Source organism: Macaca nemestrina, chromosome 2 (genome assembly GCF_043159975.1).
Source record: "Macaca nemestrina isolate mMacNem1 chromosome 2, mMacNem.hap1, whole genome shotgun sequence".
NCBI lineage: Eukaryota > Metazoa > Chordata > Mammalia > Primates > Cercopithecidae > Macaca > Macaca nemestrina.
Genome location: NC_092126.1, coordinates 108293880 through 108436640, shown reverse-complemented (window position 1 = coordinate 108436640; position 142761 = coordinate 108293880). Strand labels below are relative to the sequence as shown.

Below are 142761 nucleotides of genomic sequence, written 5' to 3'. Positions count from 1 at the left end.
ATGGCACTAGTGGGAACATAGCAGTGAGGATGACCAGAGGTCCCCCTCATCACCATGTTGGTTTTGGTGGGTTTTAGCTGGCTCCTTTATTGCAACCAGTTTTGTCAGCAGGGTCTTTATGACCTGTATCATGTGCCAACCTCTTATGTCATTCTGTGACTTAGAATGCCTTAGCCATCTGGAAATGTAGCCCAGTAGGTCTCAGCCTCATTTTACCCAGCCCCTATTCAAGCTGGAGTTGCTCTGGTTCAAATGCCTCTGATATAGTGAATTGGGGTACCAAGTTTTTATTTTCCTTTCACAAAATACTGCAAGCTCTGCTGGAAGCCTCTTCCACACCACCACCAGGTGATTCTGGAGCTCCCACCCTCTACCCAACACTCAGAACTTGGTACCCCCAGGCCTTGATAACCCCATCCTCAGGGGCTAACAACCAGCCCTGGGAGAAGAGGTGCTGGGCTCCCACTGTCTGGAAAGAGGAGTCCTGGCACCAGCTGGTGAAATGATTTCAGGCCCTTTCCCAGCCTCTTCACATTGCCCAGGACTTTCCTATCTGAGCCCTCCAGGATCCAGGCTGGAGATGCAAGAAACTACTCTGACTAGGGACTGGGGTCTAGGGCCTGGGGTTGTGAGGGATCCAGCTGCTCCTTGGAGTTCAGGGAAAGAAGCCCAGCATGTGAGAGGGACTACTCAGAAAATTCTTTTGTGGTTGCTATGTAATTTGAGGGGAAAAAATATTTTTAGCCAAAATCCACATCCGTGGCTCTGCAGGAGAAAGCAAAGAAGCACTCTGCCACAGACGAGGATTCAGTCTGCACTGTGGACCCCGGGCTGGCTCACTGGCTCTCAGAATACCAGCAGGGGCCAATTTGATTCTTGATTCCTTTCTTTTCACAAAACACTAATTAGTTGGCTGCCTGCCACCCACAGGGTTGCCTGAGCTTGTTTGCAGTCCTAGCAGTGGCAAGATTATTTTATATTCCTGGGTTAAGTCTTCTCCCCCACCTTCCACCTGAGGGACTGTCCCCCTACCCCTCTATTAAGACTTCCACCCCCCACCCCACCCCATGCCCACCCCTGGTCACTGCAGCCACCATGAGGCCAGCCTGCAGGCTTAGTTTCATGGGTCTTTGATCTCAGTGGTATCAATAATGTGATCGATTATACCTTCTCTTTTGATTCGCAAAGCACTTTCACAAGCACTCTTTCACCCTCCTCGTCACTGTGCTGGGCACACAACTCAATAAATTCTAAATTGAATCGGTCCTTATTTATTGAGTGAGGCAAGTGCAGTAGAACTAATTATCTTCTTCCTCCTCTCTCTCTCTCTCTCTCTCACTTCCTCTCTCTCTCTCTTTCTCTCTTTTTCTTTCTTTCTTTCTTTTTTGATCCATTATAAGGAAATCCAAAGAATGTGTGATTCTGACACTAAGGCCACACAGCAAGAAAATGGCAAACTGATGGGAGAAGTCCAGCTTCCTGCTGCCTGGTGTGAGGGAAGGGGGCCCTTCCGCTACACCCATGTGACTCCAAGGTGTATTCATGAAAGTTTTGTGGCTGCTGATCTGTGTGTGTGTGTGTGTGTGTGTGTGTGTGTGTGTGTGTGTGTGTGGGTGTGGGTGTGTGTGTGTGTGACGGAGTCTCTCTCTGTCACTCAGGCTGGAGTGCAGTGGTGCGATCTCGGCTCACTGCAACCTTCACCTCCTGGGTTCAAGTGATTCTCCTACCTCAGCCTCCCAAGTAGCTGGGGTTACAGGCACCCACTGCCACGCCTGGCTAATTTTTGTATTTTTAATAGAGACAGAAGGTTTCGCCATGTTGGCCAGGCTGGTCTCGAGCTCCTGACCTCAAGGGATCCACCCACCTTGGCCTCCCAAAGTGCTGGGATTACAGGTGTGAGCCACCACACCCAGCCTGATCTCTTGATCAGTATTTCAGTGCTCCTGGTGGCATAGGCCCTTCAGAGCTAGCACAGGTGCTCTCCCAGGCCTTTGGTGTAGCGATTGATGTGATCTACAACCCCGTCTGTTTCCTTTCTTTTGCTCAGATGTCTTTCTGTAAGTAAAGTCGCTCATGGGTCAAAAAGCACAAATTAAAATTGCCAGAAGAAAACAAATCAGTCTTTTCACTCTGAGATCACCTCTGGGAAAGCCAAGCGTTCCTAATAAATGATTATTTCTATCCCAGAAAGACACCAAAAAGGGAACTGCAAAAACAACTCATTCATCAAAATATCAGTTTGGCAGATAGTTCTGCGATATCACCAACACTCCCTCTCCAGGTTACTGTGAAATCTGGGGACAAAGAGAACTTACATAGTAGTGGTGCCATCAGCGGCAACAGTTCAACTAGCCATGAAGGAGCCACTTGTCCCTTTGGTCTAAGCAGGTTTGCCTATTATTTTGCAGGAGTATGGTTAATCATATTAAGAAAAATTATCCAGAACTTCAAAGTTAGACAAAATGATGACTAAAAGTTCTCTCTGAGTCTCCTTGAGCACTGTCCTAACAATCATCTGAGGGCCAGTTAATGACCTGGGGAAATGAAACTTTTGGTTGACTTATAATTGATTGGGACTTAGACTCTAAGAGCATAGGTTCATTTGTAGACAATTTGATAAGTTGCTGTGATGATTAATTTTATGTGTTAACCTGACTAAGCCATAGGGTGCTCAGATATTTGACCAGACATTATTTCTGGCTGGGAGGGTGTTTCTGGGAGATTAATATTTGAATCCATAGACTGAGTAAAGCAGATGGCCCTCCCAGTGTGGGTGGGCCTCATCCAATCCATTAAATGTCTGAGTAGAATAAAAGGCTAAGTAAGAAAGAATTCTGTCTTTCTCTGCCTGTCTTTGAGCTGGAACATTGGTGTTCTGCCTTCAGACTCAGATTCAGACTGGAAGTTATGCCATCAGCTCTTCTGGGCCTGGACTTCTCAGCCTTCATAATCATGGGAGTCAATCTCTCTCTTTTTTTTTTTTTGTTTTGAAACAGAGTCTCGCTCTGTTACCCAGGCTGGAGTGCAGTGGCATGATATCGGCTCACTGCAACCTCTGCCTCCCGGGTTCAAGCAATTCTCCTGCCTCAGCCTCCCAAGTAGCTGGGACTACAGGCATGTGCCACCACGCCCAGCTAATCTTTGTATTTTTAGTAGAGATGGGGTTTTACCATGTTGGTCAGATGGTCTTAAACTCCTGACCTCGTGATCCACCTGCCTTGGCCTCCCAAAGTGCTGGGATTACAGTCAGCAGTCAATCTCTTTTAATCAATCTCTTTTAATCAATCAATCTCTCTCTCTCTCTGTCTCTGTGTGTGTGTGTGTGTGTGTGTGTACACACATCCCATTGCTCTGTTTCTCTGTTGAACCCTAATACAATTGCAAATAAATTTTGTCAGAGATGCCCATGACATCTGTCCAATAGAAGAAATTATGGTTTTATTGTCCTCTAGGACATGTGAAAAGAAAATGTCTTGGGCCACTTCAAGCTGAGAACTGCTCAGGGCAAACCTGTCTCCCATTCTATTCAAAGTCATCCCTCTGATCTCTGAGATAGATGCATATTCTGATTGCCTCCTTTGGACAGGCTTATCAGAAACTCAAAAAAATGCGACCATTTGTCTCTCACTTACCTGTGACCTGGAAACCCCCTTCCTGCTTCCAGTTGTCCCCGCCTTTCTGGACAGAACCAATGTACTTCCTACATATATTGATTGATGACTCATGTCTCCCTAAAATGTATAAAACCAAGCTGTGTCCCGACCACCTTGGGCACATGTCATCAGGACTTCCTGAGGCTGTGTCATAGGTACGCATCATTGACTTTGGCAAATAAACTTCCTAAAATGATTGAGACTTGGCTCATCATTTTTCTCAATTGACAAACATCAATCAGTTTTGCATCTAATTTTGCCATCTTATTCTACCATTATTTTTCCCACTAAGTAAACATTTATTATGGCTCTTCAGAAAAATAAGTAAATAATTCTCTTTGATTTTGTTGTTGTTGTTGTTGTTGTTGTTGTTGTTGTTGTTTTGAGACAGGGTCTCTCTCTGTCATTCAGGCCAGAGTGCAGTGGTGGATCTCAGCTCACTGCAGCCTCAACCTCCCAAGTTCAAACAATCCTCCCACCTCAGCCTCCCAAGTAGCTGGGACCACAAGTGCATGCCATCATGCTGGGCTAATTTTTGTATTTTTAGTAGAGACAGTTTCGCCATGTTGCTCAGGCTGGTCTCGAACTCCCGAGCTCAAACAATCCGCCTGTCTTGGCCTCCCAAAGTGCTGGGAATACAGACATGAGCCACTGTGCCAGGACATAAATAATTCTTGTGCACTGGATGTTCTTTCTAAAACAAACTACTGCTGTCTAGAGAAGGAGAACAAAGGAATCCGAAGCACTCAGCAACTCTATTCCTCACTGTCACTCACTTGGAACTCCAGGGCTGGCACCCCACGCTGTAGCAGAAAAAAAACTGGAACAGAGGAGGACTCCCTTAACGCTGAACTGCAGCCAGGCACAGCAGGAACTTCCTCACTGGCGGGAGAGTGATCTATTCTAAGGGAAGGATTAGAGACACAGGCTGTGGAGGCCTTAAAAAGACCCACGGGAAGGCATAAGGAGTTTGAGGGAAGTAGGAAGTCCCCATGTGGGATATCCTCTAAAGGTCCAAACAGAGTCTCGTTATCCAGTAGCAGAGATGAGTTAGCTAAAGTGGAGCTTGAAGGAGCTAAAGGATTGCTTACACCCCCAGCACTAGCATGGAAGCCCATGACCACAGGGACCCCTGGTCACCTCTGTATCTTTAGGAGAGGCAGCAAATGAGCGGCTAAAGGAAGGTGAATCTATACTGTAGAGCCAACCTGATGAGGATGAACTACAGAAGGACATGAGGGAACTTTCTGGGTTGATAGAAATGCTCTGTACCTTGATGATGGCTCTGGGGTGATGGAAATGTTCTGTATCTTGATGAAGGTAAACGTTTGTCAAAACTCATCAACTGGGTCACGCGCAGTGGCTCATGCCTGTAATCTCAGCACTTTGGGAAGCCAAGGCAGACAGATTGCTTGAGCCCAGGAGCTCCAGGCCAGCCTGGGCAATATGGTGAAACCCCATCTCTACAAAAAAAATACAGAAGTGGCACATGCCTCTGGTCCCAGCTGCTCTGGAGGTTGAGACAGGAGGATCACCTGAGCCCAGGAAGGTTGAGGCTGCAGAGAGCTGAGTTCATGCCACTGCACTCCAGCCTGGGCAACAGAGTGAGACCCTGTCTCAAAACAACAACAACAAAAATCTGATCAGCTGTATACTTAAAATGGATACATTTTATTGTATGAAAATTATAATTCAATAAAATTGATTTAAGAAGAAAAAACTATTTGATAAATTAGTTCCTAATTTCCTACATTTTTAAGATGGTTTGTGACTCATTCTGAGCAATTCCTGGCTTATAGAGGCCTGACTTCACTCTCTTACCACATTCAGAGGTAACATTTTCATTTCAAATGCAGAAGCTGACATAAGTGCAAATACTTTGGGAGACCCAGTGGAGGCAGAGTCTTTCCTTATGTGGGAGACCAGAATTTGTCACCCCAAAATATGCCTCTTTGGCATAAGGATTGTTGAGCTGAAGATAAGACGAAGCAGATGCAGGAAAGCTCTTTGCCCTTCCTCTATTTGCCTAAAAGCTACACAAATTTACAAAGACAAATGGGATCCCACCCCCACCCCCTTCTCCCAGGGAGCACAAAGGTCTCCCACTGACGACAACGTTAGACCCTCAGTGACCTGAAGATGGCACCAGAGGAATCTACATGAACAAACTTTACTCACCAGCCTTCATCTCACTTGCCTTTCCACAAGTTGCTGCCCTTAGAGATTCAAAATCCTCTTCCTGTGTCTTGTCACGTCTGTAAAAATCTACTGTTCTTTGTTGAAGATGCTATATAAGCTGGAATTCAAAGCCACCACTCTGAGAATTACTCATTCCCTGGGTACCGCCCGTGTATATATGAAAGGCACATGTCAATAAACTTTGGTTTTTCTCGTTAATCTGACTTTTGTTACAAGGGTCTGTTCCAGCTAAGAATTCATGAGGATTGAGGGAAAAGTTATGTTTCCTCTTCAACATTTATATAAAATCACCTTCAAAATTAAATAAAACTGAGATAAATGTACAATTTGACATTAGCTGACCAAGTGCTCCTCACTTCAGCTGGCAAAAAACAAAGAACTGTGAAAAATTATAATTAGAGGGAACATTAGAGATCATCTAGCAGCCAACTCACTCACTGATGACTCATACAGGTGAGGTCACTGAGGCCCGGTTGAAGAAAGAATAGTTGGGAAATACCTTCCTTTTCCTTCAGAATCACGTCTCTTAGAAATCTCCCTCACTTCCTCTTAAAAAGCAACACAGTGACATTTCTGCAGATGAGAGTCAGAAACACCTGCAGCACAGGTCCGTCTGATAATGAAGATTAAAATGCCTTATACTTAAAAAAAAAGTCTAGTGTCAAATCACTCCAATATATCCAGTATGAAGTTGTATTTTTAACTATGTTTTCCTCAAGTAACATGGATAATAAGTCCTTTTGAGATAATAAAGCCTTTGTCTTCGGTGTTAAAAAAAAAAATCTAATTTATTTTCTCCAAGTCGGGGACATTGATTTTTAAGATAAAAATCTGAAGTTTTGCTACAGCTGCTGCCGGCATAGCCTTCTTGCACGAATACATCAAGATGTTTCTATTTGTCTTCAGATCCTTGCCAAGAGTTGAGCAATGGCTGAACACGGCATCACATCTGCTTTGGCCTGCGTGAAGAATTTTAGTGTTGGTAGCAGTAACATGTGTGGTATTTACTTCACTGGACATCCATTTCAATTCACTCTGATTGAATACCTGCTATGTGCAAGACACTGTGCTATGTGCCGATGGAGAAGTTACCATGTAAAGTGCTAGGAGGGAGAGTTAGACACATAGTGAGAGGAGATAGAAACCTCAGGTAGTACCATTCACTCATTCATTCAATGAACACGGCACCAAGCCAGGGCCTGATGTCTCCATTCCAATAGTTGCTTTCTTGAGCTATTAAGACACCTCTAAACTGAAACTGCCTTTGCAAAATTATGACTGAGACAGTGAAAGAGATCTAATCTAACTGATTCCATCTTGCTTCTAGACTCCAAGCTGTCCTTCTTCATTCCTGGGCGTAAGCTGAACTAACTTTGGGAGAAACTTATAGTTTATAGTTTAAATAAAGACAGTAACAGATCTTTCCCAAAGCAGACCTCCTTCTTGCCTGGGGACTAGATTGCCTTTGCGGGACTAACATTAGCCACAAGATTAGAAATTACGGTTTAGGAGTCATGCAGCTGGAGGTTACAAGATTCTGACCCTCCCTAAACTTCTCCTAAGATCAGTGCTTGAGCTATTTTGCAGACCCTGCACTTGATGGATTAGCTGGCACAACCCAGATCAATAAACTGGCTCCTCCGATCTTGTGGCCCCCACCCAGAAACTGACTCAGCACAAGAAGACAGCTCTGACTCTCTATGATTTCATCTCTGACCAATCAGCACTCCTGGCTCACTGGCTTCCCCCAACCCACCAAGTTATCCTTAAAAACTTTGCTCTGCAAATGCTGGGAGAGACTTCTTTGAGTAATAATAAAACTCCTGTCTCCCACACAGCCGGCTCTGCGTGAATTACTCTTTCTCTATTGCAATTCCCCTGTCCTGATGAATCAGCTCTGTCTAGGCAATGGGCAAGCTGAACCCCTTGGACAGTTACAAAACTAGAAGAGAAATGAATGTGGGGCTGTGGCTATCAGGGCAGTAATAAAAATGTGATGCGAGTCCTTTGCCAATCTTTATTCAGTTTACCTAACTGTGAGCTTTCGTTTCTGGCTCTGCTCCCAAGGCAACAGACCATATTACAAGTTACTTACGTTAGCAAACAAACTACATTAATCTATAAACTAATTAAAATATACTATAATGATTTCCCAGTGATATTTTTTAATAACGTTCATTTTGGATACTGAAAATGAAAATCATGCACTCCACTCAGCCCTTCAGGAACGCTGAAGGCCAGAGCAGCTCACAGGTTATAGATTTTGCATCTGTAAGAGACAGGCACACCTCAACATTCATCTTCAGCCCAAACCTCTGCATAGAGAACTAGCAGACCTTTAGCAACAGCAACCTAATATATTCTCACCTGAAAGAGAGAGAAAACCCATATTCAGGGCATCGGAGAATAAAGAGAACCAAACGGGTTCCGCTGGGGATGGTGGCACTTTGGGGCTTTGTTGATCCATCTCATCATAGCCATGGTTTAGGATGGAGAGGAACAGGCTGGTATGTGCTGTTTTAGTCCCACTTTAAGTATCCAAAGTGACATTTTCCAGGTCTTCCCTCCCAAGTTCTTTGAGGACCCCAAGAGTCAAGAGGAGGGTTTTGAAGATAACAGTTGTGCTAGGGATGGGCTTCTGCACAACAAACGCTGTCTACTGTGCTTGAACCCCTCTGGACAGCCACTCTGAGTTGGTAAGGATGTGATGAGGCAAGGAAGCGGGAGAGGAGGCAATGAGCAAGGGTTTGAGTTGGTCAAATCCTTCCAGCAAGTTCCCATGCAAGGGTTCTTGCCACAGAGGCCCGTTACGGGCCTGCTGGTGCTCAGAGGACATTGCCTCCCAGACATCTCCAAGGGATACCCCAAAAACCCCTAGCCAAAGATCCTGGCTCACCTCAGCCCCCAGTCTCTCCCAGATCTGGTTGCTAGTTTATAAGGTAAGGCTCTCATCCTGGGCTGTCAGGTAGGGCCCCCAAGAGAAGACTCACCTGGGCCCTTCCCTCCTGCTCATTTCCCAGGGAAGGATGGGGTATGGGGTATGGGGTATGTCTTGAAGCATATTTTGCTTTTGTTTCTGTTTTTTTGTTTCTGTTTTTGTTTTTTTGTTTGTGTTTTTTTTTTTTTTTTGAGATGTCGACTCACTCTGTCGCCAGGCTCGAGTGCAGTGTTGCAATCTCGGTTCACTGCAATCTCTGCCTCCTTGGTTCAAACGATTCCCCTGACTCAGCCTCCCAAGTAGCTGGGACTACAGGAGTGCACCACCACACCGGGCTAATTTTTTGTATTTTTAGTAGAGACAGGGTTTCACCATGTTGGCCGGGATGGTCTCGATCTCCTGACGTCGTAATCCGCCCACCTCTGCCTCCCAAAGTGCTGTGATTACAAGCGCGAGTCACCATGCCCAGCCTGAGGCATATTTTTTAATCAACTGTCACCTCTCTTCATCCTGCCTTCCACTTCCAAGCCATGATTTTAAACTATAGACAACCAGGGGAAAAGATACCTAGGCCAGAGTGGGTACAAAATCCTCCAACAGTGAGTGACAAAGACCCTTCAGAAAGAAGAGCCTGGAGAAGCAGGAGGCCGCAGAGGGTGATGCCTGGGATAGGGGTGAGGAAGAGAAGGGAGGGGAAGGGGAGAAGGGATGGGACGGAGTCCCCAGGGACCAGGTGCAGTCATTGGACAGTGGGGATGGGGGTCCCGAGGCATGGTTGGGTCCATGGTTAGTCTCAGGATGGCAGTTCAAGCTCAGCCCTGCAGGCACCAGCCCAGCCCCACACACAGCCCAAGGGTGGGGCAGCCGGGCTATAGGAGGCTGTGAGCTGAGGCCTTGCCTCCTCCCCCGGGGCCTTCTGCAGAGTCCTGGGGAGAGGCGAGGCACTCATCAGTGGGGAAACTGTGATTCTAATTAGGGCTCAGAAACCCCTTATTACCAGGTTCAAGACCATCAGCCTGTGAGTGAGGAAGGGGCTAGGACCCCAACTGAGGACAAAGGGGAGTGGCAAATGAGCCCCGTTTACCCATGAGACTGTACTAAGGGCTTTGCCAAGTGAGTTGCTAAGTGAGACATTTTCACCAACGAGAGCAAAAATAGTTTGTGCCGTCAGACACCCCTACATCCTAGTTTTGACCAGCTTTTTCTTTCGCAGCATACATGTCCCCACCTGGGACCCGACAGTCCTCCCACAGGTAAAGTACACAGCTAAAAATGTGAGCAGTGTGACGGGGTAGCGTGGCTTAAAGGCCTAGAGCTAGGCCCATTCTTCACTAAGTTGGCCCAGAGGTACCAAAAACCTTCCAAGCACCTTTCTGTTTTCTCCTCTTTGAGTTCACAGTTCCATTAGGTCTAGTCTCTCCTGGAAGCATTGGTTTTCCTAACTGGTACTCTTTATTTCCGCCTGTTAGTTAGAAGTGGAGATGTTGACTTTGGTCTCCTGCATTTCTGGAAGGTGACCCTAGGGATTGTTCTACTCTCCTGAAAGACCTGTGTGTTTCTGACTTTGTGACTGTTCAGGAGACCCAAGGTTGAGTCTTGGGAAGAGCATCATGAAGGCCACTGGGAGGCTGGGACCTGGCCCCTGCTGTGGAGTCCTTACCTGATTCGCTTCCTTCTAATGCACAAAGGAAGGTAAGGGGAGCACTGTTCAGCTGTGGCTCCCTCTGAGCCCACTCTCCAGGCTTGTGGACTTGTGGACCTCATTCCCAGGGATAGATGTCCCTCTCCTGTCTTTCTTGGCCTCTCTCTCAACACTCATCTGTCCAATGTTGCTCCTTATCCGCTACCACTATTTCTCTGCTGCAGTTCCCAGTGGCTCCCCAGATCTCTTTTCCCCTAGCAAGACGGTCGTAAGCTGAGGTACCCTTCAAGGGCAAGGAATTCCCAGTTGGGATAAAGCTGGTCACCACTTTCCTCTGTCTCTGTGTTAGTCCATTTGCAGTGCTATAAAGGAACACCTGAGGCTGGGTAGTTTGTAAAGAAAAGAGGTTTATTTGGCTCATGGTTCTGCAAGCTGTACACAAAGCATGGTGCCAGCATCTGCATCTGGTGAGGGCATCAGGAAGCTTCCTGTCATGGCAGAAGGTGAAGGGGAGGCAGCGTGCCACATGGCGAGAGAGGGAGCAAGAGAGAGCAGGAGGTGCCAGGCTCCTTTTAAACAACAAGTTCTTGGGTGAATTCATAAAGTGAGAACTCACTCATCACCAAGAGAATTAGGTGACAGCGCTAAACCATTCATGAGGGGACCACTCCCCATGATCCAACCACCTCCCACCAGGCCCCACCCCCAACACTGGAGATCACATTTCAACGTGAGATTTGGAGGGAACGACCAAAACCATATCAGTGTCCGAAATTCCTATTTCCAGCTTTGTTTCCCCTTGATGTTCTTAGCTCTTCTCTCTTCCAAAATGACCAGATTTTCACTCTCTCTCCGTTCATCTCCTCCTTAGTTCTCAGGACCATCGGTCTTCTCCTCAGCTCACCAGTGTCTCCCACCTGTGCAGCATGGGTTTTCTGTAGGCTGGCCGCTGTACACGGCTTGGTGTTGGTCTTGGCTGGTTTGGAGCTTATTTTACAGCCCTGTGAAGGTTAAGTGTATTGCCACTTTACCAATGAGAAAGAATTGGTGTGAATTGTTCAAGGTCGCAGGGCAACTAAAGTTGGAGTGAGAACTCTGGTCAGAAGATTCATACCCACTTGAGCTGTCTGTCCTGAAATCCTTTTCCTCTGCATTGTCTTGTACTCTTTAATTTCTTATCCTTTTCTTTCATACGCAGAATCTAGCACCTTGGGAGCCGGAGTCATAGAACCGGCCAGGACCTAACCAACTACTGCCTGTGCCCTGTAGCCAGAGCTCCCCAGGAACAAAATTGACTTTTTTTAATTTGTTGGAATGAGGGAGTCTGTGATGAGGAACCATGGGGTGTCTCGATCAGATGGTGTTAGAAGGGACTTCTAATATATATGGGCTCGTGTTAAGTGATTTGAGAGACGTCTTAAGGAAGCAGGGATTCGCTCTGGATTGAATGCTATCAGGAGCAATACTAGGAGAGGGCATCTTAATTTTTATGTTGAAGGTGGAATGCGTGCAGCAGGGCTAAAGCTATGATTGGTTAAAAAAACAGCAAGCAGTCAGTTGTATTAACTGGAGTGGGAGGTGTTTGGTGATTCTTGTGATTCACACAGTGACCTTGTTTTTGTCTCTACTCAGACATGATTACAGAATGGTCTTGTTCTTGCCAGCCCCTGTCTGACTCTGGCAATCTGTGAGATAGGCTGTGGTTCAGCAGGAAAACATTACAGCCCAGCCGTGAGCACCTGGCCTGTAAGGGTCAGCTGTCAGGGACTACTTTTCTCTCTCTGGCTACAAAGGCAAAGCCTCAGTCCTCAAGTTTCAGCCTGCTCTATATCCCAGACTCATATCTTCATGTTGGATAATGATCATCACATGTGAAGAGGAAGAGGCGGAGGGATGGACAAGAACAAGGAAGCAGGTTTGTTTGGGGGTGAGGGTGAAATGACATCTTAGCTTAGAGGATTCGTGTCTCTGTGAACTGAATGGATCCAGGGTTCCATTCCTCTATCTGGGTAGAAGGGAATCCAAAGCCATGTCAGGAAAAAAGGATTACGATACCATTGGTGTGCAGGTGTCTTCTATATTATTAGAGAAAGTTCCAGGTGGAGGGGTGGGGAAGGCAATTTTGGAGTGGCTGTTCCTTAGCACAGATAATTCTCTTAGGAATGCAATCCTTTCCTAAGAGAACACGTCTAAGGGAAGCAAAGCTAAGGTAATTGTACATGCCGATTTTCTGGTACATCTCTGATTTTAATAGTATAATTATTCCATTACCTTGTTATCGCTTGTATAATTTTATTATACATATTATATTTTGCATAATTTTGTTTTAGTGAAGGGAATTCATTACTTGTCTGTCCTCTGAGAAGCAGACAGGATAGAAGTAGAAGAGATGTTTTGGGGGCAACACCTGTGAAGGATCCAGGGTTCAAGGGAGCAGGAGTAGGCAGGGAGAGCCCTCCACAACACAGTTCCCACACCTGTGTAAAAGAGAGAGCAGGAAAGGCTGGGTAGGAAGAACCTCAGACTGCAGTACAGTTATGAGAACATCTTGGCCAGATTGCTGGGGAGTTCCCAAGCTAAAATCCTCCATGAGAGGAGTCACCCTCGTTGGGCGGGAATGGATCAGCACAAACACTCCTATGTATTCAGTCACTGCCCAGAGGCAGCCAGGGTAAGTCTAATCTAGTGTCCTTAGGGGTGGCAGCCAAGGCTGTCAGTCAACTCTGCTCTTTGCAGCAGGTTCTATTAAAGCGATCTGAGTGGTGCCCTCCACACCCATATTGGCTTCAGCTGCCACTACCACTTGTTTTGAGTCTTTGAATCCATTTAAGTTCTCCTAGAAGCAGAGGCCAAGAAGGAAGTAAACATACAAGAGATTGATTAAGGGAAATACCTGTGAAGGATAAAGGGGGAAGAGAGCAGAAAAAAAATCCCTATACAAATGTGACTTAAATTGTATAGTGGTGGTGAGTAAATACATTCGTACAAGAGTTTTTGTTTTGGTTTTTTTAAAAAAGCTTTTGTTGTGCATTCTGAATTTTGCTTTGGGAAATATGGTTTCCTTATGTGATGTTAAGTAACAGAATTGCAATTAGAAGCATCAAAAAAAAAATAAATTCTACTTCAACTACTACATTTTGCATGGCATCTTTCTGTGAGGAACTTTGCAGCTACCGTCTACCTCAGTGGTTCTCAGCTTCTCAAATGGGGGTAATTTTGCCCCCCAGGGGACATTTGCACTTGTCTGCGGACATTTTTGGTTATCACAGCTGAAGCAGGGTATTGCTGGCGTCTAGCAGGCAGGGGCCAGGGATGCTGGAAAACATCCTACAATGCACAGGACAGCCCCCACAACAAAGAATTATCCAGCCCCAAATGCCAGTAGTGGCAAGGTTTTGAAACACTGCGCGGCTGATCCTCTTAGTCCTCTTGCAAGGAAACCAGCAGCACAGGTGACTTAAGTGGGCACTGAGGGGCATTCTAGATAGGCTTAGTGGGGAGACTTCTGAGCCTGGGAGCTCCCATATGGAAAGGATTATCCCTGAACCAGCCCCAGAGCAACATGGCAACATACAGCCATCTCCTAATGGTAGACCATTCATGGAAATCAAGTGTTCTGCAGAATAGCACCCTCTTTCCGATTTAAATGATAAACTCTGGCTTAATGAGTGCCCCAAATCCCCAATAGATTTCCAAATATGTAACTAAAACACACACACACACACACACACACAAATCCCTTATATAAGTTACAGAAACTATCATGTCAGAAAGTAAAATACCATAAACCTCAATTCCAAGCACTACACTTCCTATACAGCAACATTTGAGAGAGGTGCACCCACACCTGCCCTGTCATTCTAACCATTGTCTTTAGGATGTAATCTGAACTTTTCCCAGCCTATCTTGATTAAAATCTACTGAGTTTTGTGGACTGTCAATAGAAATTTTTCTTAAAACACTGGATGAAAACACTGAGAGATACATTTTGTGGGGCTTGAGTATTAAAACTCCAGAAGCAACACAGCTTGCCAGGAATAAAAGAAAACAAATCCAGAGTTATATTTGACATGGAAAATGTTCATTGGAAACATTTGAAGCATATGCTTGTATTTTAGAGCCCCAAAACACTTCTGGGGGGCCAGGAAGAAAGATTTTGTTGACTTTTTTCTCTCCCCATTCACCTCTAACTCTGTGTGTTGTCCTAGTCAAGCTGACAAGCAGCTCCAAGGGGATGCTGGAGCACCGGGGATGTTAGGAGCCCCACACTGAGAGCATGGAAACCTGGATTCCACCTCTGCTTACTTTGTCTTTATCAGTGGTACTCAGAGATGCAGATGGCTTTGTCCTCAACTGCAGGACATGGACATAAACATGAAGGTACGGCCAGGCGCGGTGGCTCACCCCTGTAATCCCAGCCCTTTGGGAGGCAGGCGGATCACCTGAGGTCAGCAGTTCAAAACCAGCCTGGACAACATGGTGAAATGCTATCTCTACTAAAACTACAAAAATTAGCCAGGTGTGGTGGCCCATGCCTGTAATCTCAGCTACTTGGGAGGCTGAGGCAGAAGAATTGCTTGAACCCGGGAGGTGGAGGTTGCAGTGAGCCAAGATTGCACCATTGCACTCCAGCCTGGGTGACAGAGTAAGACTGTCTAAAAAAAAGTACAATGTTAAGTGTATGTAAGCCCGCAACTGGGCTCCATCCATCTCCACTCAGCTCTGTGCCCTAGGAGTCTGACCAGACTGCATTGCCAGGACCCACGGCTACCTGGCTTCGAGCTGGGTTCCCCCAGTGGAAAGCACCTACAAAAGTTAAGAGGTTGTACAAAGGCAGGTGCTGGACTGTTTCCTCCCAGTCTCCTCTGGGGGCTTTGCTGCATTTTCTGTCTATGGCTCTGTCCTCCACTGAGAGATCTCTTATTGTGTGGACCGGCTATGGCTCCAGCAGCATTATTTGCTCCTGTGGCCTTCTGCCTGACAGTGTACTTCCCGCTGTTGCTAGCTTCTGAATGCCTCAATATCGCTTGTCGTTCCACTGAATAGTACCCAGAGCTGTGTAAGTCTGGGAAACCCTCACTTTGCACAGTGGTGTGGGACTGTAAAATGGCCATGCAAGCTGAAACCGTGCAAAACAATCTTAATAATCAATGGGGAAGATGACGATTGTCCTCTGACCTTTCAAAAATATTTGCCAAAACATTAAACTTTCTTACTGTCAGTAGGAGAAAAAGTCGCAAAAATTGACATTAAATACACTAATTGAAAACATGAGAACCATTGGAAATTAAAGTGTTTTCTTTGTAAAAATCTTACCGAGAACAGTTTGGACAGTGCTTGCCACTTCCTTCCCATCATATATAGATTTTGGTTCAGTGAGTATCTTTTCTGTTCCCGGAAAATGGTCATCGTCCTTTCTCAAGCTTGGATTAGTTCTTACATTTTATCTTTTTTGCTTTCAATTCACAAAATATCTCAAAGAATTCCTTTACATGGTTTTTTGTTGACATCATTTCCTCCAGGACATCTTCATCCTTTTTACCACAGGCATTTTTCTCGTTTACGTAGATAAGCTCACAGTCACTACATTCCTCTGGTTGCATATCCAGAACTTCAAACAGCAGCAGCATCCACCTTCCCACAGTCAGCTTTTTCTTTTCTAACTCCGTTTATATTCTACACAAACCTCACTTCCATCATTCTCATTTTGCATTTCTTTGCTGCATTTTTATATTTATTAGTCAGTTCCCTCTTTCAATTATCCATTTTTGTAAACTGTCACATGAATTTCTCACCAGAAGACAAAGTGCAACACAAGTACACACTTTGCTGTCAGTGGATGAACTGAATAACAGGTACATGGTGCCCAGTCACCAATACACTTTGAAAGAAGTGATGTGGTGGGTCACTGATCATGCAGCACATCTGTTAGTGATGTGTGGCCTGAAGAGTTAGCAGTGAAATTATACTTTAGCCAGGAGCCAGGTGCAGTGGCTCACACCTGTAATCCCAGCACTTTGGGAGGCCAAGGGGGGTAAATTACTTCAGGTTAGTAGTTCGAGACCAGCCTGGCCAACATGGTGAAACCCCATCTCTACTAAAAATACAAAAATTAGCCAGGTGTGGTGGCATGTGCCTGTAGTCCCAGCTATTCAGGAGGCTGGGGCTGGAGAATCAATTGAACCCAGGAGGCAGAGTTTGCAGTGAGCCAAGATCATGCCACTGCACTCCAGCCTGGGTGACACAGCAAGACTCCATCTCAATAAAAAAATAAAATAAAATAAAATAAAATTATACTTTACCAGTATAACAATGTAGCTGAAATTTGAACTATCTGGTTGGGACTTTGTTAAACTGTGATCGTTGACATTTAAGCATATCAGAACTGTATAAATTGAGGACTGCCTATAATACCTTCAGTCTTTTTTTTTTTTTTTTTTTTTGAGACAGAGTCACACTCTGTCACCCACGCTGGAGTGCAGTGGTGTGATCTCGGCTCACTGCAACCTCTGTCTCCTGAGTCCAAGTGATTCTCCTGCCTCAGCCTCCCAAGTAGCTGGGATTACAGATACGTGCCACCATGCCCAGCTAATTTTTGTATTTTTAGTAAAGACGGGGTTTCAGCATGTTGGCCAGGCTTGTCTCGAACTCCTGACCTCAGGTGATCTGCCCACCTCTGCCTCCCAAAGTGCTGGGATTACAGGCTTGAGCCACGCGCCCGGCCTCATTACAGTCTTATGAACTGAGTTGGATTCTGTCTCCTACTGGGACATGACTGGTAAAGGGTGCAACTAGCTCTCTAAGGGAGTGGGAGAATCAAAAGGCTGTGCAAAGTTTAGTCAAGCTCTGCCACAGAGTCACAGAGCCAGCCATCAATGATCCTACCATGCAGGAATAGGCAGGTAGGAAGGTACCTGGGGGCATAGCACTCTCCTAGGTTCATGCTCTTCAAGAATAGGCCTCTTGAGAGGGCTGATTCCAAAGCAAAGGCTGAGACAGCCATGCTTAGGAACCAGGAATTTGTTGAAAAGGAACTAGGATTTAACCCAGCCGCACAATTGAAAACATTCTTCCTCTACTGAAAGACTCATAGGAGCAAGCTTTTGGGAACCAGATGGATGAGTCATCATTTAGTCTTTAAGATCTTTTAATTCTCCTGCCCCCTGGTTTCCAGTTCCCTCCAACATTCAGGCTTTGGGTCTGCAATGGCTCCATGACACAAACTTCTAGTTGCTTCCCATTTGCCCTTTCCTTAAAGAGTTTAATTTAATTTGGGTGTCAAGGTAACTACCTAAAAGATTGCACTTCTCAGACTTCTCAGCCTTTCTTACAGCTACACACTGGAAAAAGTTCTGGCCTATGAGATAAATATAAGGAAAAGAGAAGGCTCCTTAAAGGAAGCTGACTGGAGGCCATGCACGGTGGCTCACGCCTGTAACCCCAGCACTTTGGGAGGCCGAACCAGGCAGATCACCTGAGGTTGGGGGTTCGAGACTAGCCTGACCAACATGGAGAAACCTCATCTCTACTAAAAATACAAAATTAGCTGGGTATGGTGGCGCATGCCTGTAATCCCAGCTCCTCAGGAGGCTGAGGCAGGAGAATCTCTTGAACCTGGGCGGCAGAGGTTGTGGTGAGCTGAGATCACGCCATTGCACTCCAGCCTGGGCAACAAGAATGAAACTCCGTCTCAAGAAAAAAAAAAAAAAAAGGAAGCTGACTAGACCTTTCTTATCCACTCTTCCTTTCTGAAGTGGGGATAATAATGGCTGGAGCTCCAGCAGCCATCATGGACCTTGAGGTGACCTCAAAGATGGAAGCTCCGTGCTAGGATGGTAGAGTGGAAAAATAGAAGGAACTTTGATCTCCAATGACCACGAAGAGGCCAGATCAGCGCTGGACTACCTGGCTCAAGTTTTCTATCTTATTTAAGTCTCTGTTTTTATTTTTTTTAATATATTTTATTTTATTATTATTCTTTTTAAAGATGAGGGTCTTGCTATATTGCTTAGGCTGATCTCAAACTGCTGGGCTCAAGCAATCATCCTGCTTTAGCCGCCTGAGTAGCTGGGATTACAGGAGAGGGCCATCATACCTGGCTAAGTCCCTGTTATTCTGGATTTTCAACCAAATCTAATCCTAGCTGATAAGCATGCCTACTTCCTACTGAAATTAACTGATTACACTAAGTTCTTCAACTGCAACCTCTGCTTCTTGTTAAAATCAATTTAAAACAACCAATCTGATTGTCACCAAACCTGGTTAGTGTGCATAGTACCATTGCTCAATAGCTAGAGTGGTAGGAATTTCTTGAGGAAGACCATGGGAAGAGATATTCTAGGGCTGATGAGTTCTTTCCAAAAGCCTAAACTAGGAGGCAGCTGGCTTCACGTAAGTCAGTGGTTCCCAACCACTACATCTTGGAATCACCTGGGGAGCTTTAAACACTACCAGTGTCTGATTCTGCTCCCCAGAGATTCTGATTTAACCAGTCTAGAGTGCAGCCAGGGTATTTGGTTTTCTAGAAACTACTTCAGGTGATTTTACTGTCTGGCATGGCCTGAGAACCACTGACCTAACTTTCAATTTGGCCAGATCCTTATTAGTTCAGAGCTAACTGCATTGCCAGACTATTTTCCCTAGAGAATTGTCTTTCTTGTATAATAAGGAACTAGGACACAGCTGAGCTCACTGTGGTTTTTTTCCTACCCAGGTAAAGGTCATGCTTTTTGTTATCTCTTATGTAGGGGAGTTTCATTTCTAAAGCTTTTCGTCGGTACTATTGTTCCACGATCGTCATAATTGTGTGCCAAGCAGCAGGGCAGAGCCTTCACACAGGTGTAGTCCACAACAGCAGTGTGAGGGAGGGAACAAGCCCACTTGCCAGATGGGAAAAACCGCCTCAGAGAGAGTGATCCTAAGCCTGGGTCACTGTGCTTCCCAGTGGATGATCTGTTCTTCACCTCCCCGTGCACATCTCTCATCACAAAAAGCTGGCCTGGCTTGTGGAAGCAGGGTATGTGGCAGCTCAGCAGATGTGGATTCCAGGCGCTTCTTTGCTGCCTTCGCCAATGACCTTGGAGAGAATCATTCATAGGTGATATGAAGTGATACAGTAACCACAGACAAACCAGCCATGACTGACTTGAGAGGCTAAGAAACTGGTCTTCAGCTTTCGTGTCTGTGAACTTGGCTCTGCTGCTCTTCCCATTTCAAATCATGCAGATGAAGAAACCACAGTTCAAACAGTGTGACTTCTCCAAGGCCACAAGACTAGAAGGTGGCAGAGCTGGAATCTAAATCTAGAGTTTCTTTCTGACCTAGTGTCACTGCCACTGACAACCTGGTTTAAGAAAACCCTAGAGTTTAGAGAAAGCCCTAGTTTCCTAACTTGCCTTTGGCCCAGCTGTTTGGCTTGCCTGTCCTCATCCAAAAAACATTTTCCTATCATGTCGTCCAGTTTTCTCAACAGTGCAAACCAGGAGAGCTACTCTCAAAAGCAGCTCCATCCATTTGTCTTCGAGCTCTTTAAAATGCTGAGTGTCCTGTCAGGTGGTAAACAACAATTCAAGAGCAGGCTCCAGGCAGAGTGCTTGCTGCATAGTAGGCACTCAATACTTACCAGGTGTTGATTTGGAGAAATGTTTTGCAAAAAGCCACTTAATGCTAAAAAAGTGAGACTCCTGGGCTCATTCTCTAGCAAGGCACGTGACCATAGCTGGTCATTTAGCCTCCCTGTGCCTCAGTTTCTTCTTCTAAAGATTGCATTGGGCCAGACACGGTGGTTCATGCCTGTAATGTCAGCACTTTAGGAGGCCAAGGTGGGCGGATCACCTAAGGTCAGGAGTTCAAGACCAGCCTGCTCAACATGGTGAACCCCTGTCTCTACTAAAAATACAAAAATTAGCCAGGCATGGTAGAGCACACCTGTAATCCTTGCTACTAGGAAGGCTGAGGCAGGAGAATCCCTTGAAGCCAGGAGGCGGAGGTTGCAGTGAGCAGTGAGCTGAAATCGCATCACTGCACTCCAGCCTGGGCGACAGAGTGAGACTCCATCTCAAAAAAAAAATAAAAATAAAAATAAAAAAATAAAGATTGCATTGATGTTTCTCCTCTGGCTGTGTTCTCACATTGCATGAAACAACAGTGCCTCCTAGTGGACAAAAAGGTTAGTTGTTTTGTGGGTTGTGCCATGATTTTCAGCCTGAAAGAAAGATTCATAAACCATGCTCACAAATGAGTCACCCATGAAACAGGTGAGGTAGAGCCTACCATTAGGCCTCAGAATAACCCTAGAAAATCTGAGTGGAAAATGTGTTTTTACAGGATGCTGTACCACCAATCGCAAATACACATCAATATACACCACTATCAACTCTCCTTTACAAATCTTTCACAATCGCATCAAGAAAATCTGAAAACTTTCTTCAAGATCCAGGAAGGACTTGATTTATATAGCAGATGGCATGTGGGCTTTGGAACGCAACAGACCTGTGCTGAAATTCCAGGCCCGTCACTAAATGTTCTCACAAAAGTTATCTTTATACTTCATTTTCCTCAATTATGAAATAAGTTTAGTAATACCTCCCTCCTAGGTTTATGAATATTAAATATTGCCCAGCTCATGGCGAGGGGCTTTGGGGTCAGTGCAAACGTTGTTAGCTTTGTTATTATTAATGTCTCCTTTTTATCTGTGCAAAGCCAAAATCAAAGGAAAAAGTGTCACCTGGGGGTCTAAGGCATTAGGGCCACACCAGCAGAGCAGTGTTTTCAGATGAGGCAAAGAAGTGCATGTTTGTGCATGGAAGAGAAGATCGTTTTCCATGGGCCAGCTCTAACCAAGGCCTGAACCAGCCTTTCTCTCCCATACAACTAGTGGTTATGCAGCAAAGGTCATGGGTGGGAGAGACATAGGGGACTTAAACAGTAAGTTTAAGTAAGAATGTTATTTGCAATGGTTCAAACAGGAGACTTGAGCCCCACAGCAATGGAATTGGAGGAGCGTGAACAGATCAGAGAGTTCCTTGGGAAGCAAAAATCATAGAGTCCTGATAATTACTTGGATCTCAAGTGTCTTAAGACAGACAATGAGTCACCTACGATGCCCCACAGGTTTGGGGCTTGCGTAACTGAGTAGGTGAGGATCTTCACAGAGATGGTAAACTAAGGAATAGGAGCAGACTTGAGTGGAAGGACACTGAGTTCCCTTTTGGACATGTTGACATAGGTGCCTAAGGGCTTCTAGGTGGTGATGTCTACCAGGCATCTGAATGTGTACACATTTGGGATTCAAGAGATAGCAATGGCCAATAGTCACTGCAGACAATGAGATGGCCAGTGCAGGGGACGAGGCTTGCATGGGCAGAGGAAACAGCCACCATTTCCGTTCTACAAAATAGCTTTCTTATCTGAAAAGGATTCTACAAAACATTCCTGAGAACAGAGCATACAATCTTGAACTCAGGGGTCTTAGAGATTATCTAATCCAAACCTCATTTTGTGGATGAAGAAACTGGGGGCCAAGATGTCCCACAGGCCTTCTCCAGGGTCCCACAGCCAGTACTGCCAGGACCAGCCCCAGGTCACCCATGCACCCCTTTCTCCACACGGAGGGTATCCATCTGTACTTCCTCCTTTCAGCTCTCCCTCCCCTTGGCTGGGATGGGCTAGGGTGAGGAAGGGTGAAGGAATGACCAGAAGGGAAAGGAGGAACAGGAACAGGCACGGCAGAGGTGGTGGGGCGAGGAGAAGAGAGTAAAACAGCCAGGTCTGTGCACATGGCTCCCACGCACTAGTGAAGACCAAGAGCTCACAGAAGGATCCTTCCCAGAAACCACCTCCTGCTTGGCTGTCTTCACAGATGCCGAGGGCAGCACTGTTCTCCAAGAAAGGGCTTAGGCCAGTGCCCCTCCCACTTAGTTTTCTAGCATTCCCCTAACACAATTACCGTTAGCACAATTGATCAAAGTATCACAGGTCTAGGACATATTTTTATAAACATAATTAAACAATACTCTTAATCAGATGAATAGAGTTCTTAAAAATTGGATCACATATCCAGCAGAATACAGCAGGATTCAGCATCAATAAGGTTCCTATTTTTCACTTTTAGAGTTGTTAATGTTGAGAAACTTTGTTCAAATAAGTAAGTTGGTAAGACTGAAAGGAATTTTGTTATAGCAGTGTCACTTAGTACTTGAGCTTCCAAGGTAAAAGTCAAAAGTGTTCTGTAGGGAGGGAGAGCATTAGGCCAAATACCTAATGCATGTGGGGCTTAAAACCTAGATGACGGGTTGATAGGTGCAGCAAACCACCGTGGCACATGTATACCTATGTAACAAACCTGCACGTTCTGCACATGTAACCCAGAACTTAAAGTAAAATAAAATAAATTGTTAAAAAGAAAAAAGTGTTCTGTCATTGGAAATTACTTTATATGGTCTATCAGCTGAGAACTTGATTAAGCTCATCTCAGAGGTTAAAGGCAAAGGATTGGAAACCACTAAGTTTGTAAAAGGATTTTTCACACGGCCTTTTACTTAACACCTAAACCAATATTTCAAGTTGTCTTTTGCTTGGCATCCCCAAGATTTTTTACACACCAGGGCACACCCCATGGTAAGAGCAGGAAGGGTGAAGAGCCAGCCTTTCTTTTGCAAAAGGGAAAAGGGCAATTGCAAAAAAGGAGGTGGGAAAGAAAGCCTGCTCCCTAGGCCTGCGCCAAGGTAGCTCAATTCTAGTAAGGAGTAATTGAAAGGAAAAGAATAATAGAAACTGAGTCACGTACAACGATCATTTTTTTGTATAACCCCTGGGAAATGCCCCAAACTGTGTACCTCTGAGGCAGGGCAGGGACTAGTGAGATGAGTGAGGCATTCACCTGGGGCACAAAATTTAGGGGGATACCAACACTCAGTAAGCAAGAGAAATAATATTTGAATGCAAGTTTTTTTTTAATCAAAATTAATATCCAAAAATGGTGAACAACACATCAAGTTTTTAAATGAAGACAAGATTGGAGGACAGGTATACTCGATTTGAAGTACACAGGTCTCAGCAGCCCAGATGTAAACACATGGGAGGGAGATGAAAGATGGGTGATGATACTCTTGCCCATACTGCCACCTGCTGCTGGAAGTGGAAAATGCCCACTGTCCTCCCAAAGAGCATCACAGCAGTCCGCCAGGTTCCACACTCACATGCAGAGGCATGGGTGCCCTCTTGTGGGCAGCCATCCAGTTCTGGAACTTTAAAAAACCCCTATTCAGCCGTGCCCGGTGGTGGTTCACGCCTGTAATCCCAGCACTTTGGGAGGCTGAGGCGGGCAGATCACAAGGTCAGGAGATCGAGACCATCCTGGATAACACGATGAAACCCCGTCTCTACTAAAAATACAAAAAATTAGCTGGGTGTGGTGGTGGGCACCTGTAGTCCCAGCTGCTTGGCAGGCTGAGCCAGGAGAATGGCATGAACCCAGGAGGCGGAGCTTGCAGTGAGCCGAGATCGCGCCACTGCACTCCAGTCTGGGCAAGAGAGGGAGACTCCGTCTCAAAAAACAAAAAAACGAAAAAGAACAACAACGACAAAAACCCTGTTCACCTATATCCCACTAGAAAGCTGAGTGGGGGATGAAAAGAATCTGAGACTCAGAGTTACAAGATGTAGATTTCAGTCTAAGCGTGGCCTCTCACTTGCTGAGGGGTCTGGAGCATATACCACACCACTCTTCTGAATCAGTTTCTGGACTTATGCCAATGGATCTCATCACCTCCTCCAACAACTGTTGAATTTCAAGAGGTGCTTTCTGTGACAATGAGGAAGAGGCTGCCTGGCATGAAGTATGTACATAGTTCTCTGTAAGCTGCCTCCCCCAACCACCCCATCCCAATCGATGAAATCAAACTATCATCCACTTATTATTATTGAAGGCAAGTCACACTAGAAGACAACCAGAGAGAAAAAGGTACTGCAGAAGCCCAGACAGTGGAGCACTGGCCATGCTGAAGGCTAAGGAAGACTCCCCCAGGAGGGGTCACTAGAGCTGGGCCCACGATGGGTGGGTGGGCTAGGTCAGGCCAAGAGCTGGCCAACAGCCTCTGAGGACCACTGGGCCACTTCTCTGATGTTTTATTTCAGGGATGTTCTGGCCACATGAAGCATGCATTGCAGGGGTGGTGGGAAGGCCAAGGTCTGGAAACAGCCCTGGGTTAAATCCTGGCCCTGCTACTTACTAGCTTCAGGACCAGTGAAAGTCACCAAACCTCCCCGACGACTCACTTTGCTTATTTTAAATGGTGATAACAACACAGCTTGTCCTGGGTGGATCAGGTGAAATAAAACAACGTATTTAAAGTGCTTGCACCTGGACCCCTAAGCAGCTTTCCGTGAAGGTTGGGAAGGAAAAAGTCGCATGGGTGGGACAATGCTGGCCGTGGTATTTGGCTCCCGGGATGTGCTGAGGAAGAAAGGGAACGCCCATCTCCCCCTGTGGGCAGGCCCTGCTCCCCACTCCCGGCCGACCCCATAGCAAGACTCAGCATGTCAGTGCCTCCCAGAAATAGATCTACAGCAGGAGGGGTCAGCGGTGGGGGCATCCCCCTAGAAATGGGGCAGGGGGTGGGGGCGATGCTGGATTCCAGCAAATGGAAATGATTCTACAAAAAGAAGCCTGCAGCTTTGAATAGGGCCGTAACGTAAATAAAATATCGTGTCAGTGTTCGTTTCCTGGCTTTGGTAACCGTGTTGTGCTTAGCAGCAGACCCGGGCGTTTTCATCTCCCTATTCTTTCCCGCTTTCCTCTCCTCAGTCCTCCGCTCTTTCCCACCCTCCTGTGGCATGAAGTGCGTGTGGCTCCGCTCGCCCTCCTTCACCGCCTCCGTTCTCGCCTCCTTCACCACGGAGGGAATTTTCAGGCCGGCTCCTGGGGCCTCCTCCCCGCCCCACGGACCCAGCACAGACTGCAGCGCCTCTTCTCTCCGCGAAGCTGCACCAACTTTATTTGCAAAAAGAGGCTCCAAGCGAACGGAGGGGATGGGGGCTGCAAGGTCTCCACCCTCCTCCCGGCCTCCCGCGGCCCCCGCCCTCCTCCAGGCCCCCCAAGGCCCCCGCCCCGCCGGTTACACGATCCCGAACTGGCAAATGTAGGGCAGCGGATCGCGGCAGCGCTTGTCGAACCACTTGCCGTTGGCCGCGCCTGACAGGACCGCGCAGTTCTCCGTCTTGCCGCCGTCAGGCTGCGCGGTGATCTCGGTCTCCCAGTTCTTGTAGGCGATGCGGGCGCCGGTCATGTCCACCCAGATGCCCTCGGTCGCCATGTCGTTGAGGCCCAGCCAGATCTCGGCCTCGTTGCCCACGCTCTGGCGCAGGTACTCGTACAGGGCGTCATTCTCCGAGCCAGTCTGCGGAGTGCCCAAGGTGCCCCCGCGCGAGATGCAGTCCTCGCTGGCCTCGTGGAAGGTCTTCGCCTGGGTGAAGGCCAGAAAGCATTTCATGTGCACCTTGGTCCCCTTCAGGCAGACTGGGAGGGGGGAGAAATGGCTGTCACCAAAGGTCCCCCTGTTCCCCAGGCAAAGAGCCAACCGCCCAGACCAGGCCCACTATCCTCCATCCCATCCCGTTTATCCCATCAGTCCTGACAGCCCCTAGGCCCAGGCAAAAGGGGTCCTGATGGTGCCTGCACTTTGAGGACCTGGCTGTGGTGGTCACTGCGGTACAGATCCAGATCCCTACTCAGGAGGTCTTGGTGCTCCCCTGGCGGCTGGGAGCAAAGGCAGCCCTTGTGCTACAGAAACACCCAGCCCCAGCTCACACCCCTTCCCAGGCCTCCACCCCAGTCATCTCTGGCCTTTACCCACCCCATCTCCTGGGGTCACAGAGGCTGGCCTTGTGCCTGCACTGCAGATCAGCTCTCCCTCTGCCCACTTCCTCTTCCCCCCACCCCCCACATGTGTGGCTCCCAGGGCTTGCCCTAACAAATTCACTCTGTCTCAAAGTCAGCTTCCCAGGGAGCCCAGCCACAGCCACCTGCTCTGGTTCTCCTTCCTCCATGCCCCTCCCTAAGATCAAGCAGCATGCAGGGCCAGGGCACCTGCCCACCTATAGCCTAGACCACACTTCAGGTACCCAGGGCCCCAAATCCCTATCCAAACAGCCCAAGCAAGCTTCCAGGGCCTGCCAAGTGCCTTTTGCAGAGTCGGTTCTCCTGAGGGCTGGTAGGGTGGGGCTGGGAGGATAGAGCTGAGACTGCTAGAGACAAGAGAGGAAGGGCTGGGCACAGGCTGTGGTCAGGGGCCAGCAATCAGGCAAGGAACTCTGAGGTGTCCACAAATTCTCAGTTTGAGCCTGGCCCCAAAGGTTGTGAGGAAGGCACCTATTTGGTCAAGTTAGGAGGATAGAATCTGTTTTTGTTTTGCAGTTTGCATTGTCAGCTTGATTTCTAGCTGAAATATCTAGACATACTCTGATTTCTCTTGAGGTTGCATAAATCGTCCATCTTTTACTAAAGATTTCTGTGGAGAGGAATACCTTGACAGACAAGTGTATGTCTGCATTTGTCCTCTTCCTGGTGACCCCACCACTTTTGGGGAGATCTGCACTCGCCTCTACCCATTCCCATTCACTCAGTTACTTCCATTTCACTCAACAGATATCGATAGAACAGCATCCCAGTGTCCCCATGGGCATCTGACACCACACCTGACTTTAAACATGGCGCCTGAATCATTACAGACGTGTCTACCCACAGACTCTGCCCCAAGTCAGCTGCCCTACCTCGTGCTGTCCTGCAGCTTAGTCAAGTGGCCTTCATTGCCTTTCCTTCCTGCTGGGGACACTGATACGCTACCTAGACCTTTGTTGGGGATGAAGGACTCACTGCTCTGGCTGCCGGGAGTGCTGCAGGAAGACAGTCCTCAGCTCTCAGCCTCCTCCAGGGACTGCCTCAGCAGAAGACAGCCACCTCTTCCAAAGCCGTGCCCCTCCCTAGAGCAGCCTACACCCAAGACTGACCCATAAGCCCCCTTGCCCCAACTCAGGACAGTGCTAAAGGGTCATCTTGTCATCAGGGCTCCCTGTAGTCAGCTGGGGCTTTCATGGCACCACAGTGCAGCTTGACTTCTCCCTCTGCCCACTCCTGCTTCCTTCCATCCCTTCCCTAGCAGGGACTGATCCTGAGGGTGTCCCCTGATAAGCCTCCTGTGGGTTAAACTCCATCTCAGAGTTGCTTCCCAGGACCCTCACCTGAACCTCCCTCCAACACATAGGTAGTCCTCAGTCAATGCTGCTTCTCTTGATATTATCATTGCTGCTAACATTTTGTTGTTCTGGTTTGGCTATTCATGATCCTGTCGATTTATGCTAGTCCTCCACGCCTCTGCTCCTGCCCTGCCGTCTGCTTGGAATCAACCCTCTTTATCTTCTCTGATTTCTACACATCTTTCAACGGCTCAAGTGATTCCATGAATATATTGAGGTTCCCAGGGAGCAGGGCCCTGGCTGGTTCACCTCTGCCTCCTTGTGCCTGGCAGAGATGTTCCTGGTGGGAACCTCCCATGTGTGTGCTGGTTGGAGGAGGGAAAGTTTGCCCCCTGATTCCTTCAACTCTTTGGTTAGGTCAACAGAGCTCTGGAATGCTTTGGGTGGGTTTATTGACAAGGTGATCTTTGGGTTGTGAGGACAATGAACAGGAGAAGGTCCCAAGGAGGCCAGGAGCTTCCTAGAAATCAGCAGACATGGGGGAGGTGCTTTGGGCCTCCATATGTCATGAACTTTTTGCAGGGAGGTCCCCACCTCATCACCTCACCCCAGGTGGCAATTGATGCCTGAGTTACATTGACTTTGCACAGCACAGAGCTTAGACATGAGAGAGACCTTAGAGTTTACCCTGCCTACCTTACAGATGAGGAGATTGAGGCTCAGAGTGGCACTGGGCTCATTCTAAACATTCTCTCTATGCCAGGCACTGTTGCCTCCAAATCCCTTCTCTCTTGTCCACCTCCACTATAGAGACTGGAAAAGGCTACATTCTCACATTCTCGGATGCTCTTAAAGCTGCAGGTGGCCATATGATAGAGTTCTGGTCAATGAGATGGAAGTGGAAGACTTCTACTTTCCCGATAAATGAGACAGATGTGGTTGGGCTACTTTTCCTCCTTCTTGCCTTGAATGCACTCATGATGCCTGGAGTTGGGACAGCCATCTTGAGACCATGAGGTGAAACTTCTGAACAAAAACTTGTAACTACCTACTTGAAAACTTACTTTTTATTTAAGCCACTGATAGGTTTTGTATTAAATGAAATCAAAAACATCTCTGGAGATGCTCCCTTTCTCAAGCACTCTCCTCCTACCTGCCATGCCAAGCAAGCTGTCCAAAGTCACGTGTTTGTCCTTCCTTCAACAGAGATTGACTGGGTGTTTCTATGTGGCAGGCACTATGCTGGGCAGGGTAGTGGGAGAGACAAGGGCAATGAAAAGCAAACATGGCCCCTGTGTTCTCAGGGCTTAACATAGTCTAGTGGAAGCAGCAGACACAAATCAGCAAATGAGTATATCATTACAGACTGCAGTCAATGTGTTAAAAGAAAGGACACTGTTCTGGGAGAGCTTATAACTGAGGAGCCTGACTGAGATGAGGGCTTAGTGACTCCTGAGAAGGTAATGTTGGAGGCATTTATTAGGTGGATCTTGGGGGAGCAATTCAGGTTGCCCAAACAGCATGTGCAAAGGCCCTCTGGTGGGAGTGCAGAAGGATGGCAGTGTGAATGCTGAAGGAAAGCGTGTGAGTGGGAGGGAGTGTGTAAAACTGCCCAGTGAGAAGGCTTTTGGGAGCTTCTGAGGAGGCAGGAGGGGAAGGGAGGGCCTTGCAGATGTATGGGCCTTGGTCACAAAAGCAACAGGTGAGAGTGGCTGTGGACACACGGTGGTTTATAGATTTGCTGAGGAGTCAAGGTGATTCCCAACTGATAACTTGAGGGGCAGCGTAGCAGAACTAAGTGAGGCTCTGCTCCTTTCACCTGTCACAAGGTCCTCACTTCTTGGTGGAAAATGAGGGTGAGGAGGTAGTAACAGGAACACTGCATGGGTTTGCTGTGAATGAGTTAACGTGCATCAAGTACTCAAACAGTGCCAGAATGTAGTGGGCTCACATGTACATAGTCATCAGTATTGTGAGTCTGTGTTCTCCATGGAATGGAAGGTGAGGTCACATAAAGGTAGGTAAATCTGAGGTATATGGAAAATGCAGACGATATGATAGGAACATGGGGAGTGAGAAACAATAGGCTGCCAGGTAGGCTGGCCAGAGGGCATGACCTTACTATGCACCTGGGCCGTGTTCTTGGTGATTCTGTGCATCCTCCCTCAGCTGGCTAGTGCAGAGCCAGGAACACCAAGGCCCAGCTTGGCACTGGGCAGGCTGCCAACACTCAACTCTTGCTCTGCCACAAGTCAACTAACCAGCCAGGTGAGTATGAGCCGGGTTCAGGACCTGTCTATGCCTCAGTTGCTCCACCTTTAAAATGGAGCTGACAAATCCCACCTCAGCGTAGTTAGGATTAAGACAGATGGTGTTAGCAAAGCTGCTGACACACAGGAGCGTGGCACTCCCTGGGGCTGCAGAGGCCAGCTGAGTGAGGGGCTCCTGGGAGCTTTGTTAGGGTGGGCCACTACCTCTGCCCCATCGAGCACTCCGGGGTCACTTCTGGTGGGCAGTAGTGGGTTCTTGTTGGAGAACTTTTTGTCCTCTTGGGACATCCCCACTTCCACACCACCCAGCTGTGGCCAGAGATTTGGCCATGCACATCTGGGTGGGTTTTGCAGACACGTGTCAGGGGATCTCCCCGAGAGAAAGAGGTGGGGCTCCCTGAACCTGGTGCCCTCACCCACAGGCCTGGACTAATGGAGCCAGGACCCTGATCCTGACCAGAGGTGAGAAGCGCATTGCTGGCTGTTGGCCTGAGCCCTTCTCTCAGGCACTCCTGCCCAGAGAGGCCACTGCCTGCACTCACCCGTCTGCAAGGCCTGCTGCTCCTTCAGCAGAGCCACCTCCTGGGCCAGGGTGTCCAGACGGCTCTTGAGCTCCTCAAACATCTTTGTGCTCACAACATCTAGGATGAAGCAGGAGGAAATATGTGAGGGTGGGGCAGGGACTGAGCGGGAAGGATCCTACCTTAGCTGCAGAGGGATGAGAGGAAAATACTCCCCTCAACCTTGATATCTTGGGACACTTTCTTTCTCTCTGTATCTCCACTGGTGGTAGTCTAATTAACCACTCGTGACTTCTGCCGGGGGGCCCATCCTTCACTTGCTCCTGTGCTGCATTTGCTTGGGATTGTTGCTGGGGATCAGATGGGACTGGGGTTAGCAGAGGCTGGGGTGAGGGTGTAGGCACAGGCTTCAGCGATCCCCCAGCACCCGGCTATCTTCTCAGCTCCAGGGAAGAACACAGCACAGGAAGCAGAGCAGGAGCCCTCGAGAGGTCCCCAGGTTCATTTCCCCAGGCTGGAGGAATGCCACACAGACCAGCAGGCAGGCACTCCAGCCCGGGGCACGCATGTGCAGGGCTTGGAGGCCCCACAGACACGCGTGGCCTGGGCAAGCTGCTCTCTGGATTTGGTTTCCTCATGTGCGAAGTGGATGATGATAGCCCCACCTCCTAGGACTCTGGAGAAGACCAAGAGAAATGAGGTGCAGAGCTGCCCACCTCAGTGCTTGGCTGAGTATGTGCCCACCACAGCTACTAATAAGGTGAGGACAGAAGGAACCCAGGTTTTCCACTCTTACAGAGGCCAGGTTCCAGGCTAAGCTGTTCTACACATCACCCCAGTGATGCTCACAATCAACCCTATGACACAGGTAACACGTCATTCTATACCACCACCATTTCACCACAAGGAAACCCAGGCCGCCCTGAACCAACTGGCCAAGGATGGCAGATCCAACAGCTGGCAGGGTGGCCTGGAACCCAGGTGCACATGGCTCTGAAGCCATGCTCTTCCCCACCTTCCCCATGGCACACAAACGGATTCCTAACAGGAGCTGTCCTGCTGGCAGCCAGTCATGTAAGAGTCAGCAGGGGCAGGCGGGGAAGCATATTTCTATGTGTGTGTAAGTTGAGGGTGCGGGGAAGCATATTTCTACGTGTGTGTAAGTTTAGAGCTCCTGGGGCGGACCCTGGTCTTTCTGAAACACCAGGGCTTCAGGACAGGCTGCACTCAGCTTGGGGAAGTGGGTGGGGAAACACTTTAATGGTCCATTTGGCTGTGTCTGCATACATTCCACACTCATGAAGACTGAGATCGGAGCCTTCGTCCACCCGTAAGATGCCTTTGCAGAAGAATCACAGGCAAGACACATACTTGTGTATACAGAAATTAGTGATGTAACTTGCCGAACAGGAGGAAAAACGCCCTGATGAGCAAGGCAGAAAAGGCAGAGTTTGGGGCTGGCCAACTAGCCTGAGGTCATGTGTGCCTCACACAGGGACTGCCTCAGCCAGTGACAGCAGCACTGTACCCCGTCACGTGATACACCAGCACAGGGTGCCATGTGAGGCTGTGCAAGTGGGCACTGAGGAAGGGCATTCCACTGAGGGACACATGAAGGCCCATTTGTCTCCTAAGCCTTGCCCTGGTTAGACCGGGTCAGACCAGAAAAAGGGATGCCTTTCTATAATTTGTCAGTTTAGAGGAGGTACCTTTTGTAATTTGCACCAAGGTACCCATATGTGCAAAGTTTCCTCCAGGGACTGTCCAAGGAACAGGAAGCTACTCTCATTAGGCTCCACCTGAGGAAGCTGTGGGAGTAGGTGTCTCTACAGCCCCGGGCAGAGTTAGGAGGCCTTTGTACTGGCCCACTCAGGTTCCCTCTGTGTGGTGTTGGAATGGATGCCCTCCAGGTTCCCCCATTCCCTGTTCTAAAGGCCTGTGACTCTTATGAGGCCATCCTTCCCTCCGGAGCTTCCCTGTCAGGTGTGACCATGTGGCCCCGCGAACAGATGAGCTCCCAGAAGTACTCTAGGCTCCCCCCTTCTCACCCACCCTGAGGGCCAGGACAAGGACTTAGTATATGCTGGAATTCCCTTCCTTTGCCAGTCCTGCCACTTGCTCTCTCCCTCTTGGTCCTGGCACCAACTGGTCTCCTCTGGCATGACTGTCCCTTCTGTGGACTTTCTCCCCTACTTTTGGGCACCAGCGCTGCAACTAGATTGCTCCTGGGATTCTCATTCCTGGCTGCTCCTAGGAATCCCTGAAGACCTGTGGAAAAGGCAGATGCTAAATTCACCAAGACCCCTAAACCAGCATTTCCAGGGGTGGGGCCCAAGCACCTGAATTCTTAATTTTTATTTTATTTATTGATTTATTTTTGAGACGGAGTCTTACTTACTCTGTCACCCAGGCTGGAGTGCAGTGGTGCAACCTCGGCCCATTGCAACCTCGGCTTCCCAGGTTCAAGCAATTCTCCTGCCTCAGCCTCCCAAGTAGCTGGGACTACACGTGCGCACTACCGCACTCAGCTAATTTTTGTATTTTTAGTAGAGACAGGGTTTCGCCATATTGGCCAGACTCGTCTTGAACTCCTGGCCTCAAGTGATCCTCCTGCCTTGGCCTCCTAAAGTGCTGGGATAACAGGCTTAAGCCACCGCGCCTAGCCAAGGCACCTGGATTCTAATGTATCTCCCAGATGATGTTGATGCCTGAGTGAGAACCACCATGGTTCATGTCTTAAGAGAAGGGACCATGTTTCTCTGCTGTGTGCCCAGCATATAGACTGGTCCCTACGTGGAGAAAGAGTTCCATAAGTGCCTGCCATGTAGGTGGGTGGGAGACGGCCATGGGTTTCAGCGAGAGGTAGGGCCTGGGTGGCCTGGGTTCTGTTGGCCTATAGCCTGGGTGGCCTGGGTTCTGTTGGCCTATAGCCTGGAACTCCAGGGGCCCCTTCTATGGAGACTACATAGGGTCAGGGTTCAAGTGTGACAGCTGGAGAGAACCAAGGCATCACGTGCTCTGACCCTCTTTTTCTTTTTTTTAAAACATGAGTGAATACAAGATTTATATAATTATATTAATACTGAATCTTTAGTAAACTTGAGAAGGGGGCAGTGGTTTTCCACATTCAAAAATTCTATGAGTTGCCTTTGGAGTTGCTTCTTTTACAAAGGCTGTCCCTTCATGGCGATTTTGGCTGATGCTCATAGATATAACCATGCACGGTATTGTCTTCTCTTTTTAAATGAACATTTTATGGAAGGTAATACACACACATAATTTTTTAAAACCCAAACAGTTCAAAAAGCTGGTTTCTCTCCCAATTGAGACTGCCCCCAGCCCCTGGTTTTTCTTCCCAGAGGTAATGACTGTTACTCACTCTTGTGGATCCTTCCAGAAAGAACTTATGCATATACAAGTAAAAATTCTCATATAAATCCCTTTTTCAAAGTAAATGTCAGCATCACATCCATTCTCTTTTGAACGTTTCTTTGTTCACTTTGTAAACTGAATCTCAAAGATGATTTTTTATCAGCAGCCAGATTTGCCCCATTCTTTGTCACAGTGTTGTGGGGCCCCATGGCCCCGATGTCCCTTTATGCACTGCATTAGTTCCTGGCCAGTAGGCAACTGTCCATTTATGAAGAGCCCCAGGAGGGCCCGAGAGAGGCTCCCATAGCCCCTTCTTTCCTTTTCTGTGCCCTTGGTCCTAACTGCTTGTTTCTCTGCCTCAGTCCCCACCCTCATCCCCTTGGACTCTCTTCTAGCCTCTGCTCCCCGTGGGGGTGACAGCCCGGTCCATTGCCATGGCATTCCGCCGATGTTGTCTCAACACAGCCTGGGGTGACCTCATTGCAGGCGGGGCTGCAAGGGCAGGTCTTGCTGTAGCCAAAGCAACGGAGGGACACCCCAATCCCCAGAGGCTACAGAGGAGAGCAAAGCTGCTTCTGGTGGAGTAGTCTGAGTTACATTTTTATTTCCTGAAGGCTGTGATACGCTACAAAAATGATCATTCATTTCTTCCTTTTCTTTTCCCTGTGCATCAAGCAACAAGTGAGGTGCCTTTATATATTTTGTATCATCAAACCTTCATGAGAAGTCTTTGAACAAATACCACTGTCCCCATTTTACAGTTGAGAAAACAGTTTGGAAGACTCCATAGCCCAGCCTGTGCAGCTCTCCCTGGTAAGGGCTGAGCACCTCCAGACTCCCAGGCCAAAGGTTTGGCTTCTTTAAAATATTGGGGATGAGGGGAGAAGAGCAGAGCAAAGATCAGTTTGGATGATCTGGAAGGTTCTTCCCAACTCTAAGGGTCAGGGATTCTTATGATTCTGACAACCAACTCTGTTATGAGAGAACTCCCCCAAGCCCCAAAACCTACTTTACTCAAGTTCCCTAGATGACTCACAAAGGAGGAAAATGAAGGAAAGGAGCAGAGGACACACTAAGGAGAGGGGGGCCTGTTCCCTGGAAGATGGCATAGGGCCCTGTCCCCCTCCTTACCTTTCTTGGCATTTACAACCTTCTTGGGCTTCTGGGTTGGTGGCTCGGTGGTGACCTGGGTCAGGAGGGAGAAGAGGCAGAGGAGGAGGTAGGCCCCCCAGAGCTCCATGCTGCTGTGCCGGCGGGGGCTGCTGCTGCCTGCAGTGGGTCTGGGTCCGAACGCAGTGACAGCCACGGCCCAGGCTGCACGTCTTAAGGCAGCAGCCAAAGGACCTCTGTCCAGGAAACCCTCCCCAACTTGGCTGCAGGCGTGCCAAAAAAATAAAACAAACACAAAAGCCTGCAGAAGGACGAAGGCCTGAGAGCCACAGAGCCTCACTGCCCAGGGAACACCCACGCAGCATCCTGGCCCTGCCTTCTAGAAAGGGGCCCTTATTTCCTAGGATTCTGAGAAACGCACGGTGGTTGTCATCACATCTGTGGAGCAGCTCCCTTGGGTAGGGGCTGAGGCTGGCTGTTCACTGACATTAACTCACAGAGGCTTCACACCCAAACCATAAGGGAAGCACTGTCCTTTCCCCATTTTACCATTGAGGAAATTGAGGCTCGGTGATGTTAGGGAATTTGCCCAGGCTACCCAGCTCTCAAGGGGCAGCAATGCCCGCTTATGGAGCGATCAGGTGCTGGCTGTCTGATTGGTTTAGAATATTTGTTATGATTATTTTGTGGCTCTGTCTCCACGTACTTGATGCATTTTTTGGTTAAAAAATCCAAGGGATTCCTTCCCTTCTTGTCTTCCCTTTCTCCTGAGTCCTGTCCTAAAGCCACAAAGTGGGGCATAGCAAAGGTGGGGGGAGGAGAAGCCATGGTGCCCCAGAGGTACCAGAGAGGATGTGGGCGGAATGTGCCCTCAAGGGGTGAACTGGTGTGGGCTGTGGGAGCCCAGCAGGGTGGGGGGAGCATCCTGGGGAAAGCAAAGGCCCTGCCGGAGTCCAAGTGAGGCAAGGAGGGGATCCATGTGGAAGAGAGACTGGTGGCAGAGACGGGAGATTGGTTACACACAGGGATACTGATCAGAGAAATCTACTGAAGACAGCGGGACTTAGGTTTCCTATTGTCAGAGAAGGGAGTCATGTATATGGAGAGAAAACTAGAATGAATCCTGTGGTGTAGGATTAAAATCGGAATGATCAGTGTACCCTTGTGGCCTTGAATACAGAAAGATAAATCAATAAATATAAATGGAAATGTGTGTGTGTCTAGTCCCCACGGTCATTAGGGGGCCTGGAGCACTCCTAGCACCTGAATGCTGGCTTCTGAATACGACTTTCCACTAAAGGAACCAGAGCACCTTGGAGAAACGGTTGATTCTAGCACTGGGAAGTAGGAGTAGGGTGCAGAAAATGAGCCCGGAACTTGTTGTTTTGCCAGAAAACAAAGAAGTGCTTAATGAATAATGGTAACACATCATTAGGACACAGAGCCAGCTTGAAGGAGGCTTCAGTGGTCAGAATCAGGGACAATTTGAGCACCAACATAGTGACAGCAACAGATGGGAAACCACCAGTGCACACAGACATAAGTAAGTAAGAGAATGCATTGAAAGTCTGATGTTCTTCAATGGGATGTTTACATAGTCTCAAAGTATCTGCCCACAAAATACTTATTCATTCCAGAGAGAAAAAGAACAACTTCATGGTGGAGAAGGCTGGCAGACATCACCTCATCTGCGACCAAAGTAAACATCAACAACGGGGCCAATAAAAAGTTTGCAGCACCTGAGGGGCTGCAGTGAGCATGTGGCATCACTCCATAGGACTCCGGTCAGAGAGACATCAGACAACCCCAAACAGAGGCGCGTTCTGCAAAATGACTGCCAGTAATTTCCAAAGCTCCTGGCTGAGGAAGTGTTTCAGGTTGAAGGAGACTGAAGGTACAGAACAACTAAATGCAATATATGTGATTCTGGACTGGACCCTCCATTCTCAAGGATGCAACTGGGACAACAAGAGAAACCTGATGGCATCTGAGGAGCACACGGCAGTGATGTGTTGTCACATGCTGCATCATGACAGTTCAGTCAACAACAGGCCACATATACGATATGGTTCCATAAGATTATAATGGGGCAGAAAAATTCCTAACACCTAGTAATGTCGTAAGGGATTGTAAAGTCCTAGTGCAACTCATTACTCCCAAGTTTGTGGCGATGCTGGCATAAACAAACTTACTGCGCTGCCAGTCATACCAAAGTAGAGCATATACGCAGTCAAACAATATCATTCTGCCTCACATGATTGTGCTTTGAAATGTGAGGACATGAGATTTGGGAGGGGCCAGGGGCGGAATGATATGGCTTGACTGTGTCCCCACCCAAAATCTCACCTTGAATTGTAATCCTCATAATCCCTATGTGTCAAGGGAGAGACCAGGTGGAGGTCATTGAACCATGGGGACAAGTTTCCCCCATCCTGTTCTCATGATAGTGAGTCTCATGAGATCTGATGGTTTTATAAGCATCCGGCGTTTCCCCTGCTCGTACTCACTCTGTCCTGCTGCCACGTGAAGAAGGTGTCTGCTTCTCCTTTGCCTTCCACCATGATTTTAAGTTTCCTGAGGCCTTCCCAGCCATGCAGAACTGTGAGTCAATTAAACCTCTTTCCTTTCTAAATTACCCCTTCTTGGGCAGTTCTTTATAGCAGTGTGAGAACAAACTAATACAGTGATAATAAATCACCATGTCACTGGTTTATGTATTTATTGTGTTATACTTTTAATCATTATTTTAGAGTGTACTCCTTCTACTTATTAAAAAAACAAAAAAGTTAACTGGGAAACAGCCTCAGGTGGGTCCCTCAGGAGGTTTTCCAGAAGAAGGCACTGTTATCATAAGATATGATAGCTCCATGTTTGTGACTGCCCCTGAAGACCTCCCACTGAGACAAGAGGTGGAGGTGGAAGACAGTGACACTGATAATCCTGACCCTGTGTAGGCATGGACTAATGTGCGTTCGTGTCTTAGTTTTTAACAAAAAGTTTAAAAAGTAAAAAAAATAATAATAATAACTAGAAAAAGCCTATAGAATAAGGATATAGAGAAAATATTTTTGTACAACTGTACAATGTATTTGTGTTTTAAGCTAAATGTTATAAAAGTCAAAAAGTTAAGTGAGTTCAAAAGTTTACAAAGTAAAAAAAGTTATGATAAGCTCAAGTTAATTTATTATTAAAAAAGAAAACCATTTTTTAAAAAAATGCAGCTTATGTGTACAGTGTTTTATAGAGTCTAGAGCAGTGTACAGTAATGTCCACGTTCACTCTCCACTCACTCACTCACTCAGAGCAACTTCCAGTCCCGCAAGCTCCATTCATGGTAAGTGCCCTATACCAGTGTACCCTTTTTTTAATCTTTTTTTTTTTTTTTTTTTTTGAGGCGGAGTCTCGCTCTGTCGCCCAGGCTGGAGTGCAGTGGCCGGATCTCAGCTCACTGCAAGCTCCGCCTCCCGGGTTCACGCCATTCTCCTGCCTCAGCCTCCCGAGTAGCTGGGACTACAGGCGCCCGCCACCTCGCCCGGCTAGATTTTTGTATTTTTTAGTAGAGACGGGGTTTCACCGTGTTAGCCAGGATGGTCTCGATCTCCTGACCTCGTGATCCACCCGTCTCGGCCTCCCAAAGTGCTGGGATTACAGGCTTGAGCCACCGCGCCCGGCCTTTTTAATCTTTTATACTAGGGATCCCCAGCCTCCAGGCTATGGACTAGTACTGGTCCGCAGTACTGGTCCATGGCCTGTTAGCAAATAGGCCCATCAGCAGGAGGTGAGTGGCAGGTGGGTGAACATTACCACCTGAGCTCCGTCTCCTGTCAGGTCAGCAGCAGCATTACATTCTCATGGGAGCATAAGCCCTGTTGTGAACTGAGCATGAGAAGGTCTAGGTTGCACACTCCTTATGAGAATCTAATGCCCAATGATCTGAGGTGGAACAGTTTCATCATGAAACCATCACCCCAGCCGTGCATCCGTTGGAAAATTGTCTTCCATGAAACCAGTCCCTGGTGCCAAAAAGGTTGGGGACTGCTATTTTATACCATATTTTTACTCCACTTTTTCTATGTTGAGATATACAAATACTTACCATTATGTTACAACGGCCTACAGTATTCAGTGCAGTCACATGCTGTACAGGTTTGTAGCCTCGGAGCAGCACGCCAACCCTAATGCCATCTAGGTTTGTGTAAGTACACTCTGTCATGGTAGCACAATGATGAAGTCGCCTGACGATGCATTTCTCAGAAGGTATTCTCATTGTTAAGCAACGCATGACAGTATCCCTGTTACGGTCCCTACTTGATGGTGTGCTGTGATTACATAGGGGAGTGTCCTTGTCTGTAGGAAACACACATACTGAAGTATTAGCGATATGGTACTGTGTTGACAACTTACATAGTTCAGGGGGAGAATGTTCTTTGTAGTGTCGTTGCAAATTTTCTGTGAGTTTGAGATTCTTCCAAAAGAAAATACAATACTATGTACTTTAGGCTTTTCCCTGCCTTCCAGGGACCCCACCTTCCCCTATCTGACTTAGGGAGGGATCTGTTATGTATGCCAGGGAAGCAGGAGGCGAGCTGGGCTGGCCCAGTGCACAGTGGTCCTGCCAAGGGTGGGGGCCCTGGGCAGGGAGCAGAGCATTTGCAGGGCCCTCAATGACACTGGGCTCCACCTCTCACATTCTCAGAATGGGAAGAGTTTTATATTCACAGCTGGGCCCTCGGGAGACAATTTGGAGCCTGATGATTACATAACCTAAAAGGGGCCCTGTTCCAGGAACTCTGGGTGGGTAGCAGATGGTAAAGGAAAATTAATATTTTTGTTAACTGCTTTGCTTTCTTGGTTTTCTCACCCTGGCCCAACTCTATCTTGGCCCTTCTGTGGTAGGAAAATGAACGAAGTATGCTTTCTAAACATGAGGCAACCAGAGGCCCCATGTTTTCCAGGGCGGGTTGATGGTTGAAGACATGGGGACTGTGGTGGTGTCTCACAGGGCACCGAATGCAGGCAGGGCAGGGAAGGAAGGTGGCCCCCAGGCTGAGGAAGGGACACAGAGGGTGTGGCCAGGTGAGGGGAGGAACGAATGGGCACAGGGCTCCAGGTGGAAAATGCGTGAGCAGAGTCTTGGAGCCAAGCAAAAGTACCTTGCGTTCTAGATCTCGAGCCAATGAGGACAGGGTGGGGAAGACATAAAGCTGGATATGTAGCTTAGTGGAGCCATCAAGCCATCTTAGAAGACTCTGGACATGAGCCTGGAGACCACAGGGGACCAATGGAGAACCATGCTGGGGAGGGCTGGGATCAGAGCACACTTTGGAGAGAGCACTTTGGCTGCTGAGCGTGGAATGCATTGGGGTGCCCAGTGAGATATTAAGCATGTGTTCAACATTAGCCCCCAAGCAAGTGGGGACATACCTTCACTGGGAGGAGTGTGACTCTCCTACTGGCCCAGCAAGTGAACTATTCACACTTCAGGAAGGAGACATGCTTAGGAATTTCCATTAGGCAGTAAGCAACGTCTTTGATCTTTTCACCTGCAGGTTTTCGAGGTGTGTGTGCATGCATGTGTGTAAGTGCGCATGCTACACAGAGCTCCTCTACAAGCACCTGGGAGTCTGCCTGTGCTGTTAAAATGACTTATGTAGAAACAGGACAGGGAGGAAGTAGCTTTTGCCTTGGAGCCTCTTCAGGTCTAGCTTTGGCTTGTCTCTTGAGAAGGGTCTATACAGCCGAGAGACACACTGACAGTTCTGAGAGAAGCCAAGTTCATCTCACAACTTTAAACATACCCATATGTTCTCATCATTTAGCTCCCACTTATAAGTGAGAACACACACAAAAAGGGGAACATCACACACTGGGGCCTTATGGCGGGTGGAGGGTGGAAGAAGGGAAAGGATCAGGAAAAATAATTCATGGGTTCTAGACTTACCTGGGTGGGAAAATAATCTGCACAACAAACCCCCATGACACAGTTTACCTATGTAACAAACCTGCACATGTACCCCAGAACCTAAAATAAAATTAAAAAAGAAATACACACACAAAAACACCAAAATCACGGAGACAGAAAGTAAGATGGTGCTTTCCAGGGGCTGGGGGTGAAGGGATGGGGAGTTAGTGTTTCTGGATACACAGCTGTAGATGGGAGAGATGAAAAAGTTCTGGAGATAGACAGTAGTGACGGCTGCAAAACAATTTGAATGTACTTAATGTCACTGAGTTGTACACTTAGAAATGATTAAAATAGTAAATTTTTTTTTTTTTTTTTTGAGATGGAGTCTCGCTCTGTCTCCCAGGCTGGAGTGTAGTGGTGCAATCTCAGCTCACTGCAACCTCTGCCTCCCGGGTTCAAGCAATTCTCCTGCCTCAGCCTCCTGAGTAGCTGGGAGAGACTACAGGCACCCACCGCCATGCCCAAAATAGTAAATTTTATGTTGTGTATTACCACAGTAAAAAGTTGTAATAGTGCAAAAATAGAATCCCCCAAGGCAATGAGTAAAATAAATAAATAATAAATCCTGTCTTGTGAATAGAATATTGTCCTGTGTCATGTCTGTGGGTGTGAAAAGTGCAATTTCATTAAATGTAAACATTTAAAGTACATCACTATTTTTTGTAATCTGGTTTGGGCATTTCATTTTTTTTATTGCTTCAGTGGTCCTCAAAAAATGCAAATTGGCCAGAAGTGGTGGCTCAGGCTTATAATCAAAATCCCAGCACTTTGAGAGGCTGAGGTGGGAGGATCAATTGAGGCTGGGCATTCGAGACCAGTCTGGGGAACATAGGGAGACCCCATCTCTACAAAAAAATTTTTTAAAAAACCAGATGTGGTGGCATGCACCTGTAGTCCCAGGTACTCTGGAGGCTGAGGTGGAAGGATCACTCGAGCCCAGCAGTTTGAGGCTGCCGTGGGCCATGATCACACCACTGCACTCCAGCCTGGATGACAGAGGGAGACCCTACCATTTTTTTAAAAAAACAAAAACAAACAAACAAAAAAAACACAGGCAGTGGTCCAATATCTCTTGATCTCTGAGTTAAAAAGCAGGTTAGAAGAGGCCATCTAGTCTAACCACCCCTCTATGTGGGATGTCCCTTTCCATTGACCCTGTCAGATGTCTCCATATGTCGCTTAAACCCTTCCAGGCACAGGAAGCTCATTACCTGAAAAGCAACTAGTTTCATCGTTAGACACTTGGCTTGTCCTCAGGATCCCCCTGTGGTGGGGCAGGTTGGCCTCCAGGAAACCACCCCATGGTTCCTAGTGCTGGCCTGTGGAGCAGTCACATGAGAGGCCAGCCACTGGTCAGTATGCCCTTCTTTGACTGTCCCTTCTCCATGTTCCGTTCCTTTTTTCCCCTCAACGGATCCTCTACAATATGGTTCCTGGATGCTACCGATTTCAATATACTTCAATCTTCCAGAGAATCCTCGTTGCATAAAATTGTGCTTGTTACGGTCTTCAGTGTGGTGCAGATCCCAGAACAAAACTTGCTTTCAAGGGCCTTCCTCTGGGCCAGGGCCTGTGCCTCCTGTGGGCAGACTAGACCCTCTGTTCGGGAAGCCACAGATTCATGGGCTCTTTGTAGCACCTACGCCTCATTTGTTGCCACTGTTGAGTTTATGGCCATTAAATATCCAGGTCCTCTTGTCCAACCCCCACTCTCCCTGGCCAGGTGTGGACTGCCATTGCAGCCACCTGCAATGGATTCACCGACAGCCCTGGTGGAGCCAATTTTACCTTCTACATATGGAGGATGATATCAATTTCATCCTCCTTGCATTAAAGATCCGCCGACACTGTCCACGAGACCTCAACTGACCCATGGTGCGGCAAGTGGGGGTGGCTTCAGCCAAGAGAGTGATGCTGAGTTAATGTTCACGAGTGACCCCCAACCCTCAAGGAAGTATCTGTTCACTAACACACCATTCTCACAGCCCAGTCTTTTCATACCAATTTCCCTGTACAACGAATGATCTGAATAACAAAACAGAGAGGCAAAAAAAATCAGAGGAAGAGAGCTCTAAAAGCATATTTCAGCTTTCAAGGGTTTTTTTTTGTCTGTGTGTGTGTGGTGTTGTTGTTTCTCTTCTTTTCTCAAAGCTGCTGGAAGTCTCAGTTATAGAAAACAAGCTTTGGTCACTCCACCCATAATAGCCCAAATAACATGCAAACTTCTGGCGCACCATGGAGCCATTCCAGCCACACACCCCGCCCCCACCACCGCCTGCGTCCCGCAACCCTCACCCAGCACAGATGTTTCCTTTTAGTTCCACTGGCCCCATGTCAACAGAAATGTGGCCCAGCTATAACAGAGGCAGAGAACTTTCCAGATGCCCTTCAAAGGTAAGAGCATATAGACAGCCTGGTGCAGTGGCTCACACCTGTAATCCCAACTCTGGCAGACGGAGCTGGGAGGACTCTTTGAGCCCAGGATTTGGAGGCTGCAGTGAACTATGATCATACTACTGCACTCCAGCCTGGATAACAGAGCAAGACCCTGTCTCTAAGGAAAAAAACCAAAAAACCTTTGTTGGCCTAGTACTCTGTCATTCACTGAAGTATTGGCTCTGCCCCTGTGTACCGGGCCCTGAGTTAGGTAGGTCCTGGCGGACAGCAATAAGCCACTCAGCCAAGTCTTAGCTCTCAAGGGGCTCACAGTCCTTGTCGTTTTATCCTTAAAGCTCTGTAGTGTGGCAGTGGAAAGAGAAGGGAGTCCCGAGTTCCAAATTTGGCCGAGATACCTGGCCCTTTTGTCTTTTTGGACAAATTATTCAAGACCAAACTCCTCTTCTGTAAAGTGGGGTAATAACCTCTACCCTGCTTGCACATGAGATTCTTTCAAGGAGCAAACTGAGGTCTCGCATGGGAGACGCTGAGCAACCTGCAAGGTTGTGGGAAGGAGGAGGGGTGGTCTGAGCCACCATGCTGTCCCAGTGTGTCAGATAGCTCAATAGTCTCTTTCCACACCTCGATTCCTTCCACTCCAAGGGACAGTAAGTTAATCCCCTGATTTGTAACTTTGGGAATAATAAACTGGGCATGCACTTACCTGATGCCCTCAGCTATAATAGCTCACACAAGAGGAGAAAAACAGATTAGCCCTATAGGATGCTAGGGGAGATTTGAATCTTCTTTAATGAAACTCCCTGACTTCCCATCATGTCTGAGAATTTGGCGAATATAAACCCAGCTGTATGTTTAGGGATCCGTGAGTTTCTAAATCATCACACTATCCCTACACAATTTTGCCGGAGGTTTTGCAGGTTTCCCTTTCCCCCATATAGTTCTTCTATGTTCCCAAGCCTGATTCTTATTCCACGTCCAGAATCTGCAAATGCCCCCAGAGAAGGAAATGCCGGTGACAGGCTGCCCACTTCAGAAAGTCTGGAATTCCCCCTTCTCTGGAATTTTAGGCCATGCAATCCTCTTTGCTTCCAGAGCTTTCCAAAATCTTTAACGATGACACTTGAAATGCATTCAGCATTCTTAGCTGCAGCAGCATGAATGGTGGTCTGCCATGACCTACATATCCCACCCAGAACTTAAGTCAAAACCTTGTTGAACACCTCCCTTGGAAAATGTCCTGTGATGGGCATTAACATGATTCCCGACTATCTGCGTTTTGGCCCATTCCCACAGGTCCATACAAATCCCTTTTCTCTGATTATCCCATCTTACTCATTTCAGGCCCTTGTCCAACTAGCCTAGTTACTCCCTACTACCCAGGAATCCATGTGTATCCTTATCCCTTTGTCCAAACTGAACAACCAAGTGCATTGCTGCACTCAGTTCTCTCGCTGCTGTCCTGCAGGGCTGTAATGCAGCAGCAGTCCCTTTGGGGCACACATCAACATAGAGAACTAACTAATCCACAAGCCAGACCTCGGGTTTTCCTCTTCCAGTATCTGGCTGCAGGAGTCCCCTCCCCCATGAGGCCGTAAGTGTGGATGAGAGGCACTGGCGAACAGGGGTGACAGACGAATCTGGACTACCTGGTATATTCCTTGGTTGTGCCCACTGAACTGCTCAGGCCTAATCCTCAATGTACATTTTCATGTTGCACGGATTGTTGCTGCACCTACCCAACCTTATGACCTGGTGGATCTGACAATAACCAGCATGACGGGTGGCTCAGGTCACCTGAGGTCCCAGGGTTGGGTATTCAGTCTCTAACTGGGCCCAGAGGCAAGCCAGAAACTTCTTTTCAAACTCACTCATTTGGAGGTGAATAGTTTTCCACCACATGGCCTTGCTCCAGAATCCTAGGGTCTGTGCTACAACCTCCTATTGGGCCTGTCAGAAACTACACAGCACCCTTATCTGCTCCAGATAGCACTAGCTCTGTTGGAATTTCTGGGTCACATGGAGCAGGAGGGATGCTTGTAATGCAGCTTAGACAGGCTTCAGAGTCCTGTCTTATTCTGGACTCCCATTCACAACTGGTAGGTTTGTGAATTACTCAGGAAATGCATTGAGACAGCATTCTCAAGCACGGCATTCTTGTCTCCAAAATCCAGAGGCCCAACAAGTGCTGTACTTCTCAGTGAGGGTAGTGGGGAGATGAGGGTGGGTGTAAGGTTCAAAATCTACCACCTTAGAGGGAGTATCTCTCAGAATGCCCCACACCATTGGATACCTAAAAATATTATCAATGTCGTGGTCTCCTTAATCTTCGTGGGGTTTATTTCCCACCCTCTCGTGCGCGTGTCTTTTACTAGGACTTCCAACAGCTTGCCACATCCTATGTACTAGATCTAATAAACATGATTTTATCAATATAAATAGATCAGCACGATGGCCCTGAAGACATCACTGTGACAAAAAGTAGATGATTAACATAGACCAGTGACAAGACGCTGAACACATTTTGCAGTTCTTCCACATAAGAGATCTGCTTTTGACCCTTCTTGTTATTGGGGATTGAGGAAGAATTTGCCTAACTTATAGCCACATACAAAACACTGGAGGCTATGTTGATTAATCTTAGTGAAGACACTTCATCCAACAAAGCAGTGGAAATGGGAGCTCTCTCGTGTGTTTGGTCATCTACCATGATTCACCTGGCTCTCACAGGGGCCACAGAGATAAGATAAATGGCAATGAGGTGGGGACAACCACCCTTGCGTCCTTAAAGTCTTTGATGTTCGTCCTAATCTCAGCAATTTCTCCCAAGATCCAATATTCTCTCTGATTTATGACCTTGGCCAGGGAAGGGTGGCAGTTTCCAACCTTGACCCTTACCATTGTGGTTTTCATTCCATCCCATTTATGACACCTCAATTGTACCATATCCATCCCACCCACACATTTGGGGACAGAAATTATCCCAGGACCTACTGACCATTGTGAGCCAGACTTACTTGTACCATCCATTTATTACCTAGCCTCCATCCCTCATCCCCCTTGACTGGAGAGCCTTGGCAGCATTTCAGGTCTCCCAATACAGGCATCAAGTCAAAACCCAGATTCAAAAGCCTTCAAATCACCTTTCCTCGATGCGTTATTCCAGATTGGGGAAGTATTATAGTAAGTACTGATGGTGATATCACAGGATTCTTAAAGACACCAACCTCCCTCCTGTCAATGGACTTTCATCTGTGAAACTGGCTTACAGAAACCGGGTGAAGGACTAGAATTTCCCATTATAGTGGTTGACATAAGCTTTTTATGCTCCAATTATTATTTTATTATTTTTAATTTTGACAAGTTGATTAAAATCCTGATTGGCTGCCCATCTGTCTTAACCCTCAGAACACATAATCTATTAGCTACAGCCAGACTGCCACCTGGGCCTTGCTGTACATCATGGAAATTATACTCATCTGGCCTCTGATGGCTACGTGCTGCCACCTGTCCCCTGCTCATCTCAAATCTTAACCCAATAACAGTAGAAATCCCAGGTCTATGGTAGCATCTCCCGATGCCAACCCAACTTTCCGGACAAGTATTACTAACCTTCTCAAGGATGCCAGGACTCTTTCCCTAGCAACTTCTTTTTGCTTTAGTGAAGACAGTGCCCTCTAAGTTATCCTGGGGATCATAGATGGGTGGCATGTTCTCCAGGCTCACACGATAAATCCATTCTAAGACACTCACTTCTATAAACCCTCCAACCCTTTCCTGAATACACTACTCCAAAGCAATTCTGGCATCTCCTCCTCATTTACTTCTGGTGATCGCTGGGTCCACTTCAAAGGGGCTATCCCAGCAGTGAATTAGGAACAACTTCAGATCTCCTTACCGTGATATTAAATATTAAACCCTATTTCTAGTCACAGCCCTAGTCCAACACCCTCAAGACACTCCCACCTCAATTTCACATATTCCAAGCTGAGTCTTGTAATTATTTTGATGAGTAATCTATTTCTTCCCACAGCAGGAACCATATTTCCCTGTTCAGGCTGGGCTGTAATCTGACCCTAGTCATTGGTCTGGAAATAATCAGGGGAAGTGGGACAGAGGTTGACCTGTACCATTTCTGACACATTTGCCTCAGGTATGGCCTTTGGTGGTCTCCAGGAAGGAAAGGGATAGCTGTGCTCCTTTAGCTGAGGAGTGGAGGCTTCTTCTGCCTGCCCGAAGAGTTCAGGAGAATGTGGGGGCATCCAAGGTCCTATCTTTAACTCAGGTTTGAGTCCCTTTCTTTCCTGATGAAAGTCTTGATTTTTGCAAAAGTAACCTCCTGAGGATGTACCTTGTCTCCTTTGCAACTCTGCCACTCTTGCACAAGGAAATCTTGGGTTTGAAATTCAGCACATTCTACTCAAGTTGTAAATCAGTCTCTTTAAACTGTGCTATGAAGGTCTTCTGGTTTTATTTATTTGAGACAGGGTCTTGCTTTGTTGCCCAGGCTGGAGTGCAGTGACATAATCTTGGCTCACTGCAGCCTTGACCTCCTGGACTCAAGCGATCCTCCCACCTCAGCCTCCTGAGTAGCTAGGACTACAGGCATGCACCACCATGCTGAGCTAATTCTTAAATTTTATGTAGAGATGGTGTGTCACTATGTAGCCTAGGCTGGTCTTGAACTCCTGGGGTTAAGTGATCCTCCTGCCTCAGCCTCCCAAAGTGCTGGGATTACAGGGATGAGCCATCGTCCCCAGCCACCTTCTGGTTTTTATATTAAATAGCATGCCAAAAATTGATGGTTGGCTGACAAGCCTGCCATTTGTTGTTTTTTGTTTGTTTTTGAGACAGGGTTCTTGCTCTGTCGCCTGGACTGGAGAGCAGTGGTGCAATCATAGCTCACTGCAGCCTCCAACTCCTGGAGTTCAAGTAAACCTTCTGCCCCAGCCTCCTGAGTAGCTGGGGCTACAGGTACACTACCACATCTGGCTAATTTTTTAAGTTTTTGTAGAGATGGGGGTCTCACTATGTTGACCACCCTGGTCTCAAAGTCCTGGTCCCCAAATGATTCTCTCACCTTGACTTCCCAAAGTTGGGATTAGAAGTGTGAGCCACTGCACCCCACCAAGCCTACCGTTTTTAAAAAGGCTTTCCATGGCTGTTAATATACATCAGCTGGGTGGGGTGTGGTGGCTCAGGCCTGTTATGCCAGCACTTTGGGAGGCCAAGGCAGGTGGATCACTTGAGCTCAGTAGTTCGAGACTAGCCTGAGAAACCTCGCAAAACCCTATCTCTACAAAAAATACAAAAGTAGCCAGGCACAGTGGTACGTGCCTGTAGTCTCAGCTACTCAGGAGACTGAGGTGGGAGGATCACTTGAGCCCAGGAGGTCAAGGCTGCAATGAGCCAAGATCCCACCACTGTACTCCAGCCTGGGTGACAGAGTGAGACCATATATCAAAAAACAAAAAATAATAATAATAAAAAGAAGTCAGCCCACTCAACGACTCTCATCAAAAACAAAAAAATCTAAACTCATGTCACAGTGCAGTGGCTAATGCCTATAATTCCAGCACTTCGGAGGGCCAAGGCAGGAGGACTGCTTGAGGCCAGGAGTTCAAGACCAGCGTGGGCAACATAGTGAGACCCTCGTTTTAAAAAAACAATTTGCTGGGCATAGTGACACGCCTGCAGTCCCAGAAAGGTGGGAAGATCACCTGAGCCCAGGAGTTTGAGGCTGCAGTGAGCTATGATTGCACCATTGTATTCCAGCCTCGGTGACACAGTGAGACTTTATCTCTAAAAAAAAAGAAAAAAAAAAATTAACTCGTAATTTGGAAGACTAAGGAATCAGAGACAATTAAAAACCCAGTTATTACTTAACATTGCATTTCTTATACCTCGCCCTTACTTTGACCATCTTCAATGTTCTTCTACCTAATGTTTATTTAAAGACCACTAAAGACAGCTGTGGCTCTGCTGGATGAAACAGGTCTATCCCAGGATAATATTTTTCCAAGTCTTTGCCAGTCTCTGTCTTCAGTTTTCTCTTCTCTCATTCTGAGAGCTGCAACAATCAGATCTTTCCAATAAACACCTCTCCTTGAGAGCCCCCGCTCATATGGTGTTTTGTTTTATTTGCAATATATGTATTACATGTAGGGATGGCCGTCAGGGAAAGGTATGGGGTGGCTAGAGACAGATGCCACCATCTTTTTCTCTTCCTTCTTCATTTTTACTGGAAGCATTTAGCCAGCCATCCAAGTTGGGTAGCTGTTTGTCATACCACTGGCATGCCACAGCCTCATCTGTCTAAGGGAAGTGAAGCAGAGCTGAGTTTGACATATATGACAATATCCATTCTAATTTATGTATCTCAAAATGATCCACTGGAATCAACCATCAAAAGCAAAAGCTTCTAAACTTTATTCACACTTGAGTTGCATCTCTGCACCACCACTGCCAATGTTTTGCCATGTCATGGGCAGTCAACGAGGAGCAGGGGAGGAGAGACCAGGCTGATTTCTGCCTTGTTGGGAACACCATCATGGTGTCTGTAGATGGTCACTAGAGAAACATAAAAGATAAAAACCCAGGCTGTGCTCTCAACAGGGTAGAAGCTTCCCCATTAAGCCCAAGTCTAGGCAGCTGCTTCCCTCCACAGGGATGGACCTGGCCTTGCTGGGAGGAACGCCCACACCAGGACCTCTGGAAGCAGTCCCAGGGGCTTCAGCTCACATTATGTTCTTTCCATTTGGTGATAAATTCCTAACGCCTTACCCCATTTGTCTAACTGAATGCAGAGAGCAAATGCATGCTCTCCTTCATGAATCAGCTCCTTCCCCAGGGCATTTTAAGATTTAGGAGTTTCAGTTCCCCTAGGGGAAAAAAAAAAAAAAAAAAAAGCTGCTCTACACATGAAGAGACTTAATTCTAACACACTGCACAGTGAAACTACAGGCTTACAGAAGAGCTTTCTGGGCCAGCAAGCATAGTCTTCCTTTCTATGCCAACAGCATGAAGGCAGCTGAATTATCAAATGACAACATCTTGAAAGCATCCTCCTTAATGCTGACAAAACAAAATCTTAGGAAACACCAGGGAGTGGTTATAAAGCACAAAGCAATTTCAAAACAAGAGTGATAAGAAAGGATGGCTAAGAGCCAAAGCTACTACTAAGACCCTGAACCTAAGGAATTCCATTCAGATCTCTCAGAAGGCAGGAAGTCACAGTTGGACTTCCCCAGGATTTGGGACAACTCACCAGCCAGGCAGACGCCCTGGGTCTGTACCTAGGGCAGAGTGCCTCCTCTTTTCTCCTCTCCCAGAACCACCCAAATACACAAGGTGAATGAACTTTTCTTTGTGATTCTTAAAGTTCCTCAAGGGGAAAAAAATTCACAAAATACATATCATAAGCATTTCCTTTAAACCATTTTCTGCCAGGTCCTTACTCCAGCTTGTGGGGTCTCCCTTGGTGGCAGAGCTCTGGGTTTGTCTGCCACTCACTAGATAAGGGCCAGACTCGGAGGGGTCACTGAATGGTGCCTTGACTTCAACTGAAGAACCCTAAACATACCAAACCAGACCAGAAAATAGCCTTTAATTTTACACGTACAAATGTTGCTGTAAATTCATAACAGCGAAGAAAACTATATACAAACCAGTTTAAAAGGAAAAGTAAAAAACAATTCACAGTTAAGCAGTTGATATGCAAATCATCCCAGGAATCCAACTTTCTGTCTCTTGGGTCCCAGGCTTTCTTCCTTGTGCAAAACACTCTGCAAGGAGGCATGCAGCACTTTGCCCACACGCTTGCCAGTCTGTGGAGAAGGGACAGGAGAGAGCACACACCCCCTTGTAAGGCACACACACTCTGACCAGAAAAGCTTCCTTTCTGCCAGGTAGTCTTTCTGACATTGTACACATTCCATCTGCCTTAGAGGACTTTTATTTAATTAAAGCAAATTAAAACAAAAACAAACCACAAACCCCAACAACATAATAAATTTTGGAAAAATCGTATCAAAAATAAATAAATAAATAAATAAATACACCAGCCCCCACCAGGCAGCAAACAGGGAGCAGCAAAGCCTGCCCTGGCCATTAGTTCATGCTTCACAATCCTGCTGCCACTGCAACAAGAAACAAAGTTGTCAACCAAATCTGGGCTTGGGTATAGCCAGGTTGACACTGTACTACAGTGAGAAGGAATAGGGAGACCAAAGGGAATCCAGAGTGTGTCTGGAGAAGAAACAGATGATGCCAAGGACATTTTAGTAAGCAGCTTCTCATTCACCTCCCACACAGCCTCTAAGCAGAACTGCTCAGGTGTGACCAAAGTCAGTACCTGGATGGGATCTTTGGTGTTACTGCCATGCTGAGATGTTAAAGGCAGTGAAATGTTGGAATCAAAACACATCAAGAGGGACAACCCACAAAATAATCAGTCCCTACACAGCAGACACAAGAGGTCCTAAAACAAAACAAAACAAAACAAAACAAAACAAAACAAAACAAAACTCAGTATGACTGGGAGTGGTGGCTCATGCTTGTAATCCCAGCACTTTTGGAGGCCAAGGCAAGAGGATTTTGCTTGAGACCAGGAGATCAAGACCAGCCTGGGCAACAGAGTGAAACCCCATCTCTACAAAAAACTAAAAAATTAGCTGGGCATGGTGGTATGCGCCTGTAGTCCCAGTTACTCAGGGGGCTGAGATGGGAGGATTGCTTGAGCCCGGGAGGTCAGGGCTGCAGTGAGCAGTGACTGTGCCACTGTACTTCAGCCTGGATAACAGAGCAAGACCCTGTCTCAACAACAACAACCCCAATATAAAAAAAATATTTTTCTTTATGAAACTGTTATTTTATCTGTCTCTGGGCCCAAGAATCATTTTAAGAATACGAAGAACCAACCACAAATCTCTACCTTATCAAGTATTTCACATTCCCATAGGAGTCTGGATTCAACTCTGCCACTGGTTCCATTCTCAGCAATGTTGGGATAAAGACATCCATGCCTAAATCCCTGCCTCAATCTTTTCAGTTACAGGTGTATTCTCCCCAGAGTAACGACCTGTGTGTCTTCTCCCCCGGCCCCTAACTGTAACATGGGATGAGATCCCAAGTATGACTAAAACTCTTATGAAAAGATGATTTCAATCTAAAAGGCTGGGAAGTGATCACCTCTATGAAATGCAAAGTCAGGGTTAAAGGTCAAAAAGCCCTTTGGGGGGCCAGACACGGTGGCTCAAGCCTGTAATCCCAACACTTTGGGAGACTAAGGCAGGCAGATCACGAGGTCAAGAATTCAAGACCAGCCTGGCAAACATAGTGAAACCCCGTCTCTACTAAAAATACAAAAAAAATTAACTGGGAGTGGTGGCGGGCACCTGTAATCCCAGCTACTTGGGAGGCTGAGGCAGAATCACTTGAACCAGGGAGGCAGAGGTTGCAGTGAGCTGAGATCGCACCACTGCATTCCAGCCTGGACGATAGTGTGAGACTTCGTCTCAAAAAAAAAAAAAAAAAAAGGGCCTTTGGAAAGATTTTCCCATAACATTAGAAAAAGAAAAAAGTCTGAGTCTGTCAAATAGGGGTACTGATTATTCATATACATGAGGGTGGAGAGGGAGGACAAGAGGAGATGAGATGGACAGGATGCCAGGACTTGAGAAGGACTTGATGCCTCTGAATCCAGATATAAGAAAGCAACTGCAGAAGTTGGGGGTGGCAGCCTGCACAACCACCCGCCAGGCCCTCAGCAACACCAGTGAGTCACTTCCAGATTGCTGCATCCCTGTGTGAGATAAACAGTAAGACAGGGCCACAGAGCTACAGTCCCCTGTCCAGAGTTAGCAGACCTCATCCCCCAAACCTGAGGGGAGGACAAAGCTCAACTCACTGAACAGAGCTCCAGTTCTGCCATCCAGGACAGCCATGGAGATCTGGTTTATAAGGCTGACATTGCACAGGGGCTGGGAGCAGTGGCTCTGGACGCACACAGTCTGGGTTTAAATCCTAGCTCCAGTATTTATGAGCAGGGAGGCCTGTATGCAAGCTGCTTATCCTCTGTGTGCCTCAGTTTCCTCATCTGTAAAAATGAGGACAATAGTTACCTCACAGGTTGCTGAGGACTAAATGATGTATTTAAAGCAGTGAAAACAGTATCTGGCACATAGTATGCACACAATAAACTTTAGCTATTTGTTTACTGTGCTTGTTGTTATTTAGAGAAATTCTCATAAACTCTCCTGGGAGGGGGAACAGTACCTTCTAAAACAAGGTTTGACGGTCCCTTGTCTAGAGGCCTTTGGTAGACTTTATGCAGCATTAAATCTGGAGAAATCTGAACTCAGGGTGCTTCACGGAGCACAGAGAATAAGAGCTGCCATTAGCTGAGAACTGATGACGTTATCAGACACTGTGACACGTGCTTCACCTCTACACCTCACATCACCCTAATAACCACCTCTGCAGTGTCTGAGGCAGATATTACTATTATCAGTCCCACTTTGCAGATGAGGGGGACTATGGCCCAGAGCCAGGTTTGCAGCCAGGGCAGTACACCCTCACAGCCCACGGTTGGGAACTCCATGCTATATACAGTGCTCATTTTGGCCTTTTAAATTTTAAAGATGATGAAGAAAATAGATGTCATGTTCTTGGATTCTTCGGTAAGAAGTCATTGTTTCTAAACACAAAGGAAGAGTGCTTGCTATTAAGCAATGATCTCTGGGCATGTGTGATGATATAGAGGTTACAAGAAAGCATGAATAATCAGATCCAGCTAACTCTGTTTCTGGAAGTTCAGTCAGTCAATCAGTCAGAAAGGTGAGGTGGATGTAGGGGAAGGAAGGTCTGGGAAACAGGTGAGCAGGACCCTGTCCCTTCCTGCGGGGCTTCCAGGCCAGTGAGGTGACAGACATGTGGGGCAAACAGTACAGAAAACTATGGAAGTGCCCTGATGGCTCTGCCAGTGATGGGGGCAACACACTCCTACTCCAGCGGGTCGGATTTCTCACCATCCCTGCTTGTCTCCATTTAAACACTTCTAGAGCAGTAATGAATTTGGCAGACAGCCACATTTCAGCCCCTGCTTCTATCTTTACTCGCCCACTTCAAGGGACAGGAAGCAGTGAGCCAAGAATTCTATTCCCTCAAGTTACAAAGGCCTGCGATTTTGGAGTTACGAGCGGCTCTTTACATTATCAAAGTCCAACGGTCTTATTTAGACACATAGAAATGAGATGGGGGCACTTACTGAGGATAAGAAATGGTTACTGGTAGGCTCCTTACCTCCCAGTCCAGAGTATCTACCCCCGCAACCCCCTTGATTAGGTAAGCAGACCCCTGGCTCAAACCAGCTGTTCTCCAACCTCCAGGTTTGGGGTCAAGGCTGTGAATGGGGAGAATCGCCATGGTGTGACCAAGGGAGCAGGAAGCAGCAGGCACCCAAGCCAGGTCCCTGCACCTTCCTCAGAACCAGGGCCTCACCTCCATCATCTCGAAGATGCTCTCTGGGTCCAGGCTGCCCTTCCCCACTTTCCTCATGCACGTCACAACTCCCTTGCTGGTCACCGATACCAGCAAGCTGGCCAGCGAGCAGGCCTCCTCCTGAAGAGTAGCATCCACCACATGCCGATAGCCAATCTGCAAAGGCAGGGCGCACAGCACACAGTGGGTCACGCAGGCCTCAGAGCCCCACCCTTCATGGCCTCGTGGTGGGAATCTCTACACCAGGCAAAGTACCCGCACTGGTCATTCCAGGTCTTATTTTAGATTCTGCTCATGAGGAAAATAGTTAAAGGAATGTTCAACAATTCTCACAGGCCACTGTGTGGGTGGTACAATAAAAACATGACATGGAAAAACAGGGCAAGGGGGTTTAAAACTAGAATTCAGAGACCATCCAAGGCAAAGGCCACCAGGGCTTTCCAACAGAGGGGCACAAGGGAGAAATTAATACACAAAGCCACATGGACGTTTCACTGATGGCAAGGGAAATCAAGAGGGTCCATGCTAAGGGACACACTCAAGAACAAGCCAAAGGCTGGGCGCCGTGGCTCATGCCTCCCAGCACTTTGGGAAGCTGAGGAAGATGGATTGCTTGAGCTCAGGAGTTTGAGACCAGCACAGGTAACATGGGCAAGACCCCATCTCCACCAAAAATACAAAAAAATAGCCAGATATGGTGGTGCGAGCCTGTGCTACCAGCTACTTGGGAGGCTGAGGTGGGAGGGTTGCTTGAGCTTGAGCCTGGGCAGGTGGGGGAGTTGCAGCAGAGGTTGCAGTGAGCCTAGATTGTGCTACTGCACTCCAGCCTGGGCGACAGAGCAAGATCCTGTTTCAAAACAAATAAACAAGAAAGAACAAGCCGGCTAGGTGTGGTGGCTCATGCCTGTAATCCCGGCACTTTGGGAGGCTGAGGTGGGCGGATCACCCAAGGTCAGGAGTTTGAGACCAGCCTGGTCAACACGGTGAAACACCGTCTCTACTAAAAATACAAAAATTAGCCGGGCATGATAGTGCGTGCCTGTAATCCCGGTACTTGGGAGGCTGAGGCAGGAGAATTGCTTGAACCTGAGAGGCAGAGGTTGCAGTGAACCGAGATCACACCATCACATTCCAGCCTGGGTGTTGCAGCAAGACTGTCACAAAAAAAAAAAAAGAAAAAAAGAAAAGAAAGAAGCCAAGACCCAACATCCTGCTGTCTGAACACTTCACCACATTCTGTTCATGAAGTGATCTCAGTGGAATTAAACCTGACCTGTTTAGCTTTATTTTGAGATAATGAATCCTGAGTGGAATTAGCTACAATCCCAGCCAATAGCCAATACAGGCCTCTTTGCACAGCCTGGAGCAGCATTAGTTATATGTCACATCAGCCTGATATTCAGCTCCACTGCCCTCTGTTCAGCTCCACAGCCCTCTATGTGAAAACCACTCCTGATACCCAAGACCTGCTCCAACCTCCCATTTCATAGGGTGGACAGTGTTCACCACCCTCCACTACTCAACCACCCTAGACCCCATAGAGTTGAGGGAATTAAAGGACATGGTGCTTTAGTGAAGTGCACGGTATGCGGAAGGAGCTTAACAAACTCTGGCTACTATTACTACAAACACACTCATGGCTCCAAGGATCACGTTGTATCTTCCAATTAAAAAGAAAAGAAAGAGCTACTCATGGTAGTGGTTTCTAATATAACCAAATTATTGGATTTGGGTAAAAGCTACTTCTATATGGTATGTGATATTACAACTTCTTAACCTATTAAGTAACCTCAGCAGGTTGGCATTGGAGGAGACCCACACCCACAGGGAAGACAAAAAACATAAAACACAAGCTTATACCTTGCACAGAGTGACAATGCAGGGGACATTCTCCACACTTAGTCGTATGCAGTCATAAGGGTCATCAGACAATTCGATGTCCTTCGACCCCTCTTCATCCTCCAGAACTCGAACTCTTGGTATGCTGGAAGCAGAAGCACAATTAAAATTCCCACTTACTGGGAGGAGAAAAAATAACTTCTTTTTAAGATTGAGAATAGGAGTTGGAATCCCTGTGTCTCACAAGAGAAAGATACACTATGCCTATTCTTTATCATCCTCATCCCTGTCATCCCTGTCAAAAGCAAACAGGAGGCACCACAATGCAATGAGGAAAGGCATCTTTTAGAAAATGATGCTGGGTCAATCAGATATCCCAATGGAAAAAAAAAGAATCTCAATCCCTACCTCACATCACACACACAAAGCCATATGAAATAGACCATAGATATAAAAATGAAAGATAAGACAATAAAACTTTTAGAAAAAAACATCTACATGACCTTGGAGTAGATAACTATTTCTTGAACAGGATTCACAAAGGGAAAAAAGTTATATATTCAATTATATATGTGTATATATATTATATATATTTACTAACATATATCATTTATATTATATAAATATATATCATGAACTTCTTTATATCAGAAGACATTATTTAAAAACTAAAAATGTAATCTGGATGGAGAAAATACTATCTGACAGATTACATGAAGAATTCCTATTAAAAAAGACAGCCCAATAGAAAAATGGGCAAAAGACTCAAACGTAGAATATATTTGGATGTCTTCATAAAAGAGGCTGTCCGAGTAGCCAATAAAATCTATTAAAAATGCAAATTAAAACTACACTGTGATACCAAGGCACACTCACCAAAATAATAATTAAAAAAAAAAAAAAAAAAAAAGGCTGGGCACAGTGGCTCATGCCTGTAATCCCAGTACTTTGAGAGGCCAAGTCGGGAGAATCACCTGAGGTCAGGAGTTCAAGACCAGCCTGGCCAAGATGGCGAAACCCCATCTCTACTAAAAATACAAAAATTAGCTGGGTGTGGAGGCACACACCTTTAATCCCAGCTACTTGGGAGGCTGAGGTAAGAGAATCGCTTGAACCTGGGAGGGGGTGATTGCAGTGAGCTGAGATCATGCCACTGCAGTCCAGCCTGGGAGACAGAGTGAGACACCATCTCAAAAAAAAAAAAAAGTAAGGGTTGACAAAGATGTGAAACAACCCAGAACTCTTATATACACTGCTGGTGGAAGTGTTAACTGGTAAAACACGTTGTGAAACTGGCAACATCTACAGTAACTAAAGATAGCCATACCCTATAACCCAGAACACTCTTCCCTAACAGAAATAGAGAAATATGTGCACCAAAGACATGCACAAAAATGTTCATGATGCCCATCCCTATTTGTAATAGCCTCAAACTGGAAACGAACCAGATGGCCATCAACAGTAGACTGATAAACAACAGTAGACTGTACAGTAGACTGGATAAACAGCAGACCGGACAAAGTCACACAATGGAACACCATACAGCAAAAAGCAAGCTATGACTAAGGCAGCGACACAGATCTCTCAAAGCACAATGCTCAGTGAATGAGGCAGACACAAAACAGAACATAGTATATGATACCATTTATATCAAGTACAAAAGTAATCTATTCTTTTAAGATGCTGGTTATCATCAGTGAGTGTAATTGCACGGGGGTACAGAAGGTGTGGGATGCTTCTGGGGTGCTGGCAACATTCTGTTTCTTTAGCTGGGTACTAAAAAACACATTTAACCTATAAAGTCAATTCACTCCAGGATAGGGTGGAGGAGCCAGGAAGGAAGAGGTGGTCCATCCAGCTCCTGCAATGGAAATAGCATTGGTACTTTTCCCAGTTCCTCTAACAAAAGCCCCCCATGATTGAGCCCTGCTGGGCATCCATACACAAGGCAGCATCTATATCATATCACGAGAGCTTCAGCCAGAGAATGTCCACAAGGGCCAAGGAGTTCTGTAAGGGTCTTCCCCAGTTGGAGCCTTCCCATCAGGGGAAGTTCTTAAATACTAAGTAATATCCTATTTGAACAAGTCAGTCAACCATTTACGCTACAACATGACTAGGCAGAAGGACTAAAGAATACCCTCAGGTGGCCTTTACCCTTCTAAAGGACCCTGAATATGCCAACAGTCTCTCCACATACCAGGGGGACTCGATGCCTTAGAGTCCCCATTCCTTGCTGCCTGCAGGGCTGTTCTTGGTCTGAGGATGAGACTATGGCTGTGCCCATGACAGGTGTCCTCCCCTACCTGAGCAGCTGGGTTAACCTTTCTGGCATACAGTTTGCCCAGTACCTCCCCAACAGCTAAACAGCCTTGTGTGGTTCCCAATCTCTCTTTTTGCCTGGGTGCCTATAGTAACCAGCTGGCAGATGAGGAGTCATTTCTGAGGCTCGAGATACATCAGATGACAACTTCCTTTCCTTCCCCAACAGGGCCCAAGCACCAGCCACTGTTGTGGGATCTGGCATGCAAGCTCCCACAGTGGCCAAGAGTGCCAGGCTCACATTTCAAATAGTCTCAACAAGGAGCCTAGAGGCATAACTAGGGGTGGGGGACTCTTCAGCTTTCATTTTCAACAAATACTCCAGCCTGCAATTTTTGTCTACTCTAAATTACACAGGGAGTCTAAACTCATCATAGAAAAGCTCTAAAAAACAGATAAATGTTAAGTTGGCCAAAATATGAGCACTGAAAAATAATTACAATGACCACTTAGGGGTACATATTTATTTCCAGACATATTAAATATAAGAACTACCAAAGTAAAATATAACAAACAAACAAAAACCAGGATGAGGGGATGGCATTTAGTGAGTGATCTTCCATAATAACCTGCCTTTAAATAGGCTGCTGTGCGGACTTCGATCCCCTACATTGTGAAACTCAGGTTGTTTCCAGTTTCTTACCATTACAAAGCAGCTGTGATGAACATCCTAGAATAAACATCTTTGCTCATTTATTCAATTATGTCCTTAGGTTATATCCCTAGAAGTTTCTAATCCTCATTTTTTAATAGGATCCTCTGTTACCTTAACGTAGGCTCTCTCATAGGATGAACACCCTATCCCACGTATTTACTCATAAATGCTGCAAATTTTCCTCAAAGTACTTGGAGCATAGAAGGGGGAATAATAATCAGTCAGGATAAATGTCAACTCCAAAAAACCGTAGCAATTTGTCCCTTCTACACAATCTGTTTGGAAAGATGAACCACGTGGAATAGCCATTTCCTCTTCTTAAGCCAAAGGGAAGGCTGTTACCCTGCTTTCAGAACATACATGTGTACAATCAAGCAATATGCAAGCACTTACTATGTTTCAGGCACTGTTCATGGTGCTAGGAATATAGGCAAGGACAAAACAGGAAAATCCTTGCCCCCATAGAGTTCACCCAGTAATAGTATTTGGATAGTTGGCCTGTAGGTGGTGTCTACTCTTTTTGGCTTCTCTGTAGTTTTCTAATATTTTTCTAAATGGTAGATGTCTATAAAAATAACAATACAAAAAATAAATACAGAATATACGTATATATGTAGTTTTAAGTTACGAAATCTATCTTTTCTGGAGTTTAACGTTAGATGTCACCATTTTCAATGTTAAAACCTGCTGTTATCTTCACATATGAGCTACAGTAGAAATTTTTCTCAGTGTTCCATTACAAGTGTCTGCCCTGGTTCTCCACAGGTTTGCAGAGCTGTTTCCAGGAAGACTTACCTTGTATTGAAGAGAGCAGCCTTTACAGCAATGGAAATGGCATCAAACAAATTTCCACCACATTCCAGCAGCTAAGGGAGACAGGAATTGAAAAAGGAAAAAAAAACGAGCATCATATATTACTTTAAGTATTGCCCCAGTTAAAGGACACTGCTTTTTTTTTTTTCCGAGACAGAGTCTCGCTCTGTCACCCAGGCTGGAGTGCAGTGGTGTAATCTTGGCTAACTGAAACCTCTGCCTCCCAGGTTCAAGCAATTCTCCTGCCTCAGCCTCCCGAATAGCTGGGATTACAGGTGTGTGCCACCACTCCCAGTTAATTTTTGTATTTTTAGGGTTTCACCATGTTGGCCAGGCCGGTCTTGAACTCCTGACCTCAAGTGATCTGCCTGCCTCAGCCTCCCAAAGTGCTCGGGTGTAGGCATGAGCCATCACACCCGGCCAGGCACTGATTTTTTTTTTTTTCCCAAATCTATTCTGTGGTCAAGGACACTGATTTCTAAGAAATGCTGACTGTGTGTTTATAAAATAAAGATAACATGTGGCTGCTCTCCTGGCTAGCCATGCAATGACTGCAACTCACTGACACAGTCCTTCACCCTAATTACAAGCACTGCCTTGTAATGGCTGTGCTTATGTGGCCCATGCACACAAGGTCACAGTTGACCAGGGCTGTGGTACCAACACTCAGAGGCCATGGCTTGTGGTGTGCTCCTCTCATAGGCACTTCAGGCAGTTGGGGCTGCCCTGAAGGTGGGACTGATCACCTTTATTTTGCCCCAGACAGCTCTCAATTGTACTCCAAGTGTCACTCCAATATTTGCTAAGACATGCCTGGCCTCCAAACAAGGAGAAAACACTGACCACTGATGTTGCGGCTGCTACTAGGTTCACATTCACTACTGTAATTACCTCTCGTACATAACGATCAATGTATATCTGACACTCAGACATTAAATACTACATGTTTTACATTACTTATAATGAAGACTAAGGTCTCTCAGACAAGCTTCTGCCCATGAGCAAAAGTGTTGAGTGCACTTATGTGTGCTCATCTAGCAGGGAAAATTAGAGCACATTTAACTGGAAGGTGGCATATCCTTCTGTCCTCATTTTAGAGAGGCCTCGGCCTGAGGTTATGGAATAAAGCCGACTGGGCTGCCCCAAATAAGAAAGGTGAGAAGTCACACATAGAAAGAAAAGCCATGTATTTCTGTTTTTGTTTAGAGTCTCTCTCTTCTTCAGTTGAACTGTGAACTCCTAAAGGCTGGGACTCTGTAGTTCTGTTCATCCTTTTATCCCCAGAGCCCAACAGAAGGGCTGTTATGAAGAATGTTGGTGATTATTTGTGGAAGAACCCATCAAAAGACAGCCTTGTGACCAATCACCCCACCAAAGGTCAGCTGTGTGTTGTTAGTGCAACAAAGTTCTAACAGTTATCCCTCTTGGAGTAAAAACTGATGCCATCAGAGAACTATAAAGAGCAAAGCAAAGTGAAATTTCCGTGAAGCTAAATTTTCACTCTCATAAAATAACCAAACTCGGGAAAAAAACAATACTGGAAACAGGTGGGTTATCTGACTGTAACAGGTTTGAAGTAAATAAGTATAAAAACATGGCAGGGTGCCCAGCAAGTATCTGTTTGAACATGGGCTCTGTCTGAGGACTACCCAGACGAGTTGGCAAAAAGAAAATAGGAGACTTATTTTCCACTATCCTGCTTCAAGGATTGCCTCACAGATTTCCACCACCTCGCTTCAAACATGGACTCAATCTACTCAGTATATCACCCATCCACTGATGAAAATTATGTGAATGCCAAAAATGGATCGGCCTCATTAATAATATCATTTTCAAAAATGCTTTTCTAATTCATTAAAAACTTTTCTGAAGATGACAACTTTTTTTTTTTTAAAGATGGAGTCTCACTCTGTTGCCCAGGATGGAGCACAGTGGCACCATCTTGGCTCACTGCAACCTCTGCCTCCCAGGTTCAAGCAATTCTCTTGCCTCAGTCTCCCCAGTGGCTGGGATTACAGGTGTGCGCCACCATACCCAGCTAATTTTTGTATTTTTAGTAGAGACAGGGTTTCATCCTGTTGTCCAGGCTGGTCTCGAACTCCTGACCTCAGGTGATCCATCTGCCTTGGCATCCCAAAGTGCTGGGAATACAGGCGTAAGTCACTGGACCTGGTCAGAAAATGACATTTTCAAAGTTCATGTCTTCTTCCAAAATAAGCAAAACCCTTTAAAAAATATTTCAGAAGAAATCCAAATGCCAGGAGTCTTAAAAATAAAGGTCTACAGATGACAGGGACACAGTGCACATTCCCCTGGATACTCCTGTGCACCATGTATCCCCTGCTCACTGAAGAGGGCTGCTTCTGAGCTGAGATAATGTCCCAATATTCATCAGTTTTGTAAAAGCCTTCCCTAATAGAATAGGCTTCTGTTACTTTGACTTTAACTGACTGAATCAAAAGCACATCAGTCCCCATCAGTGGGCCATCCTACAAAACTACAAGTGTGCATGAATACTGAGGATGAACACAGAAGGATTACAAAAGGACAAATGCAGTGCGCCACAACACTTGTGTCTTAACTTTCTCTAGTGGAGAAGGGGAGTGGACATAATGTTCTTCAGACACAGGATGGAACCTGAGAGTTCATGCCATGGAGCTGCACCTCCCTGGGCAACTATGAAGCCTGCCTCTACCATCCTCAGTAAGGACTACAGGCTGCCAGTTCTCACCTCCTCAAAACCAAGACCTGAAAAACTGCCTGCTTAGTAGGAATCACACTACAAGGTGCATCACACTTATGAGAGACAGAAAAAGCAAATAGATTTGTAATTTCATTATTTTTACCTATTAGTGGTAGCATTGCAACAGTAACCTGCTAGATAATGGTTACCACTGCTACCTTTTGACTATGCTCCATCCAATATCAAATTAATTTAAAAATATCTAGAAAGTTCCACCCTGTTTCAGTAGAGCCAACATGCAGAGCCAGGCTGTTTCTTTTCATGAAGTTCACTGTCAGTTCACAGATCTCCTTTATCTGCACATTCATTAAATAATCTATTTGGCCAATAGCTTAGCTTTGTGTCCTTAATCTGAAGTGGAAGATGTAGCTGCTAATCTCAAGGTTCACAAAATTTAACAAAAAGGAATAAAACAGACCCAACAAGATCCTGTATATAAACAAGCAACCAACTGCTACAGGATTATACAAAAGCAAAATTAAGGCCAGGCACAGTGGCTCACACCTGTAATCCCAGCACTTTGGGAGGCCGAGGCAGGTGGATCACTTGAGGTCAGGAGTTCCAGGCAAGCCTGGCCAACACGATGAAACCCTATCTCTACTAATAATACAAAAATGAGCCAGGCGTGGTGACTTGTGCCTGTAGTCCCAGCTACTCAGGAGGCTGATACATGAGAATCGATGGAACCTGGGAAGCAGAGGTTGCAGTGAGCCAAGATCACGCCACTGCACTCCAGCCTGGGTGACAGAGCGAGACTCCATCTCAAAAAAACCCAAAATTAATTAGAGCTACACAGAGAAGTTACTGTCGAGTGCCAAAACATGTGTAGAGGAGTATTTGGGAGGCAAAGTACAAGGGAGGAAATGGAAGGCTGGACTCAAAAGGCTCCCAGGTAAGTAGACTCTGTGTGGGAGGAGGCAGGGCCTCTGGGGCCTCACCCAGGAAACTAGGGGCAGGCAGGCTCTGAGGTGTTTAAAAAAACGATGGCACAGTGAAGTCACACCAGGTGTTCACATCATACAGACCTGGCTTTGAGACTCAACAGCATCACTCACAAGCTGAGACCTCTTGGGCTAGTTACTTAACCTCTCTATGTGTTAGTTTCCTCACTTATAAATGGGAAATATAACAGTGTCCATTTGCAACAGGTTTATAATGTTTAAATGAAAATGCATGTAAAGAGCTTATCATCCTTTCACACAGAATGTACCAACCTATTTAAATTCTGCCCATTAACTCTGTCTGGCACCATCCAGAGACCATCTCTTGTTTTATTCTTCCCAGACAACTTTTATGGGCAATTTTAGGTGCTACCATGATAGGACTATAATTTTATTATAGAATGGCATTATATATATGCTGCTTACATCTATGTTGTATTTAATTTTTTTAAAAATTATTATAGGATACCATCTTTTCCCAAGAAATCTCACCCTATAAGTTGAAAGCATCCACCTGAAAAGGAAAAAGGCACTGGAAGGAAAGTAGGCCAACTAGTCTTTCCAACAAAGGTAGAATGTGGCCAGTTCAGCAGGGTGATACTCACTAGCACATCCACATAGAGAACCCAGCAGTGCTCCCGAGGACTAATGCAGAGGGTCTTCAAGTCGACACTGCTTTTATTGTTAAATATCCGATAGAGGGTGTTAGCGATCTCGGTGCCAAGGTCATCACCTCCTCTACCTTCAAATTCAGGGGTAGCATTGGCTGAACTATACAAAACAGAAACAAAAAAACTGGGTGAGTCTTTCCAAGTGCAAAAAGCAAGGAGACAAGGCTTTATTCTGGTTTCCCTACAGAATGCTGGAAGAGCCAGCTGCTCAACAGAAAGTCACTGGGATGAGGAAAGGATGGCATCTGCCACTTTTCCTGACTCCAGACACATGTAATGAACCAGATCAGCACTGTGACCTGGATTTGTCAGCGTGTGTTACGGGATTTCCCAATAGCTTCTAACAGAAGCCATCTTTAGTCAAAGAGAAACAGGAGAGTGATGGTAATGTGAACCTCAGCTGATAATAATTAACTCTCTTATCTTCAGAGTATAATAAATACTCTTGTCTGGCAGGCCCAGGAAGCTGAGAGGCCTAGGGAATGAAGCAGTCTGGGTTACAGAGGGGTTTCATCATATACACCACCTCCAGTTTCACAGCTTTAGAATATACTATGATACTCTCAATATAATAACCATAATGTCAGTACAATAACCTTTCTGGAATGACTTAAAAGACATGTATGATAGTCAGAAACTTTAGATATCACTGTACTGAAGAGAAGGAAAATGAAAGAAAGCAAGGGAAAGACTGTTGGCTCATAAGTAGTAGGTTACCTCCTTCATTTGACATTTTTCAAGAGGAAAACTTGTTTTTCCCTTTTTGGCTTCTTGATACTTATGCCCAATAACCTCAACAAAACTAACAGGATTCCACGTTAGCCACTGTAAAAACACTGAAGTGTTTAACAGGACGTTTCCGAGGGTTTTGGCTTAATACAAACAAACCCTTAATATGTATGTGAGGTAAGTAAACATTATAGTAATTATTTTACTGTAACAATAAAGGACTAGAAAGGTAAGAAGCCGGTGGTTTCAGCACAGACTCTGTAAAATCACATATTAAAGCCTTCTGACTCCTTGCCCATCTCGAAGGTACCCAGCCCTGCACCAGCTACCAGAGACCTAGAGACTAAGTGAGGCGGACGCGGACCCAAAGCCAGCGGTTCCAGTGAGGGAGGGCAGTTTCACGATAGGGAGCAAACAGTGAGGTGGAAGGGGGAGGGAGGCGCAAGAATGTCAATTAGCGTTCAGGTTTAAAGGAGACCTCAAACGTGGGATGAGCAGAGCTGGTCAGGCCAGAGAGGCAGGAAGATTACAGGCAAAGCAAAACCTGTGTGAAGGCCCATGGCAGTGCCCACCCAATTTGTATAACACTAAAAAAAACTCACTTAGTAATATAGGTGGAAGAATTAATCTTAAAATAATCAGACTACGTCGTTACATAAAATTTTGCCTCTCTAATTATATACTCTTCCTTTACCACTGTGAGCCAGCAGAATCCCCTTTAAGTCCCCAAGAGAGATTTCATTACTGCCATAGCAACCTCGTTGTTCCCCGCCTTTGCTGGACTCTGGCATCGAGCCGAGAAAAGCAGCTCGTTTATGGTGAAATAATCAAGTCACTAGGGACCAAGTTTTTACTTTGCACAGCCAGCAAAACATAACCTGTTTCTAATTTAAACACTAAGCAATCAATATTAAGTCCCTGTTTTAAGTGCTTAAAAATACACCTACAGAGATTTCTGTGTACACAAATCCAGTCAGAGATGCTTATGCTCAAAATGTTTCTCTTTCCCTGAATGTAGTGGGCACATGCTCCTGGGTATGACTAATTTCTTTGGGATTAATGCACTAACTCTTCTACAGCCTTAGGGGACAATTTATAGAGCTTCCCAGGTCCAACTGTCTAAATGAATCTACCTATAAAACCATGCCCCTGGCCGGGCACGGTGGCTCACGCCTGTAATCCCAGCACTTTGGGAGGCCAAGGCGGGCAGATCACCTGAGGTCGGGGGTTTGAGACCAGCCTGACCAACAAGGAGAAACCCTGTCTCTACTAATAATGGAAAAATTATCTGGGCATGGTGGCGCATGCCTGTAATCCCAGCTACTTGAGAGGCTGAGGCACAAGAATCACTTGAACCTGAGGTGGAGGTTGCGGTAAGCTGAGATGGTGCCATTGCGCTCCAGCCTAGTCAACAAGATAAAATTCTGTCTCAAAAAACAACAACAACAACAAACCCATGCCCCATTGGTTTTTTTGGACACTGGGTTAAAGTGGAAATTTTTACCGATTTTTAAGTGGCTTAAAACACACACACACACACACACACACACACACATACACACACATACCCCTATTCTTTCAGCGTAGCCAGCAGTCAGACAGAGAGGAAGGTTCAGAGACTCATGAGCCCATGGAACTCTCCTGTGTCTGGATGGTGCCACAGCTGTGCAGTGACTCTGGAGAGGAGGCTGGGAAAACGGAAGGCAATTGTTCAGGGTGGGGGATGGGGTACAATGCTTTAAGTAACATAAGCCAGAGACCCCATATTCTGCTGATGGGTGAAGACAAAGGCTGAAGTAGAGAAATGAGGATTCCACTTAATTACTGGGCACTCACAGCCCAAGGACTCTTTCTGACAGAAATGTAGACCTGGAACAGGCCTTAGAGACCATCTCCAGAGGATAAAAACCCAAATGCCTATAGGAGTCAGCAAGGTTACTACATGTATCTGAACAAAGGGCCACTCTCTATAACTAATAAGAAAATCATTCTCTATAAGCAATAGAGAATGATGGAGGCTGTGGCAAACTTTCCAGCCCTGACTTAAGGTCCACCTTAAAAAAAAAATCCCTATGTGAAACAAAAATCTCACAGGTGGGATCTGACCTGTGGGATGACACTGTGAGATCCCAGATGGTCTAACTCTCTCATTTTACAAGAAGGGAAACCTTACCTTTTTTTTGAATGTTTAGTATAAGCTAGACACCACTCTTAGTACTTTAGGTGTATTAACTCATTTAGTGTTCACAACAACCCTAGGAGGTATTGACTCCATTCTAGAAATAAGAAAACCGAGTCACAGAGAGGTTATGTAATTTGTCCAAGGCCACAAGATGACTGTGCGTGGTAAGCTAAAATTCTAACCCAGGCAGCCTGGCCCTTATCTGCTATGCTTCCCTGAACTCTCCTTGAATCTGTAATTTGGCAAGCTTGGTTTATAGTCTAACATTAGTCAGATTCACTTTCCTTGGTTTTACCTTTTGCCTCAAGGAAATGAATGTGTGCTCTGGTCTTGGGACTTATCACTAGACCACAAATGTTGGAGTCAAGGAATGTTGATCAAGGAAGCCCTGAATAAAAAGCTGTTCTGCTCTGTTAGAGAGACAGAGAAAGAAAACACAGGCTGGTAATTGTAGCCACCTGCTCATATGCCTCACAATCTACTCCTTCAGTGAGGGGTGTACACACTCAGTCTTTTGGGCATAAAACCAAATGCTTTCTGCATTTACCAAAACCAATTCTGACCCTTCATAAAGCATGACCAGTCCCTCTTCCAGAGTTGTGGGAAATTGTTTACTGAGCTGGATAAACTAATTAAGATCCCGGGAATGCTACCCCTCCCAGCCCTCCACCCCTTCTGACTCATCATCTCTACCCTCCTGCTTGGAACATCTCTGGTTTAACTGGGGTAGGCTGAGATCAAGGCCATGCCTACCTGGAAAGGGACTCTAGACACTGGGCCCATTGTTGTTTGCCTGGCAATCAATCTGGCCTGCAAATCTATGAAGTCTTACAGCCAGGTGAGGCCAGGCCCATAGCAGAAAAAGTGATCTAGTGGGTATCTAGGCAGGGCTAACTCGGGCCTTACCCCTCCAGTAGTCATCTAGCCCCAGCACAGGCCCTAAGGCTGATTCCTCTGTGTGTACATGTGCTCACTTCTGAGCCTGCAGAAGCCTTCCTGTGAATGGGTACCAGACCAATAGTAAGTACATTCTGAGCTTTTCATCACAAGCCTTTGTTTGAAGTTTCTGCCAGAGTTATCTCATCAGCTTGGGAGACTTCGATCACAATTAGCCTCAAAAGGCTTCTGCAGGTTGCCTCTCTGCTTTGTACCCACCCCCAGCCCTTCAGCCAGGAACAGTGTCCCCTTTAACAGCACTAAGCAGGCAAGGAACCCAGATATAGTGGTTCTACCCACCAATGCAGGCTTGAAGATTCTGGTTGAATTTTAGTGAAAAATACAACTGATCACATTGAAAAATATTTAAGATCCCAAAGGGAAGTGACAAGTGCAGAGCATCCTGAAACATTTATGAATGAAAAATGTTCTCCTAAACTCCCCTAGTTAAAAACCCAAGTCTCTCTAAGAGGCTAAACCACAGTCCTAAACCCATCAACACAATGGTCGGAGAACAGAGAAGCAACTTGATGGCTCACCGCCTAGTGGCAGCACAGGGTGACACACCAGCTCACTAAAATCTTACCTTCCTCTTGGGCTTTAGATAGAAACCACTTTTTCCTAAAGTTTCCAAGTTCTCATTTAAAATAGCCTACTCTCAACTACAATCAGTAAACCAAAGATATGAAAAGGTCAGATTTTGCTCCCAGTTTAGTGACAGTGCTGCCAGGCCTCTCTAGAGCAGGGCTCAGGGTCAGTGAAGTAGTCTTTCCAAAGGGCTGTGAGGGCTATAGCAAAGATTGTTCATCATTCCCAAGAAACAGGGTAAATTATGGAGGTGGCGACAATGTCTTTCTTGGCTCCATGTATTATCATTCCAAGCAGACAAAACCAAGTGAAATGAGTTAGCAGAAAATCAATCAGTTTTCTGAGACCTCTCTACCCCTGGGAATTTAATTAAAACTGGAAGTTGCTGACAAGAAGTTAAATCAAACTAGACTCAGAGCAGAAGAAACCCTCACCACCATCACCGCCGCCACCACCACTATCACCATCACCACCAATTTCTTTCCTTCCGCTGGGTAGCAACTATGTTTCAGCCTGTGGATAGGCAAATGCCTTGAGCTCTCCAGCAGAGGCCCTATGCCTGGAGTCCAGGTGGGAGTGGGCGTGTGGCACCCTTATTGCTCGGCACATCCACAAGTGTCCAGAAGCCATTCCTATTCACTGATTCAGAATAAAAGGACATGCTTGTTTATGCAATTAAAATAATTATGCTCCTTGAAGGCTCAAGTGAGGTTCTGATACAGGTGGCAGCCATCAGTGCTTGGTAACCTCTCTCATCTCTGTAGGAAATGGGGTTTTGTGACTCTCTCATGGTGATTCTACTTGCTGGGCTGATTACATTAGCTGAGCCACTTACAGAAGCTAAAGTGTGCCACTTTGAGACTGTCCATCTTGAGAAATCAATTCAGGAGAACTACGTAGAAACTGGAGCTCTTGGGACTGTGGATTGAGACCCACGGAGGAGGAAAAGAGACCAGGAGGCAGCCACTCTAAGGCAAGAAAGACAGGCTACTTCTAGAAGCCAGATCTTGGGAAGAGGCAACTCAAAGGATCCTCTCACACTAGAGTCACTCTTCCTATACAGCTGGGACAAGAAAGGGATAAGAGCAGCAGGCTAACTTGCAGTCATATTTAGACATAGAGTCACAATGAAATGTATCCCCTATACCAAGCATCTGAGGGCAACACCCTCTCTTTGGTGTGGTTGGGCTGAATGTCTTTGGTCTGCTTAAAATGAATGAGGTAGAAGGTAATGAAGGAGATGAAAAAGAAAGCAAATTACAGTTCCTCATACGTTGTCTGCTCCTCAGTGACTGCTTACTGCATTGAATTAGGCAGATCAAGGCTACTAGAGGCATTCTGCTTCCTCCAAGAACAAAGGAAAAGATAAATTGGGGGCTTGAACAAGGTCACCATCATCCACAGTAACTTAAGAGGATGTCCCAATTCCATGGGACAACTCAAGCTGGTGAGAGAAGATGAGCAGAACCAGGAGAGATGACTTGGGGGACCAGAGCAGAGGACAGGAGTGGGCTGGAAAAAAAACTGACCAGAAAAATGAACATGGATAGTTCTTGGACTCCCCAAGAGCAGCCCTCCAAAGCTGACCTATAGGCTGCATGAAGTAAACCGAGCAAAGATTCACAGGTTGGACAGACCTGAGCTGGCACTTTTAGCTTTGTAACCCTGGGAAAGTCACTTACCCTCTCTGAACTCATTTGTCATTTCTCTTATAGGAGTACTGTGAGAAGCAGCTTCCGTGTATGGAAGTTCAGACTGGAAGACTGTAACTACCCTACAGAAGTGGGTTAACATTTGTGCAGAAAAGAGCTGCCGTTGCGGTCCAAGGCTGCTATTTTCAGAAGGGTCTGTTTGCAGGGTTGGCCCTTGGCTGCCATCTGGGAACCTGGCTCTCAGACTATTCCCAGTCAATAGTAAACTGATGGGGGTAGTCCATTGTGCCTATATTGTGCAAATAATATCATTTATGCTGAACATTTGCTTTCCTTTAGAAAACTTCATTATGTATTAAGCAGCGAGTGTCTATGTGACCAGCCCCCAGTAAAAATCTTGGGTGCTGAGTTTCTAATGGGCTTTCCTGGGCAGAAATGTCACAAATAAGTTACTGTATTTTCACTGCTATAATAAACCTTAGCTGTGAGTATCACTATATGCTAAGTCCAGCAAATCTCTGAATGTGGAGGTGGTCTCGGGGATCTTGATACAGGGTCAACATTATATACCTACACCCAGCATGAGCCCACAGAGATCCTTACCCACTTCAAGAAGGCCTGACTTCCAGAAGCAAGGTAACTGATAGAAGACGGGACCTGGCCAGCAACCCAATAAAAAGCCCCAACCCCTAGAACGTGGAGCTAATGATACTTATTGAACTTACTGACAAAATAAGGAAAAATAATACTTATTGAAAGCCCACTGGGAGTCTCAGTCACTGTGCTAAGTACTCACTCTATTCATTTCCTCTTAATTATCCTCATTTTTTAGATGAAGAAATTTGGCCACAGTGAGACTGAGTAACCAGCCTGAGATCACAAAGCTGGCCAGAGAAGGAAGTGACATTCTGGCCCAAGGCTGGCTGCAGACACTACAGAGCCCTCTCTCTTCTCAGTACCCATACTGCCTGCCTAGCTGCCACTTCCTCAACCTGTCAGGCTGCTTGGCTGACCCTAGGCTTCATCTGTCAAGCAAATCATGAACAGTTTTCTGCAGAACTAGAATAGGAAGAGAAATAGTACATTTTAGACCAAATGATCCTTACTGTGTATGATATTTTTCAAAGCACCATAACACAATCATTTCATTTGACCCTCATCACAATCATGCACTAGGCTGCCTGGCAGATGTCCTCCTTTACTGGACAGGGAAAACAAGGCCAGCAATAGCCAGGTGGTTAAGACTAGGGCAGGACTCAAGCCAAGAGTCCTGACTATGAACCTGGCACATAGGAGGAGGTCAGCAAATGCCGGCTGGATGGCTGAATGATAAGTATAAAAGTGGGTTCAACAGGAAACTAGAGGTTCATTTTCTGAATCTTCATTTTAAAAATCATTTTTCTTTAGAATTTTTTCTTTAGAAATATCTGCATAGTACTGACCAGTCAACAAAGAACTCCAAGTAGCCTTCATTTGGTTTCTCCAGCTTCGGCGTCCCCATTTCTGCTTTCACGCCCACCAAGATGTCTGTGTGACCCTGCAGACACATGCAAGAAGGGTCCTCACTCAGAGTAGGCAGCCAGGCGCTCCACCACCTCCCTCCTCTTCTGGACATACACCCCTGGGGGACTCTTTTAGGAGCAGTGCTAAGACTTGGAAAGTGGTCTTTGGAGGAGGTGAGCAGTCTTTCAGATATGGAGACACCTCCTCCCTGAGTTTGGCTTGGATCTTTGATTTCCCCAAGAGCAATCTGCATTCCAAAAGCCAGATGGCATCAGCAGCTCATTCCTTAGTGTCTACTCATTTCTCCACTTGGGCTTCAACCATGGTCACAGTACTCACCAGCTTGACCCTGGCGGACCCACTGGTGTTGGACACCACATCGGTTTCCACTTCAACACATCGGTAGTCCTCACAGCCACGGCCATCCACGCGGAGGTCTTCCTAGGTGTTAACAACCACAATCCTATAGCTGTCACCCCAGACCAATAATAGACTCCTAAACTGACTCACTCATTTTCCCCCTAGAGAAGATATATGCAGAATATCTTTTCCTCTTAGTGGATCATCTAAAATTCTGTCCTTGTAGCTAACCACATTACTATTTTACATATGAGGAAATAGAAACTCAGAGAAGTTGAGCGACTTGTCCAAGGTCCTACAGCTAGTGAAGACAAAGCTAGTTTTCCATGCCAGTTGTGTCTGATTGCAAAATCTACACTACATACCACTATACAGAATATGTACACAAAAACAAGATCTGAACAAGAGACAAAATAAGCTACCTCTCCCCAAATCTGCAATTCTTAAATTGCACCAAGTAGTGTATGTGTCAGAGCTACAGGGTACAATCATCTCAACTGAAGCCCTCCTACCCCTAAAATTCAACAAGATCTACTGTGTAAACAGGGAAAGACACCTAATCTTCTAAAGAGGCAGTCTCTAGAACAGGGTCAACAAACTAAGGGACCTTGTTTTTGTAGTTTTACTGGAACATAGCCATGTCCACTTGTTTAGGTATTGTCTATGATTGCTTCTGCACTACAAAAGCAGAGCTGAGTGGTTGGGCCGGAGAGATGATCCATAACGCCCCAAATCTTTACTATCCAATCCTTTACAGGAAGTTTGCTGACTCTTTTGGCACAAGATGGTTTTCAGGGAGGTCTATGTTCCTTCTGCCCATTTATTTGCTCCTTCAATTACTTATATCAGTACAACTCATTGGTATCTTTTATGCTATGGTTATAATCCACTACTATCATTAGTTATTTTGCTGCTCAAAGTGTTCCAAATTCGGCCACTGGGGGCTTCTTTGGGTTAGTTTTTGTGTTCTTTCAACATGCTGCCAACTTTTTGTGAGTAATTATATACTTTCTGCAACACAAGATATCTATCCTCTTGTGTTTTCTCTGTCCAGCCCTAGGGATCAAGCCTTTCTCCAAGAAGCCCTGGTTGCTTTTATTGGGGAATGGTACTGAAAACCAGGATCTAGGCTCTAAGTTCATTGCTGTTGGAATATTATTTCTTTCAGAACTTCTTAGCATACAGAGCTAAAAAATACAGGTATGTATACTAACCACCCCCCCCCGCCACCCCCCCAAATCTACGTGTAATTCTGTATCTATCTACGTATCTATTAAAAAGCCATAAGTTCATACTGATAGCTAATTCCAATCTAACATCACATGGTTCATTCTAGCCTTCCTCCTTTTCTTATTTGTAACTTCTTTCTCAAAGAAGGAGAAACCCGGTTCTTATTATCTACCATGCATTTCTATATTTGTTCAATCTCAGCATACACATAGTTTCCAAACTTCTAATCCATACCCCTGTGAGAAACAAATTTACTAACAGCGCACAACATTTGTATAAAGTTCTGTCTTTAGCCTCATAGTATTCAGCCAAAATACTGTTTTCCAGTTACTTGAGTTCTTTTCTTCCACATGCCCTTCAGTGTGGTTACATTATTCACTTGTAACACAGACTCATTTGTAACTTGTAACTTTTTTTTTAGACTATGGCTCTGTCACCCAGGCTGGAGTGCAGTATGGCAGGGCTCACCGCAACCTCCGCCACCTGCGTTCAAACGATTCTCCTGCCTCAGCCTCTGAAGTAGCTGGGATTACAGGCGCACCACCATGCCTGGCTATTTTTCATTTGCAAATTTTTGTATTCCATTTTGGGTTCCCCTATATCCTGGTTACTTTTACTTACTTACTTTCTGGGTTTGTGAGCTATCACTATAGTTCTAAGAGACAAAACTCAGAAAAGTATGCTCAGAGAAATGTCACTCTCCTCTTCTCTGTATTATGCTATTTTCATGCCCCTTTCTTCCCATTCACCCCAGGTTTCTCTTTAGTTTCTGGTTTATCTTTCTTGTATTTTCTCTGCACAAATAAGCAAATACATGAATTTTTAAATATCCCCTTGTTTCTTATATGAAAGGTGGAATACTATAGATACTCTTACTTTTTTTTTTTTTTTAACACTTAACTATATATATATACATATATATATATATGCAGGAAATCTTTCCACGTTGGCTCATGGAGCTCCTTCTCATTCTTTGTAAACATTTTTCAAAAGCAGTTTTTTTCACAAAAAGAATCATTAGTTTAATCAGATTCTCCAAGGAGTTGATGCTTCCCAGAAACATAAAAAATAAAACAAAACACTGCTCTAAAGTATGTGGCTGACAGTTTATCTTTAAACAGTTTATCTTTAAACTGCCTGGCTAACTGCATATGTTACTGACTTTTTTGAGAAATTAAACAGAGAAAAGCAAAACACTGCAGCACCACACATACCAATGATCACCCTCTGCCATACTTGCTTCAGGTCTTTCACCCGTGTAACTTTTCAATGACAGAAAATAAACATCACAAATCAGGTGGAAAGTCCCATGCAGCCCATCCTTTCCCAGCACCTTTCCTCCCTAGAAGAAATCCCTATCTTGAGTCTGGAGATGGATTCAAAAAGCAACAGAATTTCAAGTCTAAGAGAGTGAGCCTTTGGGGTAGAACTCCAGAAGGTGATCCCTCTTCACCAGAGGACCCATAACTATGTAACTGTGTCTCTTCCCGACGTCACCCATAGAAACTGAAGCCTTTCTACCTCAATCTCTCATACTCCACCCCTCTCCACCCCCATGTGCCCACTCCCCCACTAGGAAAGTGAAAACCCAGCCCAGAAACATTATTGACAAGAAGTTCTTCGTGGGGTGTAGATATGACATAAGTGTGAACAATCATTAGGAACATGACTCATGGTTCCAGGCCAGCTCCTGGCACTAACTGGCCACTTGACTTAGGACAAGCCCCTTCCCCCTCTGGATTAGTTTCCTCATTTGTAAAAGATGGAGATTAAATTAGTCTCAAAGTGATTCTCTAATTCTACAGATCTATAAATTAAAATGGCTGCAATTATTTGCAATAAATAATAGCAGCTGCTATTTACTGTGCATTTACTATATACCAGATAATGTGCAAGGAATACTGCACAGTTAATGCTTTTAATCTTTTCAATAATCCTATAAGATAGTGTTATTCATTCCATTTTACAAATGAGAAAACTGAGGTTAAAAGATGTCAAATGAATGGCCCAAGTTCACACAGCCAGTAAGTAGCATTTAAGCCTCAAGTCAGAGCTCTTAACCACTATGCTACACAGTCCACAGCATTCTAAAGGGTCTCTTCACTTTATAAAAGGACTCAGCACAGACCTCCTTCATAGGATGAACTGGCTGGCCACGAGGTCACAGGATTTACTACTGCTGCTTCTTCCCTTCTTTTTTTTTTTTTTTTGAGACAGGATCTCACTCTATCACCTAGGCTGTAGTGCAGTGGCGATCACTGCAGTCTCAAATTCCTAGGCTCAAGCAATCCTTCTACCTCAGCCCCGTGAGTAGCTAGGACTACAGGCACATGTTACCATGCCCAGCTAATTTTTAATTTTTTTAATTTTTTTTTTTTTTTGTAGAGATGGGGTCTTGCTATGTTGCCCAAGTTGGTCTCAAACTCCTGGCCTCAAGTGACCCTCCTGCCTTAGCCTCCCAAAGTGCTGGGATTACAGGCATGCGCCACCACATCTGGTCCAACTACTGCTTCTAACATATCACTTGCTCTGAAAGATTAGTCACACCTCTTTGTAGTGAAAATGTACTTGGCCCAGGATGGGGCTGGTGGGCTGTCAGAAAACTGAGCCTCATCAGACATTGCCTTTCCAGCCTTTAATTCACTCTCTGCCTCCTGGAGAAAGGCTCAGGTGATAAGTAAAAGATAAATGAAAAGCTACACATTTTCCTTTCCAAGCATGCATATTTTTTTTCCATAGAAAAAAAGAATAGAAGGAAAACAAACCAAAAAACCAAACCAGTCCATGAATCACTGTACCCAGGGCAACTTTTTTTTCAATCCAGTTTTCTTTATAAGAGGCTTAGGAAATTGTCCAAACCTGCCTGGCCTAGCTCAGAGCCTGGTGCCCTACCACAGTTTTTATTTATCTGCAGCAGTCAGGAGCAAAGGAATTAATCCATGTGTGAACATTTAAATAGGAGTTACCCTGAGGTAAAAGCTCCATTTCAAAACTCAAGAGATGTCAACAGCATGGAGTGGTGTCCCCTCCTTCTCAGCAGAGGAGACTGATGTGCCTCTAGATCAAGGGTTTCTGGATGCCAGGAAAGCTCTTGGTGACTTTCATAGATGTTACCCATGTGATCACAACAACCCTACCAGTAGGGTGTGGTGTGGTGGAAACAGTCACCTTCCAAATTATACTTAAATCTCTGCTGTCACATGACAGTTTTGCGACCTTGACCTCAATAGCTCTAAGCCTGTTTCTTCACTAGAAAGTAGGGATAACCCCGACCTTACAGAGTTACAAGAGAACAGAAACGTCATAAAGCATTTAAGGGAGCCCTTCAGTATAACACATAGGAGTCTCCCCAAAGCAGTTCCCTTCCCCTGCTTCTGGGGGCATGCATTAACTCACTGCATCCTCAAAAACAACCCTGAGAGAGGTTACAGATAAGAATGGAGGCACCTAAGTTTCAATCTCCTGTTTGTGACAGAGTGGAAGGACATTTAAGCCCAGACCTGCTTTCCCTCACACCCAGGAAGCCCAGTCCTATTACTTCTTAATAAAACTGACAAGTTGGCGCTACCAATCTGACACACCTGGAAGGATTTTAGACTCAAAGTGGTCCTCTGAGGTTATGTTAACCCCTCATTACTTTGCTTTGACTTGTCTAATACTCCAGATTCCTAGAGGAGAAGTGAGACTAAATTCCTTCCCCTACTAGAAGGTGACCCCCCGCTTAGGAAAGGGACCACATTTGGTCTAGCTTTGCAGGCTCGGACCCACGACACAGCAGGCAAAACTAGGTGTTGATCCTTGTTTGACTTTCCAACCCTGTTGAGTAGCCAGGCATTCCTCTGAAAGGATATGGCTCCATAAGGCTGTACCCTGCAATGTCTGGGCATAAACCTTTCTGTGCCATGGGTCTGTAAACAGAAAGGGCAGAGAGCTAAAAATCAAGAGTCCTGGGGGCCGGCTCCAATTCTGTCATGCCCAGATTCAGCAACTGAATACTGACTGCTCAATCTCATAGTTGAAAACCAGGCTGAGGCCCTGATCTCCCTCTTCCATGCTATACCCCTAAACAATGCTTACAATGAAAGCAAGATCCACAGAAAAGAAATGGAAGCCATCAGCTGGCCTACAACTCCCTTCAACAGCCAAGAACATACAATAAAATGGCTTTCACAGGGTTCCAAGAGCCCTGTGGTAGGGTTAGTCAATTGCCATGGCCAGGTCCGAACCTATGAGGGCCGGTTTAATGTCCAGGTCATGGCCATAGCACTCAGTAGGCTGAATCTGGGAAAGCTTTATTGTGCCTACAGTCCTGTAAAGGCCAAGTAACAGTCACCATCCATCCCCAACAGCCAGGATCAGGGTATGTGCCTGAACCAAAGGCATATAATCCAAACAGTGATCATCAGCTCTTTTTGGCATGAAATACTAGCAGACCAAACTGATTCTCTCATTGGACTCTGATCTCTGATCTGAGAAACACTTGAGAGAAGAAAGGAGTTAAAGAGCTGACAGGTCATGATATGGAGGAGCCCAGAGAGGCCACCCACACAAAGTAAAGGTATTAGGCAGAGGCAGATTCTACAAAGAAGGGAAGCTGGACAGCAAGTGGCTGCAGAGAAGGGATAAATCTTGGCAAAGAAAAGCAGAGGTGTCACTAGAGATAAAGACAGTCATACAGCCACACAGGCCATGAGATAATCCACGGAGCCCATGAGAGGTGGTACCTCAGAGCTGTCTGGGGACTTTCCAGCTCTTGCCACAGATCCCCCTTCTCTTTTCTCTCTCTCTTTTTTTTTTTTAAGAGACAGGGTCTCCCTCTGTTACCCAGGCTGGGGTGACAGCTCCAACTCCTGGGCTCAAGTGATCCTCTGGCCTCAGCCTCCCAAGCAGCTAGGCCTACAGGCACACACCACCACACACCTAATTTTTTTTTTTTTTTTTTTTTTTTTTTGAGATAGGGTGTTGCTATGTTGCCCAGACTGGCCGCCAACTCCTGGCCTCAGGTGATCCTCCCACCTCAGCCTCCCAAAGGGCTGGGATTACAGGTGTGAGTCACTGCACCTGGCCTATCCCTTTTCTTGCGATAATTGAAAAATCCCGATTCCTTCAAATCAAAAGAGGTTAATTCTCAAGAGCCACAGGCTGAATCTTTAATGAGGTCACTATGAAGGTTGGGGATCTAGTGTGGATGGTTTAGGACAAAGTCACACTTCTGATGGAGAAACAAACTTGAAAGGGAGCTAACATTTTTTTCCGTGTTGATCACAGCCCAAGCGCTTGACATCTCTTATCTCAACATTCCTCACAACCCCATTCTACCTCCCGGTGCCTAAGTCCCCATTTACACAAGGGGAAGCAGGCTCAGTTATGCAGGTAAAATCACTTATTGTAAATGGTGAAGGTGCCTGCTCAGTCTGACTCCAAAGCCTCATTCAAAAAGAGGCAGGAAACCATACGACGTCAGCAGGAGAAAGCAGAGATTCCTATATCTCTGGTCAGTGGCTTGCCCATGGGCCAATGTCTGGTGGCTGCCCCCAAATTTCCGAACACTTTATGATAATGTCCATTCTCAGGCCCCAGCCCCAGAAAGTCTGATTCAGAATGTTGGGGTAAAGCCTCAGACTCTGTATTTTGTAGGTGAGTAAAATGCACTTCAAGGCTTCAGAATTCCTGGGCTAAGAGGGAGGTTAGCAATGGCTTCTCATGGATGAAGAAAACACACATCTAGCCAGTTAAGCCAGAAAAGAAGATAAATCCTAGATTCTAAAAATTCTGAAGTCTGCTCCAAGTTCTGCATAGTATGGACAGAGAAAATAATTTACAATACTAGTGAGACAAAAGCTATATAAAGAAATGCAATATAGGATTCTAAAGGAACTTTATAATCAATGTGGGAAAAATGCAACCAAAACAACAATACAGCAGTATATGCCATATACTATTTAAGCTCTAGAAAAATTGAGGAGTGGGAGGTGTCAATTAGAACTTTCTCTTTCCCGCATCACACACCAGGGCCTATTGTGGGGAGGGGGAAAGGATAGCATTAGAAGATATACCTAATGTAAATGACGAGTTAATGTGTGCAGCACACCAACATGGCACATGTATACATATGTAACAAACCTCCACGTTGTGCACATGTACCCTAGAACTTAAAAAAAAAAAAAAAAAAAACTTTCTCTTTCCCTTCCTGTTTCCCCACAAAATTTCAGAGAAAAGGAGAAAGAAAAGGAGGTAGAGGAAGCAAAGATTCTCTCCCGCCTTGATGTCTGGATCCCTGCTGAGGAAATGGAAGACAATGACTTTCACTGCAGCAGGAAGGTGGCCTCAGAGTCAAGTATGCGCTTTGCAATCAGACAGATCTGGATTTAAATCCCAGTGCCACCATTCAATTACTGTGTCACCTTGGACAAGTGACTCAACCTGCCCAAGCTCAGTTCCTCGTCTGTAGAGATACTTTACCTTCAGAACTGTTGTAAATATTCAATGAAATAAAAATTATAATATGTACCTAACAAGAATGGGATATAGCCTTCAAAGGCTGAAAGAGAACCTAACAGAAACCAATCAAATTATTTATCAAAATACTGATTTAATCAACCTTTTTGATTATCTGCTTTTCCCTGGGAGTGCGGATCTGTTCACCAGGTTGACTCAAATTGTATCACCTAGACTCCCTTTGCTGGCTTCTGGTTGGGTTTGTCCAATGGAAGATACCAGATCAGAGGGTGCCCCTCACCCCCAATCTAGGGGCCACATTTCTGATATTGCCTGTATCTATCCAAGACTATGACTTATGTTGGGAAGCCCTTCCTCCACAGTTCCAGCTATCACTGAAATGTGGTAATACTGTTTCCTCCCCTGGCCCCTTTAGACTAGGGGCAGTAGCCACTCCCAGCAGTTGTTTGTCTTGGGGCTCCTCAACATCTCTTATTGGTTCCCTGAAACCCATCCATACTGCTCTAGAGTCCCATCATAAAAGTCTCCTGAACTATCTGAAGTGGTTCCATTTTCTGCCAAAAACTAAAATGATCCATCCTCCCTTCTCACAAACTGACTTCTCCCAAGTATGACACATCCTCTAGTGGCCATGTTTGAGCCTAATTATTCTGTCCATCCTTTCCCTCAACCCCCAAAAACAACTAGAGTTTCTTTCTCTTGGAAACATGAGTTTGGAACTGAACGAGAAGGAATGGTCTCTTTTACAGAGGAGCTGGGAAGGAACCACATTTTTTCTACCATTGGCCCAAGAAATAGAAAACTAATCTGCAGGGAGACAAAAACAAAGCAAAGAGGGGGGGAAAAAAAAAAGCAGCAGAGATGAGCAAGGGAGAGCCTTGCTCATCCAAGTGCACTTGGATTCCTCGAGAAACACTTGCAGACTTGTAATCCATACTATTTTTCTTGAGCCAGTGTGTTGGTTACCATTACTAGCAACTGAATCCTCAACACAACATCATGAGGTTAATTTCAACTGCTTCTAACTATCACCAAAACAAGATGAAATATTCCCTGAAATAGCAAAAGAACCAAAGGCTGAAGGGAAAGTGATATCAGAAGCTGAAACAGACCTTACTGGACCAAAGGTGAAAAGTAAAACACAAAATGACTAGGACTACACAAGCAACAGGAGTCCAGGCAGGCACTGCTTAAGGTGCACTGCTGGCACTCTATAACCAACACAAGAAAAGTGTAGGAGATTTCAGAACTGAATCAGTGGAGATTCATGGTAGGCTCATTCACCTGCATCCTGCCTTTATTTGAATGGTGTAAATTGTGTTTTACTCCTCTATAAATATGGCATATTTTTGGCCAACATTAATAAGCCCTTATGAAGATGTTGATTTGAAGCCCATTACTCTGCATGGCTCTGTGATACACAGAGTTGAGCATTTACCAACAACTGTGGCCAAGTATGTCCATGGTACTGGTGAGAGGGAGGCTTGATTTAAAAAACAAAAACACCATCCAACTAATTCCTCCTTTAAAGCTTACCTTACTCAATCAATGCTACTAAGAACCTAGCAAGTGCCAGACACTGGCCATGCCTTAAGGGTCCCCCATACAGACAAGTCAACAGGCTATTCCTTCCAAGGTCCATGAGGAGGGAATGACTGAGCCTCTAAGACCTCTAGGATCGTGCTTCTGGCCACCTGTGCAAGCTGATCTTCCACCATTTCCCCCAGCCTACCCACTGGGCTCCACATGTCCTCCACCTGAGGATTTACAGACTCACCATCCCTTCCTTCTGGAACACTCACGCCTGCTTAATTCTCAGTCATGCTGAGAGCTCAGTTCACGTGCTATTTCCTTAGGGAAGACTCCTCTGACCTCCCAGTCTAGATCGTGTCCCTGTTTTTTCCTTCATAGCACTAGTACAATTTTATATATAAACACTCAAGTACATTTACAATTTCTGCATCTTCCTTCTAGCATGAGAGCTATATAACAACAGGTTTCTTCCTAGCCCGAGTCTAGCTCAGTTCTGTGTTGAATGAATGAACACTGAGTCCTGAAGATACAGAGGAGGAATCCCTGACATGGATTTAGGGGAACAATTCCACCTACTTAGGGAAGCCTCCACAGCATTACAAGTCCCTGGGATTCTTTTTATTTATTAAAAAAATATACATATTTCTTTAGAGATGGGCTCTCACTGTGTTGCCCAAGCTGGTCTCAAACTCCTAGGCTCAAGCGATCCTCCCATCTCAGCCTTCCAAAGTGCTGGGATTAGAGGCGTGAGCCACCATGCCGGGCCCCTGGTATACTTTAACTTCTTCAACCTCCACTAACTATACCACTTCCTTGGCATAGATCTTATTACCTTTGTCTTTATTTTATTCACTTTTACTCTCTGTTTGTCTCCCTCCTATCTTTCATTTATTTCACAACCATGTTTTAGCATCCCTACCGCTTCCCACATAACATGCCAGTGGCTAGATATATGTTGGTAAATAAAATTAATTAACTTTGCCCAAATTAGATCCTAGGCATCTCAAGGATCAGAACTGAGGCTTATAGTCTTTTCTTCCCCCATAGCACCCAGCAGATAACAGGTGTGTTATAAATATAAATGATTTTATTACTCATTATAAAGTAATAAAGGATTTATGACTATGGTGGGACTCTGCTGCTAGATAGCTAATGAACTGCCATGGGAATTAAGGATGCTGGGGAGAAATCTCTAACCTTGAAGTTACAGATATGTCCATGCCTCAGTGCCACTTTCAGAGATGAAATGTGAGAGAAAATACGACACATGACAGAGTCAGTACATCACGCTAAGCTGCGGTAACAAAGAAAGAAAACCAAAGGTTTTTAAATTTAGAGGAAAATGGTTATCCTTAATGTGTGCCTAAAAATCATACTTTGAGGATAAAAATCACCTGAACAAAGTGTATACAAAAACATAGCAGGGAAAGACAGATCTAATTGCTTTTGGGCATTTTTATGACCCCTCACACACAAATAACACAAGTTACCAAGTAATACACACATATGTCCCACTATTGCTAATCCTGAATTATAACTAAAATATGCAACTGTGAGTTCTGACTTTATTATCCAGGCTTAATAAGCTAAATACTGGCATTTCTTCATATATAAAGGGCCCGGAAGATAACAGTAGGTCACGATTTTTATAAATGGAAATGTCCTTAACTCACGTTGTGGAACTTTAATGATAGCTGGTTGCTTCAATCTGATGGCTATATCACGGGACCACTGATTTTGCAGTTGGTACTGACAGAAGAAAGGCATGAGGAAAAGAGGTAGGGGCTGTCGCCAGAACTCTGCCAAGGATGGGATGAAGAACTCTGATAGGAGGACCACACCGTGGGTTAACAAGTGGAGACAGAGCCAGAGGAGGATACGGGGTAGCTCGTTTCCAGGTCCCACATGTTTCAACCCTCGTTCTCCAGTGGTCAAAACCAGGGGTTTAACATAGAACACAGAGGACATTAGGTTACAGCTGCCTAGGGATCTTAGTTCTCCATTGGCAAAATGGAAACAGCACTTACGCTATCGGCTGCCTAGCCGCTTTTTAAAATTTATTTATTATTATTATTTTTTGAGACGGAGTCTCACTCTGTCGCCCAGTGGCTGGAGTGCAGTGGCGCGATCTCACTGCAACCTCCGCCTCCCGGGTTCAAGCGATTCTCCTGCCTCAGCCTCCGAAGTAGCTGGGACTACAGGAGCGCGCCACCACGCCCAGCTAATTTTTTTTTTTTTTTTTTTTTTTTGTATTTTTAGCAGAGACGGGGTATCACCATGTTGGCCAGGACGGTCTCTTGACCTCGTGATCCGCCCGCCTCGGCCTCCCAAAATGCTGGGATTACAGGCGTCCTGGCCGCTTTTTAAAAACTCTTCCCCCTTTATTTGTACCGCAATTTGTATTTACAAAGTGCGTTCACCTAGCATGCCCCTCCTAACCACGAGGTGAGGAAAAGCAGGCCAGAACCCCAACTCCAAACTCCCATTTCCTCGAAGATAAAACTGAGGCTCGGACCAGTTATGTGCGCGAATGCCGAATCGATGGCCCCGGGGGCGATGCTCTCTCACTAAGAAAAGGCCTCCGGGACTGCCCAACGCTTCCTGCCCGGGTTCGGAATCTTATAGACCCGCAAAACTGCAAATGCGCTAACAGTCCTAAAAACGTCCGCGTTGCCAGCTCTGAACTGCAAACGCCGGCAGCAGAGCCGTTTAATCACAAGGTAGACGGACAGTCGCCGCAGGTCGGCTGCCTCCTCCCTGGCAAACCCAGGGCAGGCCGCGACCCGCAGGGCCAGGCTGAACCCGGCGGCCGACCCAACGCCGCTGCTGTCGCTACCTGGACGCCGTGCACGATGTACACCTTCTCCGCCTCGCTCAGCGCCACGGACGCCATGCTGCCGAACAGCCCCGCGAGCCGCACGTCATCTGCGCGCGTCTCCTCCTCTGGACCGCACCCCCACGTCCCACCCACCGCGTCAGCGCGTCATCAACCTGTGCGGCGGCCGCTCCTGCAGCCGCGGCCGCCGCCACTGCCGGGAGCTCGATGGGCTTCTCCTGCGCGCCGCCCGGTGTCTGGCCGAGTCCAGAGAGCCGCGGCGCCTCGTTCCAAGGAGCCATCGCCGTAGCCCGAGGCCGGGTCCCGGGTTGGGGACTGCAGGGGAAGGCAGCGGCGGCCGCGGCGGGAGCCCCACCGGGGTCTGGGACTGGGGAACTGCCTCCGGCTTCACGGTCAGTTGGGAAGGGAAACCGGAGTTGGGGTGAAGAAGCTGGGGTGAGGCGAGCCACACGGGCCGGGGGACTCCCAGTGGGAGAGGCGTGCGGCGTAGTTACTCAGAGCTGGAGTTGACTTAGGAGCTCGTGTGTGTGTGTGTGTGTGTGTGTGTGAGAGAGAGAGAGAGAGAGAGAGAGAGACCCCGACTAAGGAGGGGCGGACGTCGTGATTGGCCCGGGGGTGCTGTTTCCCCGCTCTGCTCTCCTCCATTTCTCTAGTCCCTAGGATGACTGAAGAGGAGAGGAGAGGCGATGCAGCCCTCTGTAGGTAGCTCTCGGTGGGAAGGGTCCGGGAGTGGGGGACACTAGTCCTAAGGCGTCCCCACCCCTCAACCCAGGAATATCTCTCGCTGGCTCGCTCACTCTCTATGACCAAACGCTGTCCCAGTACCTTGCTGGGACCTCTTGCCTCGGGTGCTTATCAGAGCGTTGTCCCACAGACAGGGGGGAGGAGGCGCTTGGTAACCGGCGCTGCCGAGGTGCGCAGTGCCCGGACGTCCCCGACGCTTCCTAGCGGGAACTGGAAACCCCGGCTTGATGGAAGCTGTGAGCAGTTGCCGGAAAAAAAGCCAACCCCAACCCCTTGCTATGGCCGAGTGGGAGTATGGGTATTGGATACCTGGAGAGGATATCTGCAAGGTGAAGCTGGGGTCACCAAAGGAACTCATTAAGGCGGGGCGGACAAGTATGGTGCAAGTTTTAAAGGCGCCGTGTGGATAAATGGGAGAAAGTTAACCCAAATTAGTTGAAGCAAGGAAGGCAGGTTAAAGCAAGTCTGATGACTTTCCTGATGTTCCATTTTTGAGGACCCTCCCTGTTCTCAAAAGTGAAAGTAACCCTAATCAGCTTGATGAACCAAAAAAAACAAAACAAAACAAAAAAAGTTGGTATTATCAGATAATGGCTTCAAATACAGTTTCAGTTAACCATTGGGAGCCTACTATAGACAGGCTTTGTGCTACCTCTAGAACACAAGACAAGTAAAACACACTATGCCGGGAGAAGTTCCCTGGGCAGATGAAGGCTCCGGGGCCAACATAACCACAGATCATGGTGATTAGAGCTATGATGGTGGCATCAGTGAGCACAGTGGGATTGGGAGGTCGTCTGATAAGGTTATAGAGAGGAAGTACTTGCTAACATTCTTAAGCATTAAACTGCTGAGCTCCAAAATTGATGATCCGTTCTTCATAGACTGGACATTAGATGTTTCGTATGTCTGTACATAATTCTCTACAGGGGCACCTAAAAGGAAGACAGTTTGCAGGATTGGACTTTGCCTTCCAGGGAACTGAAAGAGGTGAAGCCGGAAGGATTTCCTCCCTAATGAAGGCACAGGTGCCCCACCTGTTGTGGCACATAAGTGTGTTTGTGTGTGGTTGGACAGCTGGGTTCTGTGTGAGGAGCTGTGTGTGATAAGATAACATGAGATCGCTAATGTTATAAATGACATTTTCTAGATGTGCTAGAGATTGCTCAGAAAGGAGAGACGCTGGAAGTGGGATTTTAGAAGCTAGGATATCTGAGGAGACTAAGGATTTAAGAGGTGACAGCAAATGGACAGATCAGAAAGACACAGGAAGAAAAGCCTGAGTTCAGATACCATGGAGTCATCTTTATATAAAGATTTTCATATAGAACATGTATTTGAACTGCCCTCCCCTCACAATTGACAGGAATTCCATACTGGACAAGGGTCTGCAGTATTTGCTAAATAATGTTATGAATGATGTCTTATATATGAGGCTAAGTAGGTAAGAGAGATGTAAACAGTAGAATGTTCCTTTTTAAATTGTCTGCTAAAACAATGACAATCTTCACTAATCATCTGCTTAAATGCTGCCACAACATTTTTATCACCTTTGCTGTAACAGTGCATTGGACATCTTTAAAATCCATAAGTTCAGAGTTATTTTTTAGTGTATTGAAGTAATTCAAAGAACATATGATAACCCAAAAAAATCAAGAAGTCAAGGATGACACAGTATTAAACCGTCTTGTTTTTCCATCACTATTAGATTCGTTTATTGAATGAATAAATGAATTGGGGCATACTATTCTGTAGGTTTGTGTATTCTAAAACCTTATACTCTAATTTTCAACACTAATTTACATAGTACTTATTGTAAGCCAAGCATTGTTTTAAGCACTTTATAAAGATTAACCAGGCTAGGTGCGGTGGCTCACACCTGTAATCCCAGCATTTTGGGAGGCCGAGGTGGGTGGATCACCTGAGATTGGAAGTTTGAGACCAGCTTGACCAACATGGAGAAACCTTATCTCTACTAAAAATACAAAATTAGCCAGGCATGGTGGTGCATGCCTGTAATCCCAGCTACTCGGGAGGCTGAGGCAGGAGAATCGCCTGAACGCAGGAGGCAGAGGTTTTAGTGAGCCAAGATCACGCCATTGCACTCCAGCCTGGGCAACAAGAGCAAAACCCCGTCTCAAAAAAAAAAAAAAAATTATTCGGTCCTTGCAACATCCTTATGATGCAAGTATTTTTATCCCTATTTTACAGATTGGGAAATGAGGCACAGAGAGGTTAAATGCCTTAACCAGGGTCACAGGTTACATCATTGGTAAATGGCAGAACCAGGACTTGAGACCAGGCAGTCTAGCTCTCCTGCCCACACTCCTAACCATCACCTTACACAACCTCCCCCCAAGTTTTATTACATTCACCAGAGTATTTGGTGAAGGAAGTCCCAATTTTGTTATGGCATTGGTAACTGTCCCATGAACTATATAGTTAATCTTAATTCCAAAAGCAAGAAGTCTGTTCAAGCATAAACTCATATCTCTTGAATCATTTTTCTAGAGGAACGTGGAATGTGGTGCTGATGGGACTTTGCTGTCTGTTGCAGCCCAATATTTTAAACAAGGCAAAAGGTTATATATGAGCAGAATAGAGTTTAACTCCAGATAGCTAAGGAGAGAGCCCTCAATGGCAAAGAAGTCTGATAGATCTGATACTAGGGTTGAGTAGCATGCATGGAGACCCAGATTCCAACCGTATGCCATACTCAGGATATCTAGAAACTCTTCAGTCAGTCAGTGTTTGCATGCCTGTGAGTCCCTAGTGTTCTTATGGGCATAAAGAGATAAGAAACTCAAAACACAGCACCTGCCTAAAAATAGTTTAGAGTTTATTATAGTGGGGGAGCCCAGGACCTTGAACTACTGCATGAACAAGACAATAAAATAAAATGCTCAAATTGAGACGTGGCAATTAGAAGAGAGACCAGCCTATAATAAGGTGCTAATTGTGCAGGCCAGGTATGAGATACAAAAGGTAAGAGCTGCTGCTAGCCACAAGCCAGCAGCAATAACATTACAGAGGTAGAGTAAATCTGTCCCACCCAGCCTTGGTTAATTAAACCAATAAAAGCCAGTTACAAAAGAGCTTCAGGGCAGTGCTGAGTCTGTGGTGCTGACGTTGCAGAGAGCTTTTTTGGAGACAGAAACTTGCTCTGTTGTCTAGGCTGGAGTGCGGTGGCACGATCTCTGCTCACTGCAACCTCCGCCTCCTGGGTTTAAGTGATTCTTGGGCCTCAGCCTCCCAAGTAGCTGGGATTACAAGTGTATGCCACCACTCATAGCTAATTTTTGTATTTTTGGTAGAGACTGGGTTTGGCCATGTTGGTCAGGCTGGTCTCGAACTCCTGGCCTCAAGAGATCTGCCTGCCTCGGCCTACCAAAGTGCTGGGATTACAGGCGTGAGCCACTGTGCTCAGTTGCAGAGAGCTCTTAAAAGCCCAGTAGGAAACCTTCCAATCCCAGTCCTAAGCAGACATGGCCACATTTTAGGCCTTTTGCTTTGCATTTTCACCATTAGCCCAGCACCCTCGAAATGTACAAAGTGAGTTATTGTTTTCCCTGTAGATCTGTTTCCTTTAAACACTTTACATTTGTCCTGCCTGTACCTTGTCTTAAAAGAATGAGGTAGGAGGATCCCTTGAGCCCCAGAGTTTGAATCCAGCCTGGGCAACATAGACCCCATCGCAAAAAAATAATAAAATAATAATAAGTAATAAAATAATGATAGAAATGAAGAGTATCTGTAAAGAATACTATCATAGTCTGGCCAGCAGGTCTTCATCTGTCTTCTAGACATTATAACTCGGGATTACAGTGATAGAAAAATTGCTAGTAATACATGGGTAAAGCTTACTCTTAATTAGAGGAAAGGTTATACAGTCTTCATGTGTGTTTCATTTTGGGAGAGTGATAGCGTGTTTCCTATGTGTCATTAGGGCATATTTGAGAAAAAGGGGTCACAGATCCTGATTACCAAATGTGGAAATATTTAAACACACACGCACTGATAGCCATGGAAAGTAACAAAGTCTCAAGTAGAAGTGGAGGGGTGATATCTCATATTGACCTGCTAGGGGAAAAAATGAGGCTCATGCCATGCTGCCTTTAGTTCCTTCCTGTTTTGCATTTTAAAAAATCATTTGCTTTCCTCCTCGGAAGCAGATTTTCAGAGACAAATGGCCAGTTCATTCATGGCTATCAACTGTGAAGGTGAGAAGGCTCCAGGTGCATGTCCCACTTAATTCAGTCATACATCCTAATATATTTGGAATGCATGGGAAATGTCATTATTTCATAGTCTCCTCCAAACCATAGCCTTCCTAGTATATATTGACTTGGTGCTTGAACTCTTGGCAAGACATGAATGTGTATTTCCTATTCAAGGTCAGTGGAGATGGAATACCTTTGGGTGAGATCACTTTCTTACCTTAGCAAGGTGAGCCTAATGGGACAAATACAGTTCTGGCCACAGTCCTGTTGCAGTAAAGTCTTCGGTATGTGAAGACTTTAAGAAATAGACCAAGAAATAGTAGCAGAGAATCTAGAAAGACAGGTTGGTTAGGAAGATAACAATCTATAGTGGAAAGACTTCCCGGCATCTTATTCCAAAGATTTGGGCTTTGCTATTAACTTGCTTTATGACTTTGAACAAGGCAGTTTACCTAAGTCTCATTTTGCCCTCAAGTGAGTATCTTGCCAGGTTTTAAAACTCAGAATGGATCCTGGATAGGCACATATTTGAATATTGAAAAATGGCCATGTTTAACTTGGAGTTTTTAAGACTTCTTTCATTTACCACTTTGTTATACTTAATATATTTTGCTAGTGCTTTTTTCACTCTGAAAAAGAATTAAATGAACAAAAGGAAGTCGTAATTGTATGCTGTACTTGATTGAAAAAACTAACCATGCTCAGGAAATTGCTAAGAGGGATAGTTGCTAGTGGGCTGCTTTTTGAATATTAGCAAATCAGGAAAAGAGGTTAAGGGAAGCTTTTGGTTAAAAAAAAAAAAAAAAAAAAAAATGTAAAATCCAAGATATTAACAAAGAAAATGTTGAATTTGCTCCTGAGAACAGAGGACTCATAGAATCTCAGCCCTGCAAGGGGCCTTAGCAATCAGCGTGATCTTCCCCTTTGTTTTATCAAATGAGGAAACTGAGGCCCAGAATGGTAACTGTCTTGCCTGGGATCGAGATTGTGAGGTTAGCGAGTGGCAGGATTGGGAGTAAACTCTGGCCTCTTGATTCCAAGCCCAGTCTTCATTCCCTTTAGCACTAGCCTCCCATCTATTTCCAAAGCCCTCTGGTGAATGGCAGGATAGCCCCTCACCAGGTAAGTAGGGGCTGTGTTCTCTCTCTCAGAGCCCATTACAGCCTTCTTTCTGTGGTCCCAGGTTCTCTCAGGGCTCTGCTCTTGCATTGTCACTTACAGTGCCTGGAATAAGTGATATCAGCAGATTCCTGAAAGTCAAATGGCTCCCCTTTTTGATCCCTAGTACCTCATACAGTTGCAATAACTGGTTCTCTCCCTTCCTAGCTAGTCTTTCAGATTTCTTTAAGCACTTTTGCTTTTAGTCCCTAAAAACATCCAAGCTCTGGCCTAAGTGATGTCACAGTGGCTGTGTGGCTGCACATGACACAACGTGGGCCCAGGTGCCATTCTCAACATCCTCAGGTGGGAACCTTTGCCGATTGGTCTCTACCTAGCATGGGGTGGGGGGGCGCTTTTTTGTCACAAAAAGCAGCATTCTGTTACTTGGCACCACAGGAAGTATTTCCCAGCCAAAGCAGATTTTAGGGATTCAATCCTAGGGTGACTCTTCTGGCTGAGGCTTCATGGCTTTCCTGCCTCCTAGGTTAGGACAGGATTAGTATTCTAAATGTTGGCTGGTATTCAGCCAGGGCCCCACCTTAGAGCCCAAAATGCTTATGTTCAGGCCTGTGGCCTGTGAGCACCACCCGATAATGCCACCTCTGCATAACCATGTGTGGGCAAGATAGCCAAACCATAAGTAACCCAAGGTCACTGATAGAAACCCTGCATGCAGCCCACCTGATAATGCCACCTCTGCATAACAATGTGTGGACAAGATAGCCAAACCGTAAGTAACCCAAGGTCACTGATGGAAACACTGCATGCAGCCCACCTGATAATGCCACCTCTGCATAACAATGTGTGGACAAGATAGCCAAACTGTAAGTAACCCAAGGTCACTGATGGAAACATCAATACTCCTCCCCTTTTTATTTTCTAGTTATTAGACAAAATTTAATTGTTGTAGTAAGTAGTGAAAGCAGGCTCTGGGGCAAGAGCAGACTTTGGAAGTACATCCTGTCTCCACCACTTCCTGGAGGTATGAATGTAGGCATGCTTCAGTTTTCTCATTTCTAAAAGCGGGATGGGGAAGTGGGCATTTATACCTGCAAAACAGAGTAGATGTGAGAATCAAACAGGGAGAGGCATGTGTAGCAAGCAGCCCCGTGCCCGGATGGAGGCAGGGGTGACACCTTCAATGAGGGTCAGGAAAGAATCAGGGCCCCACCCTACATTCAGCATATCCCACTCTGTGGCAACAATCAAGCAAAACTAGAGCCTACCCTCACAGAGGCCAGAAGGCAGTTCATTGTCAAATGAGATCATGCACTGGATTACAAAGGAGTTCACAAACCATGAGAGTGTCACTGTCATCGACGAGTGTTCATTGGGTAGCTGGAGTAGTCATTTATTGTTGCCTTTATGAAGATGCTCCCGCTGGCTTACAAACTGCATGTTTTGCCTAAAACATAAGTTTTCGACAAAATGTCAAAAGGACTTAAATTTTCACATTTGTGAAACAGGAAAATTTGACTAAAATCTACCACGTGGTCTTTAATATTTCTCCCAGCTCTAAAATTCTGATGTTTTTAACCAGTTACTCTTACAAGTGGTCTTGTTTTAAAGTTGTCTCAATTTTTCTGTTCATTGCAATGTATAAATGACAGCTATGAAAAGGGAAAGTAGAACGTGTTACCCAAATGAGTGGTGTCTTCTACAGATCTCCAGTGTTTGTGGCATTTATTATGTTACACTATACATGGGTGTGTCTTTTTTTTCCCAATTAAAAAAAAATTATAGAAACAGGGTCTCACTATGTTGGCCAGGCTGGTCTCTAACTCCTAGGCTCCGGTGATCCTCTTGCCTCAGCCTCCTAAAGGGTTGGGATTGCAGATGTGAACCACTGCACCTGGTTCAGGTGCATATTCTTTTTTAGTAGATCAGTAAAGCCAGGAGTTGGTAAAATAGCCAATTGTAATAAAATAATTATAGTAAGTAGAAGAACTGTCAGCCTCCATGAGCTCTCCAAATCCCAGACTGTTTTCTGAAATGAAGGACATTGGTAGGAGTCTGAGTGTGTGCATGAATGGGTTTTGTAAGAAGGTGGTCAGTTATGAGGCAAGAAGGAAATTTCAGTTTACTGATCACTTCCTGGTTTCCTCAATGAACTGTAATATGTGTAAGGTTTGGCTTGGAGGTAAAGTATTTTACTTTTTTTTTTTCCATTTGTTTTTTGTTGAAGGCTGAGTATGAAGGCTGAATATGACAGAGACAAAAGGCAGGCAGAGGGAGACAGCCCCTGCTGTAGAGAGAGAAACAGTGTAGACTTGTTGGTAGTAAAGATCTTATAAAACAGGCCAGCTCGCTCTGCCTGTCTGGACACTTTCCTTGGCTAGCAGGGTGTGCTGCAGAAGATAAGGCACCTTTCTTCTGTTGGGCTTCATACCACACCCTTACCTTTTTGAAAAAGTTTAGTGACTCATCCTATTTTTTAATGAAGTATTTCAAACATTGTGATTCATGGTTCATTCTTTGTTTTCTGAGACTCATCTAAAAAGTGGGCATAAAATTTGTAATCCTTTTGGATCCTTACACAAATTAAGGTAATTGTAGTGCAGGTGAATTAATTTTCTACTTGACCAGTTTTGTTTCTAAAGCTTCTAAAGCAAAGATCATTTATTTGATCTTTGAGGTTGCAGGGCTTGCTTGTGAATACTTTAAGACTATCACTCTAAAATGTGAGAAGTTTTAAAAGAAACAAACACCATGTTTTTAAGACTACGATTTAAACCATAGAAGGTTAATGTTATATTGATTAGGGTGGATTTCAGCTGAGAGTTACAGGCATAGCAGAAAAAATGCTACCCTCTTTCAGTGGACATTTTAAAGTGATTGTTTAAGGGTAGACTGAACTATTTAACTGTGGTAAGAATTAGTTTAGGTGAGAATTCAGTGTTTAGGACAGGTTCAAGAGGATATCAGACCAGCCCTCAACAGCAGTCTAGCATAATACTAGATTCATTAAAATGTCACATATTCACTTGAAACAAATTTTGGCTTAAGCCAAAAGCATCCTGTTTTAGAGTTTCTACTATTTTGCTGATGTTCATGACATCTGCTAAGAAGCTGATGAAATTGAGTTTCAATTTTATAGTTCCTACTTGTAGGGACCCAGAAAGTTTAATCCCTCAATTTTCGTGTTAAAGGTTTAGATAATTCTTATCTCTAAGCCAAGGGGAGATCATTGCACCTGATTTTGAGTTTGTTAAACCAGTCTGTATACAGCTATTTCATACAGGCTCCAATGGTTGAGTTAATTGCCCTTTGTTGTTGCTGCTTTATGCCATCTCAAGATGTATGCTGTTCACGAGTGCATGAATGTTCGGGTGGATGTGAGAATGTGGGTGGATGTGGTGTTTCAGAAAAGTAATCCTCACAAAGTACTTTGAGGTGCTTCCAAAGATTTGGTTTTAGATATGGCAGAACTGCTCCATGACTTTAGTGTAGGATCTTGTCTTATGAAAGCAGGCGAATAGGACTTGTTGGCAATCTGAGAGGATGGGGGTCCTTGGGACACTTGCTGGACTGAGAACAGTGGCATTAATACATTGAGTAGAGAACTTCTATGTTTGATGTGACAGTCATGCTTTGACCCCGTCCATAAAGCATGGACTATAGGTCAGGGTTTTGTTTGGGGTTTTTTTGCCACATGATAAATATTTGTAGGGATTTGCTCCTCACTCAACAAATGTTGTAGCTGGATTCTGCCCATCACTAGCAGTCAACACTTGGCCAGGCCAGTTCATCCTGGCCAACCCGATGAAGTGCCACAGTGGGATGGGGCCCAAGAGCTTGGCATTAGCACCACCATGTTCAAACCCTTTGAGCTGCCTACCATGGAGAGACAGCATGGGGATTGAGGCATAAGTGGTGTACCTCAAGGCTGACCCAGCAACCCAGTCCCTGGGGCTCATGGAGCCCCAGACTCCACTTCACTGAATATATTTGTGTCTGTCAGTGTGGGTTAGTGGAAGAGCACACTTGTGATCAGGTGTAATGAAGCACGTTTGTCATATATGGATCTGGAGGCAATTCTCTGGACCAGAAGCAGTTTTTGTTGTTGCTTTTAGAATAGCACTAATTTCAGGCATTTCTTGGTTTTGGTTTCTAGAATTCTATGAAGGAATACTAGCTGATTTCCTTTGACTTCCCATACACTGCCCCCCACAGAGCTCAGATAATCATTTTGATGCCACATCTTATCAGGATTGCTGGCACTAGGGAACTCCAGAACACCTCTGGACCTGTGGATCCATTTCTCCTGTGACTTCCTTACCCTTGCCCCTTCCCAGGCTTAGTTCCTTTGTCTTTCTGGGCTTCAGTGAACTCTTCTATCAGGTGAAAAGAATAATTACTTTGAACATGGAATACTAATATATGGGGGCGTTAACTCTTTTTCATGCTATAAAACCCTTAGCCAAAAAACTTCAATATAAATTACTATAATTCAAATTACAAAATGATAATTGTTCTAGATCTTCCTTGGAAAACTATTAGCCACTTAGAGGAACAGAAAACCTAATACCAAAATGAGACTCAGGCCTGTTGCCCTTGTGCCTCCCTGGACTTGTCGGCCTCTGGACTCATTGGCCTCTGGACTCAGACCTCTCATCTGTCTTGCCTGTCACTTCCAGAGTGGCCTAACCACGGCACGAGTACTGTTCCCACACAACTTTCCTCAGAAACTTTATGGCTCACCAGTACCTTTCAGGATGAAATCCCATCTCATGATGAAATATTAAAACTTTCTAAAACACAACTTTCTCCTACCTATAAAGCCTCATCTCCAATCACCTCCTCTCTTCCCTACAAAGCTTGCATGTGTCCACAGCCACACACACAGAGCCCTGGACATCCTGCCCCTCCCGTTCCCCACTACTACCACCAATTTTCCTGCCAGGCCCACCCGGCCCCCCTTGCCGTTTTGTAAGCAGTATGCTTCACCTGGCTCCAGGCGCTGCTCAGAGCCAACCCCTTCAGAAGTCCTTGCCATGGAAAGTCTATTTATTTCACTTATGATTGTTGGGGTTTTTGTTGCTTGTGGTGTTCGGGTTTTTCTGGTACTGTTTGCCCCTTTTTTGTACTATTCATTAGTCACCTAAGTGTTAGCATTATTGTGGGTGTGTCTGTTTGATATATGTGACCAGTCACTCAGGAACTATTGATTTGAGCACATATACCAAACACTAGGCTACAGAGCTAAATAAAATGGAACTTGCAGGTTAGTAGGAAAAAAGCAAATAAGACTAGTGTTATTAGGTTGGGAGCTGGGGGAGGGAACTGGCAGGGCCTGAGCAGGGCAGCACACACAGATTATTGTCCATATCATCCCTCATGTGTGACTCCCTGCACAGCTCCTTGCATTTAGTGACTGCTCCATGAATGTCTTTGAGTTGAACTGAATAAAGAGAGGAGTTTTTAAAGAGCAAACAGGGCAAGGGGCTGGGGTGAAGGAGACAGGGAGGGGGAACTAGAGGAGGCTGCCCCTCTGAGAGCATGTGCTGACGGGTGGTTTGGGGTTTAGGGCCCATCTTTGGGGCCCTGTCCCAGAGCTCCTTGGAAGTAAGGACACTTGTAGGGAGGTGGGTCCTTGGCAAAGGTCTACTGCTCAACCGTAAGGATTGGAGTTTCTCTAATTCAAAATAGAAAAGGAAAAGGGGGTCTATATTTGCCTTTTTTGTTTTTGTTAGGGGCAGGATAAAGGGAACATATACAGTTTGTTTCATGGTTTTTGTTTTTGTTTTTGTTTGGCCATATTTCTCAGATTTTCAGTTGGCTAATTTAAGGAACAAATCCTTATTTGAAAGCTACTTTTGTTGCTTTTGGGAGGTCTGGGGGTTAAGCAACCTTTTTGTAGCAGTATGCCTTTCTTGGTTTTGATTGGGATATTTTGAAATTCTAAGTGTGGAATGTGCCCTTCAGGTCAGAACTTGGTGTCTGGCCCTGCCAGGTACACCTTTGGCTTGGTCCTTTCCTAGATCACAGGTTCTTACTCACCAGCGAGGGTCATGGGAAAACAGAACTCTTCTGTACACTCTTTGGTCCCACGTTGTTTGAGGAGAGAACATTCTGGTTACTTGAGTAAGAGTCAGTCCACTTACCTCATGGTCCTACTTGACACACACTGCACCATCCAGAATATGGTCACAGTCCTGAAAGTAAGCAGACAATGCCTCTAAGAGGCTGGGATCACAAAGCTCATGCATTCATTTAATCAACACGTGTATTAAGTGGCTACTCTGTGCCAGTTACTGGGCTAATAAGGGAGGGCCTCCTCCCCTCAAGGACTATGTGGTGAAGAGCTTAGCAGTTGTTCCCTGAAGGCCTATTACCCAAAATGACTACCCTTTTGCAAATAAATCTAACAAGACTAGTTTATTCGCTTTTCTAGCCCACAGCCAATTAGCACTAGTAAATAGAGGATGTGTGGGGATGATTGGTGACCATAGACACACAAATGAGTAGGCAGGAGTGGAGGAGGAAGACAAAGGATCATATACAGAGATGCCAGAATGGCAGTTATAACAGTCTGAGCAAGCCAGTTGATGTGAAGCTGAGACCCAGTGAATTTCAGTAGCCCTGAGGACATCGTTACCTAACACACTCCAGTAGGTGATGTTCCTGGTAATAACTCTAAATAAATCTAAATAAGAAATGATTGATTATTGTGCTTAAGGCACAAACAGTTATAATAGCCTTCCCTCCCTACCTCCCTCCTTCCCTCCCTCCCTTTCTTCCTTCTCTCTCTCCCTCCCTTTCTGTTTTAAGATTTCCATCTTAACCATCCAAATGGTTAAAGTGTGTTTCTGCTTGGAAACAAGTCACATTTATCTGGGAAGTTACTTGTGTGGAAGGGCTTATTCCTCAACAAAACCATGCACATGAAACATAATTCTTGTTTAATCAAATCATTGTCATAAATACAATCAAGAATGAGGAGTTGTCAAAGGATAGAGTGCAGCCACTCTGAATATTCTGTGAATATAATGTAATCACTGGAAGTACCTAAGGAGAATTGCTCTAAAATTTATTTTCAGTGATTATCCATTTATGAAAGCCATACTGTTTATGATAAAGAACAGTTTGATAGAGTGTGCAGGTTATGGGGAAGTGGCCCACAGGCTGCAGATGACAAGAGGTTTTGCCGTCACAGATGTGGGTGGGACAGTGAGTTGTAACTGCCTATCTCCATCACACCAAGCTGTTCTGCCGGGGAAGCAGGATCTGTTATTTACTTGATAGCCAACAACTGCTTGGAACCAGGTGTCAGCAAACTTTTCTTTAAAGAGCTGGAGAGTAAATATCTAGGGCATGTGTGTTACAGCTACTTAACTCTTGCCATTGTAGTACAAAAGCAGCCAGAGACAATTTATAATCAAATGATGTGGCTGTGGTCCAACAAAACATTATTGGTTTTGAGCTTAAATAGTAATTGTGAGAACACAGGTGATATAAATATAAATCTGTATGGCAGTAGGAAACACCAAAAGAACGCTTGCAACTGGAGGTTGTCAAAATGTGGAGCTTCAGTCAGCTTTTGAATCATTGTGTGATATCAGCTTTTCTTTTCTTTGGTTTTCCTTGAACAGAGTTTGTAATTTTAGAATTTGCTGGGCACAGGTCAGGACATCCCTGATCTCTGATCTTCTACTGCCCTGTTTGGTGCTTCAGAAGGGGGGCGTGCATCTTTTAATGCATTTAGGTTGTCTCTGGCAGGACTACATTGCCACTGTCCTCTGGAGAGCACAGGATTGCTGTTAGAAAATTTTGGTTGATGGACCACCAGGAACCAAGACTTTTACTATACTTAAGATGGTTATTTATTATTATTTTTTTAAGACAGAGTCTCGCACTGTCACCCAGGCTGGAGTACAGTGGCATGATCTCAGCTCACTGCAAGCTCCGCCTCCTGCGTTCACGCCATTCTCCTGCCTCAGCCTCCCGAGTAGCTGGGACCACAGGCGCCCACCACCACACCCGGCTAATTTTTTGTATTTTTAGTAGAGACAGGGTTTCACCGTGTTAGCCAGGATGGTCTCGATCTCCTGACCTCATGATCCGCCTGCCTCGGCCTCCCAAAGTGCCGGGATTTAGGCGTGAGCCACCGCCCCCGACCAAGATGGTTATTCTATCTCTATGTGTCATGACTTCTTGTCACTGTGATAGTGACTGTATTTGTTGAGTCGATGTTCCTTTGGGCAAATATGTAATAGCATATTTAACTGCCTTTCAGCCATTAATTCTCTGCCACCTTGAGAGGAGTGGCCCTGACCTTATTCTTCATTATTAGTCTGTGCAACTTGCGACTCTAGAATGTCTGTCATTTTGAATAGTAGTTACTGGTTTGCTCTCCTAACTTTTTGGACATGTCCTTACTATTCATAACAATACTGAAAGCCTGCCTTTGCCCTTCAGAGCCATAGTCTTAGGAAGCATACATGGCCAGTGCTGCTTTTGAGTGATTTCTTCTGCTATGTAGTTACTTGAGTTCTCAAAAGACAGAGATATTCCCTGCCTGTGTTGTAGCCTGTGCTATGGGTGGCTTTTCCATGGCACCTACATCTGGTGGGGCGCTTGAGCCATCGCAGTTTCTAACTGAGAAACCTGGTTGGTGGTGCAACAGGCCAGAGAGGGTAAGGTAAAGAAGAAGAGAAGGGAAATCTATGCTTTCTGTGTCTTGCAGCACATGCTGTGGATAGACATTAGTCATTGATTCTTGGTTATTTCATTGCTGTCTCCAGAGACTTGAATTGCAGCTTCTAGAGAGAAAGGGTGCTTTGCTCAGCACTTGTTTCTGAAGAAATGGATGTGTTTCCTAGAGAAAATACATGTGCATAGCCTGTGAGGTGTACAGAGTGTTGTGATCTATATCGTTCATCACAAGCTCTTCCACCAGTTCCCTCAACGCTCATACCAGCAGTCCTGGGAGGAGGTGGCCAGGGCTGGAATGTAGATGTTTTCACAGGTGAGGAAACAAAGGCATATGAAGCACCCCACAGCCAGGTGGTAGGAAAACATCTTTGAGCTCGTTCCCTTTCTCTCTGCCTCTCCTTTTAAGTCAAAATTTGAACATCTACTGAGGCACTGTCCACCTAGTAGATCTCTAATAACAAGGAGACCTAGGTTCTAGTGCTACCTCTAAATTGCCAGGCTGGGCCGGGTGCCGTGGCTCATGCCTGTAATCCCAGCACTTTGGGAGGCCGAGGTGGGTGGATAACTTGAGCTCAGGAGTTTGAGATCAGCCTGGGCAACATGGCGAAACCCCATCTCTACAAAAAAAACCTAAAAATTAGCCAGGTGTGGTGGTGCATTCCTGTAGTTCCAGGTACTTGGGAGGTTGAGGTGGGAGGATCGCTTGAGCCTGAGGTGGGAGGTCAAGGCTGCATTGACCTAAGATAGTGCCACTGCACTCCAGCCTGAGTGACAGAGTGAGACCCCACCTAGTCTCAAAAAACAAAAAACATAAATTGGCTGTGTCCGCTGCTTCTGCTCTGGCTGACCTTGGGCAAGGCATTTACCCTTTAGAGGCTCCCTTTTTATTATCTGTCATGTGAAGGCCCTGTTTCAAGAAGGCTAAATTGACTCTCAGAAGCAGGGAAGAGGACTCATGTTTTAAATGAACGAGGTGATTAGGTGGCTTTGCACATAGGGGTTTGCAGATAGGTAATCACAACTCACTTTGGGAGTAATTTTGTCAAACCTCCTCAATGATAAGACAACACCAAGTTTCTGGATTCTTTCCTCTCTCTTTCAGATGCCAGTATGGACAGAATAGCTTATGATGCTTATCCCCACCCACCACTTCCGAGACATTGAGCGGAAACCAGAATATCTCCAACCGGAGAAGTGTGTCCCACCCCCCTACCCTGGTCCTGTGGGAACCATGTGGTTTATCCGTGACGGCTGTGGCATCGCCTGTGCCATCGTTACCTGGTTTCTGGTCCTCTATGCAGAGTTTGTGGTCCTCTTTGTCATGCTGATTCCATCTCGAGACTACGTGTATAGCATCATCAACGGAATTGTGTTCAACCTGCTGGCCTTCTTGGCCCTGGCCTCCCACTGCCGGGCCATGCTGACGGACCCCGTGAGTATGTCTGGGCTTGTTTTGACCAGCCCACACTCTCCTCCTCTGGCTCTGGCATGGCCATAGCCTGCATGCTCCCCCGGACCTTGGGAATTTGGAGAATAGGAGCGCCAGGGGAGGGTGAGGAAGTAGACCTCTGCCTTGTTCAGAGTTCTGTGGAATTCTGACTGGGGAAGAGGGGTCAACACCTGTACCACAGCCCATCTGTCTTGGTTAAATGATACTATAAGTACATGGATATATGCATTCATTGGGCCTGCTGTGGGAGGGGTTTGGTCTAGGGGAAACCTGCCTCTGGTTTAAAAGACACAGATAATCTTGAAGACTGGGACCAGATGATCAGAGCAGAAAGCATGCTGGAGGGTTGGGTCAGGATGGGGCTTCCCAGTGAAGACAGTGCTGGAGCTAGGTGGACTTCAAATTAAAGCCACATCCAATTCCAGGAACCTGCACGGAAATGGCCTTCACTTTGCTTGGGCGAGGTGCGTCTTTTCCTGAAAAGCTGGACAAGCCTGTTTCAGGCCGCAGCAAGTGCCTCTTGGTGAATATCTGTGGGTAAAGCAGTAGTGTTCTGCTCAATGACTTAGCTGAATATACCAAGCTGCGCACGTGGCTATTGAATGTTTGTGCACCCTGGTATTAAACCCTCTGTTCTGTTCCTTTTCTTGTATGGGAAAAGCAAGAGAATACATTATTTGATAAAGACCTTCTGTGGCTTGTTTCAGTACGTGGGACGTGTGTGTTTAAATTAAGAGAGGGAAAGCACTGCTACTAGACACTGACCATACAGATTTTGTTTCTGTGAGCCCCAGGGACAGTGAGGTAGTGATGATAATGATGGGCCTGAGCTAGTTCTTGTCTCAAAGGGCTCCATTTCCTGCCGGTTCAGGTGGTGGATTATTATTAATCCATCCCAAAGGAAAGCAGCTTTCCCAACTCAATTACATGTCAGCCACTAGTCCAGACAGCATCTCTGTTCATGCGCATGCCTTAGGAGACCAAACACACTGGCAGGCAGGGGCCTGTTGGCCTAGTATTTAGCACTGCATGCGGGACAGCCATCACCTGAGGGAAACCATGTATATGGGTATAATCCTAAGTGTCCCCAAACACAAGGATATGAAAGAGTTTTCCCAGCAGCATCTATATGGTCATGCTGAAAATAAGTTAAGGATTTATTCAGAAATGTTTATGATACCATTGCTATTGGGGATGCAGAGGTAAAAGACATTGCTTCTCTCAGTTCATAGTTTACTGTCTACCAAGCCCCAGATACTGTTCTTACCCTCAAGATGCCCTCTGTCTAGAAAAGACAGGTGACGATAAACCTGTGTGATGAAGGTTGTGGCAGAAAGAAACATGGATTGCTGTGGGAGAACAAGGGTGGGGAGATTAATCAATCTATAGAGGTGACTGCTTGGAGGAAGCAATGCCAAACCAGCTCTTGTCCAAGCAGTGGACATTGAGGACAGGAAGGCAGGCAGAGGGAGCCGCTTGCAGAGACATAGGAATGTAGGAGTGTGGCTCCTCTAGGCACCAGGAGTGGTGGGAACTTAGGAAGAGAATGAATTTAGGTTGGTGACGTGGGTGAGGTACCTAAGGAGGAGGATAGGAGTTGGATGATGAGGGGCAGTTTAGGGCCCCTAAGGATTTTCAGCATATTTTAAACAAAACTGTCATTTTACAAGTCTCACTCTGGCAGTAGTGAGGAGGAGTGGCACTGGTGTGGGAATAAAATGAATGGCCATGTTTCCTGAGTGCCCGTTCTGTGAGAGATTGCTTTCTGAGCAATGGCTACAGTTATGAGCAAGACAGATGCAAATTCCTGCCCTTGTGAAGCTCACTTTGTAGTGACGGGGTCAGGTAGTAAGGACATGATTGAACAGGGTATTTTGGAAAGTGATAAGTGCTTTAAAGACAATAAGACAAAGTGACCAGGATGATGTACTGTTGACTCTCTGGGGCAAAGGGGGACTACTTTAGATCGAGGTGGTCTAAGGCGCCATCTCTGAGGTGGTGCCTTTTGAGCTAACCTGAATGACACAGGGTTACAAGCCAGGCAAACGAAGATCCAAGGGTAGAGAAAAGAGTAGATTCAAAGGCCCAGAGACAGAAACATGCTCAGCACATCTGAGAAATAGGACTAGGACTGGGGTGATCAAAACATGGTAGCTGGGGGTAAGAGTGATAGAAGAGGTGAAGAGGGCCTCAGAGGCCAGATTGTGCAGGGCCTGGTAGGCCTCTTGAGAACTTTGGATTTTATTCTAAGTGCAGTCAGCAGCCTTCAGAGAGACAGGGTGTGATCTGATTTGCATTGTGCTTGCAATGGAGATTCAAGGTGTTACAAGTAGAAGCAGGGGGACTAGAGGTATTGCAGTGGTCCGGGCAAGACATGGTGGTGGCTCGGACCAAAGTAAGAGCAGTGAAACCAGAGAGAAGCTGTTGGATTTGGAGTCTGTTTTAAGCTACTAGTTTTCAAGCCTGCCTGTACCATCTCTTGGAGAGCTGTTTAAACGTACTGATGGCTGGGCCCCACCCCCAGGGACTACTATAATTGGTCTGAGGGCAGGGCCCTGGGTATTCAAATGCTTTAGAGCTGCCACATTTCCCTCACATTTCCCTCTCAGGCCAGGCCTGAGAATGCGGTTCAGAACTGACAGAATGGAGAGAGATTGGAGGGTGTAACTTCCATAGTCTTAGCTAGAGCATCTTGGGGAGCACTGGTGCCCGTTATTGATTTTGGAGGAGAAATCAAGACTTATGTTCTAGTCAGACTGCCACTATATTATGTGCAAGTGGAGATGCTAGATGGGCAGTAGATAGTCTGGAGATGATGGAGAATCAGGGTTGGAGAGAGTGTGTGTGAAGGTCTTTGGTTTCTGGAAGGCATGTGAAAACAAGGAACTGGATGTTAGGCAGTGAGAGGGGAGGCTTCTGCCCTGGCATTCCTGCTGCCCTCACATACATGGGTTCTTTACCCACCGCACTGAAGCGTGCAGCCTCTCCAGAGACCTTGGCCAGCTGGCCCTTGCAGTGGATGCAGGAGAGCATGATTTTCACTGTGGTGTGTTGCCAGCTTCCAATCCCAAAGCAGTGAGAGGCACAGACTGTATCCTAAACAACAGTTAGCTTCCCAGAGGTATTTTGCTGGTAGCCCCAAAGAAAACTGACCCCCAAAATGAAGAATTTGTCAAATATCTACCATTAGTAAGGGAAGCAACTGAAAGCATGTTCTACAGATGTGCCTTGTTTTAGGGTCTTCATGCTACCATCTGCCTCTCCCCATCCCCAGCACATGATATCTCATGTGCTCATATCTCATCTAAAACCCAGTATGCAAAACAGAGAAGTGGGGCTGCAGAAGTAGGAGCTCCTAAGGCGCTGTTGGGACACCCTAGGATTCCAAGGAGCAGAGTTGGAAGCCTAGGTCATAAGCAGATAAGTTAGGCGTTCCTTATTAATATTGCAAAGGAGTCTTTTTTTAGAAAGTGGTCACTGCAGAGTTCTAAGGAGTTCCCTAATGGGATTATAATGTTTTATATCTCAAGAATTCATGTTGCACATACTTTTTCAGAACAGTTTATATCCAAAGGTTATAAGCAATGTATGCATTGTGTATCACTTTGGTTTGTTATCATTACTAGTTTAAAATATATATATATAAAATATATATATAATTTTATATATATATTTAAAAAAACACCTTATGTTCTCCCTCAAACGGTAACTTTACCGCTTTCAGCTTTGAAACAATTATTCCAAGTGTAACATCTGAACAATTGCAACCACCACAGCCTTCTGGACCATTTATCAGTGATTTACTCCAATGTAGCAGTAGATAGGTCCACATAGAGCTTGAAAAGAAAAGGGAAGTGGGAAATGACTCACAAATGTGTAAACAGCCCCCTTGGAAGTGAGATAGCCATTTGAGAAATAGGGCAAAAGGGACAGGTCTTTAAACAGAGGGAAGAGGACAAATGGACAGAGAAGCAGGGCAGGCGCCTCACTTGGCAGGCAGGCTGGCCTGGAGGCGGCATGGGTGTGGGCAGGAGCACAAGTCAGGCTGACGTTTGGTCTCCTGACACCTTCTCCTTGCCCACTCTGAGGTTGCGTAATGTCATCATAGGAGCTTTCTGTGTTCTGGAAACATTTCAGACGTTTAGAAGGCTAGAATGGCTCCACGTGCCCTGCAGAGGCAGCCTCTTGAAGACAAACTGGACTCAGAAACCCTTACCTTAGTACCCCCTCTCTCTTTTCCTCATTTCTCGGTTTCACCACCTTTTCTTTTCCAAATTCCTCATTCTGTGAGCTCCCTTAGGAGTCCTGAGGGGCTTCCTTATTTCTGAGACAATGTCTGTCTCCTAGAAGATGCTTAAACCTGACAGATGGAGATTGTTTCTTTTTGTCCCGGCTGCCAGGAAGCTCAAAGCCAAGTGTTACACAATCACAGTGATTGTATAAACCCTTATGATCAGCATATTTTTGCCCCTTCTTTTTTGGATCTTATCATTTATTAACTTCATAAATTATTTCAAATCAGATTTGAGAAAAGGAGGAATATACAGTCATGCGTCACTTAATGATGGGGATAAGTTCTGAGAAATGCATTGTTAGGCAATTTGATCATTGTGCAAACATCATAGACTGTACTTACACAAACCTAGATGGTACAGCCTGCTGCACACCTACGCTGTATCGAATAGCCTCTTGTTCCTAGGCTACAAACCCATGCAACGTGTTCCTGTACTGAATACTGACTGTGGGCAACTGTAACACAATAATATTTGTATATCTAAACATAGAAATGGTACAGTAAAAACATGGTATTATAATCTTGAGGGACTTGTTGTTGACTGAAACATCATGGTGTGCATGACTGGATTTATAGTCAATTTAACCACATTATTAAGGAAAAGAAAATTTGTCTGTCTGCCTGCTCCCCTACCCCAACCCCTCTTGAATCCTACTCTGTGAACACCTTGCTTTAAACAGACCTCCATGACTATCTCAGACCACTACTGGCCACTGATTTTCATTTCAGCTGCCAAAAGTCATTGAGTGGAAATATTGGGGCTCACTTCAAACGTGCAATTGGTATTCCCTTCTGGAGTCTTTTTTGGCAGCCTTACAGAGCATGTGCTGTATTCAGAGCCCAGGTGGCAAGTATTTCCTGGAAGGGTAGCATGGCAGCATGATGTATGTGGGAACATAGAGGAGGAATAGCAGGCCAGGTGCTCGCTGCAGCCAGAGAAGGGCCTTGCCCATCTTGCCCAGAGGTATTGGCACATTCACTGCATCAGGTTAGGGGACTTGCCTGAGGGTCCATTGGAGTATCGTGCTGCATTCTCCCTCATGCCAGGCAACTTCTCACCCCTGCCCCTGAGCAACTTATAAATCCCAACAGGAAAAGCTTTCTGGCTCCAGAGAGAGGAAAGCAGCCCATTTGGGGACCAACTAGCTACCTTTTACTTTTCTGTGGAGGAGACACATGGCCAGTGATGCGGGCCTGGGTTGGTTACCATGCTCCTGGGAGAGCTGTTAGAGGGAGTTTTTACCCAGACTGGTGGGTGTGCATGGGCTTTGATCCCATGGCCCTGAAACAATTTAAGCAGGTTTTCATTCTTATAGCTTGAAATGGATGGAATGTTGAGTCCTTGAAAGTATTGGCATTTCTTTAGAACCTGTCTCCACTACTTTCCATTGTTTCTTTTTATATTATCATATCATCCTAGATACTTATTGAAACAGCCTTAGTATCCTAGGCCTGTTTCAATCTTAATACTAGTGTGCTGAGGTAGTTGTTGGTGGTAGAATGATATTGTGACATCAGGCAATTTAAAAAAAGTCTTTTCCAAGTCACTTAACAGAAATACCTGGTAATGATATGTTTGTCTTCTGATAGTGACATAGGTTCTAGACTTGGATTGCCTGAGTCAGAACCCTACTTCTCCCACTTACTAGCTATGTTACCTTGGGAAGATGCTTGACTTCCCTGCCTTAGTTACCTCATGTATAAAATGGGGAATACCATAGTCTCTACCTCAAAGGTTTATTGTCAGAAGTAACTAACAAAATACAGTTTTGTCACAAAGCATTTGGAACTATGCCTGGCCTATAAGTGCTCGATAAATGTATCATCATTCAGCTTGAGTTTATTGAATACATTCTTCGTGCCAGGCCCTAAGCAGTTTGCTGAGCTACAAGTTGACAGACGTCTTGTCCTCCAGGAGTGTTCTGTCATGTAGGAGAGAGGGTGTGTAATTAAATGATGTGTGCTGTACTATACATACAAGCTGTGGTAGCACAAAGGCTAAGTAATAGGTTCTGCCTTGGGTGTGGCCTGGGGCCATGAGGAAGTAGCAAAGAAGGTGATCCCTGGGTGCATTTTAATTTGGGTGCTAGAAGCAAGGAGGTGCCTGGCAAGTTGGAGCGGGTGATGGTTGAGTTGGTGCTAAAATGGAGCCCCTGAGGGTAGAAAGGAAAACTTAGAGAGAATGTTGCCTTTGGGAAACTCCAAATAGACCACAGGGAGGGACGGTCTACGGAGAGAGGTGGCACTGGATTGGTAGTCCAGGGCTGAGATATGGTGGCCTCATGAGCCCTGCCCAGGAGCTTGCACTCTGGTCCATGGTACCTAGGGAGCCAGTGAAGGTTTTAGGCCAGGGGAATAATGTGATCACATTTCCATTTAAGAAAGTTTACTCTGGAAATTAGTGGGGAGAAAGGATAGAAGTGGGCTGCAGGATTTGAGGGAGAGACTAGAGGCAGGAAGACCTGGGTGATGCTCTAATAGTCTGGGGCAGGTGATGATGGGCTGAACTAAGGCATGATGGTGGCATGGAGGGGAGAGCATGGGATTCAAGGCACAGTCTGAGGCAGAATTAACCTGGTGGAGTGAATGGGGTGTGGGGAAGAGGATTAGAGGAACTGGTGGTGACTACTGGATTTCTACCCCAGGTGACAAGGTACATGGATATGCCATGGGCCAGGAAAGGGAGACTTGAGGGAACAGTTTGGGGAGGAAGCAGCAGGTTCCATTTTAGCTGTACATAGTGCCTTTGGGACAGCCAAATAGAGACATCTACAGATTCAAGAGGTCTGAGTTGGAACTTTTGATTGGAGCATCATCACTGAGTGATGATGGAAGTAGGGTTAAAGATTGTTCAGGAGAGAGTGCAGAACGAGCAGGGAAGGAAGGAGTCTTGGGTTGAAACCCTGAACCCTGAGGAACACCAGTAGCCTGGATGGGCGGGATTCCAAGAGGAGGGGAGAGGCACAGCCCCACAGACAGGGAGGAGGACAGTGAGGAGAACCCAAGGAAGACGAGGGCTAAGAATTGACTTTTGGATTTGGCCACAGTGAGTTGCTCAGTGACCTGGTGGGAACAGGTCCCTGGTATGGAGGGGACAGGTACACTGAAGAGTAAGGAAGAGGTCAGCAGAGACATCAAGTGCACAAGGCTTCAAGCAGCTTAGCTATGAAGGGGCAGGGAGAGCTCAGAGCCTGCTAAGAACACAAGGAGAAAGCTTGGAGGTAATGATATGGGGTCCCTGAGGGCCAGGATTGACTTGAGCCTCATCTTCCAAGACAGTGGGTACCCATGAGTCCAGGGACAGTGAGGCAGTGAGATGATGAATATGAGAAGGATTTAACCCTAGCAGCCTCAATTTTCTCCAAAATAGAAAAGGAAGTAGGCAGGGGTCAAGGAAGGTACTAGAAGTTTGGGCTACCTACTAAGGGGAATAGCTGATGGAGGCACATCACACCCTACCCCACCCCTAAATACACACAGGTGCACATATAAGTACCATTATGTTCCTTCTGCACTGAAAGCTCAGAGCTCTGTGCAGAGAAAGTGGAAGGAGTTCTGCCATGCCTAGAGCAGAAAAGCTTTAACAGCTTCTACACACTTATTTTAAACCAGATTTAAATTGGTTGCACTGTGGGGCCAAATATATATTTTGGAAGCTATATGATCTGCTTTTTATGGGCCTATAGATTTGTAAAAGTGTTTTTACCTTAGTACGAAGAGAAAAGACTTTAAGAATATGTTTCAGAATGTTGGTAGTGCTTGTCTTGGGTGATAAAATCAGAGTGAATTTTTCCTGTTCTGTTTTTTTCATCTGTATTTTCTTTCTTAAAACTATGAACAAGTATTACTTTGGAAATGAGGGAGATAAAGTCAGTGCATTTTGACCTGCTAGGCTTGCAGCAATGTGGAAGCTTCAAGACATCCCTGTGGAGTGTGTAAGAATGTGGGGTGGGGGATAAGCGTTTCTCAGTAATGCAAGCATGACAGCAGTGACAAAAATGTCTCCGGCCTTCCAACCCCCTGCCTTCTGTCCAGGATTGTAAAGAACAAAGTTCCTTACAATGAACTAATTGTTATTAGTTCTGAAATTTGTGGAGATGAGCCCAGAAGAGCTTAATACACATTTTAAAAAAGAGTGAAACAAAAAGTTGCCTGAGGCAGAGACTGGAAAGTATATGCATCAGACTCCTCAGTCTCGGGTGCTGGCCCAGCTGCTCTCTGGCTCTGAGAGATGGGCTCAGGTGGTTGGATGGGTGGGGCCCTCCTGGATGGAGATAGGCCTTTTGGGAGATTTATGCAAATGGAGTCACATTGTGGGGCACATGTTTGGAAAGGCTGAGCTGTTGAATGATGTCTGTACTCATGGTCTGGAATTACAAGCTATAATGAGAATACCAAACGAGAGCTCTGATTGCCTTTTATGGGTTAGAGGTTTCCTCTTGCAGTCTTTTATACAGGGTCCCCTGGGGCTTACAGTACATTCCGGTGGCTGGGACCTTCTTAAAAACTGGGACTAAACGAAGAAACCACCTGGGCCATAATTTAGGAAAACTCAAGCCTCGTTGCTTCATCTCCTTGGGGGAAAGCATGTCCCTTTGCACTTTTTCTCTTATACACATAACAATAGTAACTTCTAGTTTTGGTTTTCTGGTTTTAGTATCCACAAAAAGTCACACAGTTGCCCAAACTCAATTACTTTTTACATGAAAGAGAAAGCAGCTAGGGGCAATGGCTCACACCCCTGTAATCCCAACACTTCAGAAGGCCAAGGCAGGAGGATCGCTTGAGTCCAGGAGTTCAAGACCAGCCTGGGCAACATAGTGAGACCCTGTCTCTAAAAAAAATTTTTTTAATTAGCTGGACATGGTGGCTCATGCCAGTAGTTCCAGCTACTTGGGAGGCTGAGGTGGGAGGATCACCTGAGCCTGGAAGGTCAGAGCTGCAGTGAGCCGAGATCATGCCACTGCACTCCAGCCTGGACAACAGAGCAAGACCCTGTTTCAAAAAAAAAAAGAAAAGAGAACGAAAAATAAGGCCTTTTGGGCTTGAGACCCTGTCCTCTGCCTGCACCAGTGCCCTTCCCAGGCCCTCTTGGAAATCCACTCATGCCGTGTGGTCTGGGCTCTGCCTGGCCTTCATGAAACCTTCCAGACCCTGGCGCCTCACCAGTGCCTCACTGGTGGCCCGTTGGATGTTTCAAGGTGAGACAATAATGACATTTTGGTTACAAGCCTCAGGAAAGTTGATCATATTCCTACTTTGGATGGCTCCTCCTTAAGGTTGTTTTTGTTTTTGTTTTTGTTTTTGCTTGTTTTTAGTGGATTATTTCCTTTTTGCAAAAGCCACATGTTTCTAATAGAACATTTAATAAATATAGTCAAGAAAATTAAAAGTACCTGTGATCCTCCTACATAGGGTCTCACTGTGTTGCCCAGGCTGTTCTCAAACGCTTGGCCTCAAGTTATCCTCCCACCTTGGCCTCCCAAGTAGCTAGGATTACAAATATGTACCACCACACATTTTTTTTCTTTTTTCTTATTCATATGTATGTATGTATATATATAATCTGTTATAGATGTTTCCTGTGTCAATAGTTGTGTATTTTTATGGCATATTTAATGTCCAAAACTATACCATGTGGTCCTTGCCCTCCAAAATGCGTTTACTTTTAAACTTTCTGTCATAGGCTTTTCTGACATCTGACTACATTGTGCAGACCAGATTTTTTTTCTACTTTTTTTAACTTAAAAAAATAGTAATGAAACACTTTAGAGAGTTGAAAGAGTATAAAGGACCTCATCTCCACCCCACTCTCAGTCTGAGCCTACAGCACTGAGGTGCGCTTGCATGTGGACAAGTGGTCCTTCGGGCTTTCTCATCGCCTCCTTGTCTCCTGCTCCTTGTGAGCCTTTGGCTCCTCATCCTCAGTGGGGAAGCGTGTCATTGCTGTGAATGACAGGTCAGCCAAGTGCTGCCCATCTCAGGAGTGAATAGGTCCTCATGAGGCAGGAGAAGTAGAGGCCTAGCAGGGGAAGGGCTGGGACCCAGGAAAGAGCCACGTGAAGAGCAGAGACGACAGGAGATCTGTAGGCCCACCTCTGGGTCTGTACTTGAACTGATTTTCCTCCCAGGTGCCCCTCCCCTGCTTGGTATCCACCAGGATCATCCTGGCCTTCCTAGGATCCCCTCTCTCAGTCCTGCCTCTCCTTAGCTCCTGATGCATTGGTGGCCATGCCTTTCACTAGGTGCTCAGCCTCAGCAGCCTCACTGCGTCTGCACCTGTCCACCCACCAGCTGTTTGAGGCCTGGGCTCCCATCGCTTCTTTGTACTTCCCACAGTGTTCGGCGTGGTGTAGACCTTCAGGAGAGAGTTGTTGGTTGATTTATCTCTGCAGTTTTCTTAGCTGGAATCTTAATCCACTGTAAGTCAATTTCTTAGTAAAAGACAGAACCACAGCTCCCTTGCATTTCCAGCACTTAAAGATTTTTCTATTTCTTCAGTGGCTCTTCCCTTCCCAGAATTCTTTTATAGGAAAGGTTCTGACACCCAGTCTTCATCGCTTCTACCCTGGGAACCCCTCATTTGGCCTGTTATAATCCATCAGTCCCACTCTGGGGAAACCAGGGGTGCTCTATCTGAATTTGCCCACCTCACTCTGGGCCCATGCAGGATGTGGGGACAGTCCTAGTTTCTGTTCTTCTGATGTTGCACTGACTTCCCTGATTGTGGTATCTCATGGGTGCCCACTGAGGAGTGGAGCTTTCTGTGAAGTAGACCTGACACAGGGGCCATGGCAGGAAGAGTGAGGGCCCCAGTCCAATGCCATAGCTGTGACTTGACCTTGTGTCAGGTGTGGTTCTTGTTTGGGAGCTCGGCCAAGCAGGCAGAGTTCCCAGGATGGCACATCCTTGGCTCCCTGCCGCCTCTAATTATTTCACCCCTTTGCTGGAAGCTGCTGGATCTTTTACCTTTCACTTTGTGTTCATACTGTGTACCAGGCCAGGGCATCTGGTGCTGATCAAGGTAGACCCAAGCATGGAGTTGCTGATCTAGCACAGTAGCTCTCAGCCCTGGCTATAGAGTAGAAGACTCTGCTGGGGAGTGTAAAAAATGCAGATGTCTGGGCCATACCCCCTGGTCATTTATTTTTATAGTAGTGCTGCACTAGAGTCTAGGCATCTGTATTTTTTTTAAAGCTGCAGCATTGGTGCCAACACCAGACCCAGAAAACAGTACCATATACTGAGCACTGTATCTGTGGCAATATCATCTGAGCCCTTTCTGCAAGTTGTCTGTGTCTAGTTTAACCTTCTCAGTAATGCTGGGAATTAGATAAGATGAGTCCTGCCTCAATGATTAGGAAACTAAGGCATAGACAGGCCCACCTGTCAGTGGGCATACCACTCACAAATGTAGAGCTCAGATTTAAAGCAAAGCCAGAGGACTTCCAAGCCAGCTCTAACCCCTTGTGCTATGCTACTGGCTGATCTTCTCTCTTACTTCTTGGACCGATATTCCCAGCCACCTTCCTGGGTGTCCCTCAGGCACTTCAGACTCAGCATACCCTAACTGAACTGGTCAGCTCTTCTCAGAACTTCCTTCTGCCCTCTTAATGGCTTTAGCACGCCACCACTTACCAGCTGCTAAAAATGGAAACCTTACTGGGGCTCATCTCCTCCCTTTTCTTTACCCTCTCCACCACCCAATAACAAGTTGGTTCCCTACCATCATCTGTAGATTCAGATCTCAGAATTTCTTCTCTACTTCTCCCCCTCCATCCTCGTAATTCAGTTTTTCCTTACTGGACCATCAACAGTAACCTCCTTTGTGGTGTCTGGAATTTTCATCTCTCCCTCTTCTTATCTGATCCACATAACACAGGCAACTGAGGTCTCTTCCTGAAGCACCATTGTTACCTGATGGCTCTAGGCTACCTATAAAGAAAAACCCCACCCCATCCTGGCATTCAGCGCACCACATGAGCTGGCCCTGGCCCATCGGTCCGGCCTCCCTGCTGACGCTGCGTACGCATGGCTCGGCACACTGATATTCTCCCTGTCTCCCAGATATGCCATGCTCACCCTTGCCTCTTTGCCTTTACTCACGCCCTTCTCTGCTGGAATCCCTTTTCTCCCACAGGTCTACCTAACAAGCCTCTATACGTTCCTCGAGACAACCCTTGAACATCAGTACTTAAAACTCCTCTGATTCCCCTGGTTAATTAGCTGCTGGCTCCTCTGTGCTCCCTCAACACAAATATCTTCCACAGCACGTAACCCCTTTTACTAGAATCATTTGTCAGCCTCCAAAACACTATAAGCCTCGGAAGCAGAGACCTCATTTGATTCCTATGTCCATAACAGTGAGCGTGAGTGCGCAGGGCTCAGTACCAAGCAGGCTCTTGGTGAAGGTTGGTTATTAGGACCCTACTTAGGCCTGTGCACTGCCTGCTTTCCTTCTGTTTGGATGGGTGCACAGCCAGAGCAGAATCTTACGGCATTTTGGCTCTGCCATTGGCTCTAAAGAGCACTAAGTATTCACAAGCATACTCCACAGATGGAAGACCAAATCAGAGAGCAGCTCTGGCCAGACAGCAAGTCAAATACCTGAGGGCAGCGGCTCCCAGTTGCTTGTGAATTCACTAAGAACCAAATATAGATTACCAATTATTCATAACAATACCACTGGTAAAAGTAAAATAAAACTTAATCCCAGCAAACAACCCATTAAAATGTGAAGCTGCAAATTTTGATCTTGGGAAACTGTTAGACATGATGCTCACCAATGAAACTTAGAAAGGGAGAAGCTGTTATCAGGAAATTTAATATAGACCAAAAAATAGTTAGTGAGCCAAATCCTCACTGTTACATAGGAGAGAATGGATTCAATGAAAATAATTTCAGTAAAATGAAAATATAAAGTAATCAGGAACAATGTCACTGTTTAGTGTAGAAAATTAATCAAAGAATTGGCGGGGTGCGGTGGCTTGTGCCTGTAATCCCAGCACTTTGGGAGGCCGAGGCAGGCAGATCACAGGGTCAGGAGATTGAGACCATCCTGACCAACTTGGTGAAACCCCATCTCTACTAAAAATACAAAAAATTATCTGGGCGTGGTGGCTGGCGCCTGTAATCCCAGGTACTCGAGAGGCTGAGGCAGGAGAATCGCTTGAAGGGAGGCAGAGGTTGCAGTAAGCCGAGATCACACCACTGCACTCCAACCTGGGTGACAGAACAAGACTCTGTCTCAAAAAAAAAAGAAAAAGAAAAAGAAAGGAAGAAAAGAAATCAAAGAATCAATGTGGCCTAATGGCATTTCCTCAGAAAAATTTTTGGTCAATAAATATTCCTTAATGTTGGCATAATTCTGAACACAGAGTCCACATGTTGTTGGTATCAAAGTGTCCTGTCCGTGTGTGTGTGTGTGGTTGCTGCTTTCAAATAATTATCCCCACTGTAGAATGTTAGAGCTGATAGAACCCCCAGCCCAACCCTGATACCTTTCATCTTTCCTACAGGGGGCAGTGCCCAAAGGAAATGCCACTAAAGAATTCATCGAGAGTTTACAGTTGAAGCCCGGGCAGGTGGTGTACAAGTGTCCCAAATGCTGCAGCATCAAGCCCGACCGAGCCCACCACTGCAGGTACACTCACTGGGGCTCACCTCCTCTCTTCTCCCACTGTCCTGCCTCCCTCCATCCCCGCCAATGCGTGCCTCCTGGAGTAGCACACACTTCCCCAACAGAAGCCAAGTCAGCATCAGGATTCCAAATGTCCCCTCCTCTGGGCAGAGAGTGATCATTGTGAATCTCCTTCCTGGTCCCTGTGAGCCCTCTAGATTGCAAAGAGCATTTGGTTTGGGCTCAGGACACCTGTCCCGGGACTTGACATAGGACCTGGGCAGGGCCTTTGTTTTTATATACGTAAAATATACGTAAAATGGAGGGGATTCCTGCTTTTCCTACCTCACAGCTTTATTGCAAGGGTACCATGAGAAAAAGCTTTAGAAAATCATTCTGTGAATGTCTGGGACTTAAAATGAAGGGATTGTCCTTAAATGAAGGCTTTCTTTTAAAATTTCTGAAGGTTATGATAGTTGCAGAATTCAACCAAAAAAGAAAGCCATTTCCCCATCTTACATGTAGTCAGTTTTCTCTTTTTGTTTTCAGGTTTCTTTATTAAGTTTTTCTGATGAGAAGACATCTAGCCAGAAGTTGTACTTTATTGGCTGGGCACAGTGACTCACACCTGTAATCCCAGCACTTTGGGAGGCCAAGGCAAGAGGATCACTGGAGCCTAGGAGTTCAAGACCAGCCTGGGCAACAAAGCGAGACTCTGTCTCTACAAAAAAATTAAAAAATTAGGCCAGGCGCAGTGACTCACACCTGTATTCCCAGCACTTTAGGAGGCTGAGGCGGGCGGATCACCTGAGGTCAGGAGTTCGAGACCAGCCTGACCAACATGGAGAAACCCCGTCTCTACTAAAAATACAAAATTAGCTGGGGGTGGTGGCACATGCCTATAATCCCAGCTACTCAGGAGGCTGAGGCAGGAGAATCGCTTGAACCTGGGAGGCGGAGGTTGCGGTGAACTGAGATCGTGCCACTGCACTCCAGCCTGGGCAACAAGAGTGAAACTCCATTTCAAAAAAAAAATTTTTTTTTTTTTAATTAGCTGTGTGTGGTGGCACACTCCTGCAGTCCCAGCTGCTCAGGAGGCTGAGGGCAGAAGATCCCTTCAGTCCAGGAGCCCAAGGCTGCAGTGAGCCAAGGTTGCACCACTGCACTCCAGCCTATGCGACAAAGTAAGACCCTGTCTCAAAAAATTTTTATTTGTTTATTTATTTTGAGACTAGGTCTCACTCTATCATGCAGGCTCATAGCTCACTGCAGCCTCAGACTCCTGGGCTCAAGCAGTCCTCCCACCTCAGCCTCCAGAGCAGCTGGGACTACAGGCATGCACCACCACACCCAGCTAATTTTTTTTAATTTCTTATAGAGACACAGTCTCACTTTGTTGCCTAGGCTGGTCTCAAACTCCTGGGCTCAAGTGATCCTCCCAACTCAGCCTCCCAAAGTGTTGGGATTACAGGTGTGAGCCACCTCAACTGGCATACAAGGAAACTTTAAATGCTAAATTACAGAAATACAAAAATATCACTTGGTCCTCTTTTCAGAGGGTACGTGTTTGGGTGGAGAGGGGTTATAGAGGAATGAATCTACTCCAGGTGTTGGACGTCATCCTTGCAGGCTGAGCCTGTGGAGACATCTGGGTGTGTGAGAGATTTGAAGGGCAATTTCTGCCTGGCCTTGCTGCCTGTCTTTCAGACGAGAGTGGCCAGTCTCCAGCACTCAGATTCCAGAGTCAGCTCCCCAGTACCTGTGTGCTGTGCCTGCGGCACCTCGGCCTGCCCTGCCGCAGCGTCAGTCATCTATTTTCACCTTCCTAGTCACCCCTGGAAATCGGCATTGCTGCAGGGATGGCCTCCCCAGATAAAGAAATTAAGGTTCAAAGGGGTTAAGTGAGTGCTCCAAGGTCACACAGCAGTGAGCACTAGAGACAGGTTTGGGTCCCGGCAGTTCTGGCTGCAAGTCCAGACAGGGCTCTTTCCATAGGAACTCCAGTCTGGGGATGACACATGTAACTTTATGTAGTTGTACATATGTTTTTCTGTCTGAGACAGAGAGATCCGCAAACCTCCTCAATTGGTTGCCGCCTGCTTGAGGGCAAGGGCTGAGGAGCCCGGGCAGGGGCCTGTGGTGATTGCTAGCTCCTCCGGGGTTTCTGTCTGTGGGTCAGCTTGGTTCTGAGATCTAATTCAAGGCTTGCCTCCTGAGCCTGAGATAGAGGCTTCAGTTTGGTCTTTTCTTGCCACTCTTGGGCTCAGGAGCCAGCTGTTTTCTAACCATCACTCAGATTTTTTTTTAAAAAAAAGAAAAGCTCAGCTTGCTTATGTGGTTTCTCAGGATAGCCCAGTGTGGTGGAGCAGACTCCTTGGCCTTGAAGTTGGAGTGGTTGGTGTTGGAAGTTCAGCTGTGTCACTTGCTACACTGTGGACCTTTAGCCAGGTGCTACATCTTTCTGAGCCTTAGCCTTCTCCTCTGTAAAAAGGGTTGTTTCTTTGTAGTTTGTTGTGGGGATTAAGTATGAGTAACTGTGTGAGTCACCTACCTCAACAAGTGTAAGCTATTGCTAATAGAAGAATGTGTATGGAGTTAGGGATGTGCTGGGTTTATAAAGGCTGGACCGGAACGGGGAGGTGTTAACTTTGTATTATAGAAAAGAACTTTTGGGTGACCACAGTGATTCTTTTCTCTCCTCTCCCTGAGCCCTCAGCTGCCACCACCGCCTGGCATTTTCCTCACCGCCTCCTCCTTGCCTCTCCCCAGGATGATCCAAGGGAGGTATTCTTGTGTGCTAGTAAACAAATCAGCTTGGGCAAAGCAAGAGCTGCTGATTCAGATGAACTAAAGTGAGGATGCCTGTAGAGTTGCCTGTTCCTGCCTCAGAAATGCGTGCTGACAACTGCTCCTTTGTGATGGTGCGTGGTGGCCCAGGCCATCTGGGACCCACAATTTTGGATAAGCAGAATCCCCAGCACCCCAGACAGACTGGGTTTGTTTACAGTCCTTGAGCCCAGAGGCTGCCTGCCTGGTTAGAGAAAGTTGATGTCGACCTTGCCCACTCAGGCGAAGGTGCAGCATGTGTGCACACATGTTTGCCCCCAGCATTTTAGAATTTAAGACCGTCTCCATTCCCTTGTCTCTGGTGGATACCACAGATACACCCAGACCTTGTGCCTGTAGGTATTCCCTTCCAGCCCTATGGTATGTGGGTGGATCTTTCCCTCCTAGGAGAAGCACTCTGAAACCCCGTGCTCTTTCATCCTGGTGTCAAATCTCCTGTTCAGCGGGACCATGGAAGCATGTGGAAACTCTGTGGGAGGAGCCATGTATGCTAATGTGGATGGCCATGGCATTTGGCTTATGCTTTCAAGCTTGTCCAACCCGTGGTCTGTGTGCCACTTGCAGCCCAGGCTGGCTTTGAATGTGGTCCAACACAAATTTGTAGACTTTATTAAACATTAGGAGACGTATGCACAGACTTTTTTTTAGCTCATCAGCTATTGTTAGTGTTAGTGTATCTTACGTGTGGCCCAGGGAAGACAAAAGATTAGACACCCTGCTAGGTTCTTCTGCATGAGGAGGGAGAGACCTCTGACTTTGTCAGCCCCCCGCCTCCACACCCCAGACACCCACCCTGAGGCTGAGACAGTCCTGGGATGCTTGGAGCCCCTGACAGATTTTTGTTGTTTTATCTTTCTCATGGTTATGATTACTGAGAAAATTTATATAGCACTAGTATTGTTTTTAAAGCATTTTGCATACATTTTTGGTGCTCACAATGACCCTGAGAGATCAGAGTGATTCTGCTGAGGCTGATTGGAGAACCTAAGTTTCTTTGACCAGAGCTCAAAGTGAGGACCTGCTTTCAGATCCCCTGTTCTTTCCACTCCACTGCACTGTCTTTCCCAAAATCGTTTCTGAGCTGGAGCCAGGATGTGGTGTAGGTGTCTTTTTTGCTTATAATTTTAGTCATAGCCAATGGGGGGTAAAATGAAAACCTGTGTGTGACGCCATGGCTCACTTAGTACCTTCTTGCTGTTTTCTTTTTATTTTCCCTACATGAGCATCCCAGTCTGATGTAATTGAACTCATTTCCCAGGCCTGCTCTTTCCTGTCTGTGGTGTCAGAGACTTCATTCAGCTGACCCTTGCTAATGGGGGCCCTGGGCTTGGCTCTGAGCTTATAGAGGTGGATTAGACCTGACCCTGGGTCTAGGAGCCTCCCACCCAAGCAGGGCAGGCACACTTCTCCACCATGATACAGTTTGGTAAGTGCTGGTATAGGGAGAGACAGAATCCCCATGGGATGTGGCTATGTTTCCATGTTGAACCATCACCCAGGATGAGCAAGAGAGCCTCAGCCAGCTCCTTTGGGGATGAGTGCCAAGTAAGAGCCCTCATACCTCCCTGGAGAGGAAACACATAAGCCCCAGAGAAACTGCCTATGAGCCAGTAAGCTTGGTGGATTCTAGCAAGGTTTGGGGCCTGAAAAAATGGTAGGAAACCTGGAGGAAGGGGAGAAGGGAAACATCTGCCCTCTTCTACAGTGATGACATAGAAACATAGGAGAAGCCTGGGAAACCTGGAAGGCCAGGGCGCAAATACCTCCAATTAGGGTATTTGGTCTGTTCTGTGATTGTTATTGCACACTTGGTCCCTGTGCCATGGGAGCTCACCAGTTTACAGTGTCTCATCCACAAGACTCTGGAATTCGTGCCAGAAAGGAATGCCAGGAGAGGACTGTGAACAAGAAGGACCCTTAGAGGATAGGGTAGATTTTGCCAAGTGGAAAGAATGAAGAAAGGGCCTCAGGCATTGAGGCCATCCACAGCCAAAACGGGGAAGATGGCTGAGCGAGTGTGTGGAAGAGGCTCTCAGTCTGTGAACTATGAGCCTTCCTTGGCCTTGTGTTTGGGCTGCCCTGCTATGCCTAGGGAGGGAACACTGCTGAGCCCCCTGCCCATGTGCCTGCAGTGGGGGCCGGGAAAAGGGCTGGCTCTGAGGTGATTGATTCCCTGTGGGGAGTCAGGAGTTGCAGGGGGAGGCCCACATTTTTTCTTCTTCCTCATGACGGATGGTGCCTGAGGTGAAGCAGGGCAGGGTGTGGTATGCCCTTCACTGCCCTTCAGTATCTGCCTCTGGTCCCTGTCCGTGGCTGCTCCAGGCTCCCGCCCCAGCACCCTTCAGGCCTCTGTGAGCAGCTCAGCCTCTGAGCAGTGCCTCCAGCCACCGTGGGATGGGCCTCACCCCACCCAGTCTGCACACCACCTGGCCCAAGAAGGGTAGTGTGGGTTTGGCATTTCATATCTTTGAAAACAGGAAACTCAGGGACCGGCCTTTTAAACCAACACTTGTGGCCCTCGGCAGGCTGTACTCACTCTCCCTGTTCCCTGAGGTGTGTATCTTTCTAATTTGGAAGCCCAGTGAGACTCAGCCCATTGAGAAACCCAGCTTCCTGGTATTCACGCCTTGTCTCCAGAGAGGCTGGGAGGAGAGGGAAGAATAGCTTTGCTGTAGGAGCTTGTTTAAACTCTTTGGCAGCTTTCAGAGGATGTACAGCCACTTGGCACCTCTCTGCCGCTGAGCCAACACTGTCTCAAGAGCACCCACTCGAAAACCTTTTAAAAATAAGTGCAGATGAAAGAGAAACTGCTCAGGAGCCAGGAGCAGAGAGGTGGTTACCCTCAGGAGTTTGTTCCCCAGATGGGGAGGGGATTAAGAAACCCAGAGGTACTGGTCTCTGGAAGAACATGCCAGAAACAGGCTCTATGGAGGGAGCATGGCACCTGGTGCCTGAGGCCTACGATGCAGGGAGTACTCACTCGGCACTGTTTACTTATCTGCACTTTTAAAATTGTGTACTGGGAACAGGCGTTACCAATTTAAAAATATATATATACACTTAGATATATATTCATGTGTATTTTTTAAATTGGTAACAGAGAGAGAGAGAGAAACAGAGTGGCTAATGGACTTGCTGGTACTTAGCTTGCTCTTTGTTACCCCCATGTCCCTTTTGTGTCTCCTTTTCTTATCTTGCCCTCCTGGTCCCCAGGGAAATTGTGGAACCAGGCCAGCATCTCCGAGATATGCCCATTCTCAACATGCCTGTGTTAGTGAGGCCCTTTGAAGTTGTGGAAAAGAGCAAGGGTGGAGACCAGTATGAATCCACACATCGTCTGAGCCAGGCACAATATCTGTCTCATGTATTCCTTATAATAAACTTACTTTGTACAGAAGGGAAACTGGAGGCTCCAAGTTAGCCAGTTTGACCAGGGTAGCTCAGCGGACTCAGGTCTGCATTGCCACCAAAGTTCACGTAAGGCTTTGAACGCACACATCTCCTCCTTGGGCTGCGAGTGAGCACCGTGGTGGAGGACTCCTCCGGAGTGGTCTTTACTTCCAGGTTCTGGAATCCAGGGGACAGCACATCTCCAGCCCAGCAGAGCTTCTCCTGTACTTTCCCTGTCCTGCCAGCTGGTCAGCAAGAGCTTAGCCAGCACTGCGGTGTGAGTGTGATCCAGCAATGCCCAATGCCCAGCCCTTCCTCCAGCGTCCACCTGCCATTGCCCACTCTGCACTTTTTCAAGAACCCAAAGTAAAGTTAGTTACGGAAGCTAGTGAAAAGGAAAACTGGTGTGAACTAAGGAACTTTTTTTATTTTTATTTATTTTTATTTCTAGTTGTCAAATATCCTTTATTGAAATGTCTTCCTTTGTGCTTCTAAGTAGCTGGGCACTCCACCGCACCACTGTTGATGTCATCTGTGATGTCATGAGGGTGGTGGCCATCAGCTTGGCAGCCCACAGACTGGGCAGTCCCCAGAATCCCTTTAATGGTTCCAGAGAGTTGTCTGGCTAAAGGTCGGTGCCGCATCTGTAGAGCAATGTTGACAATCTCATCAAAGGTGGTATTTCCGGCCGGGCACGGTGGCTCACACCTATGAGCCCGCCCAGCACTTTGGGAGGCCGAGGCGGGTGGATCACTTGAGGTGAGGAATTAAAGACTAGTCTGGCCAACATGGTGAAATCCTGTCTCTACTGAAAATACGAAAATTAGCCTAGCTTGGTGGCACATGCCTGTAGTCCCATCTACTTGGGAGGCTGAGGCAGGAGAATCGCTTGAACCTGGGAGTTGGAGCTTGCAGTGAGCCGAGATCACACCATTGCACTCCAGCCTGGGCAACAGAGCGAGACTCTGTCTCCAAAAAAGAAAAGTGGTATTTCCGCTGTGTTTAACGTTTTTCTGTTTCTCTCTGTCTTGCGGCGGTTCCTTGAGGGCTTTGATGATCAGGGCAGAGGCAGAAGGTACCATGTCAATCTGGGCCTTTCTGTTCTGAATGATCAGTTTCACTGTAAGCCTCTGACCCTTCCAGTCACTAGTTGCTTTGGCAATGTCATCACCAACCTTTTTTGGGGACAGACTTGGTCGAGGGGGGCGCGATCTTGGGGGCCCACACAGGATGGCACTGACTTCACTCCTGGTGTACCTCAGCTATACAACTTTGATCTCATTGAGGTCGAACTTCAGTGGCATGGTAGAGGCAGCTGGTGTTGGATGAACCCAGATTTGGGACAACCGAAGAAGGTTGCACCTTAGCCGCCTCCGAGCTGAAAGCCAAGAGCTTTAAAAAAGAAAAAAAAAAATTGTTATTAGACACAGAGTCTCACTGTGTTGCCTAGGCTGGTCTCAAACTCCTGGGCTCAAGCAATCCTCCCACCTTGGCCTCCCTAAGTGCTGGGATTATAGGCATGAGCCACCATGCCCAGCAGAACTAAGGAACTTTTTTTTTTTTTTTTGGAGACAGGGTCTTGCTCTGTCTCCCAGGCTGGGGTGCAGTGGCACAATCACAGCTTACTGCAACCTTCTGTCCCCACCCCGGGCTCAAGCGATTCTCCCACCTCAGCCACCCGAGTAGCTGGGACCACAGGTGCACACTACCACACTCGGCTAATTTTTTGTATTTTTGTTAGAGACTGGGTCTCGTCATGTTGCCCAGGCTGTCTTGAACTCCTGAGCTCAAGTAATCTGCCTGCCTCGGCCTCCCAGAGTGCTAGGATTACAGGCGTGAGCCACCACACCTGGCCTTGAACTAAGGACCTTTTAGAAAGGAAATATAATTGTATTATTTCAAAGCTTTGTTTATAGCATTTCAACCTGTTTTGAATAAATAGTGTCCCCAAGATAATAAAAAGACCAGAATTCATTAAAATAATGAATTGAAAAAAAAATTGTCAATTAGCACATCTTTTGGCTGGTGACCTAAAGAAAGAAACAGGCAAAATTAATCGAGAGAGTTTATTTGGGCCAACGTTGAGGACTGCAGCCTGAAACATACTTCCAAGTTGCCTTTGTTCAAGCAGGTTTTTGGGAGGTTTTTTAGCTTTTATTTTAGGTTCGGGGGTACATGTGAATGTTTGTTACGTAGATAAACTCATGTGATGGGGGTTTGTTGTACATATTATTTCATCACCCAGGTATTAAGCCCAGTACCCAATAGTTATCTTTTCTGGCCCTCTCTCTCCTACCCTCCACCTTCAGGTAGACCCTAGTGTCTATTGTTCCCTTCTTTGTGGCCACATAGTATTCCATGGTGTATATGTACCCCATCTCTGGCCACTCTGTCATCAGTTAGGTTGATGGGCATTTAGGTTGATTCCGTGTCTTTGCTATTGTGAATAGTGCTGCAGTGAACGTTTGCATGCATGTGTCTTTATGGTAGAAGGATTTCTATTCCGCTGGGTATGTATCTAGTAATGGGATTGCTGGGTTGAACGGTAGTTCTGCTTTTAGCTCTTTGAGGAATTGCCACACTGATTTCCACAGTGGTTGAACGAGTTTACACTCCCACGAACAGTGTGTCAGTGTTCCCTTGGATCCGCACCCTCGCCAGCATCTGTTGTTTTTTGACTTTTTAATAGTAGCCATTCTGACTGGTGTGAGATGGTATCTCATTGTGATTTTGATTTGCACTTCTCTGATGATCAGTGATACTGAGCTTTTTCTTCATATGCTTGTTGGCCACATGTATGTCTTCTTTTGAAAAGTGTCTGTTCATGTCCTTTGCCTACTTTTTAGTGGGATTGGTTTTCTCTTGTAAATTTGTTTAATTTCCTTATAGTTGCTAGATAATTAGACCTTTGTCAGATACATAGTTTGCAAATATTTCCTCCCATTCTGTAGGTTGTCTGTTTACTCTGTTGATAGTTTCTGTTGCTGTGCAGAAGCTCCTTAGCTTAATTAGATCCCATTTGTTAATTTTTGCTTTTGTTGTGATTGCTTTTGGTGTCTTTGTCATGAAATCTTAGCCCATTCCTATGTCCAGGATGGTATTGCCTATACTGTCTTCCAGGGTTTTTATAGTTTTGGATTTTACATTTAGGTCTTTAGTCCATTTTGGGTTGATTTTTGTGTATGGTGTAAGGAAGGGGTCCAGCTTCAACCTTCTGCATATGGCTAGCCAGTTATCCCCAGTACCATTTATTGAATAGGGCGTCTTTTCCCCATTTACAAGCAGGTTTTTAAAGGGAAAAAGGGCTGATACAAAGCTGTTTGACAGGAACTGTCATTGGCTTACAGAAACAACATTGATTAGTGATTGGCTATACATTGTTGAACTATAGAGTGTGTGTCATTCCATGGCTACTTGGCATCAGTCTAGAGCCCACATAGCTAGTAGCTTCAAGAGGTCATTATTTACTGGGCACAAGGGCACAATGGCTCATGCCTGTCATCCCAGCACTTTGGGAGGCCAAGGCAGGTGGATTGCTTGAGCTCAGGAGTTTGAGACCCACCTGGGCAACCCCATCTCTATCAAGAATACAAAAAAATTAGCTGGGTGTGGTGGCGTGCGCTGTGGTCCCAGCTATTTGGGAGGCTGAGGTGGAAGGATTGCTGGAACTTGGGAAGTTGCAGTGAGTCGTGATTGCACCACTGCACTCTAGTCCGGGTAATAGAGGGAGATCCTATCTAACCAAAAAAAAAGGAAATTATTTATCTCAAAGGTGGGGTGTGAGATGTGACTGCTGTCACAGGCTGTCATATTTCAGTGCTTCTCTAGGCCTAGTAATTAAACAGGCTCACATTCCTCAGATAAAAAGTTTTTTTTTCTTTCTCATGGCAAATGAGTCTTTCTAAACTTGAGCTTTGGGAAGCAGTTGCCTTCAAGCCCCCAGTAGTCCTGGACACTTGTTTCATATTATTACTTTGTATTGTCCAAAGGGGGAGTGGGGCCGGGCGCGGTGGCTCAAGCCTGTAATCCCAGCACTTTGGGAGGCCGAGATGGGCGGATCACGAGGTCAGGAGATCGAGAGACGATCCCGGCTAACACGGTGAAACCCCGTCTCTACTAAAAAATACAAAAAAATAGCCGGGCGAGGTGGCGGGCGCCTGTAGTCCCAGCTACTCGGGAGGCTGAGGCAGGAGAATGGCGTAAACCCGGGAGGCGGAGCTTGCAGTGAGCTGAGATCCGGCCACTGCACTCCAGCCTGGGTGACAGAGCAAGACTCCGTCTCAAAAAAAAAAAAAAAAAAAAAAAAAAACAAAGGGGGAGTGGGTTTATGCTTGCTATCAAATAAGCTTGAAATAGCCTCAACCCAGGAATTATCCCAATAATGTTAGAAATGTGCAAATTAACGAAATGATCTGGTCGACAGTTAAGCTCAAATGACTTTTTTTGGAGGGTGGGGAGAGACAGAATTTTGCTCTTGTTATCCAGGCTAGGGTGCGGTGCAATGGCACGATCTTAGCTCACTGCAACCTCTGCCTTCCGGGTTCAAGTGATTCTCCTGCCTCAACCTCCCGAGTAGCTGGGATTACAGGCATGCACCACCACACCTGGCTAATTTTTGTATTTTTAGTAGAAATAGGGTTTCACCATGTTGGTCAGGCTGGTCTTAAACTTCTGACCTCAGATGATCTGCCCGCCTTAGCTTCCCAAAGTGCTGGGATTACAGGCAGGAGCCACCGTGCCTGGACTCAAATGACTTTTCTGCTTTTTTTTTTTTTTTTTTTTTTTTTGACTCAATGGATGTCATCTTAGAGCCAAAAAGTTATTGGAGCTGGGCTTCCGGCTGTCCTTGATCTTGCTCTGAAATAGCCCTCTCTTCTGTCCTTTGTCCTTCCTTAGTGGAGGTACCTGGCCCTCCCTGGTAGCACCTCATAGTGATTCTAGAACTTCCACCCAGCCCTTGGTGGTTTGGTCTTTTGGGGAAATAAGTAGCAGCCATTCTCCAAATCTTAGCCCACTTGGTCAAGTTTTTGAAACTACTTCATTCTTTTTCCCTCAAGAAACCAAATCGTAAGCCCCATTACCTCAGGAGAGCAGCCTCTTTCTTGGCCATGTCAGTTCCATCCTATTTATGTGCTAAGCAAGCTAAGAGGCTTTGGAGAATGACTCTGTGCCCCTGTCTGGAATGACTGCCACCCCTGGGGTCCTGACCCTGCCTCCCAAGCCCCCTGTGACACACACCCGGGAAAACCCCTGGCAGTACCCAAGGAAGCCATTTCAGAGGAGTGGAGCAGGTGCCATGGGTTCTGTGTTCCCTGGGGCCCTCCCAACACCATGGGGACACCCTAAAGGTCTGACCTGTGGGCTGTTTCAGTGTTTGTAAGCGGTGCATTCGGAAGATGGATCACCACTGTCCGTGGGTCAACAACTGTGTCGGCGAGAACAACCAGAAGTACTTCGTCCTGTTTACAGTAAGTCAGCTTCCAAATTCTGCCCCGCCCCCCAAGAAGCAATGGAGCACTTTGTTCCTTTGAAAATTCTCAGCATTCACGATGTTCTTTGCTGCTGTTCAGAATACTGCCTGGCCCTGTAGATCTCCACCTTCCTGCCAAAGATCTCTCTGGCTCAACAAGTGCCTGTTCCTAAGCCCTTCCCTTGAGCGTTTAGAAAATTGATTCAAGTTGATTAGCTATGAGCAAGGGCTGTATTCTGGGCTCCCATGCCAAGTGTTGGACCTAAATAGCTCAAGAAGGCAGTTTGGGTGATGACCTCAAATCCTGAGCTGCAGGTAGGTGGAGTCTACTTAGTGCAAGGACTAGAAGGGCCCTCAGCAGTCAGTACCCTGACTTTTCAAGGGAGGAGATACAGCAGACTTGAACCCCCGTCCCAGGCAGCTCAGACTGCCTGGAGCCCAGGTCATGCCTGGGAGACTTGTTTCTGTTCTGGTTCCACATACTCCCGGAGATGACTGCTCACTTGACCCAGGGCTGGGGGTGGGGGGATCTGTAGGGAATCACTAGCTGGCCCTCTGGTCCCTCCTGGTCAGGCCTCGGCCTAGCTAAGTGTTCCTGAGTGGCAAGTTCTGAGTGCCCCTGTCCCGGGAGCCCATGAGGTCAGAGGATTCTTACAACAATGGTATCTGCACTGGTTTCCTGTTTCAGATGTACATAGCTCTCATTTCCTTGCACGCCCTCATCATGGTGGGATTCCACTTCCTGCATTGCTTTGAAGAAGATTGGACAAGTGAGTATGTGCCGAGGCTTTCCTCCCTGCTCCAGGGTGGGTGTGTGACCTGAGCGGGGGCAGGGAGGCTCTTTATTTCCTTCATGGTACCAGGGGCCAACCTCATTTTATTAAATCTCCTGAAAGCCTATGGACTGAACAGGGAAGAAATGGCAGAGGCTGGAATCTCTCTTCATGAAAAAATGCAGCCCCTTAACGTCAGTTCGACAGGTAAAGTCGTGAGTTGGACAGACAGACCCTCTGGACTGGGCGTGCCCAGGGAAAATGCAGGCCCCAAGCAAGCACAGAGGCCGGTTCCAGTGCGTGGGAGCCGTGCTGGGAGAGAAGTTTTGTTTTCTGTCTTTCCATGAGGCACTTAAATCAAAGGTCATTTTATTCCAGTCTTGCAGAGATTCATTTTTTACTTTCTGGCTAGGACATGGAGTTTCTTTATTAATTTGGTTTTTGTGATGGTTGTTTTTTAACTGCTTACACTGATAATGGTGAATTTACATTAAGATTGTAGATAATTCTTCCTGCTTTAGAGGCATCCCACTGAAATGTGCAAATACTGAGGAAGAAACTCCAGCCAGAAGATTGCACAGATCCTGAAGGAAAACAATAGATGCTGGAGGAAAAGAAATGAGAGGCCACCTGCTAGGCTGGCTCTTTCGCACTCACAATCTGTGAGACAAACGTCTTGAGCAAGGAACATTGTATTTCCTCTGCTTTTCCCTCTATGGACCTCCTTTTTTTGTTTCACTGTCTTTAGAACTTTTGCTCTTCCTATTCATGCTGACTTCTTCCCACAATTCTGGCATAAGTCAGATGGCAGAGGTCAAGCTAGCAGACAATAGAGAGAGGAGAGGAGGGTAGGGGTGAGTGGGTATGTGCAGAACTTACCATTCTGCCTATCTAGGTGAGTCGCCAGCAAGTTCCTGATCACTTGGTGAGCATTCTGAAGTACATGCCTTCTGCTAGGCCTGGGGAACCAGATCTACTCCAGATGTGGCCTTGGTGACTTGACAGGGGAGTCCAATTAGGATATTTTATCATCCCAAACACCTCCCACCTCTCATCAAGTTAACAGACATGGGCAGGTGATGGGGTAGCACAGACTATCAGTGAGGCAAAATGTCCCTGTCATGGAATGGTGCTGGAAGGGACCATTTCATTAATGCCTACTGGGAGCCAGGAATGGCCCAAAGGGCTTTTTGAGCGGTGTATTGTTTTGCCTTTATAACCAGCCTGCAAGGTAGGAGAGATGCTTCCCACTTTGCAGATGACAAAAGCTGCGGCTCACAGAGGATGAACAAGTTCCCAAGATCACTCAGCTAAGAAGAGGGCCTGTAGTTCAAGCCTAGGTCTGGAGCAAGGTTTTTAGCCCTGTCGGTTGACTCCAATGGTCAGGGCCCTCCCAGCCATGCTCTTGATTAACTGTGGTCAAGATTCCTGATGGAGTGGGCTTCTATGGCGCCAGCTTCTGTGGCGGCTGGGCTGGGAAGGCACAGGTCAGTCCCCAAAGTTGAGGCCTGAGAGTTGACTGTATATGACCGTTACTGCCCTCACTACTCAGCCCTGGTGAAGCTGTTGGGCCATAGGAGCTGGTGTGAGTCGGGGGCCGAGGGCTGTCCCCCGGGATTAGGGCACTTTGAGTTGATATTTAAAGAAGGGTAGGGAGGTGGTTCCACACTCCCTGATCTGATTCCTACCTCCCCAAACTCCGTTGGTAATTCCTGAGGCCCAGCCCACAGAGGAATGATGCTTGCTGCTTTGCAAGGAGGGAGAACAGGCCATGGCCCTGGGCTCTGCCACCAGCTCCAGGGCAGCAGAGGCAGATAAGAAGGAGGTGCTTTGTCCAGCAGGCACCCCCATGTGCTCCTGCCAGGCCAAGGCCAAACTGTGCAGATGTTCTTTCATGAATTCTTAAGCATCCCCCTGTACAGAAAGGAAACAAAATCTCAGAAAGCCCAAACCTCTTGCCCAGATCCTTTTGTTGTCAGGCACTGTCCCAAGGCTGGTTGTACGGCAGTGAGCAAAACAAAGCCCCTCTCCTCCTGGAGTTTGAAGTGTAGTGGGAGAGGCAGCTATCAAACAAGTACAGAAAGAAACAGGTAATTCCACAATGCAAAGGACAGGAAGACACAGGGGCTGGAACAGAATATTAGTATGGGCCTTGTAGTTAGAGTTCATGATCAGGCATTGGTGCCAGGATTTGTACCTCATGGTGTCTGCCAGATGTCAGAGCCTCGCATTCTCCCCAACACCCTTCCCAGCCCAAGGCCATCATACTTGTAGCCACCCACGGCCAGCCCATCAGGCTGGTGGCCACCCCAACCAAGCCCTGCCCCACAAGGAGCCAAGAAGAGAAATCATTCGGAGGCATCGATAAGTTCCCAGGGAAACCTGAGGAGATACGCATTGTAGATGAGATGCTTCTTACCTGTCACCCACATGGTGTTTGGTATCTTTCCAAGCTCATTCCCACATTTGACCTCCCTTGCCCCTCCTGACATTCCCGTGGGGGAGCCAGCAGGACAGCTTGGATGGAGTGCTTACTCCCTTAATTCCCAGAATCAGTGAAGCCCGACTCTGCCCTCCAGGATCTGATCTTTCCAGCCAGGGAAACAGACACAAGTATGGAAGCAACGAGAAACAAACCACAGCCCAGGCTCAGCCAGCATGGGCAACTGCACTGAGGCGCAGAAGTCCTTAGGTGAAGAGTGCCAACCAAGGGGCCTAGCCTGTCTGCCAGCACCATCTCCCAGGCCACCTTGCTTCAGGGCCCTCCCCTCCCTGCTCACCCCCACTATCTCCACAGCACCTTTGCATTTCTCTTCCATGCGCTGGGTTTCTGACTTAGACTTTGTTCAGACAAAAGATTGCTGCTTAAAAGCAAACCATACCTCTAGTCAAATCTCACTGCTTCACAGTGGAGTGGGTGGAGGACTGAAGATGGTGGGACTGGCCTCAGGTCCCCGGGGCTGGAGGCCAGGACAGTGAAAGCACCTACTCTGGGCCCATGCCTCTTTGGTCAACTCCCTGGCCTTTGACACTGATGGCCTCGGTGCTACAGATGTCCCTGGGAGCAGGGGCAGTGCATTACCTCACACTATAGTCAAGGCTGAGCCCCGGCAGTTCAACTGCCCCTGCCAAGCTTAAAATCCCAAAGCCACCAAGTGATCCTCCACAGCTGCCCATGAGCTGATGGGGTATAGAGGGGCAGCATGTCATACAGGAATGCCCAGAAAACCTATGGCCATAGCAGGACTGGACAGGCATCTCCACCTGGGTACCTACATTGTGCTCTCTGAGGAGAGGAGGGTCCCCTGTGGTGTCGTCAGGCCTTCCTGCCTCACTTCAGAGGCCTTCCTGGGCCCTTCCAGGTGTCAGGCACCGTGCTTGGCACTGGAGGCAGTGAACAAGGAATGATTTGTATTAGGGAAGGGAAGCCCCGACTGGGGCCTGGCCTGTTGAGTCGGCCAGGATGATTCTTACCGTAGCCTGGAGGCCAGGGACCTGTGGCACCCAGGAGGAATGAAGGCCTGCAGGCGGGAGGGAGAGTGGGAGCCCAGTGGGGCGGTGAACCTGGGCAGCGGGCAGTGGGTGGCAGCACCAAGCCCTGTGTACGTCTTCTCTTTCAGAGTGCAGCTCCTTCTCTCCACCCACCACGGTGATTCTCCTCATCCTGCTGTGCTTTGAGGGCCTACTCTTCCTCATTTTCACATCAGTGATGTTTGGGACCCAGGTGCACTCCATCTGCACAGATGAGACGGTAAGCAGGCACTCTGCCCGCCATTTCCACACCTGGGGATGGGGAGGACCCAGGGTCAGTGTTGCTGGGAGAGCTGCTCACAGTCAGACCGAAGCCCAGTGGTCAGGCCGCTGGTGTGCAGGGCACAGTTCCTTTGTTTGCAGTTACATTTGGGTCATCTTCATCCACACACAAGTCCTCCAGCCTTGGGGCAGCCACAGCAGATCACACCAGGAGTGCGGCCCAGCAGCCGTGGCTGAAAGGCTGCCTTTACCACATTTCCTTCCATCCCCCCATGACAGGTCTTCCTTTATGCTGTACTGCATTAGACACTCCACTAGGCACTGAGGGCACCCTTCCCATCTAGGGGCCACAGGCTTGAAATAGAGTGGTTGACAGGGTGCCCTAACCCAGCTGGCACAGGCAGGTCAGCTTGCCAGCCATGCCTGGGTCCTGAGGGCAGAGTCAGGAGACAGGTCTGCTTGAGCCCTCAGGGCAGCAGGCTTTTACCTGGCCTCTGGGTCATCTCTGTCCGGCCCAGCCCTGGTCCTCGTCCACTGCCTTCTCCTCACCCCCACCACCACCTCCCATCTGCCCACAGCACCTTCGCTGGAAGCTTTGAGGCTGCTGGCTGTGCCAGACTGGGGCCTATTCCCTTGGTGCCCCTGTTGCTATCTCCTGACCTTCCTGAAGTGTCTGAAAACCTCAAGGTGGTCAATCCCTGGCTGTGATATGGGCATTTCTCTGGGGATTTACATAGGAAAAAGGGGCGGCACTTAGCTCTCGGTGTGAGGAGCAAGCAGAGCCATGAGGTTGAGAGCCATCCCTGTATGACTCCTGATGTCCTGAGACCCTCTCAGGGTCAGCTCTCACCAGTGGTCTAGGGCTCTGGGTGAAGGTTTGGGCCTATGGGTAGTCAGCATTGGGAGTGGGCTCATAGGACGACAACATCCTCCCACTGCTGCTGGGCGCCTTCCCCTGTGGGCTTAGAGGAGCGTGTGCAGAGCAAAGAAGGGACAGTGCCACCCACTGCCAGAGCACCATTGTGCGTGTCTTTCGGCAACTTTTAGAAGGTTGCGGGGCTTTTGGCAACATTTTTTCTTTTATAAAAAATGATGTCATTGCAAAAGAGTTTCTGTAAAACTAGTAGCCAATAGTTTAGATCCAGCCCTGTATCCAAGCAGTAACCATGACCAACTTTTCTGCATAAGATCTACAGGGAATCCGATGGGGATTCTTTCAGGACCCGCCTGCCATTGGGATACTGCCAGGTCACGGTCTGGGGGAACCAGAAGGCAAGCTCTCATGGCCCCAGTCCTAGCCGTTCTTCCCTGAGAAGACTATTCCTAAAGAGAATTATGTTGGAAGGAAAGGAGAAAGCTGGAGGGCCCTGCCCCACCTGGGAAAGGGTGTCTTCCCTTTGCCCTGTGTCCTTCCCAGGTCCCTAGGTTGTGAAGACAGACTCAAATTCGGCTGTCCTCCCAGCACCCCTTCACTAGAGACCACAGCAGACAGACCCCTGGCCAGGCTTCTGCCAGGCTGCTTCTCTCCTGTCTGTCTGGGCAGGGGCCCTGTTCTTAAGCCCTGCCCTTTGACCAGCTCCATCTGAAGAAGGGAGACGGGGAGGAAGCAGCTCTTCCCCCAGCCCCAGTTTTTTCCTGAGACTTAGCAGGGGAAGTGGCACCGGCTCCATGACAATTACTGCATAGGTCTCCACCATGCTTCTCCCCAAAGGAGCCACTAGGAGGACCTTTGCCATGCCAGGCTGGCTGGCCTGGCCATGCCACCCTCTAACCTGTACTAATCGCTCCTCCTTCCTCCTCTATGGTGACTTCTCCCCTCATTCGTGGTCTGTCACTCCTATTCAACCTTCTCAGTTTGTGTCTCACCAGCCCCACTAAGCAGGGTGCTGCTTAATCCCCCAGGCTGGTGAGACGCACAGCACCAGAGCAGTCATTTGATTTGTTACTTTTTTTTTGTCTGCAAAGTGGTCATGGTAGCTTCAAACTTCCTAGAAACCTCTCCCAAATTAACGGCCATCATTGGTTATGATGATTGCGAGCTCCACAACAGCTCTGAGGCCTCTAGTGACAAAGCCTTCATAGCACTCCCACAGCCCAGCACAGTTTCTGAAGAGTGCCTCTGCAGAGCTCAGCGAGGGGCCAGAGCTGGAGAGATGTGACACACCCTGGCCTGGCATACTTAGACGCAGCGGCGTCTGCGCTGCTGATGATGCTGCTTTTTCCCTCCCTTCTTGGAGGGACTTGTGAATGAGTGCCCACCAAGAAAAGGAGAAATTTTTTTAGTAACACGTTTTATGAGAAAGATGTATTATGTAGATAGCTTTGTTGCTTTAAAAAGGAAATATTTACTCCATTCACCTCTCACTGTGGACATCCCTCCCCAAAAACCACAGCAATGCAGTGCTTGACTGAAAGTATGATTGTTCTTGTTTTCAGGGAATAGAACAATTGAAAAAGGAAGAGAGAAGATGGGCTAAAAAAACAAAATGGATGAACATGAAAGCCGTTTTTGGCCACCCCTTCTCTCTAAGCTGGGCCAGCCCTTTTGCCACGCCAGACCAAGGGAAGGCAGACCCGTACCAGTATGTGGTCTGAAGGACCCCGACCAGCATGGCCACTCAGACACAAGCCCACACCACAGCACTACCGTCCCATCTGTTCTCATGAATGTTTAAATCGAAAAAGCAAAACAACTACTCTTAAAACTTTTTTTATGTCTCAAGTAAAATGGCTGAGCATTGCAGAGAAAAAAAAAAGTCCCCACATTTATTTTTTAAAAACCATCCTTTCGATTTCTTTTGGTGACCGAAGCTGCTCTCTTTTCCTTTTAAAATCACTTCTCTGGCCTCTGGTTTCTCTCTGCTCTCTGTCTGGCATGACTAATATAGAGGGTGCTGTCTCGGGCTGTGCCCATTCTACTAACTGAGTGGATGTGACGCTGTGCATGGATGGAATAGTTCGGACACCTGGCAGGGGATGCATGGGCAAGCCAGGAGGGCCCTGACCTCCCACTGCCCAGGAGGCAGTGACGGGCTCCCCGATGGGACTTAAAACCTCTCCGAAGACGGATGCTTACCCCTTGAGGCCTGAGAAGGGCAGAATCAGGGCTGGAGCCTTCGGAAGGGACCTTGGCACAGCGACCTCATCCCCCAGCTGGACACAGTTTGCCTCCTAACTCGCAAAGCAATGACCTGCCTTGTACTTTATGGGCTTGGGGTGTGTAGAATGATTTTGCGGCGGAGTGGGGAGAGAGATGAAAGAGGTCTTATTTATATTCTAAATCAGCAATTATATTCCCTGTGATTATTTGGAAGAGTGTGAAGGAAAGACATTTTTCCAGTTCAAAATGCCTTATACAATCAAGAGGGAAAAAAATTACACAATTTCAGGCGAGCTACCTTTTCCTTTGTTACATCTGCTTCCTCTCTCACCACCCCCTCTCCCTCTCTTCCCCAGCAAGATGTCAGTTAAGCAGTGTGGATTCTGACTGCAATAGGCACCAGTGCCCGACACGTACAGCCCTGCCATCATCCCCTTCTCATTTTATAAACTTCAAAGTGGATTCACTTTCTGATATTTAACCCCCATAAATGTGCACGTACCTGTGTCTTATCTGTATTTTAACCTGGGAGACTGTTGTCCTGGCATGGAGATGACCATGATGCTGGGGTTACCTCACAGTCCCCACCTTTTCAAAGTTGACATATGGCCATACCATTGGCTGGAATCCACAGACACACCTAAGCCTGTGGCACTGGGACAGAATAGATTTTCCATTTGAGAGGCACTTCCTGTGTCAGTCTTGTTTGAAGGAGGTGGTGGTGGTGGGGAGAGGTGAAGGAGGTAGGGAGTGCCCTCCAAGTACAAAAATGACAAATATGATTATTTACCATCTGGGAATTCTCACACATTGATTTGTTTTTTAAGCAGTTGCCAGAAACCCCCTTTTTTAGCTTTTGCTTGGGGTGGGGGTAGAAGATAAGGTTTATTCAATCCTGTCCTGGGTAGGGCGAAAGTGAATCTAGCCATGTGATTTTTCAGAAAAGTGAGTGGAACATGCTGCCTCTTTTCAATTCTGTCAGTGCTTCCACATGGAAACAAAATGCAATAAAATTTTTCCAAAACCTGTTCTGATTTAGCTATCTCTCTTGAGGTGTTACCGTTAGCGGGAGGCCGACTGTCCACAATCTACTTGAGTTTTCTCCGGTTGGGTGTTTCATTGCTCCGTCTCTTGAATGAGGATACTTTATTTTTTGGGTTTTAAAATACATTTATGGTCCCTCTCTTGAACCAGCTTGCCCCACCAGGCCTCTTTCCTTGGCTTTCTGCAGCCTGAATCAATTCCTGTGTGTTGATGGGCTTTCCTAAGAGCTTTTCTGAGTCAGTCAACTTTGACTCGCCTCTATGGTGCTGTTCATGCGATACGGGCAAGGCCGAGATGCTAAGATTTTTTAAAAAGAATGCTGTTTTAGATCAAGTTGATAGCATTTGTTCTCCATATGCTTTAAAAAATTGTTTTCTTAATATACAGTTCACTTAGGTATATGAAAGAAGTGTGATTGTATTAAATGACTAGAGCGGGGCTGCAGCTCTGGGCCTCCCCTAGGGGAGAGAGATTGGTAATACTCCATCTTCTAGGGCATTTTTTAAAGTAAGACAGGTTAGTTCTTTTCCCCGTGGCATTTCTAAGGAATGCAGCAGACAGTGCTGAAGATGCATGGACTTTTTTTTAGTCCTAAAAGTAGAAACTCATCCTTTGAAGTTGTGCATACTATGTTTATCTTTCCAATAGAGTGGGGTTCCTTCAGATATCCTATAGGATTCTGCGTCTGGGTTTGTATAGGCCTTGGCTAGAAACAGTCAGTGTTTCTGAGCTCTCAGACCAGTTGCACTCAGAAGATAGGAATACCCCAAGGTTCCTGGCATTTTTATTTCATTTTTATTCAGACTGATAACAGTTTGCCGAGAGCACAACGACTGAAGAATGTGGCCATCATTTGCAGGATAATGATTGGTTCCCTGCCTGGCTTCCACATAGGAAGAAAAAGCATCCCTGAGCTCTCCTCTGCATTTCCAGATACAATGAAAGAGGACATCTTTCTACACAAAGTCGCCCCAACTTTTGGCTTGGACACAGGAGTTCTAATAGTACTGTTTGGTGCACTCATGGGAAAATGAACCAGTAGTAGCCACTGTCTTTCAGAGCCTGGGCTCTGGGAAGTGGAAGTGAAAAATAAAGATGTGGCTCGTTGGGTTAGGTGATCCCCAGCTTGCTTGCCTTCTGTCAACTCTGTCAGGTTTGTGTTCATAGCAACCAGACTGAATATGCAAAAGGCTTAGATCCAAGCAAATCTGTAATCTATGCATATTTGCATGGGCTTGGTAATACTTCCTCTTTTTTGTTAGAGACAAGGTCTTGCTCTGTCACCCAGGCTGGAGTGCAGTGGCACAATTAGAGCTCACTGCAGCCTTGAACTCCTGGGCTCAAGTGATTCTTGTGCCTTGGCCTCCCGAGTATCCAGGGCTACAGGCATGTACTACCATGCCTGGCTAATTTTGTTGTTCTTTAATAGAGTCAGGGTCTCACTGTGTTGCCCCAGCCAGTCTTAAATGCCTGGCCTCAAGCAATTGTCCTGCCTTAGCCTCCCAAGTCTTGGGATTACAGGCGTGAACCACTGGGCCCAGCCCTGTACTTCTTGTTGAAAGAGCCCCAAGTATTAGCTTTTGCTCATCTGGCTAGGCCACTTAAATAGTTAAAATCCACCGTCCCCTAATGCAGAAACCGATTAGGTGAGGTAAATTAACAAACATTTTAAACACATATGTGAGGTTGGCATTACACAGAAACTCCTCTCCAGGGGGCTGGGCTGGGCTTTCTCAGCCAGACTAATGGGTTTTAAATTTCTCTCTCTTCAAGACTTGCAGTGCATCAGTTTAGAGGGTGAGCCAGCCAGTAGAGGGAAGGGGCCCCACCTAGAAGGTGCCCTTCAATATCAAAGAAATGTAAAGAGAGAAAGATTTTGCTAGAATCCTCCTCAAAGGTGTTCTTGAGGTTGCCAGACCAGCAACACCAACATCAGCATCCCCTGAGAACTCGTTAGAAATGCACATGCTCCGTCCCCACCCCAGGCTACCGAACCAGAAACTGGGGCCCAGTAGTCTGTGTCTTCACAGCCCTCCAAAGTGATTCTGACTATTAAGTTTGAGAATCCACTTAGGGCTTGCAGGGGTCCCTCCTCAGGTGGTCCCTGATGCCTGCTGGTGATATGGGTCCTGTGTGCTGCTGGGCTCAGCATAGTGCAGTCGGGGTGTGCTGATGGTGAGACAGGCACGTGTTCCCTCCGCTGAGAAGCCACTGAGACCGCCTTCCCTTATAACCTGCGGACTCCCCAACAAACAACTGCCAAGACATCAAAGAAAGTCCGTACGAAGCGGATCCAAAGTATTAGCCTGCCCACCACTCCTTGTGCATCTCATCAGTGGAACCCATCTCTAGACCAATGGCCCTTTCGGTGAAGAACCAGCCCGGAAGGGAAAGAGAAAAGCATAGAACCAAGGGGCCTCCAGCTGGGAGTGGTGGCCGGTGAGCAGTCTAGAGCCAGGGGCATTGTAACAGCCCAGATACGTGACCTGTACACGTCCTGACCTTTGCTTTCCACATATGGGTTTAAACAACCATGTGGCTTTTTCTTATATTCTTTAAATACATATCTGACTTAGGATCACCTCACAGAAGAGACAGAATTCACGGTGAAGCAGAAACAAGCCACTGACCAGTGTGCTCCCAACCTGAACCTTCTTTTTCTCACCCTCTCAAGAAGACATCTTGCTGACTTGAGCAGCGTGATTGCCGTAGCAGAGTGGCCCCCAAGGATCCCGCTCTATTGTGGCACACAGGAGGAGCCGATGATGCTGATCCAAGGAGTGATGACAAGCGCTGCAGAGGGACGTTTGCCAAAAGCCTTCTGGGGGCCGCTTGTGCTCTAACAAACACCGACATAAGGATGCCCTGACTTTCTGCAGCTGAGGCCATATCGTCTGGTGACCAATATTTGGGTCCTGGCTTCAGTCTTCGGTTCAAATCTCTGCTTGGCTACTCATTACCATACCGACTACCAAAATATGACCTTGAGCAGTAACTTCTTTAAGTCTCAGTTTTTTCATCTGTAAAACAGGAATGATAATCTAAATCACAAAGTTAAGGGAAGGATTACATGAGGGTGATGAATGGGAATGTATAGTGTCTGGCCCTGGTATGGCTTTATAAGTGTTAGCTGTGTTAGAGCTGTGCTTTTCAAATCATCAGTCACAACCATTCATGGTTTGCAACCAGCATGTTTTTCAAGAAAAATGTTTAATGCATTACATATTGCAGGGTAAGTATTGTTTTTTGAAGCTTAGAGGATTGTGTGTATATGTGTTCTGGAATGCAACAGAAAAATGTTTCCTCTTGTGGGTTACAATATAGAGGTATGAGATCTCTGGCCGGGCACGGTGGCTCAGCCTGTAATCCCAGCACTTTGGGAGGCGGAGACAGGCGGATCACTAGGTCAGGAGATCGAGACCATCCTGGCGAACACGGTGAAACCCCGTCTCTACTAAAAAATACAAAAAAAACTAGCCGGGCAAGGTGGCGGGCGCCTGTAGTCCCAGCTACTCAGGAGGCTGAGGCAGGAGAATGGCGTAAACCCGGGAGGCGGAGCTTGCAGTGAGCTGAGATCCGGCCACTGCGCTCCAGCCTGGGCGACAGAGTGAGACTCCGTCTCAAAAAAAAAAAAAAAAAAAACCTCTAATGAGGAGAGACAGTGCTATCTGCCCAGCTATGAAGAGACACATTTGCATAGGCTGCTTCCTGAGGCTCTGGCTTTCTACATCTGATGATACAGGGAGCAGGGAACAGCCTGTTCTCTCTCTGTGGGGCTCAGCTGAGTCTGCACAGACTCTTCCTTCCTCGGAGGCCTTAGTCCTAATACATTCATTTTGGAGTGTTGGTGAGTTTGTTCACAGATCACAGCTCATGTGTCACCCAAGCTGACCTGAGCCAAAAGGCCCATCACACACCCTTTGCAAGAGCTGCTGGTGTCGACTATGACCCCCTTCCAGGCATCAACAATTTTTGTTTGTTCTCTTGAGTCTGAAGCTAGTATTACTGCTCCACTGCAAACCTCAAGTTTAAGAACTTTGCCTGCAGGATCCCTTTAAATCCACATAAAACTCAAAATTGAGTCCTACCAAGAAAAAGCAGCCCTCAGCCCATTTTTATGCATCAGATTTGTTTGCAATATTTTCTTTCCGGACTCAAAAGTCAACACTCCCTGAACGTTCCACTTTACTGCTGCAGACCTCTGGTAGACAGGCCAGGCTCTGTCTGGAATACTTTTATGAGCTTGGTGAGGAGTATAATGAGTATAATCCAAGAGTGCCTATCTGGGAGCATGCCACATGAATGGCAAATAATCATCCTTTGGGCTCTTGGCTTCATTCCTCTTCTCTCTGAGCTCAGCCTCGGCACAGTGGTGATTTGCAGTAGAGCTGGAAATATGTTGGGCAGAAAAAACAACACTACTTCTGGTCCCAGTTCTGATACATAACAAGCTAGATGAGCCTTGGCCACTGTCATGGCCTCTTGGAACTTCTGTTTCTTCCCCATCTGCCAATCATCAATACTCATACCCACCTCCTCACAAGGAGGCTATAAAAACCTATGGTCATGGCTTTGAGTCCAAGTCAGTATGGATGCAGCCAATCTGTCATTTCTGGGTGTCTCCTCTGTAGCTGGATCTGCCATATGGTGATGTCCCAGCTCTTGTGCTATCAAGTTAAAGCCTCTTTCTCGACAGGCTGCAGATGATCACCCAGGAAGGGAATGCAGAATGCCCAGAGCAAATCATCTCAGCTGGTCACTGCTTCTGTGCCAAGAAGGGAGGCCTGGCAAGGGGCCAGTCAGGAAGCAGCATGGCATCCCGTGCTCATGACCCACATGAAGGTCCCTCTAGACTTGTGTTAACAAGATCCATTTTCTGAAACAGCTGTTTTTGTTCTGATTATAAAAGTAACGTTGGCTCATTGGTAAAACTTGGACTATGTGAGAAGTCTACAGAAATAAATACAAATCATCTAGAATTCCATCCCCAACAGTAACCACACAAATGTTCTAATGTCATGTAAAACTATATTAAACCATCTTTTCTAGCTGCATAGTGTTATAGAATCATTTGCTTAACCATCATTATTGGGCATTTCTCATTTGCAGCTTTGCATTATTATAATTCAGTGTTCAAGTTTGTATTGCATAAATCTTTGTCTGATTATTGATCATTTTTAAACTTTTTGTGAAATAACTTCAGACTTAGAAAAATGTGACAAAAACAGTACAAAGAGTTCCCATGTACCATTCAATCAGTCTCACCAAAGGTGAATATTTTATACAACCATAACACAAATATAAAACCCTGGACATTGACAACACCATACCCTTAACTAATGTATGTACCTTATTCACATTTCTCCTATTGTCCCATTAACACCCTTTTCTGTTCCAGGATCCCACACTACATCATTTTGCAAGTCTCCTCCAGTTTGTGACAGTTCCTCAGTCTTCCTTTGTCTTTCATGACCTTAACCCTTTTTAAAAATTGAGGTGAAATTTCTGTAACAAAATTAGCCATTTTAGAGTGTACATTTAATGCATTCACAGTGTTTTGTGCCACCAGGTCTATCTGGTTCCAAAATCTTTTCATCAGTCTTTGATCCTTTTGAAGACGTAGGGCAGGTATTCTTTAGGCTGTCCTTCAGATTGTGTTTTTGATGTTTTTCTCATGATTAGATTGAGGTTAAGCATTTGGGACAGGAGCACTGCTGAAGCAATGTGTCCTCGTTGCACCGTATCAGGAGGCACATGGTGTTGATACGTTTCATTATTATTGTGATGTTAACTTTGATCATTGGGTGAACGTGGTACCCGCATTGTTTCTTCCCTACTATTAAGGTACTGTTTTTCCCTTTGTAATTGATAGTATCTTATGAGGATATACTTTTGAGATCCGATTTTTTTAACTTAGAATTTATTCAAAAGTCAAGAATCATAAATCTCTGAGATGGTGTGGGAAGAAAAAGTGCTGGAGAAGAATTGGCCTAGGGTACCATCAGATCCCAGACTGTGTGTTTGCCTCAGTTTCTCTTTCTGCATAACAAAGGATTGTGCCAGTTGTGTAACGATCTTGTGTGGAAGAGAAAACCTAGAACTAGATACACAGAGATCTTTCTTGAGTCATGTGAATGAGCAGTGCCCAAGCCCGGCAAACCCACAGCAAATTCCCTTGGCTTCCAGAAGAGATGGAGAAAGCAGTGCCCCCACTGGAGGGTCAAAAGCCTCTGTGCAGGGTGTTGTGGGCCTGGAGAGCTGGCCTGGCCATGTCTTTACCTCCTCTGGGCATCTCCCCACCCCAACACCCTTTCTGTGGCCTGGTGGCTGAGTTGCAGCTGAGGCAGGTGAGTTGACAGCTTGGAAGAGGCTGCAGGGTGCATCTGCTGCATGAGCAGGCCTGAGCACAACCTTACCTCCCCACAGTGGTCCTGGGTACCCTCCGGCTGCCTACTGCATGTTGGCACCAGCTGTATGAGCACCCACTTCTTCACCTCGCATGCTATTTGCGTCCTGCCCTCTCTCCTTAACCCCATCATCCTTCTGCTGTATTTGCAGCCCCTATCTACCCTGGTGGGAGTGGCCAAAAATATTTAAGAGGGGGTCACCAGTTTGTAGCGGCCTCAGAGGATGCGTGGTCCCCCTTATGCCTCAGCCACTCATCAGCCTGGCCCCTGCCCATCATCTGGCATTGCATTTGTGGAAGGAAAGAAGGGGAGGGCTGGGTGGTGGGTGGAGAACACGTCAGTCCGCCAGGCAGACCCTGCTTGCTGTGTTCCTCCACGCTGCTGTCTACCCACGCCCCAGAAGTCCTCCGAGGCACCTCTCGGGGCTGAGCTGGGCCACAACAGGCTGCCCTCTCAGACCCCATCTTACCCACGCCCTGGACCCCGCCACTGCTGGGCCGTAGCTGGGGGTGTGTACCTGAGCTGCACAGCCCAGCAACACGCTGACACTGATGCTCTTCATCCCCTTCTCCCTCCAGGGCATCGAGCGCCTCAAACGAAAGAACCAGCCCAGGGAGCGCACGGGGAGCTGGCAGTCAGTAAAGGAGACCTTTGGTGGGGACTTCTCCCTGAACTGGTTCAACCCCTTCTCCAGACCGTGTCAGCCAGAGATCCCCAGTGACAAAGACATGGTGCGGCAGGTGACATCGCTGTCAGACACCGAAACAATGGAGGATCCATCAGAGGAGACAAAGGACGAGGACTCTGTGGAGGTGACAGATGAATAGATGCTGCTGTGGGGAGAGAAGCAAACACTAAAAAGTGCTGTCAACCTTCGTCCTGGGGCTTTGGATAACGGGGCTCATGGGCATGTTGCGCTCCCAGCACCCCCAGCACTTCCCTGAGCCACTCGCTTGGCCTTGCCATTCCCTGTAACCCCTCCTTCATCTCTCCATGTTGGGCCAGGTCTGGGGGTCGGGAGTAGGCTGGGGACATCAGAGGAGGATGGGGGCTTTCTAAGAGTTCATCTAAGAAGAGTCTGCACTG

At 46.4% G+C, this 142761-nt stretch overlaps 3 protein-coding genes across 16 annotated transcripts; 1 reads left to right on the top strand and 2 right to left on the bottom strand.

The window, feature by feature from the left end:
- Window positions 1-25397: 25397 nt before the first annotated feature.
- LOC105480325 (C-type lectin domain family 3 member B) lies at window positions 25398-35142 on the bottom strand. Of its 2 annotated transcripts, none has more exons than XM_024792493.2 (3): window positions 31133-31258; window positions 30438-30536; window positions 25398-25949 (listed from the first exon to the last, which is right to left on the bottom strand). In XM_024792493.2, exons 2-3 carry the CDS (start codon window positions 30517-30519, stop codon window positions 25549-25551), a joined length of 483 nt encoding a protein of 160 aa, XP_024648261.1. In that variant the 5' UTR covers window positions 30520-30536; window positions 31133-31258; the 3' UTR covers window positions 25398-25548. The 2 variants fall into 2 exon arrangements, with proteins under 2 accessions (XP_024648261.1, XP_011737303.1); XM_011739001.2 differs by lacking the exon at window positions 31133-31258 and adding an exon at window positions 34920-35142 and having other exon boundaries at window positions 25403-25949.
- A 15702-nt stretch (window positions 35143-50844) lies between these two features.
- Window positions 50845-84875, bottom strand: LOC105480324 (exosome component 7). 2 transcript variants are annotated; one of them, XM_011739000.3, is made up of 8 exons: window positions 84749-84875; window positions 72670-72771; window positions 72270-72364; window positions 64675-64840; window positions 60368-60438; window positions 56617-56740; window positions 54757-54912; window positions 50845-51083 (listed from the first exon to the last, which is right to left on the bottom strand). In XM_011739000.3, exons 1-8 carry the CDS (start codon window positions 84803-84805, stop codon window positions 50979-50981), a joined length of 876 nt encoding a protein of 291 aa, XP_011737302.1. In that variant the 5' UTR covers window positions 84806-84875; the 3' UTR covers window positions 50845-50978. The 2 variants fall into 2 exon arrangements, with proteins under 2 accessions (XP_011737302.1, XP_024648260.1); XM_024792492.2 differs by lacking the exon at window positions 84749-84875 and adding an exon at window positions 83110-83909.
- Window positions 84876-84899: 24 nt separating this feature from the next.
- LOC105480321 (zinc finger DHHC-type palmitoyltransferase 3) lies at window positions 84900-142550 on the top strand. 12 transcript variants are annotated; one of them, XM_024792488.2, is made up of 9 exons: window positions 84940-85140; window positions 100631-100964; window positions 101404-101501; window positions 114791-114915; window positions 126500-126596; window positions 127287-127368; window positions 127495-127578; window positions 130992-131122; window positions 142254-142550. In XM_024792488.2, exons 2-9 carry the CDS (start codon window positions 100655-100657, stop codon window positions 142500-142502), a joined length of 1176 nt encoding a protein of 391 aa, XP_024648256.1. In that variant the 5' UTR covers window positions 84940-85140; window positions 100631-100654; the 3' UTR covers window positions 142503-142550. The 12 variants fall into 12 exon arrangements, with proteins under 12 accessions (XP_024648258.1, XP_024648259.1, XP_024648256.1 ...); XM_011738989.3 differs by lacking the exon at window positions 142254-142550 and adding an exon at window positions 137845-138602; XM_011738993.3 differs by lacking the exon at window positions 142254-142550 and adding an exon at window positions 133561-135252.
- The last annotated feature ends 211 nt before the right edge of the window (window positions 142551-142761 follow it).

What these genes read in the sequence shown, in the direction of transcription:
- LOC105480324 (XM_024792492.2), bottom strand. Translation starts at nt 83,181, where the DNA reads ATGTGTCGTATTTTCTCTCACATTTCATCTCTGAAAGTGGCACTGAGG. An exon ending in TTGGAGTTCTTTGTTGACTG is followed by an intron (nt 64,841 to 72,269) that starts GTCAGTACTATG and finishes TGTTTTGTATAG; the next exon opens with TTCAGCCAATGCTACCCCTG. An exon ending in GCTGCTCTCTTCAATACAAG is followed by an intron (nt 56,741 to 60,367) that starts GTAAGTCTTCCT and finishes TTCTGCTTCCAG; the next exon opens with CATACCAAGAGTTCGAGTTC.
- LOC105480325 (XM_011739001.2), bottom strand. Translation starts at nt 35,028, where the DNA reads ATGGAGCTCTGGGGGGCCTACCTCCTCCTCTGCCTCTTCTCCCTCCTG. An exon ending in GGTTGTAAATGCCAAGAAAG is followed by an intron (nt 30,537 to 34,919) that starts GTAAGGAGGGGG and finishes GCTTCATCCTAG; the next exon opens with ATGTTGTGAGCACAAAGATG. An exon ending in GCAGCAGGCCTTGCAGACGG is followed by an intron (nt 25,950 to 30,437) that starts GTGAGTGCAGGC and finishes CCCCCCTCCCAG; the next exon opens with TCTGCCTGAAGGGGACCAAG.
- LOC105480321 (XM_071091552.1), top strand. Translation starts at nt 100,655, where the DNA reads ATGATGCTTATCCCCACCCACCACTTCCGAGACATTGAGCGGAAACCA. An exon ending in GACCGAGCCCACCACTGCAG is followed by an intron (nt 114,916 to 126,499) that starts GTACACTCACTG and finishes GGGCTGTTTCAG; the next exon opens with TGTTTGTAAGCGGTGCATTC. An exon ending in CCTTAACGTCAGTTCGACAG is followed by an intron (nt 127,579 to 130,991) that starts GTAAAGTCGTGA and finishes CTTCTCTTTCAG; the next exon opens with AGTGCAGCTCCTTCTCTCCA.